Source organism: Antechinus flavipes, chromosome 2, assembly GCF_016432865.1.
Source record: "Antechinus flavipes isolate AdamAnt ecotype Samford, QLD, Australia chromosome 2, AdamAnt_v2, whole genome shotgun sequence".
Lineage (NCBI taxonomy): Eukaryota > Metazoa > Chordata > Mammalia > Dasyuromorphia > Dasyuridae > Antechinus > Antechinus flavipes.
In genome coordinates, this window is record NC_067399.1 from 277,892,516 (window position 1) to 278,028,945 (window position 136,430).

At 36.8% G+C, this 136,430-nt stretch overlaps 4 protein-coding genes across 5 annotated transcripts; 2 read left to right on the forward strand and 2 right to left on the reverse strand.

The window, feature by feature from the left end:
• Nucleotides 1-1,695: 1,695 nt before the first annotated feature.
• On the forward strand, nucleotides 1,696-20,056 carry EIF3J (eukaryotic translation initiation factor 3 subunit J). The gene is made up of 8 exons (XM_051977254.1): nucleotides 1,696-1,810; nucleotides 1,922-2,019; nucleotides 13,200-13,254; nucleotides 13,637-13,728; nucleotides 14,462-14,576; nucleotides 17,432-17,593; nucleotides 18,295-18,368; nucleotides 18,973-20,056. Exons 1-8 carry the CDS (start codon nucleotides 1,777-1,779, stop codon nucleotides 19,102-19,104), a joined length of 762 nt encoding a protein of 253 aa, XP_051833214.1. The 5' UTR covers nucleotides 1,696-1,776; the 3' UTR covers nucleotides 19,105-20,056.
• Nucleotides 20,057-20,982: 926 nt separating this feature from the next.
• SPG11 (SPG11 vesicle trafficking associated, spatacsin) lies at nucleotides 20,983-98,253 on the reverse strand. The gene is made up of 40 exons (XM_051977228.1): nucleotides 97,984-98,253; nucleotides 95,892-96,076; nucleotides 94,472-94,699; nucleotides 93,832-94,024; nucleotides 88,792-88,929; nucleotides 85,487-85,935; nucleotides 82,139-82,284; nucleotides 79,703-79,835; nucleotides 78,666-78,821; nucleotides 78,110-78,282; nucleotides 76,818-76,994; nucleotides 73,286-73,357; nucleotides 72,899-73,023; nucleotides 72,330-72,508; nucleotides 71,712-71,925; nucleotides 69,541-69,744; nucleotides 68,481-68,587; nucleotides 65,258-65,403; nucleotides 64,060-64,221; nucleotides 62,755-62,821; nucleotides 52,743-52,908; nucleotides 51,449-51,654; nucleotides 49,579-49,687; nucleotides 48,231-48,390; nucleotides 46,748-47,023; nucleotides 45,642-45,842; nucleotides 45,047-45,154; nucleotides 40,191-40,350; nucleotides 34,585-34,799; nucleotides 33,107-33,866; nucleotides 32,368-32,507; nucleotides 31,662-31,860; nucleotides 30,838-30,975; nucleotides 29,460-29,593; nucleotides 26,352-26,459; nucleotides 24,621-24,789; nucleotides 23,887-23,975; nucleotides 23,527-23,682; nucleotides 22,103-22,254; nucleotides 20,983-21,547 (listed from the first exon to the last, which is right to left on the reverse strand). Exons 1-40 carry the CDS (start codon nucleotides 98,235-98,237, stop codon nucleotides 21,367-21,369), a joined length of 7,335 nt encoding a protein of 2,444 aa, XP_051833188.1. The 5' UTR covers nucleotides 98,238-98,253; the 3' UTR covers nucleotides 20,983-21,366.
• Nucleotides 98,254-103,963: 5,710 nt separating this feature from the next.
• On the reverse strand, nucleotides 103,964-115,814 carry PATL2 (PAT1 homolog 2). 2 transcript variants are annotated; one of them, XM_051977231.1, is made up of 16 exons: nucleotides 115,776-115,814; nucleotides 114,971-115,067; nucleotides 114,351-114,511; nucleotides 113,703-113,783; nucleotides 112,439-112,581; nucleotides 111,314-111,406; nucleotides 110,940-111,081; nucleotides 109,490-109,610; nucleotides 109,295-109,392; nucleotides 109,043-109,093; nucleotides 108,619-108,752; nucleotides 107,748-107,907; nucleotides 106,725-106,865; nucleotides 106,095-106,195; nucleotides 104,890-105,039; nucleotides 103,964-104,458 (listed from the first exon to the last, which is right to left on the reverse strand). In XM_051977231.1, the coding sequence occupies exons 1-16, from the start codon at nucleotides 115,812-115,814 to the stop codon at nucleotides 104,434-104,436; spliced, it is 1,737 nt and encodes a 578-aa protein (XP_051833191.1). In that variant the 3' UTR covers nucleotides 103,964-104,433. The 2 variants fall into 2 exon arrangements, with proteins under 2 accessions (XP_051833191.1, XP_051833192.1); XM_051977232.1 differs by lacking the exon at nucleotides 103,964-104,458 and having other exon boundaries at nucleotides 104,886-105,039.
• Nucleotides 115,815-125,630: 9,816 nt separating this feature from the next.
• On the forward strand, nucleotides 125,631-134,979 carry B2M (beta-2-microglobulin). Its single transcript, XM_051977255.1, has 4 exons — nucleotides 125,631-125,767; nucleotides 131,419-131,697; nucleotides 132,606-132,661; nucleotides 134,593-134,979. The coding sequence occupies exons 1-3, from the start codon at nucleotides 125,698-125,700 to the stop codon at nucleotides 132,620-132,622; spliced, it is 366 nt and encodes a 121-aa protein (XP_051833215.1). The 5' UTR covers nucleotides 125,631-125,697; the 3' UTR covers nucleotides 132,623-132,661; nucleotides 134,593-134,979.
• Nucleotides 134,980-136,430: the final 1,451 nt, after the last annotated feature.

Sequence of the window (136,430 nt, forward strand, 5' to 3'; positions counted from 1 at the left end):
CGGCGCCTTTCGCCCGGGAGCAGCACAGGGGCCGGGCCCGAGCGGCGCCGATGCTCCTGCCACCCCTTCTTTGCTTCGATTTACCTCTGGAGAAAAGGAGCGCTCTCTCTCTATTCCCGCCTGGAATCGGTGGGAAGGACGCGAGTCTAGGAGCCAGGAGGAAGGTGAGGAACAAGAGGGAAGAGATGACTGGGAGTGGGGGGGCAGCCCTGGGGTTCAGGACATTCACACCTCCAGCTCCTCCGGCTGCTTTGGGCACTACTTGCGCATGAACGAATGAATGCACGAAGAAAAGGGTAGCACGCGTGTGCTACGTGTGTGTGTAAGGCCAGAAAGTACCAGTGCTTTGTGTGCAAGCTTTGTATGTGTGTATGTGTGTGTGTGTGTGTGTGTGCGTGTGTGTATGAGGTGTATTGTGTTTGTGTGTACGGGCAAGGTGTTCGCTGGTGACATTTGTTCTACAAGTTTAAAAAAAGGGTGTGCATGGGTATGTGTGCGTAAGGCCAAGGAGTTCCTTGCTGACACGTATGCGAAAATATGTGAGTGTGAGTGTGTGTGTGTAAAAGTGTGTGGAGGATCGGGGAATTCTCTGGTGATCCGGGTTCGAGAAATGGCGTGTCAAAAAAGTGTGTAGGACACAGAGGTAATTTTTCCTGGGGACGGAGCGTGCGGGAAAGGTGGGGAGCAGTCAGGGTGACTGTGTGTGCCAGGACCTCTCCTTGACAAGTGTGTGAGAAAGGGGTTTCCTAGAAAGAGGGAATGTGCGAGTGAGGAAGGGTCGCGTTTCCTAAAACAGTGTGTGTAAGGGGAGTCCCCTTGGAGGCGTAGGGGGGAGGAAGGAGAGAGAGACAGAAAGAGACAGATCGACCCAAAGACACAGAACTCAGACACAGAGAAAGAGAGAGACAGACAGAGACAGCCAGCCAGTAAGCGCTAGGTAGGCTAGCTTGTGGGGTATAGAGGTGGGTGTATATGATGCGACAGGTTTCCCAGTGACGACGTTGTGTGTGAAGTGGATGTCTGTCGGTCCTCCTTGACATGGCTCTGTATGTGTATATGTGTATAGACAGGGGTTGGGGTGGGGACGGAGATGGCATTCTTCCTGAGTAAGGCTGTGCGTGCGTTTGGTGTTTCTCATGAAGAGGGAGCGTTTGAGAAAGGGAGATGTGTAAGGGACGTGACAATGTGTTTATGGGGGTATATTTCCTCCTTGACAAAGGTTTGTGTGTATGTGAGTGAGTGTGTGTATGTGTGAACGTATGTTCTGGACAGAGACCAGAGGAGGTGTAAGAAAGCGGTGCTTCTCGTGTAGTGGGTGCATGTGGTGCAAAAGTCATTCCTTGTGACTGTATGTGTGCAAGAGACGTTTCTCGAGCCTCCTGGGCGTGTGGAATTGCTAAAGGGACGTTTCCAGTGACGTCTCTCCTCTTTCCCCGGCCCTCTCCCTATAGCATATTGGCCGGTTCAATCTCTTCGTCCACCTGGCCCACCTGAAATCCCTCCTCCTCTGCCCTCAGTTTCCGTGCGGCCTGGTTCCGCCCTCTCCCCGTGGCGTCAGGAGGGAGGCGGAGCTCAGTCCGGTCGGCGCGCCTAATTCCCGCGACTTGTAAGGGGCGGAGCCTCGGGCGGGGTCTTGGGCCCGGGCCTGACGCTCCGCCGCCGTCCCGGCGTGCCCCGCGCTGGCCAGCGAGAAGCTTTTCGGTGACTCACCACCCGCCCTCTCGCGCTCTCCTTTCCTCTTCTCTCCCTCCCGCACTCACACACACCCGGCCCGAGATGGCGGCGGCGGCGGGGGACTCGGACTCTTGGGGTAAGGGGACATGCTGAGTGGTGGAGGGCAGTGGGGGGAGGGGGTGCCTCAGTGTCCTTTGCCCGTACGCTATTAGTCCCTAACGTGGCTCTCTCTTCCTCCTTTCTGTAGACGCGGACACGTTCTCGGTGGAGGAGCCGGTGCGGAAGGCGGGGGGCGCGGCCGGCGGGGACCGCTGGGAGGGCGAGGATGAGGATGACGACGTCAAGGTGGGTGCGAGGCCGGGCGGGAGTGGCGGGGGGAGGGGAGAAGTGTGTGGTGGAGGCCCGGACCCCGGCTACCGAGGAGTCCCGTCCCTCTGGGCCGTGGAGTTCCGCTCCCGGCCTGCTGGCAGGGCGGGCCGTCGTTTCCGGGTAGTGGCGCCCTTGCCTCCCCAGGCCCGCATCTCGGGCCGGGGCGCGCTGTCCGGTCTGTCCTTTCCCCTCCCATTCCCGGATACCCGGGCCAGAGGCACGCGGTCGCGGCCTGCTTCTATAGTCAGCCCTGGCGTCCGGGTCGGCAGCCGCCCTACCCCATCTCTCCGAGTGCCCTTCACTTCGGCCTGGGGTGTCTGGCGCCCGCCCAGGGGCCAGCGGAGGTGACCCACTCCCCATTCAGCCCGGCCCACACATCTGCTCCCGGATGGCTTTCTGGAAAGGGGCTTGGTTGGAAGGTTGAGGCCCGGGACATGTTCCATCTGGGAATCCCGGGGAAGAGTCCTCACCTGGCCTTTTTCTTCACACTCGCGGTCAGTGACTCACTTCATGGTGTCTGAAGTTTCCAGTTCTGTCCTGTTGGTGTATAGCATTAGCAGCAGATCTTAAGGAGCAGCTGATGGGATCGATGAATTTACATATGTGAAGACATTTTGGGAGGTTAGCTTTCCTCTCTTCCTAGACAGTCCACTTACCAGTGTTACTTAGAATAAAATGAAAAGATACTCACTTTTCTGGTGAAGGAATTTAGCAATGAAATAGACAGGCAGCTGGAAAAAGTAATAAATGCTCCAAATAATCCATAGGAGCAACCAAAGAAATGGAGAGTTGGCAGGAGGGTTTATTTATCACTACACATGAAAAATACAAACCCCCCCCCAAAAAAAAAAAAAAAAAAAAAAAACAACCCAGATGGAATGAAAACATTTGCTATTTGGATATTGGAGTGTTGAAAAGGCAGTGAGGACTTTTACGTGAGGAAGATAAATTTGAATTTCTTTCATCTCTTCCCACCAGATGTATGGTTTCTGAAAAGTGTGCCATTTTAATCATGAGGGCAGTCATGTGGTTTTAGGAAACTGTCCTAAGTATTTTATTTTGAAGCTTTTAATTCTTATGTCCAGAGTGGCAAGGATTTAAAGCTTAACAAAGTAGTGGAATTCTTAAAATGTTTCAGCAGATTTTTATATATGTGAAGTTGAAAGTTATTTCCCCATTACCTGCTCAGCAGACCTTAAAAAACTGAAATGTAATAAGCATACGCTTAAACAGGACTCTCTGGCTTCTCTTTTTCAATGTTCAGATTCACTGTGGTACACACATACACATACTCCCAAATGGCCAAGAACACTTAAAAGATACTGTAAAATTTTTTATTTTATTTTATTTTTTTACTGTTATTTAACTCTGCAATGTAGTAATGTAGAAAATTTTTAAGCAGTGAAGGTGAAGCAAGATTAGTAAAAGGAAGAATTAGAGGAAGAGTTAATGGTCAGAAGAAAGATAAAGGTTAAAAATTGAAAAAATGAGAAGTAAACAAAATGATGTGGGTATTTGAACCAGCTTATTTATTTTTCCCTAGAGAGTTGTTAACAGGACTTTAAAACTCACATGACTGTCATCGAAAAGTAGGGATAGAATAGTATTGGACTTTCCAGTTAAACCTGCATTCAGAGCCTCCTGACTGTGGGCAAATCATTCTCCTAAGACTCTTAAATTATAGACGGATTGCTGCGTTGGTGGAGGGAGTTCCCACACATACTGAAGAAATCATAGGCCCTTTATGCAATGTTGAAATGACATTGGATTTTGTTGACCTTAGTAAAAGAAATGTCTTTGTATTCTGGTGTGTATTCTTAAAAGAAATAGCCATTGATTTATATTACATTCTTAAGTTTCATTGAATTTCTTCCATAGAATACTTTGAACTAGTTGTCTCTTCATTTTAATTCAATTTTAGCATCAAAATAGAGCCTAGATTGGGTGAAGTTGTAAATCCATTTAGAACCCTTGTCTCATTTAATCAGCAATTATTTATTTCTAGTTAATATAATGTACTTTAATTTTCTAAAGCAGGACTTAGCACATTTGCTTCGATTTTGGAGTTATTCCAAAAATGTAGGAGCCAAAGAATTTGTCCTCTTTCAAAGAACAGAAAAGGGGAAAGGGGTGTGTAAAGGCAACATCACCATTGGGCTTATCATAGATTCAAATTAGACTTGGGCTGGGGGTGGGAGAGTAGTATACATACTGAAGGATTTTAATGGATCCTCTGACAGAAGATACTTATCATGTTTTAATTCTTGGGACTCTTAATGACTTATGGGTGGGCAGTTTTCTCCACTTTATTTTTCCCCAACTGTGTACAGTAAGTCAGACCTTAAACTGAGAAATCTTGTCAGTGTGGCAGTGATTGAAAATCCTCTATGTTAGTTTCTATTGCACTCTGAACTGAATTATCCTGTGTTGTGGACTATTTTTCAAGTTACTATGATAGTGAAATGTAAATAAACATGAGGGGAGTTAAGGTTTGGAATTCAGTGTGACTGCCTCAAAATGCTAAATGCTTTTGACAGCCTAGTTCACAGAATTTGCCAACCTCTCATTAAGAGCATCTAGGACTTTTATAATCATAGTCCTTATTAAGTACAAATTTTATGTTTGAATTGAAATATGTTATATACTTATTTGTATTGAACTCTTTTTTTTTTTTACTCTGAAAATGATCCGACACTGAAAAAATAAGGGTTATAGATAATATTAAACTAGAGTTGAAGACTGATAGGTAATTGGTTCTGCTGGTAACCAGGGTTTTTTTTATTGTTGTTGTTGTTTTTAAGTATGTTAGTTTTTGACAAAGTGTGTAGGTGCTAAGTTGGTAGGGTAGAAAATTATAATCCTTACAATATGGAAAACAACTTCCTGGTGAAATGGACTTTTACACCAACATCTGTAGTAAAACTGGAACTATTAATTCAAGAATTAGTGTTTAACAGTATAGATTTATGTGGGGTTTTAAGTGTTACTTTGTAACATCCTGAGAAAGGCAGCTTGGGGATTTGTAGGTAGTATTGTATTCCTGGCTTTAACAGTAGACTTTAAATTATATTAGTCTTGTCTTTTCTAAAACCTATTCTGCAGATGACTGCTTATAGACTTCTGTCGAATTCTGTTTCAAAACGGGAAAGCTTGTGGTCCTTTTAACATTTATGCAAAATTTTTGATGCATTGATGTCTGCCATCTGGGCTTTATTGGCCAGGAAGAAAAGACCACATTCCACTTTCTGATGGTAAGGGAGAAAAATGCAGGTTAACATGTATCATTGAGATTTGATCTATATTTCTGGAGCTAGGTGGATGAGTAGGCTGGCTGATAAGGTGGATGTGTGATAGGATAGGTGCTTTATATTCCACCTTTTTAATCAGTAGATCTGTTATCTATTGAGTAGTAGGTTCCCCCTCTACCCTGTCCCAAGAAATTTGGTTTCCCACCATTAATTTAGGAAAACTTTAGGAAAAGTTGCCAGAATTAGAAAATTTTTAAAGGTTCTAAAGCAGTTTTCTAAAGAAAGGGGAGAGGTGGGGAATGTGTTTCAGAGAAATGTGAGATTACCTAGAAATACTAGGGAAGGTTGGGCACCCTGCCAGGAGGCAGATAATTTTAAAGTATACTTTAGCCAAATTTCAAATTAAATTTTTATGGACCATCACATTTTCAGTTCTGGCTTATTCAAATAGTTCGCTTGTTTAATGTTTACTGACTTGATTTTTGATATTTCTACAATGTAAGAAATTTAGACATGAGCCATTGTAGAACACTGCAATCCTAGGGTCTAATATTATTAGCAATTTACGTATGGGAGGAATTCCATATGTATTTGTTGAAATAATCACAAGTAGAGTTTATTAAGGAAAATGCTCCTTTACCTCCTCTTAGTCAGCATGGTTACAATTAATTCTGAAAATATAAGTTCACAGTAGGGAAAGCAACAGCAATTTGTTTTGAAGTGAAGATACTTATTTGGAATGGGGCTCGAAAAGTAACTAAACTGTATATCCTTTGATCCAGTGATTTATCTACTCAATTTGTACCCCGAAAGAGATTAAAGAAAGGAAAAGAACTCCTTTGTACAAAAAATATTTATATCTTCATTTATTGATGTGACAGAACTGGAAACTAAAGAGGTAGCTATCAATTGGATATGGCTGAATTAGATCATTGTATATAAACATAATGAAAAACTATTATGCAGTAAGAAATGAAAGGGGGAAGGTGGTTTCAGAGAAACCTGGGGAGACCTACATGAACTCTGATGCAGAGTGAATTAAGCAGAACAAGAGAACAAGTTATATGGTACATTATTGTAAAGACAAATAACCTTGATAGACTTAACATTTTTTATTTGAATTCAGAGACCAAACATGATTTCAGAGAACTAATAGGGAAGCATCCTAAACCTAAGAAAAAATGATGGATTCAAGAGGCCAAATGAGACATACATTTTTGGATGTGGACAAAGTGGGAATTTGTATTGCTTTACTATATGCATATTTGTTGTAGAAGTTTTGTATTTTTCTGTTGGAGAGGTGAACGGGAAGGTAGAGAAAGTAAATACTTGTTCATTAAAAAAGAGGAGAAAAAAGAAATCGAGTTGGGATAGTTAAGTGGCAGTGGATAGAGCATCAGCCCTGAAGTTGGGAGGACCTGAGTTCAAATGTGGCCTCAGGCACTTAATACTTCTTAGTTGTGTGACCCTGGGCAAGTCACTTAACCCCAATTGCCTTAGCAAAAAAAAAAAAGAAAGAAAGAAAGAAGAAAGAAATCGAGTTGTTAGCAGGTCTAGGCTTGTCCTGAGCCTTCCCTTCTAGAAGACTTTCTTCAATATAATGGTTTTTTAGTGCTTCTCAGGTTTAGGTTCATCTTGGATCCCAGAGAAAAGAGGGCAGTTGAAATCGTGGTTACCCAAGTAAGAGCAAGAAAGAACATTGGTTTCAATTTTTAAAAATCCTTTCAGGTACCTGCTGATTTAAAGAGACAAAAAGAGTGATTGAATCTTTTGTTATGTTCAGAATTGGAGAGCCAAATTGCCCCTCATCATCATCACTGTTCTCTCTTATTCTTTAAACAGACTTCAGACCAACTCTCCTAGGGTGGAGAGCTGTGCCTATCTATGGTGGATGATGTTATGATTTAAGCAGCAAATTTTGGACATACCACCAATACTATCTGTTTAAAAGGAATTGTTGGAATAGAAAATATAGAAGCAATATGCTCAATTGTTATACAATAGGGAATAGTATAATCTGATAAAGAGCTAATAAAGTCAGAATTGACATAAAAGTGTAGAATATTAATTGGAGGTAAGGCCCAGGAGATGAAATGAATTAGCTGCTGAGAAAGGAGCCTTGGTTTTCTAACACCCAACCCAGGCACTTATAGCCATAGTTGCCAAAGATTTATTAGAAAAATTCCCTCTTCCCACTTAGCCTCTATTCCCTTTTATTATGTTGAAGCTATCGTGTGTATCCTCCTAGCTTTGTGCTTTCTTTGTGAGTGGTGAGTAAAGAATATAACTTCTTTGTCCCACACCCCCTCCCTTTAAAAAATTTTGAGTAAAGCAAAAAATTGGAAACTGAGGAGATGCTTCTCAACTAGAGAATGGCTGAACAAATAAATTGGTATGTAACTATTTTTCTATGGGAAATGATGAGAGCAGAATGTGCTCAGAAAAACTGTGAACTCAAGCAAAGTGAATGACTTTGCTTTTCTCAGCAATACAGTGATCCATGACTATTCTGAAGGACTTCTGATGAGAAATCCTATCCATACCCAGAGAAAGAATTGATTGTTTGAATAGAGATTGAAACATCCTTTCTCTTATGTCCCCTGTCATCTTTTTTTTTAGAGGGGGGAATCTGTTTTCTTTTACAACATGACTTATATGGAAATGTTTTGTATAACTTCACATGTGCTTTCTTAATGGAAGCTGAGAGTGGGGATAAGGGAGGAAATCTAGAATTCAAAGTTTTAAAAACAAATGTAAAAATTATTTTAAATTAACTGGTGGGAAATTAAAATATTAATAAAAAAATTTTGAGTGGAACAGTGAGTTGAACAGGATGAGCAGTCATGGATGGATTTCAATCTGTGACCCAGATCTCATTATCTTTTTCCAAAAACTTCCCCTGTTTGAACTCTGCTATTTCTGTCCAGGACACTGCCATCCTTATAGTAACCCAAGTTTGCAGCCTCAGTGTTATCTTCTACTTCTCACTTTCATTCACTCCATAAATCCAAATAGTTTCCAAATTTTATTGTTTCTACACATCTGGCATCTCTCCTCTTTTTCCCCCCCAAACAGCCATTGCCATACAACTGTATTATTTCAGTGGCTTCCTAATTGATCTTCCCTGACTCCAATCAATATTCTATATACCTGCCAAAATGCAAGTCTGACTTGTCACACAATTTTTTTCCTGCCTTGGAAACTCTATTGACTTCTTTCTTCTATGATAAAAAACAAATTCCTGACATTTAAAACACTAGACAACCTCAGTTTACTTTTTTAGACTTGGTATACATTACTCTCCTCCTTGCACTCACAGAGTACACTCTGCACTTTATACACAGTACAACAAAACTGGTTTTGTAACTCACACTTAGATAAAATTTGTATACCCAAATAGTTCTGTGATTTCATCCATTTGGGAATTTGCTCCAGCAGTACAGATTTCATCCATGTTTGTCCAGCTTTTGTGATTGTTACTTTTTTCTACCAAAACTTTGCCATAGAGTATCCACTCTGTGAGTTGGAAACTTTCTTTGTTTTTAGTATCATACAGGTTAAAGCACTGACTGTGCATCAGTAATCTTTTGCTCTTGTCACTTGATTGTATCATTTTCTCTTGCTTTTATACATTTGCTTGATGATGTCCTTTGGGGTGCCTCATTAGTCATATTGGTGACCTGCTTAAGCTCACCATGGGCCTCTTCATTATCTTCTATATGACATTCTTCAGTTTTTCAGAGGCAGTGCTGTTCTATATATTACTTAAATAGCAATGCCACTGATGAAATATTAGTATGAGCCTTTACTTTCAATGCAAGCTTGATGTCAGTAAAAAAACTTTCAGTCTCCCAAAAGCACTCCAACCCAAATTCTTTAAAGTGCATATTGAAATCTGGGCAGTAGACCTATGTTGTCTACTTGGTCTTGTGTGGTTGGACAGCTGATTTCTTTTAGGGATTTTGTAGGATTCCAGGGCTTTGCATAATCATCATAATTTCATCCTCAAATACCAGTATCTGAAGGACCTTATCTAAAGGGAATTCTTCCTAATCTTAGACTCTCTGCTGGATCTCTTCCAAACCAGTGGCAAATAGATTTAATGTACACACATTTCTGTTTTATATCTTGTGTAATGTGTAGTATCAGAAGTACATTAAATAGGATTATTTCTGTTGTTAAGAGCCTTCCAAAAGATGAAGAGAACTTGCTTATTTTAGATGTGGGAGTTGATCCCTGAACCAGGTGTCTGTGTATAACAAAACCATTGACTTATCAGATCTAAGATCAGCATTTGTAAAAACAAAAAAATTTGCTTAACTATTGAAAATTTTAAAAATGGACAACAGTAATACTAATAATATTGACCTGTAATAATTTCATCCAGAAGTTGAATCAATATTAAGTTAATTATTACAAGAAGAGCAAGTCAAAGAAGTGCTTTAGACAGCCAAACATCTGACTTTTGCCTATCAGAAACTGATGGTTATCAAAAGCAAATTGGATTAGAATAGAAACTCATGTATAAGATTTTATGAAGAATGAATAGTTACAGCATTATTATCTCTCAAAACAGAAGTATGTAGAGTTTAAAAAAAAAAAAAAACACCAGCTTAATAAAGTGTGACAGGATATTCAACTAAGCAAAAGCATTCCATGAACTTTCAAGACTAAACATGGAAGGATGACTACAAACAGAAAATGAAAAAGATTTGCAAAAGCCTTTGCTTTAAACTTTTCTCCATCAAGAAAAGTGTAACCATCTCACTAGGACACTTTATAGTACTTGAAGTGCTTATAGAGGGGATAGAAATGGAGAACATAGGTAGGGGGGAAATTTTGATTAGATCAATAAAGAGAGATCCATGCTAGAGACATTAACATTTGTGAGGACATAGAAGGACTGAGGCACCTGAAGGAGGGGAACATACCATCTGTACTGTCTGCTATTCAGTGAGTACTTCCAATCTTAAAAATCAGTGGAAAGTAGAAATTGCCAAATTTAACATTTAAATAAAGGCAGCATAAATGTGCCGATAGGGTTTCCTATTCATGAGCTCTTTGTGAGACCTTTTCTGCCTGACTATGAACTTAAAAACACTGTATGGGGTAGAGGAGTTGTAACTAGAGAATGCATAGGGAAGCCAAGGGATCTTCAATAAAGTGTGGGTGTCCAGTTAAGCTTCAAAAGAGACATCATGGGCTTGTTTGCAATGATCCTTCAAGAAGAACTTTGTGGGGTTTAGTGGCTATTCAGAATTTGGGTTATTTAAAATGTTGGAGAACTTTTCCTTTTGGATGGATGTCTTTTGATTCATACATAAATTGGATTTAAGTGAGGCAGAGTTGCACAAAGTCGTCGGCCTCATTTTCTTTTCCAGAGCCATTACTATCCAGTTGGTAGATATAAGTCAGGATGACTGGTGATGACTTGAGATGCAGTGGATGATCTTGGTGTCTTTGATGTTTTTCTGAGCTCTAAGCGCTCCACAACACCTGTTTCACAGCTGTCGGAAATAAAATTGTTCTCATCCACTCATTTTACCATAGTTAGGAGTAGACATCTCCCTAACTCACCATAAAGTTTGAGACCCATATGGCCTCTTTGCTTGCTACATCTTGGAACCTCAGATGGACATCAGAGAAGGGAAAGCAACCTTGTGAAAGTCTCAGCAGCCCTCATCCCAGAGGTATTAGTTTTCCCTGAATACATCCTATACCCTTGAATTAATGTAATATATAGAAAATTATATATTAGCAACCCTTAGAGGTAAATGCAACTTATTCATATTCACATTGCCTAAATTCATTGTATGATTTACTTAGCTAAGTTATTTTTGGACTCATGATACTGGTTTGGACCCTTGAGAACCTGAAGTTACCAGAGAGTGGGTGATATATAGGTGGGGTGTTGTGGGTAATTCAAATAATGGCCAGGTAGTTTGCTTTGAAATCTGTCAAAACTAGGCCTTTTTTGTGACAAAATATAAAACTAGAGCTCTAAATTGAGCATACCACAATTGAGTGGCGTCCACTCATAATTGGACTATTTGATCATCCAACTATCGGTTTAAAAAAGGAGTTCTTCTTGTTTGGCTTGTTTTCCAAGAATGCATTTAGATTTTTAGTTGTCTTATAAAACAAGCTTAATGTCATAGTTGCAGCATATTGCTTGTTTAAGCCTTTACCCATAATTACACTTGTCTTTTTACACTGGCTAATTGTATCTTCCATTCCTTGTCCTTCACCTTAACTTTACTAGATTTATCATTGTTTGCCCAGCTTGAAAGTTGGCCGTTTACAGACTTGCCTACTTTGTAATCAGTCAATAAACATTAAAGCGGCTGAGACTAATGCACAAAAGAAAATCTGTCCTCAAGAAGCATAGGATCTAATGGGGAAAGAGAAAAGATGGAAGGCATGATTAAAAAATCAAAGCAGTCCAGGAATAAAGCCAGCTGAGACATGGGGTGAGAAATAGGGTTTTGGAGTTCTTGCCTTTAGGGCAGAGGATACTGATGATGCAGGAATACCAAAGCTTTACTTTTTCCAATGATAAGCTTTCTGGGAATATGGTGGGAGTCAAAGGAGGGTAGCCAGGTAGGAGATGAAATGTCTATTTTTTTTTTATTTTTTTTTTTATGTTTTATTTATGACCTGGAGTCGAGAACTTCCCCAAGTTCAAATCTGGCCTGAGAAACTTTCAAGCTGTGTGATTCTGGGCAAGTAACCACATTTGCCTCCATTTCTTCATCTGGAAAGTTAGTTGAGAAAGAAATGGCAAACTACTCCAGTATCTCTGTGAAGAAAATGGCAAATGAGATCACAGATTGGATACAATTTAAAAATGTCTCAACAATTTTAGTTGCTCTTTCTTCTGTTGCTACCTAACTGCCCCCTAAATGGAGATTTAGGAGTACAAAGCTTCCCTGGTCAGTGCTGATGAGATGTCCCAAGGCTGATTAGATTTCTTCTTGGATGAGGCTATATGTCAGTGATGAGATTACTAGAAGTACATGGCTCTACTGTCAGAGGGTGCTGATGAGATGTGAGAACTAAGGCTGATTAGATTTCTTCTTGGATAATATTTCTCAATAATGGGATTGCTGGGGGCAAGTTGGAAGAATCAGAGAATTCCAGCTGGATGGTGGAAAACAAGGAAATAGATAATATAATATAAACTAATTGTTCTCTCAGCTCTCTGTAACAGGTTTTTTTTTCTCTCCTAATTCTGTCAGATAATCATGCTATTTTTAGTTCTAGAATTGCTTAGTGACTAGCCTGGGACTGGGAGTGACAGTTTCAAGGAGTCCTTCCAATACTTGTGTTTAGGAGTGTTTTTTAATAATGAATAGCTTTTGGCATTATAGTGTGACCTTAAGTATTACCACAAGCTTCAAATTAAGTATTTATTTTTAAATAGGTTAAATAATTACTGTAGTTTGCAGAGTATACCTTTTTTGTTTATCAAATTGTATTATATAAAATGTCTCTCTTCTTCCCCCCACCTTAAGAGTTGCTGTACCCAAAAATATTTCCACCAGCTGACCAACTTGGTGATGAAGTTTCTCCGAACTTATCGAAGCTGCACATAAACACATATCATATTTTATGTTTAAAATATTTTGAATAAATGATCATTGTCTAGTATTTGGAAATAATTTCTTTAAGGAAGGGGTGTGTATGTGATTTGGTATAATGGAATTTGGTTCAGTGGCTGTATGTGAGCTTTTTTTTTAAATGGGATGAAAAGTTCATAATTTATCTTCAGAATTTTTAGGGATAGGCAAGTTGTTTGAATTCTTAAGATTTAATACCTATTGAATCAATTCAAGAGACACTGTTAACTATGGCTTGATTGTCATGTCTTAGCTTAATAATTCAGCTAATGGAGATTTTTCTCTTTAGGAAAACTGGGATGATGATGATGAAGAAAAAAAAGAGGAGACAGAGGTAAAACCAGGTGAGCCATTGGGGCTCCCTTCCATTCTTGGTGAGGTGTCTTGGTGATCTTCCAGTGTTTAGTGGCTCTGTAATAAAAAGTACTCAATTGAAAACCTTAAAATCTAAACAACAGCCACCTCTTGGTCTGCCCCCTTCTCCTCCACCCCCACCCTTATCCATCTCCTCATCCTTTTTTGCCCATAATCTCATCTTCTCCAAATGCTTGATGTTTGATTCTTTCAGAAAAACAAGGTTTTTTCCCCACATTTCCGTTTAATATGGAAATTTTGATTTTGAATAGTCCCCAGTATGGTTGAAAATAATGAAAATCTATGATGCTGTAGTGTACATTTATAAAACTAAAGAATTGTATGATTATAAAAGCTTTGTGTTGTTTTTAGAAACAAAAGTTTCAGAAAAGAAGAAAATAGCAGAGAAAATCAAAGAGAAAGAACGGCAACAGAAGAAAAGACAAGAAGAAATTAAGAAAAGGGTAAGTACTGGTATTTTAGAACAAAATTTTTCCTATCATTTCAAATAATGTCTACTGAATTAAGGAAAACACAGCCCTTTATTTGAAGTTGATCTTTTAGGTAGTAGATTTGCTTGAACTCAATTCTGGAAAAACACAGAATCAAACATTTAAACCTGTTACAGACCTTCTGGAAAAGTCATGACTGACTATTCAGTGGTCTTTGCCATCATTGTCTATAGTTCTAGCATTTACTGTTCATTATCTACATTGTGCTTGCTGAGTGGAATGTGAAAGGCACTCATTTCTGTGATAAATATACATTGATGTAGCTGTTCTTTGGTCATTATCCAAAAGCATTTCTGAAATATTTTTAGTACTATCTCTATGTAAATGTAATAATGAAGAAAGTCATAACATCTCATCATTATTTGTCCCTCTTTCTTTGTAGATACTGCACACACACACACATACACTCTTCATATCTATTACAACTACATGTCTCCATAAATACCTTTTATATTCCACTCAGATAGGCCCATTTGGTAGCAAAACTGAGTATCATTGAATTATTAAATATTCAGATTTTCTAATTTTAGTTGCCTATGGCTTGTTGCTTCATTAGCAACAAACGTTGCAGTTGTGTTTCTAGGTCACTTTTTTGAATTGAAGTGTTATAAACTGTAGATTCATAGATATCCATGGAAGATATGAACTCTTTAAAATAATACTTTCACATCTGTCTGCATCATAGTTGGAAGAGCCTGAAGAATCTAAAGAGCTTACACCAGAAGAACAATTAGCAGATAAACTACGGCTAAAGAAATTGCAGGAAGAGGCAGACCTTGAATTAGCAAAAGAAACCTTTGGTAAGCTGGTGGCATATACCTGTATGTTATCAGACTAGATATGATGCTAGTGAAAACAAGTAACATTTACATAGTGATATCTGGAAGCAATCCTTTCTTTGGGCTCTGAGACTAATTTATTTAAATATTAGCTAAAGATTGAGCCTATTTTTTGAGATCTCTTAAGATTTAGTACTCTAGTTTCAAATTAGTTGTGCACCAAATGAAAGGACAGTAAAAAGGGTTGAAATGTAGTGATTTTGTGTGCTTTGATCTCATTTTTGTGTACTTGTTTAAAAAACTGCAGATATATGAAATGGAGGAAAGTCCTAAATATTTATCTCTGACCCACTTCTGTGACTAATTCCGCTTACTTCTTTTGCCAGCCATGCTTTTTTTGGCAGGGGAAGAGAAATATTCAAATCCATATGACACAGGTGTGATTGGTCATAGTCCAAGAACCTATAGAAGAATTGCTCCCTATATTCCTTTGTTGTAACAAACTGTATGGGAAATTGAGATATAGAAAGAATAAGATTAACAAACAGCTATAGAATCAGCTACTTTACTTATTTCTCAAATGGCCTGTGGGCAGGTTTTCACCACCTGCATGCCTGGTTTAAGCAGTTCAGTTGGTTTCTATGAGAATATATTATCTCTTCAGGCTTAATATTTCCAAAAAGGAAGTCATTTTCCTCTTGAAAATTTTCCCTTCGAACTTGAGTTTCTGCTAATGATTCCACCAAGTTACTGTGGCCCAAAATAAAGGAATCATCTTTTAGTCCTTTCTCTTTCACCTTCCATAGCTAATCAGTTGCCAAATTCTTTTATGTAAAACCTAACTTCTCTCTCATATATATATCACTGCTTTTTACAATTTGATTCTGAATTTAGTTTTCCTTTCTTAATTCATATTTTACCTCTTCAAACACTTTTATCCAAACTAGATCCAATATGCTGATCACATCCCTTCCTAATCTCTACCTGTTGAACTTTTAAGACTTAATTGAGGGGCCACTTCATGAAACCTGTCTTGATAACAGAAGAATTGTTTGGAAGTGTTCCTCTGTGAAACTTTTAACACATGCATTTTGTTTTATAGTAATTTGTATTCTCTTACTACTCCCTCTTATTAAATTACAAGAGTTGTTCATTTTTGTCTCTCTAGATAGTACTTATTAATAAATGGTTGCTTGAATTGACTAGCTGAATTTGGAATTCCACACCATAAGTGTGGGATGAGGTACTTTATTAGGATTCTTGTTATCCTTACTATCTCTCCTTGCTATTCCCCCTTTATATCTGTTCTTAAGATTTGTTAGTTGGAGGCTAGCAATGATTGGATTTTGAATCAAGAAGTGAAATCTAGGTTTGTGATTAACTGGCATTCAATTGCCTTTACTTCTCTCTTTCTCATGGCCTTAGTTTTTTTTCTTTGTAAAATAAAGAGATGAAATAAATGATCTGTCTGAGTGTTAACCTTCCAATTCCTGAATAACACCATGAATAATGCAAAGGGTGTTGATGAGCCAGTCACTGATCTTTTTTCCATAGAAAATGCTTTATTAAATAATAATTTCAACTTAATTGTTATGAATATTCTTGTAAACCAGGGGTGTCAACTCCAATAGAAATGGGGACTAGTAAGCCATACATAAAGATCCCTGTGGGCTGCAAACTGACTTAGAAAACTCTACTTTAATAGAATATAATTGAACATATTCACTATGTATTGGATTGCTAACTCTAGGGAGAAGGGATGGGAAGAAGAGAGGGAAAAAGATTTGGAATGCAAGGATTTGCAAGAGTGAATGTTAAACTATCTTTGCATTTATTTTGATAATAAAAAATTATTTAAAATAAGAAAAATAACTACTCCACTTTAGCATTATCTATGTTGTTGAATTTTTATTTTGTTAAAAAGATTTCCCAATCACATTTTATTCTGTTTCAGGACACAACTAGGCTCCATTTGACACCTCTACTATAAATCATGGTGTGGGTGGTAGCTTTAAATCGCCATCTAATTACAGGGGTACAGTCTTATTTTACACAGAGGCTTGAGGAGTACAGCATCTTTGTGCTTTAAAGTGATTGATGATATGTTGGGGTTGGGTTTTTTTGAGGGGGGGGTACAGGTAAAACGCCAAAAAAAATCCACACCAAGTATAGTATTTTAGGGAGGCAAGGGAGGTATAGTAGGGAAAAAAGCATTTAGTACAATAGACATTTGCCATTATGTCATTTCACTTAAAATTTCAGTTTTTGTGAAAGCTTTTTAAATGTTAGCTTACAGTGATTACAAATTGTGTCATTTCATATATTCTTAATTTTAAATAAATAAAATGATGGTATTCACTTAGATAATAGTATTCACTTCTGGTTTCCATTTTTTAACCTGTTTAGCTTTTAAAGTTATATTTGTTTTCAGAGAACAGGCAAAAAAGACCTTGCCTTAAGTTTTTTTTTTTTTTTGAAACCTATTACCTAAGAACTGATAAATAGAAGAATATATAACATCGTTTTATATATTACTATGTGTTCCATGGTAGCCATCACTAGGGCAAGGGGAAGGAAGGAAAAAAAGAAATTTACGTAATTTCATTGTATATTTGAAAGGAAGGGCAAATTCTGCATAGTAGATCTTCAGTTTTCATGTTCAGTCATCTTTTTTTTTTTTTTATTGTACTTTTGTTATGGAAATTTTTCCATAAATTAAAAAGAAAAATCTCTGCTTTAACTCTGCCTTTTTTACTTTGGGCTGTATGTACTCAATCAATATGAATAAACCTTTCCCTCTAATTTGGAGTTTATGCAACTGACAAGCTTTTTCTGACAACTCAAATTGGCATTTTCACTGTTCTTTTCTCTTACAGGTGTTAATAACACAGTCTGTGGTATAGATGCCATGAACCCCTCTTCAAGAGATGACTTCACAGAATTTGGCAAGTTACTAAAAGATAAAATTACACAGTATGAAAAATCTCTATATTATGCCAGTTTCTTGGAAGCATTAGTTCGAGATGTGTGTATTTCATGTAAGTAACATCTTTGGCGCATTGAAATGGTTTTAATCAAACAGCAGTAGCATGAGAATATAGAGGTGATTTTGTTGACTTAAAACTGACTTGGTTAGGGAATTATTTTGGGAATCTTATACAAACACACCCAAGAGCAACTGGTGGCTATATTTGTGTTGTTGAGGCCAGCTTGTTAATGTTTTACAGTTGCTTCCTGAAAAGAAGTTTAGGTGTCTGTCATAGTAGCTAATAAAATATTGTGCTTGTTTTTTTTTGTTTTTTTTTTTTTAATATAATTGTGCCTCTTGTGTTGATTTTTAGGACGAAAGGTAATAAGATAGTAAGTCATTGTTTTGGAAACAATTTTAAATACAAAACATTTGATCATTTTAGTTTATGAAAGATGGCAGGCTTAGTTACTGAGCATGGAAGACTCTTTTTCTAATGCTACGGAAGTAGCTTAAAACACAGACTAAGACTAGTTTCTGGGTCACATAATTTCTCTTTGTGTCCAGTTTGATCTTGATAATTAAGCACTTTTTTCTCCCTTGAACAATAGCAAAAGAAAATTCTTCTAACATTCATAGTTAAGGAAAACAAGTTCTCAAATTGACCATATCAAAAAATGTATGTATCTTGTTCTGCATAGCTTTGACATTTCTTGTTTAGACCTTTAGTTTTGGGGGAAATTAAGTTTGTTTTTCATTTTTCTTTTTAAGTGGAAATTGATGATTTGAAAAAGATTACTAATTCATTGACAGTGCTATGCAGTGAAAAACAGAAACAAGAAAAGGTAAGTAAAAAGATAGGCTTTTTTTTTTTTTTAAAGCATGGATTATAGCAGTTTTGAATTCTTACATGCTTAAAAGATTTTAAAAAAACAGTTAAAAGATGTTTATCTGATGCACTTTCCAGAAATAAAAACAAAAAAAAGCCTTAAATTGGAGCGATACTCTATCAGTTTATTACAGTGGTATGAAGTAGTCTATGTAAGGGTTGGTAAAGAAAATGGTTCACAGGTGTGACTGAACCCTGTACTTTGGCCAGAAATTCCTTTTATGTTCAAATACCCTGATGGTATCTCTAACAGAACACAGTAGCTCCAAGCACCAAACCATAATGTGAAGTTCACTAAATGCCTGCATTCTGTTATAAATTGTGTGTATTTCAGGGGTCTTAATAGAAATTGTCCAAACTTAGTTTGGCAGCTGGCATTCTTCTGCGAGTTGGAATAGTTATGGGGTGGGTTTGAGTGCCTTCTGTTAGGCAATCATGTGGGCTTGTGACTCAAAGTTAAGTTTTTCCCCTGACACCCGGGGCATAGGTGGGTTGAAATTGTCTCTGAGTGAATTCTTATAAAACAAATACTTAGCTAATTGAATCTCTTTCATCTTCAGCAAAACAAAGCCAAAAAGAAGAAGAAAGGTGTGGTTCCTGGAGGGGGATTAAAGGCTACAATGAAAGATGATCTTGCAGACTATGGTGGCTATGATGGAGGATATGTGCAAGACTTTGAAGACTTCATGTGACATTTCATCTTCTCCCCATTGTCTTCTTCTGTTGCCCACAGTCCCTTCAACATGTAGCACAACTTCCTTTCCTTTCAGTTCTGCCAAATGCTACAATCAAAAGTGCAGTATCTTTGTGCTGGTTCCTTAACCCCTTGACACTTAGGTGCTAATGCAATGGGGAACTAGGTTCTTGTTGCCAAGGGGTTAAAATCGGGAAACTCGGTTGCTACTAAATCACAGTAAAAGAAATCCTAATAATGTTGTCATTGTTGCTATCTGGTTCCAGGGCAGCAGAGTCACTAAATTGGAAACAATAGTTGCAACGTGACAAAAAAATGTGTAGTATTTACCAGCACCATTCAATAATACAGCCTTAACCATACCTCCTTGAACTACTTCATATCTTGTCAACAAAAGCAGTTTGCAACAAGGGCATGTGGGTGTGCACCTAGTATTAAAATTGCTTTGTCTTAAGGTAGAGCGTGAGGATTTTAAAATTACATTGCAAAGAAGACTGCTTATTTCAGAGTAAGGATACTGTGCCTCAAATGGCTACTAGTTTGACATTTAAAAAAAAATTAAATGACCAAAAACCACCAACTTTGAAGCCGCAGAGGTAATGTCTCCATTATTGCATTTGACAAAATCCAACTTGTGGTATTTCGAGTGTATAAACAGTCTAGTTTATATTTACCGGAATATTTCTACTGATGCAGCTCTTAAGAGGGGGGAAATTCTTGACCTGTTTTATTTGCCTGATTTAAAATGTCTGAGAAACAAAACCTTCTTTGTTCTCCTAGGCTGAAACAGAACAACTTTCACAGGGTTTTGGCATTTCCTTTCTTTACAAACATGCTTAGCAAACTGCAACAGTTACTACAGTTTGGTAAATTGTTATGTTAACAATTATGACATCTGCAATGTTTTATAAAGCAACTAATTTAATAAAATCACTATTGTGAGGACTTCATTTTGTGTGTGAACTCCCAGGAAACACTTAAGTGCCCTGATGCTGATGATTTTTTCAACCTGAGTTTGCTTTTGATTGAAGAAAGCATATCAAGTGGAGAGGATGGAACAGATTTCTCTTCTGTAGTTAAAAAGAAGCCCAACAAAGATTTGTTTGCTGCTGCTTTACGAGGGGCTCAATTTTGTTATGGAATCAAGCCATTAATATGATATTGAAATTCTACAGTTGTGGGGTACTTATTTCGTATTCTGACATGTTGGAGAATTTAAATGCCTAAATACTGTCTCTACTATTTTGTAAGAAGCATTCTTTCACGGAGCCCTTAAATTTGAAGCTCTCAGCAGGGATGAGCATGTCTTTGTGGGGATGATTTAAGTGTTTAAATGCCTAAGAACATTTATGATAGAAGCTTAATTTCTGTATTTTTTATAGCCATTGAAGTGCAAAGTGGTACTGAATTGAGTTTCACTGTAATACAGCTTTGTAAACAAGGGGTAGAATCCAAAAGTTCTGTTGTTTCTAGGTTTTATAATGTCACAGGGATAGAAAGTATCAGGAGGAATGTTTTTTCATACATGGCCTTTTTCAAAATGTACTAGGAAGAGACCACGACAGTCCAGCTTCTAAGGCAAGGGTTTATAACTGTCTTTTGTCATGGAACCCTTTGGCCGCCTGGTGGAACTTAACATGGTTTTCTCAGAAAGTATCTACAAAGAAAACTTGAAATAAATAGTTATTAAATACTTTTGGTTATGAACTCCTCCTTAAAACTAGCTGAGGCTTGCCAAGGACTTACCTATAGTAAAACAGATAAGAAAACCAATGCCCACGCTTCTCTTAAGACATGGGATGAGGGGATGCAATAAATGGGAAGACATTCTAGTCTTTGTGGGGAAACCATAATTTCCAATACAAGGTACAAATGGTTTTCAGCTGTATGAAATTTATTCACAGGTATGAAAACCTTTTGAACAGCAGACACAGATTCTTAGTCAGTATTGTACCTTCTTTTTAACATGGTCTGTGGGTCTTAGCATTAGATCCATTCTATAAGACATTCTCTGGTTCTTGGAAATAGTTTTTCCTAGATTCTGACAAAGATGCATACCTACCCAACTTGAACAATTTACCTTTAAATAAAAACTTAATTATTAGAAGTGTCTGTCTTGTTAGTGATATATGAATGACAGAAACTATGTTCTGTGTTGACATACCAGGGTAGTTCCAGGTAAGCCATCTGTATCTGTAAAGAACCCATTTCCATTACAGGCCCACTGCAAAACATGCCAGAAAACATTCTTGGCCTTGGTCTAACTTGCCAACATGTCATTCAGACAACATCCAGTCTGTGGCTCCTTGAGAAGCTTATTTACAACATCATAAAACTTGTGATCATATGCCAAATTATAATGCAGGTAGACATCTTCACAGTATGAGAGTAGCTTTTTCATGTTTTTTGTGACTGTCTCAGTTGGCTGCCGCTGTTTAAATCTAAAGAGAAAGAGTAACATTATGTATGTGTTTTCATCATCAAGAGAAAACTAGTATTTTATACTACCAAGTTCACTTGGATTTCATTTAAAAGTGACAATGCCATCAATACCTAAAATGTTTGACTCAATTAGAAAATGGGCTTTAATTAAAATTTAAGTACAAAATGCTTTTTTACTCATTTGCAAGGAATTACAAGATGTAATTCATACTTTATATTTATGATACTCTAGCTAGAGGTCCTCAAACTTTTTAAATAGGAGGCCAGTTCACTGTCCCTCAGACTTTTGAAGGGTCGGACTATAGTAAAAACAAAAACTTTGTTTTGTGGGCCTTTAAATAAAGAAACTTCATAGCCCTGGGTGAGGGGGATAATTATCCTCGGCTGTGGCATCTGGCCCGTGGGCCATAGTTTGAGGACCCTTGGCTCTAGATCATAGCTCTTCCAGCAAATTTCTGTCCTTTGCCTCGAAGGAAGATCATCAAAAGGAATATTTTTAAAGAATTTGTTATTTGTTTTGAAGCCAAAGGGGCAGCCTGCTTTATAATACTTACTTCTTAGAAATCTCTTCAAATACATTGGTTTTTAATAACCTTTGCTGCTTAAATTCTTCCAGGTAATTGAAGTCACCTTTTAGAATCACTTGTTGATAAAGAATTTCAGCCCAATCTGGGATAAAGTCATAGGCCTCAGCCACAATAGAGGCCTAAAAAAAAAAAAAAATTGATCAGAAAGTACAGAACTAAAGATGAATCAATTCTAGAGTTTTATCCCATATAATTTTGACACTAAATAGTGGATTACTTTTAAAGCTTTTATAAGCTATAACTAGATTTCCCTCTTCTGCTTGGCCATTTAGCAGCAATGCTTTTATTTAAGGTAAAACGTCTCAATGTTATTTCATTTTCTTTGTAAAACAAGAAAGTTGAACTGGTCTAATATTCCTTCTTAGTTCTTTAAGGTGATGTAGATTGTGGTCCCCAGAGAGGTTAAAACACAGCTTTACTTGATCCAATAGGCTTTTTTTTCTGTCTTTCCTACTCAAGGAAGCAAAGAATTCACCTCTCTTCTGCAGGAAGTATAGACAACCAGTGATATATGGAGATCAGGAAAGAAGCCAAGGACTTGTAATCCATGCCTTTTGGTTCCTGGACAAGAGTTACAATTACCCCCAGAATAAATTCAGAATGAAATGCTTAAACTATAAATTGCAGGATCATAGATTTAGAGATAAAAGTCCAGAAGAGATCCAAGAAAACTGGTTTAGTTTTAGAATTTTGAGAACAGTTCATCCTGTACAAGGCATGAAAGTCTCCCAAGTTTAACCTCTGCAAATGCCCCTAGCCTATAGCTATATTCTCACATGCGCCCCCTCATATTTTTCCACGTTAGTGGAATGATGACATTCTGGGTACAAGAACTACGCTGGGTAATCAGATGGAATATCCCCAGTGTACCTGGAGAGAACTCCATATTCTAAGATTCTAAGGTCCCAGCGTCAGACCTGGAGTTTTCCTAATCTAGACCAGAACCAGTTCTGAACATGCCCCAATCTTTCAGGTTTGTAACCGCAGAAGGCCAATTTTGGCAGACACCAACAAATCTCCACATCCCCAAGGACTAAGATGGGGGGCAGGGGAGATAAGAGAAAGGTGTCTCAGGAGGGCAAGCCAAGGTACAGGGGGGAAAGAAGGATTGAGCAAGAGGTAGAGAAACCAATGTGCATAAGGTTGGTTGGAATGACAAAGCCACCAATACTGCTTGTGGCACTAGAAAAGTTTAAGACCTCAGACTAGCCTTAAGAACATCCTTATCTAACCAATATCTAGCAACCTCATTTGAACTTTTGCTCAGAGCAAAACAAGTTGTCTGTCCTACTCATTACAGGTTTCTTGGCCATGGTCAATATGGATACTAAGGAATTATGGCAGTGAAAGTCCTGAAATTTCCAGGGGCTTCTCCAACCTCTACCCCTCACCTGATAAAATCGAGGCAGGGCCATGATACAGTCTGTGAGACTCTGCCTGTTAAGATTGATGAGCATCGTGTTCTGGCCAGTATTTAGAAAATGAATCTGTAACGTTATCAGCTTCGTAAGGCGGTGACAGTGCAGAGCCTGACGAACACAGGAATCCTGGAGTCAAATGCAGCGTTGGGAGAGAAAGAAATGAGTAAATTTTTAAATGGAGGGTATTTGACTTGAAAAGATGGTGTTCTAAAGAGATCACATCTTGTGTGCCCTTCAATGAACAACCCTTTCCCTGGCTCTGGTCCCTGACCATCCTGAGTTTCATCAGGCAGCTCTCAGACTCGCCTGGGTTGGGCCACATGTGGTTACCTTAGCATAACTCTCCGCCGCATCCAACATTAGAGTCAGGGCTTTCAGCAGCAGCTGTTTCAGCTGGGGCCCATCCTTGACACATTCCTCTGAACAAAGAAAAGGGGACTCGTGAATTACCATTTGCCTTGGCTCCCAGTGTTTTCTGAAACTTCTGAATTTGAAAGAACAGAATCATCTGATCTTACCCACAAAGTATTCCTCCATGGGATCATTTCTATCTTACCTAATGCTGAACTACCCACCTCCTCTGGGCAGTAGCTGGAAAAATTTGAAAGGTATCTCACATATTTCTTGAGAATAGCCTTCATTCACTGGGTTGACTGAAGAAGAATGTGTCCTACTTTCAAGAAAGGCCCTTTGGCCAGAAATGTAGAAAGGCTGGGAATCCCACACTCTACTGTGATTATGACTTAGCTTCCCAACTAATAACTTAAGTTTTCTTCTTTCCTTGGTGATGATGCACCAGGATAATTATCATACCATAGTCTTGAGGCTGAGTCAGTCTGAGTGTCTGTAGATGGAAAGTATCCTATGAAGACAGGTGAGATAGCTCCCCCGAGAACAGGATTTCCAAATCTCACTCCCACAGTATCCACAGATACAGTCCAGTTTAGAGTCCTGTAACACAGCCTATGCCTATGCAACAGCTAGGCTCTGAAGCTTTTCAGGATTCCTCCAGGATAGCATCCAGACCCCCCACTGGGTGCATGCTGTCCTTGGCTTCTACTTACCCCAGGGCTGGGACTCGATGAGCTTCAGCTGGATGCGGGCAGCTGCCTCATGGTTCTCCCCAATCTCCCGGCACATGCTGAAGCAGAGAGCAATCATATTATGCTTCTCACTGTCTCCTGGGCGGCAGCGCTTGATGTAATCTAGCAGGGCTGTCTTTAATGTCCCACTCTGCCAGGGGAATGAAAGGGTAAACTCAGGGACCAAACAGCACAGAGAATGACATGGAGCTTGTTCACTTCAGAGTTCCTCGATCAAATAGCTGTAGGGGAATCTCAAAACCATTGTGGTGAGACTTGAGGACTCTGGCATTAGCAAGCCTTTCCCACAGAATACTGTCCCATCTCATTCCTCTAACTCAGTGCTAACTCTGAAATGTGACAAAAAAAGTACTATGGAGATACTCCACATGGAAGCCTATGTGCTCAGCTCTCAAGAGACCCCAGCAAGGGCAAGGCCAGCTTGTTCTTGAGCCAAATCATGTTGGAGGTGGTAGGAAAGATGGGGAGGGAACAAAAAAAGACAGTGGTTTCTTCTTGGATTCAAAATCCTGCCCTTATTTATAAAGCTTAAGCTCACAGAAATCGAATTATATTTCTCTTACTAAAGGTCAAAGAATTTCAGTCAAAGGGAACCTACAAACAGAAGGTCAGAGAAAAGTGATACAGATCACCAATGTCTATTAGCCCAAGTCAATCCTGACGGTGGTTTCTGAACCCTTCTCATAAATAGCTGTGCAGCTGAGCTGACCCCAAAACAAATCCAGCTCTTGGCCACATGCTTGTTTTCACAACTCCAGACCATCTGAACAAATTTCTTTTTTGGAAGGGAGCTCCAGCACTTTGTCTGAGACACTGAATCCCCAGCAAATGAAAGCAGCCCTTATCTTAAGACCCAGATGCTCTCCACGCCTGGCAAGCATCCTCAGCCTTAGGGAAGGAGGCACGTCCTGATCACAGAACCCTGCCCTGCGGGCTGGGGGCTTGGTTAGTGTTAGCACACAAGAGGGGTGCTCCTCTCTAGCATCACATCATTCTTCTTTGTGTCACCAGTAGCTAGCACCAGGAGATGGCAGACTAGGGATCTCAGAAGGAACAGGATGCCTTCAGCAGGAAATCTTTCCTAAGGAGACACTCAGACAAACCCATTATTTTAATTGTGCTTTCAGGGTCATGAGTGAACCAGGGGACTCCCAAGAAACAGATTTACAGCTTTAATAAAGCTCGGTACCTTCAACTACTTGGAGAGATACGAGAACTAACTGCTCATAGCATTGAGCCAAGTCAGGAAGCCCATCGGAAGAAACAGGTGAAGAGCTGAGGTTTATTTTCAGCATAGTAGTGGACTAAGAGCCAGCCTTAGAACCACGGTACAGCCTCTGACATATCTGGCTGTATGGTATTGCACTGGTGGTTATTTATCCTCTTAGGGCTCTCTCTAGTAACTCTCCAAAACTATCAAATGCAGACAGAGGGCCAACTTGTAATTGCAGAGTTTCCTCATCCAGAGATTCCCTTTACAAAAGAAATCTTAAGTACCACCCCCCAAAATATTTTCAGCCACGCTTGCCAGCTGTTCTCAGCCCTGACACACACAGGCCCTAGATTATCCTCTGCCCCCTTTTACCCAATAAAAGATCCATTCTTGTTTAAGGCAGAAACCACTCCCATTCTCAAAATTCTAGTATCAACTGAATGTATTAAACATGTAATTTATAGTCACCCTGAACCCACCGGGTCCAACTTTTTCCTCATCAGTACTTCAAAGTAGTGTTTCCTGTGCAGCAAGTCAAATATGTAGGTCATCTCATTGTATCTTCCAATGCCCGTCAGGAGGCGTACCTGAAAAAGTGGGCAAACCTCATCAGAAGTATTCATTCTCTAGGCCCTGTCAATCTGAAAGACTCCTAGACTCACCAATTCGGTTCACTACTTGTGAAACATCTAGTCTGGGTAAAGTGCTGGGAAGAAAAGAGACAACCCCAAATAATCTTTTCCTCAAAAAGCTTACATCCTATTGGGGGCAGGGGAAATAAACATGCATGGTGCATTGCGGTATATAAAGAAATACAAGGTTCTATGAGGATGGGTGCTGAATCAGCAACTGAGTGAATCAGAGAAGTGCTTCATAGAAGAAGTGAGATTTGAGCTGAGCTTGGAAGATGAAGAGAAGATTGTGAGATGGCACGGAGGTGACAAAGACTGTCACTACAGTGATTCAGTTTGACAGGAACAAAATGAAGAAAGGAGAGAAACATGAAAGAAGGCTGGAAAAACAGATGGGAGCCATACTGGGGAGGGCTTAAGAAGTCAAGTTGAGGAGTTTGGTATTTTATTTTAAAGTAATAAGGAGAAAAATGGTAAAATCCTTGAAAAAGAGAGTGACATGATCAGAACCGTGCCTTAGGAAACATTTTCTGGTAGCTATGAGAAGGCTGGATTGGAGAGAAAAAAAAACTGCAGAGGCTAATTAGGAAGTCATTAGAAATGTCCAGACAAGAAGTGACAAAGGTATAACCCAGCTGTGTGAATGAAGTAAAAGGGACAGGTGCAATGTATGTTGTGGAGAGAAAATCAGCAATACGTGGCAGCTGACTGGATGAGGGGAGGAAGGAGAATGAGGGATGATACCAAGGTTACAAACTTGGGTTACCAGAAAGTGGCATATGCCCACTATAAAAACAGGGAAATTTGGAAAAAAGTAAGCTTAGGAAAGAAGATAATCTATCCTGTTTGGAGCATATTAAGTTTAAATATCAAAATGACTAAAGTTTAGAGGAGAAATCAGGCTAAATATATAAATCAGGAATCATCTGCTTGGGGTTAATAGCTGAACCCACAGAAAACAGGTGAAATCAGCATGAGAGAATGAAGAAAGTCAACAGGATCAAGACAGATAGAGTCTGTAGGAACATCCACTCTTAGTGGACAGAAGGTAGAGGATACTATCCATCAGAAGAAGGAACTGAACATTCAACTGAAAAAACTGTAAATTAAATCAGTCAGCAACCTTAAATAAAAAAAAGGGGGCAGCACTAGGTGGTGTAATGGATAGAGTACCATCCTTAAGTCAGAAAGACCTGAGTTCAAATTTGATCTCAGACACTTAATACTTCCTAGCTGTGTGACCCTGGGCAAGTCACCTAACCCCAAGTGCCTCAGCAAAAAAAAAAAAGTAAAATTCTTTTTACAAAAAACTGATTGGCAAAAGCAAGAATTACTTTTTTGAAGAAAATAACAAATTAGATTCATCATTATTAGCCAAATTAATTGAAAGAGGAAAATCAAATTACCAAAATAAAAAAATGAACAAGGTAAATTCAGAACAAATAAAAAGAATCACCAGAAATTACTATATGTAAACATATCGAGAATTTAAAGGAAACTGACATTTACATACAAAAATTAATACCTATGCTACAAAAATTATTCTAAAATCAGATAGCACTCTACCAAAGTTATCTTTTATAAGAAGATACAGACAGTCCTAATATTCCCCAGAAGAAACAGCGGAGAAAGAGAATTACAAAGCAATTTCACTAATGAATACTGATGCAAACACTGCTCCCAGATAATATTACATTTTATAGAAGAGAACATTACACATGATTATGTTAATACATGAAGAAAAAAAATTGTCAAAATATAGTACTCATTTACATTAAAAACCATAGGCACAGAATGGTCTTTAATATGATCAAAATTAAGAACTAGCCTTGCTTCTTGGGGGGAAACAGAATCTTACATCATTAAACAATGGGGTAAAAATAAGTTCCCTCTCATCTATTTGACTCAGATGTAGAAATGTTAACTATAGTAACAAAAAAAAAGAACAAAATCAAAGTTACAAACATCAGCAGATAAGTGAGATGAGCAGAACCAGGAGATCATTATACACTTCGACAATGATATTGTATGAGGATGTATTCTGATGGAAGTGGATTTCTATGACAAAGAGACCTAACTGAGTTTCAATGGATAAATGATGGACAGAAACAGCTACACCCAAAGAAGGAATACTGGGAAATGAATGTGAACTATTTGCATTTTTGATTTTCTTCCCGAGTTATTCTTACCTTCTGAATCCAATTCTCCCTGTGCAACAGGAGAACTGTTCAGTTCTGCAAATATGTATTGTATCTAGGATATACTGCAACATATTTAACATATATAGGACTGCTTGCCCTCTTGGGGGGGGGGGGGGAGTGGAGAGAGGGAGGGGAAAAAACGAAACATAAGTGAGTGCAAGGGATAATGTTGTAAAAAATTACCCTGGCATGAATTCTGTCAATACAAAGTTATTATTAAATAAAATAAAATTTAAATTAAAAAAAAAAAACATCAGCAGAGAGACAAAACGATCACTGTTTTTAGATCTCAAGACAATGTACTTTAAAGGGAATGTAGCAATCAAGTTCGGAGCCTTTAAAATGAACTGCTGGAGTGCTGAGGGTTTCTTTTCACCATCAGAGCTATACCTACCCCAAACTCGTACAGAAATATAATTTAAAGAAAGCAAAGCTCCCGTTACATATGTCCTGCTTTCTTGTGTTCTATTAAAATGGTCCTGGAATGTCATCAGTTGAATTAAAATGACCCCAAAGCTTCCCTAAATCAAGTTGGTTTTAATTTGAGGCTCATTTTCTTTTCCTGTGTCATGTCTGACTCTCCTGACTTAAGTTTAAAAAATATGTGCAAAAACAATTTATTAAATAGCTACTACATGGAAAAATACTGTTCTGAATACTTAGAGATATAAAATTATACAGGACAAAGTCTTTAATTTATGGAACTTCTGTTCTCCTGAGCTATGTCCAGGGTAGCTGTGAGGGGGTTACTTACCACCAGTCCATACTCGTCATTAGGGGCTAAATGGTTATCAGTGAACAGTCGAGCTGCCTGCAGGACTCTGATAATGCCTTCCATATGACAGGTCAGAGTGAAACACTGATGGGCCAGAATCAATAATTCTGTAGCTGTGAACAAAAGAGAAGAGAGGCTGCTGAGATGGCTGGGAATAGAGATGCTCGTGTTTCCTTGGCTACAGAGCAGTGAAAAGGGTAAGGGTGTTTAGCTGTTCTCAGTAGTACAATAATTTGAGGAACTTATGATGGAAAATGCTATCCAGCTTCAGAGAAAAACCTGATGGAGTCTGAATGCAGATCGACTGAAGATCTAAACTTTTTTTCCCCTTTCATTTTTTTTTGTTTTCTTTCTTTTTTTTTTTCCTTGCTGAGGCAACTGGGGTTAAGTGACTTGCCCAGGGTCACACAGCTAGGAAGTGTTAAGTTTTGAACCCTGACTTCATGGCTGGTGCTCTATCCACTACATCACCTAGCTGTACGTGGTTTTCTTTTTACAACATGACTAATATAAAAATAAAAGGCTAAGAGTGCTGGACACAGGGATTTTACCCTAGTGATCTCTTTAGCTACTTTATTGAATGCCCTGATTTTGCTGGCTCTATAAATCAGATTGTCAGATCTACTATTAAATGTCTAAAAATCCCCAGTGGGTGATTTAAGAAGGAAAATTAATTTTTCTAAAAGACTACTTTAGGACTCTCTTGGCCAAAATGATTCCACGAAGGATCTTAGATACAGGAAGGAAACTATTCACCAGATGGGAATTTGGAAAATCTATTTCTTTTTGTAGATTCATAAGAACTAGAGCTGGAAGGGATCTTGAAGTTCTGATATACCTTCTCATTTTACTGGAGAAAAACTGAGATCTAAAAGTTAAAATATCTTAGGCAAGGTCACACAGGTAGAGGAGAGACCAAACTAAAAACTCAGGTTACCTCTTTGATGGTCAATGTGCCACACTATCTTTTAAAGCGCTAAACCCAATCTCTGGAAACAAAGTGCAAAGAAGGAAGGTAGTTAATCCCAGTAGGCTCTGTCCTCATACCTAGGACGTAGCCAGATGTTATTTGCTATTCGTTAGCACAATTATCTTTCTATTCAGGCCCCCTGGGCCCAAGTGGAGATGGTAGGGCAGAAACAAAGGAGCCAGGCAGCAGAAATGGGTCTAGGTATTCAGAGTTTCCCAGTCTGCAGTTCCTCCATAGTCTGCACAGTAAGTCATGAAAAACTAGAGAGGCCTACTGGTGAAATAGTGGGGCAAGAAGAGGTGGGGGAGTGGGTGATGAGCCTCCAGGCAAACAAACACAAGACCACACACATACCCAAGCCCTCAGGACTACCCAGTGCTGACTTACTACAGGCCAGCTCCCCAGGGGGGACTGAGGAAATCTTATCTAGCAGCTTCATGCCCACCAGGGTGCGATCCTGGCAGAGAGCTGTCAGCTGGAGAAACATCAGGCCTTCCTCTGCTGGACTGGACACTTGCTTCTGTCCTGTTCAGATACAGGAAAAAACAGTTATTGTTTGTAAATATGAGGGAAAAAATGCACAAGGACCCAGCTAAGCACAGCTAATAGGATGGCACTTCTCTATGAGGGAAAGATGAACTCTGAGAGGTTTTTCTGCACAGGAAAAAGGCAATTAATACCGAGAGTAAGTTCTAGAAGCTATCAAGTGTATTCAGTCTCAGCACTGAGTTTCAATGTCAAATATGAAAATTCATCTAAGGTAGCCAGCTTTCTGCAAAAGACAGCATGAATTTTTCAACTGGAAGTTTAACTACTCCAAAACATCTCGGATTTCCTCAATACGGGACCTTCCTACACCAATGCAGATTAGAACTCTTTCATACCTTTTAGACCTTTTCATAAGAGGCTGTGACCCTAAATTTATCATCTGGTGACTGGCCTGATGATAAGCTTTTCTAAACTTGGCTTGGCTGGTCTTCATGACAGGCAATTTTGGGGATGTATATTTAAAAACCACCTCTTGTTCCTGCTAAAACTGATGTCTCACTGGTCCAGACTTCAAGAATTCAGAGTCATCCTTCAAGAAGATTCAAGAGAATAACTTTGGGGGAATAATCACAAGATATGAGTTTGAAAAACATCCTGGGTCACACCTCTAAGTGTCAGCACCTCACCAGTGCTTCCCCAGAGGCAGCAGGACCCTCTCTCACCTTTTTCTGCTGAGGCAGCCAGCAGCTCCCTCATCACCTCTTCAGCCACAAGCTCAGCCACCTGTTCTGCCGACAGGCCTTGGGTTGTGATGAAAGCCTGGGCTCGCTTGCAGCGGTCAGGCTGCTGGGAGGACAGGATGGCTTGGAGCACAGCAGTACTGTCCTGGACAGAGATTTCCCGGTAAGTGCAGCCCAGCTCCTGTGGGGTGAGGAGAGTACAGTGAAACTTGAGGCTGAGACATATATGCCAGGGAATTGCGACCCAAAAGAATTCTCCATTAATAAGCCCAGGCTACTACTGGGACTAAGCAGGAATCTTTGGAAGATTGAGTCAAAAGGATTAAGTTTCTCCTCTCTCACTATTTCACTAAGGGACCCAAACTCAAAACAAATGAACATAGACAAAAAAAAAATCTTTCATTCGGAAAGGGGCAAGGAAAGGAGTTATTTATAATTTCTTTTAGATAGGTGAGTTTAAATTCCCTAAAAAACTAGAAACTTAGCATGTGCCTTCTTTTCCTAAGTCAACTCATGCTTTACCAAGCACTCTTCTATATTCCCTATTCTTTCTCTCCTTGTCAATTCTCCCTCTTTTTCTAGCTTACTTTCCTTATCTTTCCCTTCCCTTGCAGCTAACCTGAATTCCACTTTTCCCCTTCATTCCGCACCTCATTACCCACACCAGAAAAGCACTATGTGCACATACCTTGGCAAGTTCATACAGACAAAGGACTTGCCGGCAGTAATTTTTTCCATGAAGACATCTGCTTATCAAAGTCTCCAAATGGAGTGCAATCTCATCACCATGTATGACCACAACGAAAGACTGACTATCCAGACTTGAGGCTAGAAGCAATTTATAAGCATGAGGGAAACAAACAGCAAAACATAGAAGCCATTTCACCTGGTGACCCTGGAGTTCTGGACTTTGTCTCCCGCTCCCAAATTTCCTTCATATACTTCCAAAAGACACCCCGTTAGTCAAAGTCACACAAGTTCCCTTCCATATGCCTTTCAAATCCTTTCTCCAACAATTCTGGCCTGAGCTATTGTACTTTTTATTATGTTGTTTTCCACTTAGTCTTATAAATTCATTGGAAACAGACTCAGTTCTCATTTTTATATGAGATAAACACAAGGTTAATCAAATAAAAGAAAGACTTTGATCCCAGAAATCTAGAGGAAAGTCAAAATATCAAAGTCAGGATTCCATAAGTTCATTTTTAAGTCAATTTAGAATTCAAAAACATTTTTCCCATGAAAAATAATTTTGATCTAAACAATCATGATATGCATTTAGGGTTCTAGCTTGGGATTCCCAGAATAAGAAGATTAGAAACTCTCTCTTTTTTTCCCCTTGGCAGTGGGTAAAGTTTGAAATATGGGGCTGAGGCCCTCCAGTGCTTGATACTAAGTTCAGGAGGCACTAGGTTCGAGTTACGTACTGCTCTGAAACCTCTTAATTGGAACTCCAACTTGCTCCTCTTCCTTCTCTAGCAGCAGCTCAGCGTCTCGAAGGATAGCTTGGATTTCTGGGTGCAAATCATCTATATTAGCTTCTCCTGAGGCCAATGCTCTACAGTGCAACACCAAGAAAACATCTTGGTTATAGAAATGAAAATAGTGGCAAATCCTGCTTGCTTCATGAACAGAACCATCATCTAACAGATGTCCTATTAGAAAGTTTAGTGACTCTGCCTCATTCTTATCCAGTCTACTCTCAGAGGCTTCTTTAGAGGGAAAGCCATTAATCTCTAAGTATTTTGAGGCATTCAGGGCAGCTAGTTTGGAGAAGGAAAATTCAGTGGCTAAGCTATCGAAGGAAAGGTCACCACTGGTTGAAATCTGTCGAGAAAGCTTTGATTCAACCACCTCTTGGTCACTAGAGTGAATTTGTTTGGTGATACGACAAAGCCAGATCTGCTTCTCCAGCTCTTCTAGCTTTCCTAAGGGTACAGGATCCTCCCGGGCAAGCCAATGGCCTGCCAGAGTAAGCAGCAAATGTCTTTCCATAACGTTGCACTGTTTCTTATCAGTTGCAGACTCAGATGTCACAGTGGCCTGGGCTAAAAAAAAATCAGATGCTATTTTTTTTAAAATGGAGTTCTTCTTAAAATTCTCATGACATTTTTTCCAGAATTCAATTCTTGCTTGTTTCAAGTACCACTGACCAATACGTTTTAAGGTCTGCATCTCCTGAGTTATCTGTAAAATAAATACAAATGCTACTTTAGGTTTTACATAAGATTTTTTTAAAAAGGATTTTTAGTTACACTGATTCTTAAGAAAAATATGAGCAGTATAACATTCAAAATAAAAAACAAAATTATAGAAATTAGAAGATCCCTATTAGAAAAGGTCATCTAATCCATTCATTCTGCCATCCCAGAAAAATGCACACTTAACCTACTTTAAAAGAATGATTAGGAAGAGATTTCACATTACTTTTTAATTATTCATTTTAGTTTCCAAATTCCCTTATCTAAAAAGTTTTTCCTTATAACTGAGTTTTTATATTACAGTCTAAGTCCATTCATAAACATGAAAAGCAATTCTTGAAGAATTTTTATCAAGAATCACAGGACCTTTCTATAAACAATGCCCTTAAGATCCATCCCATGGGAAAGATAAAGGAGAAAAAATTTGGAACACAAAATATTATGAAAATGAATGATGAAAACTATCTTTATGTGTATTTGGAAAAATAAAATGCTATTGAGGAAAAAAAAAGATTTATCCCATGGATTAATTCGTATAAAGTTTCTTTTGAAAGTTTTTGGCCATGCTTTCAATTCACTTTTTGGATGGAATTTAGAATGATTCTGTTTTACAGAATTAATTTTACTTTTAAAAAAGTACTGCCCTAGTCAATGCTGGTTTAAAAAGACAAGTTTTTATCCAGAACTAACCAACCTAACTTTACCTCTTCAATAATCAAACTGTCCACAGGTAATTCAGCTAATCCTGCGACCTTCCTAGCCAGGGCAAACTGTCCTCCTGTCTGCAGTCTTTCCACAATGGATCTACATTCCTCCTGAAAGTTCTCAGTGCTGTAACTGGTTATAATGGAATGATTAATAGCTATGGATGTATCCTTCAAAATCTCACTGAGCATACACAGCTTCTTTACATCTGGACCTGTAAAACAAAAAGAAGAGAGTTAAGGACACCACTATGGCATTTGAGGGTAATTGGGGTCAAGGATTGCAAACATTTTATCAAAAACAATAATGTGAAATCTGGAGATAGGACCTGTTCATACTGTTAATCACTCAATAATATAATTAATAGAAAAAACTAAAAAAAAATTGGAACCTCATAATTCTGAAACATTAAAACTGTTCAAAATAATCATACCAAATAGCCTGAACTCAACTGCCTAACAGTAAGTCTTTAAAAAAATTTTTTTTAATGTTTTTTATTTTCAAAATATATACACAGATAATTTTTTAACACTGATTCTTGCATAGCCTTGTGTTTTAGATTTCCCCCTCTTTCCCTTCACTTCCTCCCCTAGAAGGCAAACTATCCAGTATATGTTAAACATGTTAAAATATATGTTAAATCCAATATGTGTAAACATATTTATACAATTCTCTTGCTACACAAGAAAAATCAGATCAAAAAGGAAAGAAAACAAAATGCAAGCAGAGAAAGAAAGCTATGTTGTGATCCACATTCAGTTTCCATAGTCCTCTCTTTGGGTGTAGATGGCTCTATTCATCACAAGATCATTGGAACTGGCCTCAATCATCTCATTGTTGGAAAGAGTCATGTCCATCAGAATTTTACATTTTATTATATTGATGTTGCTCTGTATAGTGATCTCCTAGTTCTACTCACTTCACTTAGCATCAGTTCATGCAAGTCACTCCAGGCCTCTCTGAAATCAAACTGCTGATTGTTTCTTATAGAACAATAATTTTCCATAACATGCATATACCATAACTTATTCAGCCATTCTCCAATTGATGGGCATCCATTCTGTTTCTAGTTTCTTGCCACTACAAACAGGGCTATCACAAACATTTTTGCACATGTGGGTCCCCTTCCCTCCTTCAGGATCTTTTTGAAGTAGAAGCCCAGTAGAAACACTGGTGGGTCAAAGGGTATGCACAGTTTGATAACTTTTTGAGCACAGTTCCAAATTGCTCTCCAGAATGGTTGGATCCGTGCACAGTTCTACCAACAATATATGTGTCCCATTTTTCTTACATCCCCTCCAACATTTGTCATTATCTTTTCTTGTCATCTTCAATCTGAGAGGTGTGTAATGTATCTCAGAGTTGTCTTAATTTGCATTTCTCTGATTAATAGTGATTTAGAGCACCTTTTCATGTGACTACAAATAGTTTCAATTTCTTCATCTGAAAATTGTTTTAACTCCTAGGAAGTCTTTTTTTTTTGGCTGAGGCAGTTGGGGTTAAGTGACTTGCCCAGGGTCACACAGCTAGGAAATGTTATATGTCTGAGATCAGATTTGATCTCATGTCCTCCTGACTTCAGGCTCTATCTACTGTGCCATCTAGCTGCCCCAACAGTAAGTCTTAATACAGATTAACAGATGCATCAAGTCTACATTCTAGTTTATAACAAGGAGCAGCAGAGCTAAACAGGCTTGGGGCTTTCCAGTTTTCCACCACTGCTTCCACTCTGACTTGATATATCCAAGCGGCCACCATTGGCTGAGAAAACAAATCCATTACAAGATTAGCTGAAGGCAAAACAAGTAATCAAATAGGGAACATCTTAGTTAAAACAGGATGGCTAAGACTGTAACTGACATCCAATTCTCCAACTACTAGCCTGCTGTAATCAGAAGGTCACCTTACTTCAACCCAGGGTAGCTATTGGTCCTGAGTAACCCAACTAAGGGACAGGTAGATGGAGAAGTGGAGAGAACACTAAGATTAGAATCAGAAGGACTCTTCTTCATGAGTTTAATCTGATCCATCTCTTACTAACCACATGAACCTAGATAAATCACTTAATCTTCTTTGCCTCAGTTTCCCCAACAGTAAAATGAGCTGGAGGAAAAAATGACAACCCTTTCTAGTAACTCTGCCAAGAAAATGAGGTCATGAAAAGTTTGAAACGACTGAACTACAATGACCATCTGGCTAAGTTTCCATCATTAATCCTAGGGGAATCTTATTTTTCCTATAGAAAATCTTGACCAATACTTTTTTGACAAAAATTTGTAAATAAACTTGAGGTAGTTTCAGCTCTCACAATTTAGGAAGTTTCATGAACAAACTGAAAAAGGTCATAATGTCACAACTAAACATTTTCTATCATTTTCCTCAAAAGCCTGCATTTCTTACTTAGGGAGACAGGAAATGTATTAGAAATGAAAGCACATATTTATTTCAGTGATACAGGGCATGGAGCACTTCCTGAAGTCAGGAAGACATAAGTTCACATCCAGCTTCAGACCCTTACTAGCTATACAATCCTAGGCAAGTCATTTAATTCTGTCTGCTCAGTAATGTCATCTATAAAATAGGGATGATAATATGGCTGCTGTGAGGATCAAACAAGGTAGTAATTATAAAGAGCACAGAACATTGCACATAATAATTGCTATATGTTATTATTACTATTAATGCTAGTATTGTTATTATATGGCACTTTAAGGTTTGCAGACTGCTTTCCTCACAACATTACAAGGTAGAAAAGTAAAAACATGAAATCTACACATCTCTGTAAGGGTCCCATTTCAGAGGACTACAGTTGAAATCCCTTCAAACTCCTTCTAGTGAAGGCTATAGGAGGGAGTATACAGTTGGGCTCCACGCAGGTGAACAGACAGTATACTAGCAGAATGCATGTGAAAAGGGGACACTGACTTTCTGTGCTGTTGTCACATAGAATCACTGAAGCACTAGGATGGAAGTCACCTGGTCTAATGCCTACGTGAATGAAAATCACTCTATAACATTACTGCCCAGTATTCAACCAGCCTTTGCTTAAAGAACACTAGGGAAGAGCAGTTCCTCCCTGAGGGATGTCATCCTCTCCCTGGACAACTCTAAGTTTGGGTACTCTTTCCTCAATGTGCTAAGCCCAGGTCTGCCTCTCCAATATTGAGCTGCTCTTGACACAACTACCTGAGAAGAATACATCTAGCTCACAAAAGGCCTCCCAATACTTGAAGTTGGCTGGGATCTCCCTCTTAAATTTTCTCCTTTCCAAAATAAGTATCTCCAGACCCTCCACTGATCCTCCTTGGCTGTGCTGTCTCAGCTATGGTGATAGCTGTTTTATAGTTGCTCTCTAGCTTATTACTTTCCCTCTTTTCATCAGCAAGGGAAGGGAGACATAACTAGAGTTTTCACCTTCCAGTTAGCCACTTTCGTTCTCTTTTCTTTCTGATCCAAAGAGACTCAGTAGAGAAAATGGATGAAAAACAAGAATTCAGTGCTTCTCCAAATTTTCCACCATATTACCAACTCTGTATCTCATTGAGTACAGATCCGGTCTCTTCTTGGCTCCTCTTTTTTTCTACAAAGCTAAACCTTTCTTGTCTCTAGAATTACTTGCCCATTTTAGCCCACTCTGTACCATGGTTCACAGAGCATTCTTACAGGAGAATACCATGCTTCTGCCTTCATTCTTAGTTATGTACCCTTGTATGTTTCTTCTATTACAAGTCTTAAAAAAAACTAACCTGGTGAGTAAGCTTCCCATGAGGCTCTTCTAATATTTTTTCTGTTCTCCTCATGAAAATTCTCCTTTTGTCTTCCCAATTTCATTTTAAGGAATGCCTCCTCTCATCTTAGGCTGACATACTGCAGTTCAATGTTTGGATGTGCGATTCTACCTTTTTCTGAATTTTTGAGCAACTTTTCCTTGTTGAATTCAAGCTAAAGAAATGAAATCTACAAATCAAAGTCTAATGGACTTGCATTTGATTCCTGGCAAAATTCTAGGCTGTATTACTAATTAAAGGCCTAATTTATGAACATTTAGAAAGGGGAAATGGGGATCTCTAAAAGCTAGAGCAATTCATGCCAGATTAAGCTCATTTACTTTTCTGACAGGGTTACTAAGCTGGAGATCAAGAGAACACTACAAATATATTTTACCTGAATTTTGCCCAAGCATTTGAAAAAATCTCTCATGTTATGCAAAGATGTAAGCTAGATGATAGAATAGTTTAGTGTAGCTTTCTCCCAAAAGCTACAGTGCATATCAGACTCTGCCTTTCTTTTCCTTTATCAAAAATTCAAAGATGGATGGGATCACTTCTTTCAAGGTTTCCAAAGTTTGTATTTCAGCAATAAGATCCACATATGTGGTCAACCTTCATAATCAGAATTGCAGTTTTCTTCATTGCTTCTTTCACATTTTGAAGGAATCAATAAAGACAAGTCAAGAAATTATTAATTCCTCTGCTTCTGGCAGACAAAGTAAGCTTGAGCAGAAATCTAGACAGCCATAGACCGTCATTACTATCATGTTGGCATTCCAGTCTTGTGATCCAGTTCTTAAAAATCTTCATCCATTTTCTCTTTCTATTCAGGTGATTTGTGATATATTCCAATCATAATCTTGCTTCTATTTCTCCCTCCACTATTCTTAGCTAAATGTCATCCATCAGATTTTCCCCAGGAAATTCCCTAGGTTTCCACACATGAATTAATCTACTTAATACATAATAATACTATTCTGCTCTACCCCTTCCCTGCTTTTATTTATTGTTACTTTAAAATAAAGCCTACCCTTTCAGAGTCATATTCTAGTCACAACAGCAATCTTGCAAGTTCCAATTCTACATTGGAAGTCAAATTTGCCACCCTGCTTTAGGATCTCTAGTTCACCTTGCTCATCATCTGTAGCATATCATTCTTTGAGCATTTGGATATTGACATCTGTATTTTTTCCCTTGTTTGTTTTGAGCACTTCTCCTTTTTTTTTTTTTCTTATAGAATAGCTGCCCTACTGTATTTAGCTTGGTACTGTTACACAAGTATTCTTTTTCCCTCTCCATTTTCTGTTTGAAGTTTTCACACACATGTACTATCTACAGATAGATACATAACATACACAAAAAGACCATACATGAAAGTTGAAAAAAATGCAGTGCCACAATAGAAAGAAAACGATTAAAATTAAGGATAGTAAAAAAAAAAACAAAACACCAATTACTTTATGTATACATTTTCGGATATCTTATTTCTTGAGAAGGAATCAAAAACCTGATTTAAATTTTTTTTTTTTTTTTTTTTGCTGAGGCAATTGGGATTAAGTGACTTGCCTAGGGTCACACAGCTAGGAAGTGTCTGAAGCCACATTTGAACTCAGGTCCTCCTGACTTCAGGGCTGGTGCTCTATCCACTGAGCCACCTAGCTGCCCCAAGAATTGATTTTTAAAGGGCTTAAAAGCCATCCAATTCTCCTATAATCCAATTTAATTTAACTCAATAACATTTATTAAGCACCTACTATGGGCAAAACACTGTTAGGAATTAGTGATACGAAGATAAAAAAGCAAAAAAGAAACTCAGCTATCAGAAATACCATTACCTTCAGTAAAATGACCTATTTCGGAAAACAACTGTAATAGTTTACGTAGCTCATATTGGGTCTTGCACTGCTGCAACATAAGCTTCCAAAGCAAGTTGACTTGACATTTTAGCCATGGCACAGGTATAGCAAGAGTGACGGTATTATCTGCTTTTTCAATCTAAACAAAAAAAGAAGAGGGTTACAGAGAGTGATTTTACTCAAACAGCTAATTAAAAAAACACTAGGTTGGGATTAAGGGAACTGAGGAATACCCAAATTTCATCCCATGACTGTATCTTACCTAAACTTTGTATCTGGTAGGGGTTATCTTCCCATGGTTCAATGTTCTATTGCTAAGCAAATACTTTGAATGGAGTAACATGTAGCAATCTTTGTTTAGATACTTGTATTATTCCATAGATAAAGGCAGAGGAGAGAAGAATAGAAGGGTACAAAACTGGTAGGGGAAAGAACAGTGACAATCTAGATGCTCTCCTTGATGCTCTCTCTGCCTTTTTTTGAAAAGTTCAAATGTAAAGAACTCTCTCTCTCTCTCTGCCTCTCTGTCTCTTGTCTCGGTGTCCCTCTCTCTGTTTCTGTCTCTGTCTCTTTCTCTGTCCCTCTGTCTGTCTGTCTCTGTGTGTCTGTCTCTCCTCTCTCCTCCTCCCTCTCTGTTTTTCTCTCTCCTCTCTCTCCCTCCCTTTCTCTGTCTCTGTACGTCTCTCTGTCCCTCTGTCTTTGTCTCTCTCTCTGACTATCCGTTTCTCTCTCTCCTCTCCACCCCCCCCATTTCTCTGTCTCTCTCTCTTCCTCTGTCTCTGTTTCTCTCTCTCTCCTCTCTCCCCCTCCCTCTCTGTCTCTTCTCTCCCTCTGTTTCTCTCTCTCTTCTCTCTCCCCCTCCCTTTCTGTCTATGTATGTCTCTCTGTCACTCTTTCTCTCTCTCTCTCCTCTGTCTCTCTGTTTCTCTCTCTCTCCTCTCTCCCCTCCCTCTCTGCCTCTCCTCTCTCCGTTTCTCTCTCTTCTCTCTCCCCCTCCTTCTCTGTTTTTCTCTCTCCTCTCTCCCCCTCCCTTTCTCTGTCTTTGTATGTCTCTCTGTCCCTCTGTCTTTGTCTCTCTCTCCTCTCTCTCTGACTATCCATTTCTCTCTCTCTCTCTTCTTCCTCCCCCCCCAAGTCTCTGTCCTTCTCTCTCTGTCTCTCTCTCTTCCTCTCTCTGTTTCTCTCTTCTCTCTCCCCTCCCTCTGTCTCTCTCCCTCTGTCTCTCCTCTCTCCCTGTTTCTTTCTCTTCTCTCTCCCCCTCCTTCTCTGTTTTTCTCTCTCTTCTCTCCCCCTCCCTTTCTCTGTCTTTGTATGTCTCTCTTTCCCTCTCTGTCTTTGTCTGTCTGTCTGTCTGTCTCTCTATCCATTTCTCTCTCTCTCCTCTTCCCACCCCCATCTCTCTGTCCTTCTCTCTCTGTCTCTCTCTCTCCTCTCTCTCCTTTCTCTGTTTCTCTCTCTCTCCTCTCTTCCCCTCCCTCTCTGTCTCTCTCCCTCTTTATGTCTCTCCTCTCTACCTCTGTTTTTCTCTCTCTCCTCTTTTCTCCTCCCTCTCTCCCATCTCCCCCCTCTCCCCCCACACACATGAGAGATGGCTAATGACTACTGGACTTCTGTGAAGAAGAGTATACATAAACTGATAAAAGCATGTACAAAAAATTCAGCAATGCTAAATAAATACTACCAGTGTTGATTACAAATCTAAGACAAATGTGCTTAGCATCTTTTCCCCCCCAGCTAATTCCAGGACTACATTATACAAGTCCTATATTAAACAGAATCTTGAATTTGAAAGGGACTTGGGAGGTCATGGAGTCCAAACCACATTGGAACAAAAATTTCCCTTATAAAAGGTCTGACAAGTGGTCACCCAGACTTCACTGGAAGATTTCCAATGACAGCCCATTCACAACATTCACAACCAGGGATTCTATTACACTTTTTGGAGAGTTCTAAATATAAGTTATTCCTGACATCAAATCTAACTGGACCTCTGTGAATGTAAGTGCCTGGTACATACTAGGCACTTAATAAATGTTTCCTGTCTGTTCTTTGCAGCTGCTCATTCTGCCCTGCTGGCTTAAGCAGAACAGAATTTTTACATGATAGCCCTTCCAATATTTGAAGACAGTGATTTTGTTCTTCCTGCACCTTCTCTGCTCACCCTGTGTTCTTCATATGATCCTCCTTTGATATGCTCTCGAGACCTTTCCTAAAGCTGTCCATCCTCTTCTAGCTATTCTTTTGCTCACCAGTGTCTATCCTACCAATTGACACCCATGACTGAACACAAACCAATGTATTTTGACCAAGATAGAACTATTATTACATTCCTGGCCTTTTCTGATTACCCATTATGCCACTGGGTTCATAATCAGCTTGTACACCCCCAGTCTTTTCAAGAGAACTTCCTATGTAGCTACATATCTCTCATCTTATTACTGGGAAATCGATTTCTTGAACCCAAGCATGAGACCACATTTATCCCAATTAAATTTTACCTTATGAAATTTGGTCCAAACCCTAGCCCACCAACAATGTCTCTTTAGATGCTGACTTTGGCATGCAGTTTTATGTAATGTGCAAATGTGTTAAGTTGCCCATCTATGCCTTTATCAGTGTTTTCAGTCAACAAGCATATATTATGCATTGATTATGTGTCAGGAATAATGCTGGAGATAGCAAGGCAATAGCAAAACAGTCTTACATTCTAAAGGGAATTTCATGGAGTGAGAAGATTAGGTGGAGATATGAAGGAAGTACAAGATAGGCAATGGGATCAGCCTGTGGAAAGGCAAGAAAAGAAATAGATGTCATGCATGAGGAATAGCAAACAGGCCAGTCTGGGTAGATCAACTGAATTCTGGAAAGGTAGTAAAATTAAATAAGCCTTTAAAAAGTTAAGCTGGAACTAGCTGGGAAGTTCTATAAATGCCAAACTTTATCTGAGAAGCAAAAGAGAGAGAGATTTTTGAGCAAGGGAAAACATGGCTTTGATTCTGTTTAGGATTATTATTTGAATAGCTGTATGGAGAACTGATTGGAGAAGGAAACAACTTGAGGCAGGGAAGTTAAGAAATTACAGCAATAATACAGGTAAGAAGTAATAAGAATCTGAATTGAAGATAGTAATGAAATGAATGGTGATATAGGGATGTTGTCAAAGTGGAATCAGCAAAACGTGGCAACTAACCAGCTATGGGAATGAAGGAGACTGCAGACAGGAAGAATCTGAGATTGTAAACCTAGAGGACTGGAGAAGTGGCAGTGCTCTTGACAAGAAATAGGGAAATGCAGAAGAAAAGAGAATATGCGGGGGAAAGATAATGATTTCTGCTTGATAAAAATGTTAATGAATCCCAGTCAAAACACAGATTTTTGAAGCACTCCACTGCAGAGTTCCTTCCATGGTTGAGCTTAAATCATTACTCTATGGATCTAGTGATTCAACCAGTTACAAATTCAGCCACCCCCCAATCAATAAACATTTATTAAGTGTCTAGTATGGGCCAGGCACTGTCCTAAGCATTAATGATACAAAAAGAGGAAAAAACAGTCCCTGTTCTAAGGTATTTGAAAGACTATGATGTCAATGAAAAATTAAGATTCGGTTTGCTTGGACCCAGAGACAATGGTGAGAGTTGCAAAGAAGCAAATTTAGACTTGACACCAGGAAAAGCTTCCTAACAATTAAAGCTGTCCAAAAGTGGAATGTGCAGCCTTAAGAGCTGGAAGGTACCCCCTTATGAGAGGTCTTCAAGCAAAGGTTGGACGGATATCTGCTGGATAGTAGTTATTATAGTATAACTTATACTATAGTTATAGTAGAGATTCCTTTCACGTATGGGTTGAATAGATGGCCAAACAAAATGGTTTTGTAACTGAACTCATGTTTTGTAACTGTATTCTCAAGTAGCCCATCATTTTATATTGTCCACAAGAATTACATCAGGGACTTTTTCAAATGCCTTGCTGAAATCCAAGTAAACAACCTATATCATTCCCTCAATCTATTAATCCAGTAGGGGCAGAGACTACACCTAGAAGTGCACTGATTTAGGGAGCTGCTGGTGAGGAATATCTACCATACGAGGTTAGCACTTTCTCTGCAGCTCAGGGAATTCCCCGGGGGCCCTGAGAGAGGAAGTGACTTGCTTAGGGTCAATGTATTAGAGTCAATGACACAGAGATCCAGGTTCAAGTCATGTCTCTGATACATCCTGTTTGTATAACTCAAATAACAAGTCCCTTCCAGTACTCTAGGCAACTCTCTAAGACACTATAATGCAAAGAAAGTGCCAACTTGTCCTGTAAAGACAATTTCCTCACCTGGGATTCCCTGCATCATAGTCATATCCCTATATATCTTATTTATACTTTTATCACACTGCTTCTGATAAAGTCAGAGGAGGAGATTTTTCTTCCTCCTTAGTAACCTTACTTGTACCCATGGTCAGGAGGCTCTGTGCTGTGAACCAAGCATCTGAACAAGTTAAATGGGCAACATCAATGCCCAATGGCTTAGAGTCAACCAGAGAATTTCATCAGGGACATTGATGAAAAAGGTCATATTTGTCTGATATGATAATTAATCAAAACTGTAATCTCCAAGATGATATAAAAAACCCCTAAAGCCCCCATCTGTGTTCTGTGCCACTGCAACTTTGCTCACGATATATTTCCCTGGATCCTCACCAGCTGATGTTCTGGTTCTGCCTCTCTGCCTCTAGAAGAGCCTGGCCCTAGATCACACAGCACCTGACTTCCCTGCTGTCACTTCCCCCATCACCAGCAACAGGTTATCCCCACAAGGTCCAGGAGGTTGTGGTCTAGCTTACCGTTTCAAGATTCTTTTGGAGCTCTAGCAGTTTGGCTTTGGCGCCCTTGTAGTTCTTCCAGAGCATACACAGCTCATACATCTCCATCATCAACAGCAAAGCAGAATCCTTTGAAAGTGAAGGGATAAAAGAATATCTAACCTCCACCTCTCCCACCTTCTTACCCACCCCGCCCCCCAGTAACAATGTTAGAAACAACAGATGCATATTTAACGTCATGTTTCATTTTCTTTTGGGAAAAGAAAAATTTGAAACTAAAGCTCCCACACATTCAACTCTCAATTTTCTGTTTTATATGTGACCCATGGCCCAAAATGTAGGATTTGAAATATTCCAGAAGGCAGTCATATGCAACATAATCACCTCTAGGAAATGTTCTTATACATTCCCTGGATAATTCCCTGTTTTTATTGAAATATCTACATATGATTAGCTACATGAAACTGCATTTTCTTCTCACTTTTTGAAGAGGGAAAATCAGCTCATGAGCCTGGGATGGGAATACTGGGAAAATAGAGTTTCCTAAGCCTGTCTAGTAGCAATATCATGCAAGTGCTTCTCTGAAACGTGAATACATCAAATTGACAGTCAGTACCTTCAGAAAAAGTTGGAAACTTCTGGTAAGAGTTCTACTCTTTTTTCTTGTTACCAACATTCTCCAGATAAGCGAAAGGTCCTCCAGATCCCATTCATGGTCTTCTACAGAGCCCTGAATATGACTTGTTGCTTCAGCAGCAACACGGTCCTCCACAGAAGTGATGATCCAAACACTCAGACATGGAACAACATTAGCATCCTGGAATTGGAAAAGAACACTATTAAAGTAAAGCCAGGTGGGAATTAGAGTGCCTATAGACCCAGATGAAACTTCAAGGAAAATCTGACATTTGATACAATGATGTGCAGAATGGATTCAAACTTGCTAAATTGATGTGAAAAATATTTAAAGTATTTAAAGATAAAATAAGCTCCCAACTATGCCCAGCGCATGCACAAGTATCAGAATGGGCAGAAAATTAGAGATATGAAAAGAGAAACAGAAAGGATGAAGCCAATGGATTACTCTCTCCTTCTCAGGATCTATTTGGCAAGTCCACCACTGATGAAGGGCCAAGCTCACAGGTGAGGCAGGGAAATTTATAAGGATGAAGGTCTTAAAGGGATAGAGCTGGTAAGTCTACATGCCAGGATGAGAGCAGATGTCTCTGGAGCAGAATCAAAAGCTGAGCAGGAGCAGCTATTGTGCCTTCAAAGTATTGTAACCCAGTTAATATGAGGGATAGACAACAAAGTCACCAAAATGAGACTTTTCCTACTAAAACAAGGATGAGGATGACCTGAGAAAGGATTTTTTTTTTTTTTAATGCTCTTAGTACCATGTTAAGGACCAGGCCTAAGAGCACTGTAAGGGGAAAGCCAATTCTCCAAGAGCCTCCACAGCTGTGAACATTTGAAGGCGCTGCAAAGCAACCTTTAGTGACACAGGTGTTGTTTGTGGACTGGAAAAATAAATTGGAAGCAGAGGGAAGAGGAGAGAGAGGTCAGACAATAGCAACTGCCTCTCAGTCTCCTTGAATCACCATCATCCTCTCACAAGGAGAGAAGAAAAGGTTTACCAGAGGTAAAGCAAAGTTACATATTGTGTTCCCGACAGTAGCATCATCTTCCTTCCATTTTGCTGAGCCTGTGTATCCTACTGACCTTGAAACAAGAGGCCAGGATGCTTAGGATGGGAGCCCGTTGTCTCATGGCTTCAGCCAGAAGGTAACGCCAGGAATTTGGTGCCTCAGGACATTGAAGCAGAATATGAAATAAATCAATGGAAATCCCCTCTTGTCTCCTTTGAGTCTCTTGAAGGGGTCTACCACAAGTCTGTTTATCATGTACTTTGGAGTTTGAAAATGAAGGCAAGTTCTCAAAAGCCAACTGCAAGTGGTCCTGAAGGATTGGACTGAAGTAGCAGAGGAGGGACCTGACCTGGAAAACAAAAATTAACTGACTTAGAAAAAATATAATTGTCAGAGAAAAGGTACAGAAAGGGGAAAAACACAAAAACATTCACTAAATGGCTCTCTCACACTAACTTGTTTCAGGGGAGATCATATAATTTTGCATTTTGGCAGTCTTTGACTTTTCATTGGATGTACCCAGTGTTTCAATGATTTATTTTTAGCCACAAATACTCTTTATAGCTAAAAACTAATCCCTTCTCTTATTCCCACCCACTGAATTTTGAAAAAATAAATTTTAATGGATGCCTTCTGTTTTTATGTCATAGACATTTTTGGACCAATTTCCATCACCACTGCAAAAATTGAACATGGTAACCAAAGAAAACTCATTATGGGGGGGGGGGGGGGGAGGACCCACTAAGTGCCCATATCTGATAATGTATGCAAAGTTCAATTATCATGGTTCCCTACCTCTTTACCAAGAGATGAAAAATAGGGTTCATTTTTGTTTTCCAGGCTCATCGCTAGTTTTCAAATGCTTGGATAAGTCTTTTTTTTTTTTTAATATTTTTCATTTATTTTGCACAAGTCACTATGTATCGAAAAATACTCAAGAATAGGGAAGTCTTTCAGGAATCATCCAGATCAATTTCTATCTGAAGAAGGATCCCTTCTATAGTGTACTCCTGGAGGGATCACTCAGTCTTTGTTTAAAGACTTCCAATAAGAAAGAAGCTACTTTTAGATTCTCTTTGTAGATATGTCATTTGACAACTTCTACCTTCTGCTCCTAGCTCTTACTTCTAGGGCTAGGAAGAACAAGTGTAATTCCTCTTCCACATGACAACTCTTAAAATACTTTATTATCCAGCCCACTCCCCCAATCTTCTCTTCTGGCAGCTAACCATGCTAATTTCCTTCAAATGATCATCATGCATGTGGCAGGATTCTAAAGCCCTTCCAATTAAGCTACTCTCCTCTGAAGATTCTCCAGATCATCAACATGCTTGCTGAACTGTAGGGCCTAGACCAAAAGATATGGTCCTGTGGATGTCTTCTGACCAGGATTATCACCTCCTCAGCTGGTCCAATAGAATCTAGGTAATAATGATATTACCTCAAAAAAAGTTTAATAATAAACTTTTATTATTATTTTATAATTTTAAAAGCTCTAAGAAAAATGCCCACTTTTCAATGTTAAGAAATCTGAGGATGGTCAGTAGTTTACTTACTTCCTCCAGGGGATAGTTGTGAAGCTGGCTGTGCACAATAAACTGTAGCCAATCATTGGCTCTAGAACACTCTTTTAGGTAAGCTGTGCTCAGCCTCACATTATGAAGCCTGCAGAACTGCACCACCAATGCCCACTGGCGACCTGATTCACTGGAGGTCCTGACATTAAAAATAGAAAAAATAAAATATTAGATATAGCTATAGTTCGAAAATGACAAATTAACAAAAATTTACAAATCCTACAGGCCTGTGATGACATGTTCAGCCCAAAGGACTGAAAAACTATTCAGTAAAAGTGAATCCAGGATGCTACTCAACTACTAATAAAATTTATGAATAAATAGTAAGTACAAGTCTATAATTTTTTTGTTGCCACTAACCTCCCCCACAACATAGTATATATCTCTTTACTTTAACACAATCATTCAACCAATTACCAAGCACTTATTAGGCACCTACTGCTGGTAATAGTATACACTGTTCTAGGTATACATATGTGCCACAGAGGCACAGTACTGGAACACTAGTATGAAGCAACAAAAGTTAATTTTAATAGTCAAAACTCGGATGTCTGTTGAAGGATAGAGCCAGGAGTCTATGATATGGGGCACCTGGAGGCAGGAGAGACTGAGACTAGACTGAGACTACTGGTCAAATGAAGGCTTTTGTTGTCTGGTGCTTCCCGAGGTCAAGGGCTAGATGGTAATTTTGCTACAAAGACACTCTGACACACATAGGAAAAAACAGACTTTTTCCATTTACATGAGAAAGAATGAAAATAGCATAAGCAGGATAAATCACTCATGTCTAGAAGACCCTAACTGATTACAGCTGGCAGGTAGACTTCCTTGTCTATACTCCTGAAACTCTGCTCATCTCCAATGTTTGGATTAGGATGTTAGATCCAGGGGGAAGGGTCAGAAAAGGGAAATGCATAGGTCTAACCATGGAAGAATCAGACTTAGTAGGGGTATAGTGAATGAACCTGACTTTAAGAGATTGGAGAAAGGAAAAGGCTTCCTAGGCTCATGCTCTCAGAATGATATCACTGAAATCTAACAGGCAAAATCAGAGCAGGATGTAAAGAAATCAACTTAATAGCCAATTGATTCCTCTTTTCAGTTTGCTTAAAGGATCCAATGTGACATACTTAAAAAACATTCATTCCGTTTGGATTATTTCATTCTAGGAAAAGGAAAAGCCAACCGAGCTCCATAACAAGGTGTGGTGTGAGAATTAATGAGAACACTTGAGGTCTGAATTCTTTTGAAAAAAAAGCTAGATAAACATAAATTGACACAATCACTGCTTTAAAAAAAAAAAAAAAGGCACAGAAACACAACAAACCTCGATATTCCTTGTTGTTGAATACTATCCCATATGCCTTCTTCTAAGAGACTAAGCAATTCTTCAGTTGCTGCTTTTTTACCAATAGCCAGTTTAACTAGTTTTTCAGCTGTAAAAAAATTACAATTAAAACATAGTATGGTAAAGAGATTTCCCCCTAGGAAATAGTATTTTCAGATCTCAAAACATCAGTCAATAATTTGGAATTGGTTAAAAAGTAGAGAAGAAGTAAGTGAGTCAGAATAGACAAGAGAGAATCAGAAGCAATGGAACTCAATAACCCAGTGTTTAATAAACCGCCAAATATAAATTAGTTAAGAAAAAAATTTCTAAAAGAGAAGAATTTCTAGAAATACTTGAAAGCAATCTGACAAAAATTAGATTTTCACCCACAATAAATCCAAAATAAATGAATGACCTTAATATTAAGGATAATTCCATGAAAAAATTAGAAGAGAAGCAGAAAACTATGAGTATATTTTTAAATAGATGCTATTTATTATTTTAAGGAAATTCCACTTATTTCTATGCTCTCAAGTATATTTAATAGGAATGGGTATTGTATTTTGTCAAATGATTTTTCTGCATCTATTGATATAATTATAAGGGGATGTATTCTTAAAACAAAGAACAGGCAATTATAAAGAAAAAAGATAATTCTGATTAAATAAAATTCAGAAGCTTCTGCAGAAAGAAAATATATCTAGGATAAAAAGTAGTATGATTAGATGGGAAAAAATTTTTGTAACAAATTTTTCTAGCTTGGGTATCTAACATATTTACACTCATTTATTTCTATTACATATGTATTTTTATATGTGAGTATGTGTACATGTATATTTGTGTGTGTGTGTGAAAACACATACACACACATTCTTTAACAGATCAAGGAATATGAATAAACAGTTCTTCAAAGAAGTGCAAATTATTTACAACAATGTGAAAAAATGCTCCAAATCACTAAGAAGAGAAATGCAAATCCACTTCACTTAACTAGATGAAAAATGGAAATAGTCCATATGAGTTGGAGGTGTTGTGCAAAGACAGGCACACTGGTGCACTTTTGGTAGAGCTAAGACTCAATGTAATCATTTTGGAAAGCAATTTGAAATTATGAAAATAAAGTGACTGAAATATTCATGACCCAGAGAAGTAACTGCTGGTTATATATTCCAAGGAGGTTTCTGATAAGAAGAAAAAACCTCGATATACCAAGAAATTTATATATCACTGTGCTTTAAGACAATGACTACATGGAAAGACTTAGATAAAGTGATGCTCAGGAAAGGAAGTAGAGCCAAGAAAACAGTATGTACAATAACCTTAATAACATAAGTAGAAAGAACCACCACCAGAAAAAAGTAAAAAATTAATGTTGAAAAATTATTAAAAACACATATGGCCCCCAAAAAGAATTGAAAATACACTTCCTCCACCTCCTTTGCAAAAGTATAAAGTCCAACACTGTGTAACATTGTCATTTTCAGACTTTTTCAAAGCACTGATTGCTTTTGTTGATTTTTTTTCCTTCTTCCTTGTTTTCTTTAAAAAATATCTTTATTATATAGAATGGATCTCTTAGAAGGAAAAGGGAGAGAATACTAGGAGAAATCTAGATAATGGAAAAACAAAAGATAGTAACAAAAATTTATTTTTCAATAAATAAAGGGATAAAAAAGATTTCTTCAGAAGAGCATAAGTTTCTATTTACAATGTTTCATTTTCATTTGTGAGCTCGTTAATGAAGAATCCAGGAAATGAGGCAAAACAGTAACCTGTCTGCATTCCCCCATGACAAATTCCTGATTCAGTATTACAAATAAGCCCCTTTTCTACTGCACAAAGCTGTCCAAATGCAGAGATGTCTTACCCAGGGATTCCCTGATACAGCTGTACTGAGCCTCTTCATTTCTACACTTGTAGCTCAAAATGATGCTGGCCACTTTCATATCAACTCTAAGTTTAAGGCTGTCAATACCAAGCAATTCCAAGAAACACACACAAGCAGCCCCTACTGAAGGCATATGAAAGAAGGAAAGTGCCAACATGTAGGCTTCATTTCCAACTTGCTGGATCCTAAAACAGAAAACAGACATCAAAATTAGATTGGCACACTGGAGATCATGACCACTGAGGACCCTAGTATTCATGGCACATTATGATGTTTTATATAATGAGTGAGAAGACTCACACATGCACTTGATTTCAAGGCTGAGTTCTGTGCAATTCACAGCACATTACTGGAAAATCACTGATGTAACATAAGCACATAGAGGGCTCTCAGAGGTATTTAAGATGGAAGACAGTACATTATGGTGGAAAGAATGCTGTCTTTGCAGTCAGATGAGTTGGATTCAAATGCTACCATCTGCTACTTTCCTGACCCTAGAAAAGTCATTTAACCTCACCAGGCCTCAGTTTTTTTAATCTGCAAAATCAGAGGGAGGATTAGACTAAATGACCTATTGGGTTCTTTCCAGCCCTAAACAATGCCTGTTCTTCAGTTGGTTTTTCGTCTTGTCTCATGACATCATTTGGAGTTTTCTTGGCAAAAGTACTGGAGTGATTTAACATTTTCTTCTTCAGCTCATTTTATAAATGAGGAGCCAAGGCAAACAGGGTTAAATAATTTGCTTAGGGTCAAGTAGTGTCTGAGCAAGTGTCTGAGACCAGATTTCAACTCACCAAGATAAGTATTTCTAACTTCTAAGTAGAGTCTGACACTCTACCTACTTCACTAACTAGCTGCCAGTCATAATACAAAGTAAGAAAAGTTGGTCTTTAGCATTTTGCTCACTTCATTTTGTTGCCACTGTCTTCTGAATGTTTTTAAGAGATTCTTCATACTCAACAGCATATTGTCCCTTTCTTCCCCAAGAACAGAAACAAGAATCAGCACCTTCATATGCAATGAATGAAGGACTGCGGATCCTTGGTCCAAGATTATGTTTGCAAATTAAAGTCATAAAGAAGACTAATACTGAAATCTATTAGGAATTTATTTCAAAAGTCATTTTCTATGGCACTCAATGATTACCTCCAAGTAATATTTCTAATTTTGTTACATAGATATGAGCCTCAAAATTTAGGATCTTTATGTAATCCCCTTTATAACTCTTTTGACATTTACCAAGCTTATTTCCTATTACTCTGTAAATACTCACAGTTGTTTTGGAGACTTGCTCTTGGCTAATTCCTGAATAAGAAAAGTACCAAATGCAAACGATGGTCGACCATGACGTAAATAATAAGCAAAATTCAGACGTTCCATTATAGCATATTTGTTCACAATGTCAGAGCTAGAGAAATGAGGAAGATCACTTGAAGTATCTAAAAAAATGGGAAGAAACATTAATGTTAATAAATCTTCACTTTAAAATAGCAATTGTCTCAAAGGAGCAGAATATTAACTTCTCATATTTTTTTCTATGCTTTGTCAAATATTTAAACTACTGACCCAGATCTCAGTCTATTAAGGATAAGAATCTCACAAACAATGACTTCAATTTTTCTTAGCACAGATTCTATTCTAGGATCTTAGGATAGCATTTTTTCACAATAGAGTAAGGTCTGTTACAAAACCTCAAAATATAGTCATCTTCAAGTTATAACAGAACTGAAATGAAACTGGGATCCCAAACTTTCTCTAAGAAAGAACTAATTATCTCTAAAGCTCAATGTTGAATGAAAAGCAAAGAACTTTTATAATTAAAACTATCAGATTGAGCAATATGTACTTTCTGATAGGTGTATCCAGCGTAATACACTGAATACTGTTGAATCAAAAAGTTTTAGAAATAGGAGTTGAGAGCTAATCTAGCTTAATTATGCAGATGAGGAACCTGAAGCTCTGATGGAAGAAGTGACTTGCCTAGGATCACAAAGCTAGTAAGTAAAGAGTTTCTGTGATAACTCTACAGACAGACAGACACTGTTTATTTAATGAAAGTTATATGACATTGCCCTGGAAATCATTTGTGCAGCTACTCATGTACTTTGCTTTTATTAGAAACATATAAAAGCTTGTGAAGCTTCTGACATGTTATCTCATTGATCCTCACAACCACACTGGCAGGTAGATAACAGTTTTATCTATGCTCTCCATTTTACAGATTACAAAGCCTGAGAGAGGTTAAATGACTGGTACATTGGTCACACAGCTTGATCCTCTTGAGAGAGGATTCAAACTCAGATGCCATCAGAGGTGCTCCAAAACACCCTTCAGCTCTATATCTGGCTCCCATGACCAAGGGACACACCAGGAGCTTTTAAAAAATTTCAAGTATCCCCTAGAATCTGTAACCTCTTCACACTCTGATCCAACACCACATGTATTATAACTACATGCTCAGTATAATGACTAGCATTCATGTTGAAAACCATAGGTAATCAGGAACAGACCAAGCTAAATGATGGTCAATATATATACTCTATTATTCCTTCACAGAGCTATGCTAATGACATTCTGGGAGATTCTACTGAAATGAAAAGGCTTCAAAAGTTGGGTCTGGTGACGGACTACATATTGCCCATCTAAAATCTAGGTTAGTTAATTTCAAGAAAGTGAATCAGAAGATTGGCCTCAAGGGAATGAATTCTTTTTCTGGTCACAGCAATTCATGAAGATGAATTCATTCAGGAATATGGGTACTTAATCTCCATTAGGAAAAGAAGTACACAACTTAATGAAACCATTTATATTTGAAATATTGGTTTGATAAGGTAAGAAATCTCTTAATAATTTTATAGCCTTTCATCAAAATGTGATTCAATAAACTCAGCATTTCAGTTATCTAGAAAATCCAGTTCTTTGAATTTCCCTCCTGGAGACTGAAGGTCAGGACTGGCTAGTGGAAAAGGAGCTGGCCTTGGAGTTAAGAATATTTGATTGAGTACAAGTTCCTACTCAAACACAAAATGTCTCTGGGACCATCCTGGGCCAGTCACTTAACTTTTAAGCATACCAGTCAACTCTCTTCAAGTACAGAGCATGGAGATAGTTCTGACATGCACTGGGAGAGGGAGTTCTCTCCACCAAGGAAATCATAGATCTAGTTTCCATCCTTTTTCTCCATGCTGTCTGATAATTGGTATTCAGTTTGCACAGATGACAACAGCCTAGTTAAAGTTGAGGCTTAACTCGAAGCCTCAAATATTAGGTAAAACATGAGGGATACAGTGGTAAGAGTATTAGACAGGAGAATCAAGAGTCTGAGGTTCTAGTCTTGGCTCTGCGATTAATCAACTGAGTAGTCTTGGACAAGTCACTTAAATCCTCAAGACCTCAATGTCTTCTTTTGTAATCAGAAAGCTAGAAGGAAATCAAGAAAAACTTTCTGAATCAAATCTTGGAGACAGGCAAAGAGCTGGACTGGTACAAATGGGATCCTGAGCAATGATAATGAATCTTGTTTAGCACAAAGGATTTTGTATGTGTCCTACACTTCCCACAGTGGGTAGTTACAATGTTAAATGAGCTCTCATACTAGACTGAATCTAATGTGAGACTTTGAGTTTCTTCAGCACAGAAGTCATATGTTATTTATTTTGTTCCTCTCAGCAGCTACCAGGATTTTAAATATAGCAGACACACAGTAATTATCTGATAAATTAAGGTCACTAAGGTGCCTAGAAGATGGAAGATTAGAGTCTACCACTTCCTTCCTAACTCCATTTCCTTAATACTGGGGGTTATTTTGGAAGAACTTGATTCGGGAATTTGTAGTTCGATTGTTTTAAGTACTGAGGTGTTGGAATCTTTACAAATTGTTAAGTCATTAGAGTTGATAGAGACAATAATTATCTAATTTAGCAAGGTTCAGTATCATTGATCTAATCCTACAAGATGTTTTGGGCCAGAACCTGAAACAAGGTATTAAGTAGAACTAATAGAAACAATGCTGTGTTCATACCTTTAGAGAGCTTATATAAGCAAGAAGTATTTAAGTACTCATTGGAGTTCACAAGTATGGGAGATTCACAAAGTAAACTATGTAACTTTGTGAATTCATACCTCCCTTGAAGCTCTTAGGGCCAGAGAGCACTCTGGGAGAAAACTCATAATCCCATTCTCTCAGAAGAGTCATATATAAGCCCATTCAAGAGAGTTCAGCAGAATTAGATTGGAGAGGAGCACTCTGGTGCAGACACAGAGCACTCTGGGGGTTTGAGAGCCAGAAGCCCTCTCTCGGAGGCAAGACAGATTCAACTTGGAGCTGAATTGGAGGTTGAAGAAAGCAGAGGCAGAAGCAAAGGACAAAACTGCAAGAGCTCTTGGAACCAAGCAGAGAGATAGGCCTCTAAGCTAACTGGGCTATATTGGAGACAATAAAAGATCTGAACTTTTATCACCTGGCTGCATTTGGGGTAATTATTGATCTGAACTGATACTAAGGCTGCCTCCAGAAAACTTCCCCTGAGAAACCTGCTTTCTCCCAGAGAAAACCATCATTTATATATTTTAAAGAAGAAAATCACCACATTTGGCGCCTTGAACATGGGACTGATTTCAGTGGAAAAGCCTCCGATCCTGATCCAGTGGAAAAGCCTGTGATCCTGTTCCAGTGGAAAAGACTCTTCACCCCAGAAATTAGGGTGAGTACAACAAAGAAATTTTGTTAAAATAGAGCAGAATTTCAGCTAAGGTGGGACAGATATTTACAAAACAGCCTTCTGTTTCTGTTCAAGGAAAATGTTTAGAGAGCATTGTCAAAGTTATGGAAAGCCAAGGTTTGATTATAATTTTGGAGCAGATCACTGAACTTTTAGAAACTGTAAAGAACATATGTCCTTGGTTCTCTACAGAAAAGGAATTGGATTTAGACGAGTGGAAATTAATAGGAGAAAAAGTGAGTGAATACTACAGATCTAATTCAAACTCAGTGCAGTGGACATTAGAAAAAGAGGATCTTTTTTATAATAGAAATGAGCCTGACTCAATTTCCAAAGACATAATTAATACATACAATTTAACACAACTGGCTATAAGAAGTTATTTAAGTGTTAGAATGAAGAAAAAGAAAGTGCAGGAGGAAGAAGTGCCAACTTTACTAGGTGAAAAGGAGGACAAATCAGATGAGAATGGAATTAATTACAATTCTGAGTGTGATACTAAACAACAGGAGAAATTAGATCATTCCACATCTCATGACCCTCCCCCCTCAATTAACCCTTCATGGGTGGAAGAAGGGGGAGGAAGAGAGGAAGAAACACAGTCAGCTTCTCCTGTAAAGCAGAATATGACAAGATTAGAAGAGGCATTAATTAAAGCAAAAAATGAAGGAGAAGATATATCTGATTTTATAACTGCAAATCCTGTGATTGAAAGCTTGACTCTTCAGGTCAAAAAGAGAAAAAATACACTCCTTTTAATTTGGATAAAATTAAAGATTTGAAAAAGGGTTGCACTCTTTAATGGGGCTACATCCTCTTATTTAAAATGTTACTAGATAATTTGTCTTATGAAATCTTAACCCTGAATGATTGGAAATCCATAGCTAGGACATGTCTAGAATCTGGACAAAATTTATTGTGGCTTTTGGAGCATCATGAATTATGTAGGATTCAATCAAGCTCAATGCAATAGGCAAACAGGAGCTATTGGACAAATCACTTTTGACCAACTAGCTGGTCAAGGTCAGTATGCAGAGAATTCAGAACAGATTTATTATCCCACAACAGTGTATGAGCAAATTTCTAAGGCGGCAATAAAAGCTTGGAATTCTCTTCCTGGACAGAAAGATGGAAATAAAGCTTTTACAAAAATAGAGCAAGGTCCCAATGAACCTTTTGCAGATTTTGTGGGACGTTTGCAAACAGCTGTAATAAAAAACATTGGAGACAATGCAGCAACAGAAATAATGACTAGACATTTGGCTAAGGAAAATGCCAATGAGATTTGCAAAAGAATTATATGGGGGCTAGACAAAGATGCTCCTTTAGAGGAGATCATAAGATGCTGTGCCACAGTGGGCACAAATGCTTATTATATCCAAACTGCATTTTTACCAAAAAAAAAAAAAAAAAAAAAAAAAAAAAAGAAAGAAAGAAAGAAAGAAAAGAAACGTTTGCATTTTTACCAGCTGGCTGCATTTTGGGTGATTATTACTCTTAACTGAAACTAAGGCTGCCTCCAGAAAACCTCCCTGAGAAACCTGCTCTTCCCCAGAGAGAACTATTATTTAAAAGAAGAAAAACACCACATTTTGGCGCCCCACATTGGGCGCCAAAATGTGATGTTTTTCTTCTTTAAAACATATAAATAATGGTTCTCTCTGGGAGCGAGTTTCTTGGGGAGGTTTTCTGGAGGCAGCCTTAGTATCAGTTCAGATCAATAATTACCCCAAATGCAGCCAGGTGATAAAAGTTGAGATCTTTTATTGTCTCCAATATAGCCCAGTTAGCTTAGAGGCCTATCTCTCTGCTTGGTTCCAAGAGCTCTTGCAGTTTTGTCCTTTGCTTCTGCCTCTGCTTTCTTCAGCCTCCAATTCAGCTCCAAGTTGAATCTGTCTTGCCTCCGAGAGAGGGCTTCTGGCTCTCAAACCCCCAGAGTGCTCTGTGTCTGCACCAGAGTGCTCCTCTCCAATCTAATTCTGCTGAACTCTCTTAAATAGGCTTATATATGACTCTTCTGAGAGAATGGGATTATGGGTTTTCTCCCAGAGTGCTCTCTGGCCCTAAGAGCTTCAAGGGAGGTGTGAATTCACAAAGTTACATAGTTTATTTTGTGAATCTCCCATACTTGTGAACTCCAATGAGTACTTAAATACTTCTTGCTTATATAAGCTCTCTAAAGGTATGAACACAGCATTGTTTCTATTAGTTCTACTTAATACCTTGTTTCAGGTTCTGGCCCAAAACATCTCCTTGTAGGATTAGATCAATCATATTGAACCATGCTAAATTAGATAATTATTGTCTCTATCAATTCTAATGACTTAACAGTTTGTAAAGATTCCAACACTGAGGGGCATTTGTGTGTGTGTGTGTGTGTGTGTGTGTGTGTGTGTGTGTGTGTGTGAAGACAGCTTACTCTCAATTTGTAAACAGCCTTTTGCCTTTGAACTGAGAGGCAGGAATTCTGTACTCCTGGCTTATCTTTGCCAATAACTCAAGAGCATGACTTTGGCCAAGTATTGAACCATTAAGGTTTGAAGTCTTTAAATCTCCAGTGCTATACATGAAATAGGTGCTTAATAAATTTGCTGAATTTGTTGAACTGGAATTCAGTATCCTTATTCATAACACAAGAGGATGGGACTAGATGATCTCTAAAGTCTATTCTAACACTAACAGACTATAATTCTGTATTAGAAAATGGAACTTAAAGAGAAACCATAAGAATAATTGATCTAGATTCCTTTTGTAGAGCAAAATAACTGTTTGGACATGTATACATATATTATATTTAACTTATACTTTAACATATTTAACATATATTGGTCAAGCTGCCATTTGGGGGAGGGGATGGGGGGAAGAAGGGGAAAAATTAGAACAAAATGTTTGTCAATTGTCAATGCTGTAAAATTACCCATGCATATAACTTGTAAATAAAAAGCTATAATAAAAAAAGTTTAAAAAAAGAATAATTGGACTACCTGAAAGTTGTGGCCAAAAAAGAACCCTGATACAATACTATAAGAAATAAGGGAGCAGCTATGTGGTGCAGTGGATAGAGCATCAGCCCTGAAGTCAAACCTGAGTTCAAATCTGGTCTCAGACACTTAATACTTCCTAGCTGTGTGATCCTGGGCAAAGTCACTTAACCCCAAATGTCTCACCAAAGAAAAAGAAAATAATCAAAGAAAATTATCCTGAAGTGAGAGAATGAGAGGGGAAAGTAGAAATAGGAAAAAAAAAAAAAATTCAATGATCACTACCTCAAAGATCCTACAAGGAAAAGACATAGAAACATTACTTCTAAATTTTGAAACTTCCAGATCAAAGAGAAATTTTGCAAGAAACAAATTCAAATATGCTAGAACTACAATTAGAACTTTATAAGATTTATCAGCAACTATAATCTTATATATTGACAATCTACATAGACCAGAAGCCAAAAATATTATATCCAACAAAATTAAACATAATATTAAATGAAAAAAATTGGAAATTCAATGAACTTAAAGATTTTCAGGATTTTGGCTCAAATAAACTCAAACTCAATAGAAATTTTAACATATAAGAGCCAACATCAAAGACTACCAAAGACTAATTTCAAGGGACCAAACAAGGACACACTATTTATGTTTTATATTTGGAAATGGAAATATGTCCAAGATTAATATCAGTACTGGGTAGTCCAATAGAAAGACTGGGACAGAGTTGAGTATGATCTGACTCTTAAAAACAAAACTGTCTAAGAAAAGGTGTAAATAGTAATTATCTTATATGAATGGGATATAGAAGAACTGACACAGAGTTATTAGAGAAGGAAAGGGAGCTGTTAGTTCTGAAAACCTACTCACATTGGGAATAGGTTAAATAGGGAACAACACACATATATACTCCATGAAGAATATAGCACCCTCCAAAATTTATAAAGAAATAAAAGGGAGAGGGAATAAGATAAGATGTGGAATAGAAGATGTTAGATTAACAGTGAGATAAAGTATGTAGATTAAAGGGAATGGGATAAAGAAGGAGGGAAAGGGTTGTGAAGGAAGATAAGGGAAGCATCCATGTATGGGGGAGGTCAAGTAATAGCAAGGCAAGTTAAAAAGTAGAACTTATAGAACTAGTAGAATTAGCAGTGATAGGAAGTAAGAGATCTACATAAACATAATAACAAGAATCAGGAGTAGAATTTTTTAGAAAAGAAAAAAAGGTAGGACTAGTGATCATTGATCCCAAAGTCAAACTAGATTCAATTAAGAGAGAAATCTACATTATATGTCAGATATATTAATACTGTTTTAGATGTATCTATGTATGTGTAAATGCATATGTATATAGATAAATATATGTGTGCAGATAGGCATACAGGTATGAATGTATGTATATACATTATATATAAATATAAATGTATGTATATACATAAATATGTTTAATTATAGCTTGCTTGGGGGAAGTAAAAGGAATGAAAAGGGAACTAAAGAATAAAGTAAGAAGTGTACAGCAGAAAATAAAAGAAATAAAAAAATAACCTATAAGGAAGCAAAGAAAAAATGGACAGACATGAATATAATGTCTACTATCACTATACATCCTTTTTCTTCTTTCTTTCTTTTCTTTTCTTTTTTTTTTGCTGAGGCAATTGAAGTTAAGTGACTTGCCCAGGGTTACAAAGCTAGGAAGTGTTAAGTGTCTGAGACCAGATTTGAACTCAGGTCTTACTGATTTCAGGCTGATGTACATGCTTTCTTGAAAAGGAAATTTATTGTTACATATTTTAAATCTTCCCTGATGTTCAGCTGGACATGACAACAATGTTTTGTTTTTCCTTTTTTTTTCTGTCATTCTTTCTTTTTCTATTTTGTTTTTTCTTATTTTGTAGTTAGTTTTTTTTTTTAATTTTTAATAGCTTTTTATTTACAAGTTATACGCATGGGTAATTTTACAGCATTGACAATTGTCAAACCTTTTGTTCCAATTTTTCCCCTCCTTTCCCCCACCCCCTCCCCTAGATGGCAGGATGACCAATACATGTTAAATATGTTAAAGTATAAGTTAAATACAATATATGTATACATGTCCAAACCGTTATTTTGCTGTACAAAAAGAATCAGACTCTGAAATAGTGTACAATTAGCCTGTGAAGGAAATAAAACATGCAGGCGGGCAAAAATACAGAGATTGGGAATTCTATGTAATGGTTCTTAGTCATCTCCCAGAGTTCCTTCGCTGGGTGTAGCTGGTTCAGTTCAATACTGCTCCATTGGAACTGATTTGGTACATCTCATTGCTGGAGATGGCCAGTCCATCAGAATTGATCATCATATAGTATTGTTGTTGAAATAAATAATGATCTCCTGGTCCTGCTCATTTCACTCAGCATCAATTCATGTAAGTCTCTCCAGGTCTTTCTGAAATCATCCTGTTGGTCATTTCTTACCGAACAATAATATTCCATAACATTCATATACCACAATTTATTCAGCCATTCTCCAATTGATGGATATCCACTCAGTTTCTAGTTTGTGGTCACTACAAAGAGGGCTGCCACAAACTTTCTTGCACATACAGGTCCCTTTCCTTCCTTTAAGATTTCTTTGGGATATAAGCCCAGTAGTAACATTGCTGGATCAAAGGGTATGCACAGTTTGATAACTTTTTGAGCATAGTTCCAAATTGCTCTCCAGAATGCTTGGACATATTCACAGTTCCACCAACAATGTATCAGTGTCCCTGTTTTCCCATATTCCCTCCAACATTCCACATTATCTTTCCCTGTCATTCTAGCCAAGGGATTTCTATTCTTTATTGGGAGAATTGTACTCTTCTATTTCTCCTTTTCCTCTGTTATCTTTTCCATTTCTCTTGTTGTTATTAAGTTCCATTTTGTTCTTTTTTAAAAAATTTATTTATTTAAAACTAATTACACTCCAAGTCATTATTAATCAGAGAAATGCAAATTAAGACAACTCTGAGATACCACTACACACTTGCCAGATTGTAGAATGATCCATGCATATATCTTGTAAATAAAAAGCTATAAAAAAAAATTTTTTTTAAATCCTTAAATGACAAAAAATAAAAATTTAAATTTAAAAAAAAAAAAAAAAAAACAAAGAGTACAATCTCCAGGAAAAGGGGAAGTTTTTATGCCTAATGGAACTTACACACTCTACTTCCCCTGATCTCCACAAATGAAAGTAACCTTTTTTTCTCAAATTTTCTAGTGTAATCTTGACTAAATTGCTCATTTGTTCCATTACATTCTTCTACCTTATGTCATATGAAGCTATTTATATGTTTTATCTCTTCCATTTCAGTCTCCTGAGAGTATGGCTAAGCTGCTTTTCATATAAAGCATAGGGGCTTGCAGATAGTAGATACTGAATAAATACTTGCTGAACTGAATTTATAAAATGTTTTCTCAACAAGGATGTGTTTTTCTATAAGACTAAATTTTTTTTAAATGGGAAATTAGAATGGGCTTTATAGAAAATCACCTTAGATTAATTATGTAAGAATATGTCTGTGTCTCTAAAGTAAGGGTTGCCTATATCAACTTACCTGCAATGGCAAGAGTATTGGTGGCCTGCCAGCCAAATAGCTTACTGGGATCAAAGGGAGACAAGGACTGAAATAAAGCAAATGGACAAATGAGAGAAAGTTTAAAATAAGCAAATTCTAAAACAATACAAACACAATATTTTATAAAAGAGCTTTAGGGACAAGCTGCTTACCTAATACTAGAGTTTCTAAAAAAAGCTTCTCTTTTGGTAATTTAAGAATTTTTTAGCCACTACAAGTTTTCAATTTCTTACAATAGCATGTAAGATCCTCAAGGGGCAGAAGCTGTTTTATGGTCTCTGAATCTCAGTGCCTTATAAAAACCAGGCACTTAATATTTGTGGAATTAAATTCAAGGGAATGAATTTAAGAACTGAAACACTAAGGCAACAGACATCTAATTCTCAGAGAAAATAATCTAATTATCATGACTTTCTAATGGAATGAAGTTTAAAAAAACAGTATTAAACATATTTTTATTGTGTTATAATCAAATGGTGAAATTCCCCTTCCCCAAACACAGATTTATCACCCTACAGCTCTGCCTGTAGAAGGCAGGCATAATTATAATATAAAACTAAGCTTTACAAACATTGCTGGATTTTGAATCCTTCCTTATGCTGAGTGGTGCACATGATAATGCTTTTTTTTTCTTTTTCTATTCTGAATTTGTTTTAAATAAATCATCACATTAATTTAAAAAAGAAAAGAAATGTTGCTGGGCGGGATAGAAAAGAGAATTAATAACACTAAGAAATATGACCACAATGGGTATGCAAGCTAAGTTGCCAAGATACGTGATAAAGAGGGGAAAGAAAAAAAAAAAAAAAAAAAAAAAGAAAGCTATCTAAGAAACAAGATAAAAATGCAGAGAAATGTGACTGAGGCCAGATGGTACAATAACAAAGTGAAACAATAACTAATTAAGGGCATGCAATCTAGAAAAGGTGTGAGAGTAAAAAGTAGTTTCTGAGGGAAATTTATTTAGGAACACTGAAAAGTTTGACCTATAGAAGGGGAATTTGAAAAAGAAGCCAAGGGAGTAAAGAATGACTTTCTGAGGTTAAAAAAAAAAGAACAGCTTTGATCTGAAACCAAAATGTGGACCTGCTGGGTTAAGGCAGCAAACTAGCAAAAGGGAGAAATAGACATATAGGCTAATGAGAGCCTATATAATAAACCAAGTCAACTGATTTTTAAGCAGGGAGACTTTACACTAGAAACTTATCCAATTTGATGGGAAATATCTTAATTAAACTGGGTTTGCCATTGGTTATCAGAAGACAAGCTATTATAATTACACACCTGAATAAGATGGTAGAGGGTGATGTCATGGGGCAGGATACTAGGGACAGCATTCTGCGGAAAGAGTGCAGCTCTGAGCTTGGGGTAAGGAGTTAAGGCCATCTTTAGAAGCTGGGGATCCACCTTTCTCAAACAGATTTCCCCTTCTTCTTTCTGAACAACCTAAGTATAAAGGAAAACAAATAACTGTATTATCTTCCCTTCTTAAAATCTTCAAATATTTTTTTCTCAGTATTCCTGTGAAACAATATTTATTTAGTAACAAATATTAGAGGACACTAGGAAGATAATACAACATAGTGAAAACATAGGAATGGATCACAGTCAGGAGATCTGGTTCTGACCAAGATCTGCAACTAACAAACTGTGTGGCCACGGGCAAGTCATGTGACATCTTTTTAGGCATTAATTACCTTACCTATAAAACAAAGAGATATTGATTATCTTTAAGTTCTATAATTCTTGACTTTAATTTCTGGCAAGTAGTAAGGTCAAAAATAAAAAAATAAAATAGTGACTAATGCTGCAGAAAGGGAGTCTGGCCCCAGGGACAGAGAGTCAACCTTTGAATCAGAAAGATTTGAGTTCAAGTCTTATCTCTGACAAAAACTATGTGAACCTAAGCAAATCACAACTCGTGGTAGCCTAGACATCTCGCAGACTTTAAAGTACAGACAAGTTATCAATCTGTATCTATGGAGAAACAAACAAAAAAGACAATGTAGCTAAAGAATCAAACAACCCATGTAAAACTTTGTCAAAATCCAAAATTTTTGAAGTGATATGTTTTAAACATGAAAGTTTCCTCTAATTATTCACCTTTTTCACAAAGCAAATGGGGTAAATTCCCTTTAGGTTATTAGCCAGAATTTCCAAAAGCAGCAGTAAATGTGGTTCCTCATAACCCACACATAAACTGTCTAACCATATAAAAAGTACCAGTTAACGGACATGTCACAAGGCTTAAAAACAGATTATTAGGAAACAAAACATAGGGTGAAAAATCATCAAATAACATTTCAATCTAGAGAAAATGAAATCAGAAAATAGAAAATTTTGTGTTGTGTAATCTATAAAGGTACTTAAAAATCTGTGTATTTGAGTTTTTCTATTCTACTGAGAACCAGAGAAGCCAAGATATTTTTATTAGACCTAAGTCTGCTCTCAAAATGAACTGGTGATAATGATAGCTAATTACCTGGCTGAGGCCTCCAGAAGCATATGCTGTTGTGGCAAGGGCTAAGAGGGTATGTCCTTCCAACAGCATACTGCTCACACTGGCTTGGTTACTGGGAATCAGAATCTGAGCATTAGCAAGACTGGCCTGGAAAATTAGTTTGGGATCTAGAAAAAAAGAACATGTTTTTCTCTGTAAGAAATAACTATCCTGGCAACAACAAAAGATTAAGGGGTTGTAGGAAGATTGACACACTAGTGCTGCGTATCATTGGTAGAGCTATAAAACAATAGAATCATTTTAGAAAGCAACTTAGAATTATGCAGTGACTAGAATGTCCATATCCTTTGATTGAGAGAGGCCACTACACTCACCCACACTCTCTCTCTCTCTACATATATATATATATGACACTGACAAAATACAAAGTCTATCCTACATATCCTTTTAGCAGCACTTTCTCTATGGCAAAGAATTAGAAACCAAATAGATACTTATGGCTTAGGGAACAGCTAAACAAATTATGAGATAGAAATATAATGGAATATTACTGTGCTATAAGAAAAAAAATATGAAGGCTATGAAAAGATTTAAATGAACAGATGCTGAGTGAAATAAGTTAAGAAAACAATGTTTATGTCTGTATATATGAACACAATATAAACAGAGCAACCACAAGATAAGTAAAAATGAGTTGCAAAATTACAAATAATAAGTCAGTATGGCATCCACTGGAGATATGAGATATGAGAAAGTACCTCTTTTACAAAGATGAGAGGTTGAGAGATGTGGAATATTTCCTAAGCTTTCAGGCTTTTTTCTACATACTGATTCAATGTTTTACAATTGGAATGTTTTGCAATTTGGGGAATAAATTTAAAAAAAACATTAAGTACCACCACCACTGTTTAAATCAAATCAAAATGTTTTTTTCCTTTACTTTCTCTGTTTCTTTTAACTTTTTTTGGGGGGAGGGGGGGCCGCAACTTATGGGATTAAGTAATTTGCCCAGGGTCACACAGTTATTAAGTGTCTTGAGGCTGGATCTAAACTCTGGGCCCTCCTGACTTGAGGGCCAGTACTCTGTTCACCATGCCATCTATCTTCCTCTCTCTATTTCTTTTAAAAATATTCTTTGCTATATGGATCTCTAGGAGAGGGGAAGGTAAAGCTACATTTTGCTTTATATTTTCACTTAAATCCTAATTTGGGACAGAGTCTATTCTTTGAAAAAAAAATATTATCTTTTGTTTTTAAATTGCTAAGATTTAAAAACAAAAGATGTCAGTAAAATTATTTTCTTAAAAAAGAAGAAACTATCCTAAACTAGGAATTAGGTCAAAATAATTTTTGAAAAGCAAAATGATTTAAAAAAAAAAAAAACAAACCCGAATCCTTCTTCTTAACAAGTTTATATATCAGCACAGAGAACTCCCTATTGAAAAAAATTTATTGCAGATTTCTTTTGGGTAGTTTCCTAGACCATAATCTTTACTGAATGTTTGGAATGACACCAGACAAATATGTACTTTATCATCAGTACAATTGCAAAGCCTTAGGTTATTGAGGTTAAAAATACTATGGATCTTTCCTACTACCACCTGATCATGAATCCCATTAAATGCTGACTAGATGGTCCTTTAATGTGTTGAAACAAAGGGAAGAAATGGTTCCTCTTTAAAAAAAAAAAATAGCCTTTTATTTTCAAAATATATGAAAAGATAATTTTCAACATTCACCCTTGCAAAACCTTGTGTTCCAAATTTTTCTCCATTCCTCCCTCCTATCCCCTTCCTTAGACAACAAGTAATCCAACATAGATTAAACATGTGTAATTCTTTTGTACATATTTCTACATTTATCATGTTGCATAAGAAAAATCAAATAAAAAAGGGAAAAAAATGAGAAAGAAAACAAAAAGCAAGCAAACAATAAAAAAGGTACACACTCAGACTTCATAGACCTTTATGGATGCAGATGGCTCTCTCCATCACAAGTCTATTGGAATTGACCTGAATGATCCCATTGCTGAAAAGAACATGTCCATCAGAATTGATTGTCACAAAATCTTGCTGCTGTGTACAACATTCTCTTGGTTCTACACACTTAGCATCAATTCACTAAGTCTCTCCCGACCTTTCTGAAATCATCCTGCTGATCTTTCCTTATAGAACAAAAATATTTCATAACATTCATATACCACAACTTATTCAGCTATTCTCTATTTGATGGGCATCCACTCAATTTACTATTCTTTGCGACTGCAAAAAGAGCTATTATAAACATTTTTGCATATGTGGGTCCTTTTCCCTCCTTTGTTATTTCCTTGGGATGCAGACCCAGTAATGGATCAAAGGGTATGCACAGTCTGAAAGCTCTTTGGGCAGAGTTCCAAATTGCTCTCCAGAATGGTTGAACTGACAGTTCCACCAACAACGTATTAGAGTTCTAGTTTTCCCACATCCCTGCCCACATTTATCATTATCTTTCCCTGTGATCTTTGTGGCTCCTCTTTTCTGATATAGACACTCTACACTCAAGAATTATTTTTGCTTTTTTGATTTTACAATTAAAAAAAAAAGCGGAAGAGGAAGAAGAATACAAAGAAAACAGGTTACTTTAGAGACAGAAGACATACCCACCATTCTTTTCAAGTTGCCTGACTTCTTTCTGACAAGGAGTAGATTAACACTTTTTTGCCTTCTAAATACACAACCTGCATTCTAAATAAGGATAAAATCTGAAAGCTGGTCAATTTCTCTCTAGTCAAATGAACTAAATAATAAAGGAAATCACTGCAGAGTTTGTATGAGAGGATTACAAATGTGAAATATTACATATACTGTCAGACAAAGTCAATTTTACTTTTGTAAAACATATTTTTTCCTTTAAATAAATCTATTAATATCTTTTGTTTCCAAACACCTTAATTTCTATTTGTCTCTCTCCTCTACAATACTCAGGGAGAAATGAAGAAATGAAAAAAGAGAGAGAAAAAAAAGAGAGACAGAGAGAAAGAGAAGAGAGAAAAGAAAGGAAAATGATCTCTTTAAAAATTTTTGTTACAAGGGATGGTTCCTTGGGAAGAGAGGAAGATAGGGACACACACACCCACATATATATGTGGAAATGAAGGTGATGAAAAAACAAAAGGTATTAAAAAATATGATAAATATTTTTAAAGTAAAGGAACATCAACAGAGAAATTAGTTCTTCAAAGTTTTCCTAATTAATAGACTCCTACCTGTCAGATTACCAGTAACTTGTCGACACCGAACCAAAAATTCAAACCAAGGATAAGTTTCATGCAATTCTTTATTCTCCAAAAAGAGACAATTCAAAGGATTAAGTCTAAAATTTAAGATAAAAGTTGCAATGATTAACATGATGAACATATATGATATATTACAGATACATATGCTCAAATGATAGGTTAGGAAAGGATCAAGAATAGTAGGAAATTCCAAATATTATACCAAGCTGTACAGTCAACCCAAATCAAAAGGAAATTTTACCACTGAAAAAAATGATGCTTTCCACTTTAAAAATATCTTAGGTTTCAACAATTTTAAAATAAAAAAAGGAAAACTAAGAAATTCAAAATTTGATTGACAGAATTAATAAGATATGATTTAAACATCCTTTCTCAATTTTTAAAGAAGTTCAGACTGAAGAGTCTAAGTCCAGGACTAACCCCTGAAAAAAAAAATCACATTTCCATTCTCTAACTAGCAGAATTGAGAAAAGTTCTTCTATATCTAAGTAAGCCTTACTGCTATGTGCCACAAATATATCTGACTACCAGAACCACATGACCCAAAGAGTTAAAATAATTAAATCAGTAGGTTTAACTTATTGCCTCAATATCAATTATTATCATTGTTACATGGCTCTATGCAAATAAAACAATTATACAGGTAAGAATTTATAAAAGTAATTAATATAATACAATTAAACCTATTTAACATTTATTTACTTAAAGGAGCAGAAAGTATTAGAATTCAGCTGAGCTTTTATAATTTTTCTTCTCCTTAAAAAAATTAATTTTTTATACACTTTCTTTAATTTTTAGTTTGAATTTTAAGGGGTTAATAGAAATATTTCTTACAAAATCAGTGCTAGCAAAAACTATTTATTAAGCTTATTTGATCATGGCACTATGTTAAATGTGGTACAAATAAATAGAAAACTACTTTCAGAATATCAACATCATCTAAATGAATGTCAACATTTCCAAAAAGTTATGTTTATGTTGAAGGAAGCATTAAGAAATCATGCAGAACAGATTAAATACTAATACTTACTTGTAATAATCAAGGTAGACATAGAGCAGATGCTGCAGATTATGCTCTAAACAGTATAGAAGAAAGCGAGCATGGAAATCTAAACCATCACAGGATGTATAATTTTGAACAGGAAGTGGGTCCTGCATCACACCCCCAATTCGACTCAGTCTTAAGAGCAAGAGTTCAAAGTCTTCTAGTTCAGATTTTAGGAAAATTCCATTTCTACAAAGTGAAAGAGGATCAATTTGATGACAAATTAAAAGAGTTCAGTGTAGATCATATTATACTGAACAAATTTAAAGCATTTAAAAACGGGTATTAAGAAACAAAGTAAGCCAAGGAGCTATCATCAGAAAGATTAGCAAAAAGGACCCAAGGCATCCAGGTGGTACAGGCCCTGTAGTCAGGAGGATCTTAGTTCAAATATAGATTCAGACACTTGCCACTTAACCCTGGGCAAGTCACTTAACCCTGATTGCTCCACAAAAACAACAAAGAAAAAGATGGACTGGTCACATGGTAAGAGGGAGGAATCACTGATAGAGAAAACCCAGATGACTCACTAATATTTTTACTAATGTTAAGAGATCCAGAGGAAGGCTCTCAGAACACAGGGTACACCTGATTAGAAGAATTACAAGAAGAAATGCATCCACCTTCAATTCAGATGATCCTTCAACACTTAGTAAAGAGGGATGGAAGGTAGGTAGGGCAAGGAAGAAAGAATCAGATGACAAGTACATCCCAGGGTTCTACCTTGAGCTCAGACACTAATCTGCTGTGCAGCATTAAGTGAACCACAGCATCTCTAGATCTGTTTCCCTTTCCTTAAATGAACTGATGCAAATCAAAGGATGGACTTCAGCACCTCCCCTATACCTACTGCAAAATATAAGGATAAAGTACAATACCATTTTACAATATATATGTCTATGTAAAAGTTCTTTGAAAAAGTTAAATAAATTCCCTTAGAACCAGAGGACTGAAGATTAAGAACTGGAAGCACTTGAGAAGCCATCTAGTCCAAAGCTTCTTAAACTATGGGTCACAATGGGTTATTGTAAGTGAATATGGAGATTACAAAATTATGATTTAAATTAGTAAATATTTGGTTTGTATACCTATTTTATATACCTATAAAGCCAGGATAACATAAAAATTTCTTGGGCAAAAAGGGGAAAAAGTTTAAGAAGCCCTGATCTAGTCCAACCCCTTCAATTTATAGAAGATGAGACCAAGGCCCAGAGAGTGTATAAAGTGACTGAGTCACAACTATACTGACAATCACTGGCAGCCCAGATTCAAACCTGATGTTCAAACTCCAAATCTTATACTCTTTCCATGTGTCATGCAATTTATCTGCTTTATAATAAAAAATAAATCTTACTAATTCAAAAATGGATTGACTTGATTAACTTGTTTTTTCAGAAGCTCTTCTGGATTTCAAAGAGTCAAGTCTGCTCCTGTAAATCAGATGAGTTGGACTTAAGAGTTGAACACCACAAAGTGGGCACCCTAGATCACTTTGGGAAAACTACAGTCCTTCTAAGAACCTTGAGTTTCTTCCTCAATCAAAGGTCTATTTTTTTTTTTAAACAAAATATTTGTTTAATATTTTAAACTCCCAGTGATGACACAGGATACTCAAAAGTACCAAGGAAGCACATGATAACTACACTGTTTAACTTTATCAAATTATCTTATTTCTATTATTTCATACCAACTCTCTTTTTGGCTCATTTTAGTCACACATGTATAGCAATAAAGTAGAAAAGAATAAGAGAAATTTATGAGTTCACAATAGAGGGGAAGAAAATAGGAATCTTGACCTCAACTTAACTACATAGTCCAGGAAAAATCTCTACAAAATCTTATAGAATCTTCTCAAAATGAAACAAAAAACAAAAACTACATCCAAACTTTGAAAGGCAATCAATTGCAAGATTATTATAACCATCATAGTCTCATAAAATTTTATATACATATATATATTTTACTACAAGTAAAATCTCAGCTTTATGGCAAGGTATAATGATTTAACGTATTTTGTCCCATACAGATAACAGGATATACAGCAAGCACTAATTCTAGCTAACACTATTCAGAAGAAAAAAAAAATGTGCATTTATTTTTGACACCCTCAAATTTAGTTCTTTCTCTTAAACAGATTCCTTTACTAATAACAATACCTGGCCAGTTTATCTAAGATTTCATTTCTCAGATAGTCATTGCAGCATGTATGCTGATCAATAATATCTACTGTCAGATGGGGCCATTTAGCCTGTTGAAGTGAAATACAACCATCTTGAATCTTCAATTCTTCCATCCATGAGAAAATGCTTAGCCAGTCATGGCGAGCTGTGATATGCATCCAGAGAACTTGAGGAGAACAAGATTTGAGTTCTACATAAAAAAGACATCAAATGTATTATACTTAAATTAGCAATGAATGATTTTTGTGACTAAACTTTATCATTCAGTGATTATTTATCTGGTTCAAATATTATTCATCAAGCTATTTCCTGTTCTTCCTTTTATATAAACTCCGCTTACCTTTTGCTGCCAGAACTGCCTTAAAAAAGAATCCTGACATGGGATGCCTCTTTAAGCTATTCTTATTATCCTTATAATACCCTTTAGTGGTTCCCCAGCTGCTAGGATTTTCCTCAAAAAAACTACCTTAAATTTATTTTGGATATCTATATATCTATATCTATATCTATCTATCTGTATGAACTATCCTTTCTATAAACAATAGCTTATCCAGAACACTTTATTTCCCATATTTCAAACCATGTGACATTTACCTTCTGTAGATCTCTTGGGAAGAAGAATGGTTTCTCGGGTCGGAGATTCCCACCACTGAGCCCAACTTAGTATAATTCCATGATCCTGCTTATAAATTTCATCTTTTTCACTGAATTTTAAGAAATCTAAAACAGATCTGTGTTTAGAAAAATCATCTTCCTTTCTCCAGCTCCTGAAACTAATAGTAATTTTAAGTTTATGAAAAGGAAATTTGTTCTCTTTGGCTTAAGAACATTTATAAAAAAAAACATCCAAAACAATATTCAATTTGGCAATATTTTAACAATATTTGCTTGAAGCACCTTACATAAAGTAGTATTCAAAAAATATTTGTTGACTAAATGAGTGAATGACTATAAAAACATCAAGATGAAGGAAAGTTCTAGAACTTTTTTAGTGAGGCATGCTCCTTTGGGGGTATATTTTATATTCATGGGGAACAAAAACTTATAATCATTGACTACAGAAAATCCTGGATGTTGACAACTAGGTATCAAATACAATAAACAAAACTTAATTTCCTAAAAAATATTAATATTAACAGTGTGAGAATAGTGGAAAAAATTACCTGCAAGGCTGGGTCTTTATATTTTCTTTGAGAGGTTCTGAATACAATTTTTCAACCTGATATACATATTCTATAGTTTTCTTCTCTTCTTCAGAAAAATAATTTTCTTCTTTCAAAATGCCAACCTTGAATCAAATATTTACAAATGAAATAACTGATGCTACAAAATCAAAATCATTTTATATCTTGACACAAAATTCAGAAATGCCAAATAAGTTATGCACATTGAATACGTAAGCTAAAATTCAAATTTTGTGTGTGTATGTGTGCATGCCTGAATGCTATAAACATATAAGTAGTAACATGAATGGAAGGGAACACATTTTACATTAAAGTACCATTCAGTGTAAGACTTAATAACTACAGATTTTCAAAATCTTCACTTACCAAAAAGTCCCGTGTGTTTTTCTCAGTTGTGTAGAAACATATTTTGTGTAACTCGTCTTTTACATTGAAGCCCTGCAAAATATATACACAACACAAAATGCCTCTTACAATCAAGACTGAGAACTCCCGAACTTCTGTTGGCTAGATATAGGAATATTCTATTATAGCCAAGTATCATGACAGAAATCAAAAAAGATCTCAAAATTTAGTGCCTTCTAGGAATTCATCCTCTTATATATTATGCATATAAACACTTACAATTCAAAGGAAGAGTGAAGTCAGAAGGACCCAAGTTCAAATCAGGGCTCAGACTTAATGCTTCCTAGCTGTGTGACCCTGGGGCAAATCACTTGACCCTGATTGCCTCAGGAAAAAAAAAAAAATTCAAAGGAAGAGGATGTGTTTCTATTATGCTAAAGTAGAGTAGAGCTAACTAAATGATTTATTCAGGATGAAAGGCACATTCTAGGCCTGGTCCTCTTACAGCTCCAAAAAGTCACCATACTATAAAGCAGGGATCCTCAAACTTTTTAAATAGGGGGCCAGTTCACTGTCCCTCAGACTGTTGGAGAGCCGGATTATAGTAAAAACAAAACCTTTGTTTTGTGGGCCTTTAAATAAAGAAACTTCATAGCCCTGGGTGAAGGGGATACCACATCTGGCCCATGGGCCACAGTTTGAGGACTCCTGCTAAAGACTACAACAAAAGGATCCAGTGGGTATTATTCCCAGCTCAAATCCTATTTAGCTACAAATCCATTACTCCATAGTTTCCAAAGTGCTTTCTCTTCAGACCATTTGCTGAACATCTTCACCTCATCAGTACTTCAAAAGAAATATATATATATAAAGAATTCATATTTCCCCTAAAATATTCCCTTCTTTCCCTAACCAATACACCTAGGTTCCTAATCTAGGAGTCAATCTCAATCTTTCATCCCACATCTAATTACTAGCCAAATCTTAACAGTTCACTTGAACTTGCATGCAATTCCCTTTTCTCTATTCATACCACAATTACCTTAATAATTGCGCAATTCTTGCACAATTGCAAGGTCTTTTCAAGTCTTACTTGAACTATTTTAACAGTCTTAATTGAGCTCTCTTCTTCCATTTTCTTCCTCTCCCCAATCTACTTATGCATATGACAAAATACAATATCTAAGTTATAAGTTAAGCCATGTCTCTCCCCTTCTCAAAAATTACCTCTAGGAAAAAAATGGAGTCTCATCTCTCTACAATATAACTCCTACTACTTTTCTAGACTTGTTTTATAACATTCTGCTTCACATGCTTTAGGAGTGGAAAACACTCCATCTTCTATCTCCATGCCTACCTAAGATCAACTCCCTCCTTAGTTTCTCCTTTTAAAATCACTGGCTTCCTATGAATTTTATCTCAGGTCCTAATTCCTCTTCAAAATTTACTGCTCCTTCAATTTGTGCTTTTATGATAAAAGTATCACAATGGTGTCAAAGGAGGCAGGGAGGACTAAGAATCACACTGATTTTTAGATCACCTATAAATATTAATTGTTGATATTTTAAATATGAGGTCTTCTAAAGAAACTAAAGTATAGTAATCTTGACATTCTTACTATGAGTGTGGTCAAAAGACAAAAGATGTTGTAGCTAAATGGAATAAAAATTTACAGATTATTCTTGAAGAAGCAAATGAAGAAGTTGGCAGAGTTGCTTTTTATTACACAGCTGAAGTAACAAATTGACCAAATATCTTATAAAACAATGTTTTCTGTGCTCAAAATATTTGCAGAAAGTCAAAACAAAAGCTTCCTGAAAGAATGACAGATTCAATGTAGATCACAACACAGTATTTATTGGGAGAAGTGGGGAAGGAGAGAGAGAAATTTGGAACACAAGGTTTTGCAAAGGTGAATGTTGAAAACTCTTTGCATGTATTTGAAAAAACAACTACTATTTTAAAAATTGCAGTTTGTGTTTCAACAATATCTAATGCAGATGAAAAAGTAGAGATTCTATTCATAGACTAGAATTCATAGACCCTTCAAATTTTATTATCATATACTTTGATAACTGGTGACTTCAATGTAAAACTAGGTAAATAGGAAAAGAGAGAAAAACATTTTTGGGGGAGGGAGAGAAACAGACAACAGAGACAGAGAGACAAGGAGGAAGAGAGAGAGAGACAGAGACAGAGAGACAAAGACAGAGACAGATAAGGAAGGAAAAAGAGAGACTGATTAAAAATTTGTAAACTATGGAGATTCTTTAAATAATCATAGGAATCAAAGCACTAGGATTAAAAGCATAAGTGTGATAGGATCAATAAATACAGGCAAGCAATAGTCAATTGTTAAATGAACTTTTCTCAATTTAAAATTAAATTTATTTTCAATTCCAAATTGTTTCTCCTCCTCTTCCCTCTCCCTTCCCCACTGAGAAGGCAATGGATGCTAAATTTTCATTGTGTTTACACCTCAGAAACTGAGGCAAGCTCTACAAATTGGGGTTTTGTATTTAATGTTTAGATTTAAGAAACTGAGGGGAAAAAATGTTAATAATGCAGATTAAGCATAAAAGTGTGTCAAGGATCCTGGATTTTTTTCCTGAAAAGTCAGTTGTTACTTATTTGCCAGTACACATATGCCTCAGAAGCTACTTAATCCTGCCCCTTTATTTTATAAATGAAGAAACTAATGGTTTGCCTAAACTCATAAGCAATTAGCATTAGAATAAGGACTAAAATCCTAACCTCCTCACTCCCAAAAAAATGGGCAAAAGATGATAACCCCTTGTATTATGCAGGTTTATTCAGGAAAATTCATTTTACAAAAATTGTTTTCTTCTTAAGAGCAGTCCTGAGAATACTTTGTATAAATGACTTTGACTTATGACTTCCAAATAAATTTGCTATAAAAGTAGAAAAACTTAAAAGAATCATAGAAATCATAGAAGTAGGAAGAACCTCAAAAATTATTTATTCCACACCATATTTGATAAAGTATTTCTTCTTTGTATTACAGTAAGTAGCCTCCACTTTAAGACTCTCAAATAACATGGCACCTCCTTTCTTCAAACACAGACTATTCCACATCTGTATTCTTCTATTAAGAAGCTTTTCTTTACATCAATCAGAAATCTGTCCTCCATAGCTTCTACTCCTTGCTCACATTTCTGGCTTCTTGGGTCAGAATATGTGTAATAGCTCTTCTACACAGCAGCCATGACTTGACAAAGTCATCCCTTTGAAATGCTCTCTTCTCCAGATTAAATATGCCCAGTTACTTTATTTGAATCTCACCAGGCATTTTTTCCCCCAGCTCTTTCATGATCTTAGTTATCCTCTTGTAGAACTTTTCTTGTTTGTCAATGTCCTTCCTATAGTATGACACATGGAGTACAAGGACAATGTTCGAGATGTGGCCTGACCAGGAAAGAGTCCAATGGGTAAGACTTAACATCTCCCTATATATCCGAAGAAACGGGTGTAACTAAACTCAGTGCTCCTCCTAGATTCAGTGACTTTAGAATCAGACTGGTGTAACACTCACCATATTCTTTAAGAGTTCAGAAGCTTCTTTGATATTGCTCTTTAGCAGCCTGTCAAAGACGAGATGTAATCCTATTTGAATCAGTTCGTCAAGGTTTTGAGCAGCATGATTAGTGATCCTGAAAAAGGTCTGAGCCTCTGGTATTTTGTTGTTTAAAATGGCATTGGCAATCACTTGCTAAAAAAAAAAAAAAAAAAAAGAATATGTTTAAGTTTTTTGGGCTTGTTTGTTTTTTTATTGCTACTTTTGACCAGACTTGTTCACCGTGTCTACTCATAAATCCAAATGTTTTGGTGTGGATCTAGGAAAGCAGAAAGATATGTATCTGTCATTTCTCCGTTCAGTCTATTCTTCAGAACATCACTCCTGCTGTCAGAGCTGTGCTTAAATGCAACCAGTTTTACTCTTTTAGATATCCAGCTCATTAGCTCAGCTATGCTGACATTAATCTTCATAGTGCTCCAGGGTAGTAGATATAGGTAGAGAACATTAAAGGAAACTTGCTCCATATCACTAGGACTTCTACTCTTTTCAAGTTACCCTCATCTCCTAATTGACAACAATGTATCTCACTGCCCTAACTACATTCAGAAAACAAAGATAGGGGATATAAGGGAAGGAAAGAAGTGAAATAATCACCTGAAGTAGGGATCAAATAGTTGCCTTAAAATCCAGTCAATGGCAACAATTCCAAATAAATAAAGAGAACTATGGATCACTAGGTATGTTGGGATAAGTAGAGCCTAGCTGACATGGAAGTAGATTATATGTCAATTCAAAAGAGGGCATTGAAAAGCTGATAAACTATAGCTAATGTGAAGTATTAACAGGATAAATAGGAAATAATTAAGGCACTGAGCAGAGAAGGCTTTCTGTAGAAGGTGAGATCTTACTTGAGTTTAAAGGAAACCAGGGAGGTCAGCAGTTGAAGCAGAAAAGGGAGAGCTTTCTAGACAAAGGGGTGGGGAACAACCAAGGAGATGGAGGGGTCTTATTCCTGGAACAGCCAGGAGTCCTGGTCACTGGACCCAGTCTGCAATGGGGACTGAAAAGGGGGAAAGAATGGGGAGTGGGAAATGTGGGTTATTCTGAAATACTTTGAATGCCAACAGAACATCTAAATTTTTAGTCTTGGTTCAGGAATAGCCAGTACAATGATACAGGGGATGTACTAGCCAACTCTCAATATAATGGGTATGCAGATTCATAACTCCTACTTTTCCTTTATTTTCCCAACTATTGTAAACTATGGGGGGGGGCGGGAAATGAAGGCCAAGCATATATATATTTACCTCAGGGGTGAGCTTCCTCCACATTTCATTCTCATTTATTCTGGGGATATCTTCATCAATATATACATCTATAGAATCAGCTGGTTTCCGAGGAAATTTTATCATGAAGGTTCGAAGTTCAATAATGTAATTGGTCAATATATCCACACCATTCTGCAGGTGTTCATCTAACTCTACAAAAATCATGAATAAACTAATTTAATAAAAGAAAAGGTATATCAGTGGACATGATTTGACTTAATAGTTATGTAAAATCTTAGAGACAGAAATATCAAAATTTCTTTTTATCATCTCTTTTCAGTTCTGCACTTTGATAACTTTATTATCTCTTTAGGTAAAAGTTGGTTCTATGTCCTGGGGCTGTGAATCTCAATACCGGATCTTTTTTATTCACTCAAATAGCCTTCCTTTGGTATATGAACTTTAGCTCAACTCTAATCCAAGGACTTCTTTTGGCCTATGTGCTTTCTCACTGCCATGCCCACAAGATTTCTGAAGTCAGAGTCCCTTGACTTAACAGAATTGATGCAAAGGGGACAATATTAGTAACATTTACCTTCAGTGTGGGCAAAGATTTCCCTGATTTGTTTGTTGAGGAAAGACAACGTGAGCTTCAGCAGTTGTTCTGAAAAGTGTTTGCTTTGGGTTTCAGAATCATTCTCTCGTATAGCTGAACAAAGCAAATCCAAAGCTGGGATCAATTCTTTCACACCTAAAAAGAACCCAGATAAATAGTTTTAGATGAAGGATGTAGATCAGGGCATACAAAGTAATTTAATATTCATTTTTATGCTTATGTACTCTAGGAACTATTATTGGGCATAAAAAATATGCTATAATAAATAATCAGAGGAGAGGAAGACGGGGAAGATAGGAGACAGACAACTTCAAGTTGGGGCCTAAATGTTCCCAAAGATATGCACACTCACTTCTTTACCTTTACCACCATCACCACCACCCTAGAGAATTAGGGACCTGATGCTTCTTAACCCAAAGAAGGAGTTAAGTATGTTTATCAACAAGCTAACAAGATTATTTAAACTAGAATATTACTATTGTCATCATAGATTTGTGTGCACTTTTATTCAAAGAGTTCTTAAAGACCTTCTCCACTGCTTATTGTGGTTTTTTCTACTAGTAATTCTTACAAAACAGATATGTAAAATTCTCTCCACTTGTCAGAAGAGAAAGCCAAAGCCTTAGGAAAAGGAGTCTAAGCCATATAACAAGCAAGCAGGCAATCCAGGCTCAAAATTCATATGAGTTTCAAATCACAGCATAGTAGTTATATTCCTTTAATAGGATCAACACATAGTTCAGGAATTTTCAAGGCATCCTTTTATCTGACTTTGTTCTCTTATCCACTTTGAAAGATTATATATCTTAACCATATAGCCAACTTGGCTATGGAATACAGTTTGGAATACATAGCCAACAAACAAAAAAAACCCTTAAAATATTGCTACAAATCCTTCACACAATAACCCAAAATGCTGAATGAATAACCCAGGATACTAGAACCAAGCACTTTGAAATTATGAAAAAGAATAAATGGTAAATGGCAAAGGTTAAAATCAGGATGATTTTACTCACTTTTCAAATATAAGTGAGACGGAAGCCTGGAAGATTGGTCAGGTTCAGAAGAAATGGAAGAGGGATTGAAAAGATTCTCCTTGCTCTTCAAAAAAAAGTCTACTGTATCCAGCTGACGGTTCTCTAACCCAGCCTGAACAAAAAAAATAATAATTTTTACAGACCTAATAATGATCAAAGGAAGGAATCATTAAGTCAAGACAAGGGATAGTTTTCATTTAATTTTTTTTCTCAAGAGAATTTTTTTTCAAGTAGAGGTAAAGATATTTTCAATATTCATATTTATATGATTTTATATTCCAAATTTTTTCTCCTTCCCTCTCTTACCAAGACAGCAAGCAATTTAATATAGATTATACATGTTTAATCCTTTTAAATATATTTCCTTATTTGTCATGTTGTACAAGAAGAATCAGACAAAAAGGGGGGAAAAAAAACACAAGAAAGAAAAAATAAACCAAAAAAAAGATGAAAATATTATGCTTTGCATGACAGATGTGGAAATGTTTAGAAGAATTGCATATGTTTAACCTATACTGGATTACTTGCTGTCTGAGGGAAGAGAAGGTGAGGAAGGAAGAAGAAAAATTTGAAACACAAAGTTATACAAGAGTGAATGTTGAAAACTATCTTTGCACATATTTGGAAAAATAAAAATCTATTATTTAAAAAAAAAGAAAAATAAAGATTTTGTAACTGAAAAAAAAATACTATGTTTTGATTCAGTGTTCATAGTTCTCTCTCTGGATGTGAATGATATTATGCATCCCAAATCTATTGGAATTGTCTTTGTTGAAAAGTTATCACTTTAAAAACTTCTGACACCTCTGAAAAGCCCTCTGTAAGCCATAAACATCAAGCTCGAGTTTCTATATCTGAAAAAAATGTGGAGCTAGTAGAGCTAGAGAGACTAGATTACTTTTAGGTTCTCTTTTTGCACTAAAATTCAGTGCACCTAAATACATGTAAAGCAACTTAGAGAGATTCTGAAAAATTAGTTGTGATAGAATTGTTAAAGCTCACTTTTAAAAGTCTACAAACACAAACAGCTTATAATCTTGCATGGATATTATGACACATAAACAAATAACTGTAATGCTAGTTTTAAATAAGCCAGCAATGGAAAATCAAAATTAATAGCTTTAAGGTATTCTTATAAAGTTGAAACCAGATTGCTGAATGATCAAGCATGCTTTTTATTAAAAAGGAAAAATTCTATATAGTATTTTAATACTGAAGAAAGGGCACATAGCAGAGTAGACAAAAGGCTAACCATGGAGTCAGAAAAACCTGAGTTCAAGCTTACAACAAAGTATGTGATCAAAACAACTATCCAAGGATAAATGATGGACAGAAACAACTACACCCAAAGAAGGAACACTGGGAAATGAATGTGAACTATTTGCATTTTTGATACTCTTCCCGAGTTATTTTTACCTTCTGAATCCAATTCTCCCTGTGCAACAGGAGAACTATTCGGTTCTGCAAATATGTATTGTATCTAGGATATACTGCAACATATTTAACATATATAGGACTGCTTGCCATCTTGGGGGGGGGGGGGTGGAGGGAGGGAGGGGAAAAAAACAAAACATAAGCGAGTTCAAGGGATAATGTTGTAAAAAAAATTATCCTGGCATGGATTCTGTCAATACAAAGTTATTATTAAATAAAATAAAATTTAAATTAAAAAAAAAACAACAACAACTATCTAAGACTATCAATTGTAGAAGAGTTGCCCATATGCACTGGTGGAGGACACCAGTGACGGGAATTTTTAAAAATAGTATATTACTTGAGAGGCAGTGTGGCAGAGAATAAAGAGTCAAGAGAAGAAGTGCTAGCTTCAAGCCCTGCATCAAACACTAATTGGGTGTGTGACAATGGCAAGGCATTTAACTTCTCACCACTTGACTAAACTCTTCATAATTATAATTGGCAGACATCAGCACTGATAGATAGTTTCTTCACCTGGGAATTTCTCATACTCAAGAAGTCAGAGGTCCAATTTCTATTTAGTCTCTATCCTTTAAAACAACTTACACTAGCCATTATCTGTCAACAAGTAACAAAATACCAACTAAAAGTAGGTGTTCACATATATGGTCCCTAGTTGGCTGGAACAGAAAGGTAGGGAGGGAAAGGGAACAGTGATTGTCTTTTCCTTACTGTCCTTCCCTGTTTTCATTTCCTTTGTTTTTTTATCAATCATTTAACTTCCCATAACTTTTAAAGCAAGAATTTTTAACTCTGTAGAGTTAAAGTAGTTGATAGTAGGAAAGAGTTGTGGAAATAGATTAAAATTATACTCCTTTTAAATGCTTATGTTTGATAAATTCCTCATATATTCATGTGAAATTAATATCTTGTAGAGCTCAATTAAGCAAGTACTATAAAAGTCTAACATGAAGTTTCTGCTTTGACTGTCAAGGTTACCTCTAATGCATGTATAGGAATTGAACATCTTCCCCAAGCATTGAGATGACAAAGAGTATCAACAGTGCTGGCACTTCCATGGATCATTAGTCTATTTAAGAATTCTTCTTGAGTCAAACCAAACAAAATCAGAGAGAGTCCATTTTCTATTAAAAATAAAACACAGACATATTTGCATTAATAGGTTGCTTTTGGCTTAAACAAGGTTTCTAATCACTAGATCTTTCAATAATAATTAACAATGAAATGGCTATGTATATGGCATAGTGCTATACATTAATGAACTTGTCACCCATCAATCTAATTTCCAACAATTTTGAAATAAAATTATTCTTAAATCACACCAAAAAAAAAAAAAAAAAAGAACTTTGCCAAGAGATGAGTTCTTGTCATCACAAATGTGTCTTAATTAATTTTCATATTTCTACTTTCTATTATCTTCAGAAATGAATGACTAAGGTAGTAAATGCATTTATACAAATAATGGATTTCTAAGTTTACTGGAAGAAAAACATTTAAACACTTATTAGCATTATCATATATTCCCTATCACCTATCACAATTCTCTATACATAATAGGCATTTAATAAATGTTTGCTGTATAGTATAATTCTAATCCATAGGAATTTGTAGATTCCAAATATAGGTACACAAGAGGAAGAACATGAAAGACAGTACAACCAAAACATTTGGTGGCATATTTGTACTCTAGGCATCATATGGAAACTGGCTGCCTTTGTTTTCAAGAATTTTTGATTATGCAATGAAACCTTTCTTATTACAAAACACCTATGTGCCAAGGGCAATAAATAACAGTCTCTTGCCATGGTCCCAGATGCTGCCTACATTTCATAACCCTAGTCCCAGCTTTAATGGTTACTACAGAGATAGATACAGATTGAAATAAAAATTTTAAAAATCACAAAGCCCAGTTAGAGTTCTTAAAAGAGTTCACCAGGTAATTCACCCCCATCTTTTTTATTACTATATTATTTGTAAGATTTTGTGTTTTAACTAAGCAAAAATCATCTTAACAAGAAAATTAAACATTTGTCATTTGGTTACCAGAATTACTTTTTGAAAACACAAAAAATATAACCATTTTATTATTTCCAAATTCAGATAAGATGACAAATGTCTCAGATAAAACAATTATTTTAAAACATTCTTATTAGCAGCCATTTGTCCATGCCAAATAAGTAAAGAATGATTTAATTTTCTGAGCCAACTAATGAAGGTTAAATGGAAAAAATATTATATTTGTACAAAATTTTAACTTATTTCCAAAACTTGCTTACAATCAAACTGTCATAATTCTACTATCAATAATATGTAGTAATAATTATATCTTACTCAACCCAGTTCATAATTAAACTCAAGTGGGATACAATTATATACATACTGCAGATAAAAGATTACTTAGAACATAGAACACAACATTCAATTAAGGATTGATTTGGGCTTTATCTCCAATTTATAGATCTTGTTTGCATGCTATCTTTCCCATGAGACTGTGAGCTCTAAGAGCAAGAACATGTTTTTGGAAGTTTCTGTTTCCCTGACATTTAGATAGTGCCTGGTATGTAGTAGCTTTAAATGTCGTTGGCTGGATATGACGTGACTTCATAGTAAGTGCTAACAATGTATTAGGTTTCTGATCTCACATTCTAGTAAAATACATCAAAATGAAGCTCATACACTTACATGACAAATTATTTTATCAATATCATTTTAAAAGTCAGAAGGATTATCATGCACATGACTAGCACATGCAAACAACCTGACATTATTGATAGCACTGTGTGAACACTGATTAATGATCTTGATCTTTACTTTAACCAACTGATGAACTGCCTATATATAGAATAAATGCTTCCAAAATGACAATAAAGCTTGCAAACCCTTTTTTTTTTAGTAACTTTTGTTGGTTAGTCAATTTTGTGTTTTTTGTCCTTCTGTGCTTACTAAGGTCCAGTGCCTACTAACACTTTTTTCAGAGCATTCACAATATAAAATCACAAAGCATCAGGGCAGCTGACTAGCTTTTGGCATTTTTTATTCTTTGAACCTAAACCATATTTTTCATCATCTTATTCTATGCTCATCTTTGTGTGCAGGTAATTGAATATTAGAATACAAGTAACTTTTTGTAATTAACTAGGCTGAGCCTAGCTAAAAAAACAACTCAGCATGTTACTAGGGTCAGACCTGAAGTCTTTTAGACATAATAGAGCCTCGTCAGAGCTAATCTACTGGCAGAACTTTTGAAAGCCTTGGGTTACTTCAACACCAACAAATAAAGCATTGAAGTATATAAAACCTTTATGAAAATGACTTAAAGCATTCTCAATTGAATATGAGAGCAGGCAGATTATCAGAGGTAATTTTCTACAGTGGATCACATTTTAAAACTGTAAACATGGCTAAAAATAAAGAATTAAGTCCCATTCTATTTATTGTTTATTGATTGTTTAGAAGATTTGGCTTGGCAGAATAAAATGCAGCCTTAAACACCTTGTTCCAAAAAGACATGTTTCACATTGAAGTCACACAAGATTTTCACCTTTTTGTTGTTGTTTTGTTTGTTTGTTTTTTTCCCTTGTATTTTTTCTCTTTTGATCTGATTTTTCTGTGTGCAGCATGAATATAGAAATATGGTAAAAAGAATTGCATGTTTAACCACATTGGATTGCTTATAGTCTTAGGAAGGGGGAAAGGCAGAGGAGAGGGAGAAAGCTTTGGAACACAAGCTTTTGCAAAGATGAATGTGGAAAACTATCTTTGCATATACTTGGAAAAATAAAATACTACTAATTTTCTTTTTTTAAAAAGGACTATTAAAACTTGACGTCTATGTGGAATACAATTTGGAGAAAAGAAACAGAAGGATGGCAGCTATACTAGACATAATTTAGAGCTCAACAAACTCCAGTGGCGAACTGCAGGAATTTTTTTGGGTGTCCTCCCTGCCCCAGACACTCGAATGCTGTCCCTCCTCATTTCTGTCCCATAGCTTCTTTTGAGTCCTAGACAAAATCCCACTTCTACAGGATGAATCTATTCTGGTTCCTTCCCTCTGCTGATTATTTCCAACTTAACCTCATCAAGCTTGTTTACACATAATTGTTTACATGTTGTCTCCCTCATTAGACTGGGAGCTCCCAAAGATGAAACTATTTTTTGTCTTTCTTTGTATCCCCAGTGCTGAGCACAGTGCCTGAAACAGAGTGGGTACATAATAAAATGTTTACTGACTGAATGAAGCATAAATCCATCCATAGCAGTTCAAGGAATGAATGCAAAGACTTTAACAACTTGACAATTTGATTAAAGAAAATTTGATCTCACCTGTTAAAACAAGGCACAATTGCTGGTTTCCACTGCAGTCCACGGGAATGCAATTTTTGCCAAGGAAAACACGATGCACATTCTGTGTCTCCAAGTCCCACAGAACAACTGTCCAGCCTGTACTTTCTACTAACCATGTAAAAAGAACAGTGAATCCTGTCACAGATACACACTTGAGCTTTGCTATTCCTTCCTGCTTTCCAATGGGCATTACCTTCCACAACTTCTTTAAATCATCTGACTTAACATGATCTCTCCATGGGTGACTGTGCTGGACACAAGTTAGGTCTTGTGGAATGAAGGTCCAAATCTGTTCTTGTGTAGGGTGGCTACTAGATTCAGAAGGGTCAAAATGAAGAAGATTCTGGAACCAAGGCACACAACTCACAACTTCTAACCTGGGCTTCTTTGTTGAATTGTACAATTCAGATAGCTGAGTTTTCCAGGATCTGGGAAAAGAAAGGAAGAAACTCTTTACAGTAAGAATCAATGAGCAAAAACAATCAACTTTCTTCTCTTTAAAAAGAGGTACCATGGTCCAGTAGACAGACAGACAGCCTTGGGGTCAGAGAAATCTGAGTTCTACTCCTGATACTTACATACTAGCTATATGACTGTGGATAAGCCATTTAAGCTTTCATTGTCCAATGAAACTTAATAAGCCTCCAATTTTGCAGAGAAGGTGCTAATCTGCACTGATGGGGAGAGCTTCTTCACCCAAGAGCTCCCTATACTAGTGAAATCCCAGATCCAGTCCCCATCCCACAGACTATCTAAAAACACTTTTTCCACTAGAACACTGATACATTGCTGATGGAATTGTGAATACATCCAGCCATTCTGGAGAGCAATTTGGAACTATGCTCAAAAAGTTATCAAACTGTGCATACCCTTTGATCCTGCAGTGTTACTACTGGGCTTATACCCCAAAGAGATACTAAAGAAGGGAAAGGGACCTGTATGTGCCAAAATGTTTGTGGCAGCCCTGTTTGTAGTGGTAAGAAACTGGAAACTGAATGGATGCCCATCAATTGGAGAATGGCTGAATAAACTGTGGTATATGAATGTTATTCAATATTATGTTCAGTAAGAAATGACCAGCAGGATGATTTCAGAAAGGCCTGGAGAGACTTACACGAACTGATGCTGAGTGAAATGAGCAGGACCAGGAGATCATTATATGTAATGGGCTTAGGACCTCTTGAGTCGATGCACTGAGGTCAGGACAGTTGAGCACTTAAGGCTAATTAATGATTGGATAATACTTTATGGGCATATGCTTGGAAAATGGTCCTTCCCACTATCCTGTGCTGGCTCGATGATTGGTGTATACAGAGGATTGGAGGAGGGACTGGGGGGGGTAGAGTAAGACTAGCCAGGGTCACTTTGGCGGTATCCAAAGGTCGCAGAGATTCTGCTTCCATCCAATTCAATCCTACCTCTAAAGACCAAGAATAAAGATTAAGGACTTTTGCTTATCCTGACTCCGGCTGATTCTAAGGTATCCAAGGTGCTAACGCAGTCATCACATTTATATACTTCAACAACAATACTATATGATGATCAATTCTGATGGACGTGGATTTCTTCAGCAATGAGATGAACCAAATCAATTTCAATGGAGCCATAATGAACTGAACCAGCTACACCCAGCGAAAGAACTCTGGGAGATGACTATGAACCATTACATAGAATTCCCAATCCCTCTATTTTTGTCCGCCTGCATTTTTTATTTCTTTCACAGGTTAATTGTACAATATTTCAGAGTCCGATTCTTTTTGTGCAGCAAAATAACTGTTTAGACATGTATACTTATATTGTATTTAATTTATACTTTAACATATTTAACATGTATTGGTCAACCTGCCATTGGGGGGAAGAGGGAGGGGGAAGAAGGGGAAAAGTTAGAACAAAAGGTCTTGCAATTGTCAATGCTGAAAAATTACCCATAAATATATCTTGTAAATAAAAAGCTATTAAAAAAAAAAAAAGCTTCAAGCCAACTTTAACACTCTCCTCTTTCAACTTCAAGAGGCTTCTTAATGCCTTTTTGCTTTCTGCATCAGAGTGGTATCATCTGAGATTGCTGATATTTCTCCCAAAAAACTTTTGATTCATTCAGCCTGGCATTTTACGTGATATATTCTGCAAATAAGCTAAATAAATAAGGTAACAACATTAAAAAAAAAACAACACTTTTTCTTCCTTTACTAAATCCTTCTTCCAATTTAGCCATTCTTAAATGTAGAAATGAACATGGGAATTGCCTTTCATTGAATGCCTCCCTGTAGCATGAAGGAGACCATGTTTTTCTGCAGATAATGTTAGTGAAGCAGGCCTTCTGGCAAGTCCTATGCCAAATCAGAAAGGCTATCATCTGAACATGGGCCTGGGGATGGATATAAAGATAAGATATGAGAGATAAGGATAGCTAAGTTGAGAAAGGTTCATTGCTAGAATTGCCAGCAACCTTTTGGGATTATAACAACTTAAAAACTTTCCATTAAGGCAGGAAGATAGCCCCTATATTGGTGGGCAAAATCATGGCTCTTTTTGAGGTTAAAATAAGGTTAAAACCTTATTCTGAGGCAGTCCTTCAGAGAAAAGGTACTCCATCAATTTAATAAATCATGGGATCTTACAATTAAAAGAGACCTCCAAGGTCACCAAGTTTACCTCCTATCTGAGACAGTAACTGTCTCTATGAAATGCTGACAAGTTACCATCAAAATATTTATTCCAAGACCATCAGAGATAAGAAAGTTACTATTTCCCTTATGCAAAGCTCTAGGTATTAGGAGGTTTATTCCTACTTGGAGTCAAAATATGCTTCTCATACTTTGTGCTAGGCCCACAGGGCCTAGAATAGTGTCTGGCACATACTAAGTGTTTATTAACACTTGTTGATTGATGTGTGACTTCTAATTGTTAGTCCTAGGCTACTGTCCTCTAGGGCCAAGAAAAACAATCCTTCCTTAACATGACAACCCTTTGAATATCTAAAGAGAAACATCACAATTATTAAGTCTTTTCTTTTCCAGGATAAAAAAGGTAACAATAGAACAACAAAATTTTTTTTGAAGTTCCCATACCACATTGTATATCCTATAAGTTTTTTCTAATTTTTTCAAATTAGTTTTTGTGATTTTATTTTTCCTCTTCTTCCTTTTTATTTTTTCTTTAAAAAAAAAAAGTCTCTGTTACTTGAAATGGTTTTCTGGGAGGGGGAGAGAAAAACAAAGAACAGAAAATTTAGGCTATATCAAAATAAAATATAAATTTGAAAAAAAAGTTTCTCTACATACCTATCAATCTGGAATGAAAACCTGGTCAGTTTCATGTTGTAAACTGAATTGGCAGGGTCATCTTCATCCATTCCATCAGGTACTTTGATGGGAAGATTTTCTAGCTTTCTCTCACATAGTATGTGTTCCGGATGTAGCCTACATTTTAAAACATAGCAACAGTCATTGTGTAAAAGTAATAATGTTTACCTCAAATATAATGATAAATATTCTCCCATTTGTTTTCCATTCACATAGGCATGTTACTGTTATTTCCATTAAAAAAAGGCAAATCATAGAGAACACCAAGATAACTAATTTTCCTTAGCTGGGCCTACTATTATGTACCTATAGCATAATACTAAGAAAGTCAAGATTGTAAGTTTGATTCCTTAGAAAAACTCTATTTTATATCAACAAATTGAATGCTAATATCATCAATCATCACTTCTATTTCACAAATGTGCACCAGTAGCAAAAAGGGCTATGCCTATATGGACAATTCAGTTCAAATCATAGATGCCCATAACTACAGGAATAACTTCACACCCAAACTCCTTAAAAACCATGAGTTAGGTGAATCAAGATCAATGAGTGAACAAATATCTACTGAGCATTTCACGATTCAATTATTTTTTAATTTAAAAAAATTTTTTAAATAAAGCTTTTTATTTATAAAACATATGCATGGGCAATTTTTCAACATTGACTCTTGCAAAACCTTCTGTTCTATATTTTCCCCTTCTTCCCTCCAACCCCTCCCCTAGATGGCAGGTAGTTCAACACATGTTAAATATGTTAAAGTATATGTTAAACCCAATATATGTATACATATATATAGTTATCTTGCTGCACAAGAAAAATCAAATCAAGAAGGAAAAAAAAAAAACCAACCTGAGAAAGAAAACAAAATGCAAACAAACAGAAAGAGTGAGAATGCTATGTTGTATTCCACACTCAGTTCCCAAGGTCCTCTCTCTGGGTATAGGTGCCTCTCTTAATGACTGAACAAGTGGAACTGGTTTGAATTATCTTAATGTTGAAAAGAGCCATGTCCATCAGAATTGATCATTGTATAGTCTTATTGTTGCCATGTATAATGATCTCCAGGTTCTGCTCATTTCACTTAGCATCAGTTCATGTAAGTCTCTCCAGGCTTCTCTGAAATTATCCTGCTTATCATTTCTTACAGAACAATAATATTCATAACATTCATATACTATAATTTATTCAGAAATTCTCCAACTGACAGGCATCCCTTCAGTTTCCAGTTCCTTGCCACTATGAAAAGGGCTGCCACAAACATTTCTGCATTTGGATCCTTTTCCCTCCTTTAGGATCTCTTTGGGAAATAATCCCAGTAGAAACACTTCTGGGTCAAAGGGTATGGATAGTTTGATAACTTTTTGAGCATAGTTCCAAATTGCTCTCCAGAATGGTTGGATCCGTTTACAACTCCACCAGCAATGTATCAGTGTCCTAGTTTTCCCACATCCCCTCCAACATTCATCATTATCTTTTCCTGTCATCTTAGCCAACCTGACAGGTGTGTAGTGGTATCTCAGAGTTGTCTTAATTTGCATTTCTTTGATCAATAGTGATTTGGAGCACCTTTTTTATGACTAGAAACAGTTTCAATTTCTTCATCTGAAAATTATCCATTCATATCCTTCGACCATTTAGCAAATGAAAAATGGCTTGATTTCTTATAAATCTGAGTTAATTCTCTTTGTATTTTAGAAATAAGGCCTTTATCAGAACTTTTGAATATAAAAATATTTTCCCAGTTTATTGCTTCCATTCTAATCTTGTCTGCCTTAGTTTTGCTTGTACAAAACTTAATAAAATTAAAATTATCTATTTTAACTTAATAAAATTAAAATTATCTATTTTGTGATCAATAATGATCCCTAGTTCTTCTTTCCTTCCTCCTCCATAGATCTGAAAGGTAAACTATCCTATGTTCTTCTAATTTGTTTATAATAACATTCTTTATGTCTAGATCATGAACCCATTTCGACCTTATCTTGGTATACGGTGTTATACCAAGTGGGTCAATGAATAGTTTCTGCCATACAAGTTTCCAATTTTGCCAGCAGTTTTTGTCAAATAGTGAATTCTTATCCCCAAAGCTGGGGTCTTTGGCTTTGTCAAACACTAGACTGCACTAGATATTGACTATTTTATCTGAATCTAACTTATTCAACTAGTTTATTTCTTAGCCAGTACCAAATGGTTTTGATGACCTCTGCTTTATAATATATCAAGTGATTCAATATTACTAGAGGTGCTATTAGTAACACAATAGTGAATGTAACAAAAGACGAGTCTGACCCAACTAAACAAAGTGTTGGGGTTTTTTTTAATACTAATAGCTTTTTATTTTTCAAAATGCATGCAAACATAGTTATCAACATTCACCCTTACAAAACCTTGTGTTCCAAATTTTTCTTCCTCTCTCCGCCTTTCCCCCCTCCCCTAAACAGCAAGCAATCCCATATAGATTAAACATGTTCAGCAAAGTTTTAAAATTACACTTTTGGGGCTATCAAACTCTGATCCAGCAATGTCTCTACTGGGTCCGTATCCAAAAAAAACTATAAAAGAAAGAAAAGAACCCATGTGTGAAAAACTGTTTGTAGCAGCCCTTTTTGTAGTGGCAAGGAACTAGCAACTGAGTAGATATCCATTAGTTGGGGAATGGGTGAATAAATTATTGTATATAAATATATTATAATGTTCTATGAGAAATGATCAGCAAGATAATTTCAGAAAGGCCAGGAGAAATTTATATGAACTGATGCTAAGTGAAGTGAATAGAACCAAGAGAACATTGTACACAGCAACAACAAGATTACATGATAATCAGCTCTGAAGGCCTTTTCAACAAAGAGGTGATTTTGGCCAATTCCAATAGACTTGTGATGCATCTGCGTCCAGAAAGAGGTCTGTGGGGACTGAATGTGGATCACAACATAATATTTCCATCTTTTTTTGCTTGCCTTTTTTTCCATTTCTTGATATGATTTTTCTTGTGCAGTATGATAATTATGGAAATATATTTAAAAGAACTGCACATGTTTAACTTATATTGCATTACTTACTGCAGGAGGGAGGGTAAAAGGAAGGAGAAAAATTTGCAACACAAGGTTTTTCAAGGGTGAATGTTGAAAATTATCTTTGCATGTATTTTGAAAATAAAAAGCTATTATTAAAATATTTTTAAATTAAAAAAATAAAATTACATTTTTTGTGTACTTACCAGAGGCTTTGAACCTACACTAAACATAAGCAACAATACAAAACAAAGGCCAACGTGCTTTTTAGAGTCTTCTGGCACTGAAAATGTATGCACATATAAAAAGTCATATTTTAAAGTGCCTCAGTGGACCCCTGAAGGTTGTATCCTTGGTGGCTGTTTACTTTGCCCATCCTTAGTCCTGATTCTGTAAAACATGATCTTACTATAATCTTATAATTATTATAAACATTATAATCTAGATGTACTTGAAAAAAAAGAATAATATGAGATTCTAGATGATAATAAATAATATAAATAAATAAATAAATAAATAAATAATGAATAATAAATAAATTCTAAGTTATATGGTCCTCACTATGCTATAAGATTTCCTGGAATGATTTTGGAATTTTCAAGCTGAAAGAGACCTCACAGATTCAGGAAAGGCTTTCACAAATGGAAACTGAGCTGAGTTTGAAGGAGTAGGATCTAAATAGGCAAACTAGCAATAAGAGGGTACAAAATGCAAAGGAAACATAAGCAAAAACCCAGTTGTGGAAATAAGTCTTTCGAGGTTTCACATCCATATTTGATTGAACAGTTTACATAATGTACTTAGACTTCTGAACAATTTTAAAAAACAACAATGTGCTAGTTAACTTCTTATTATATGTACCTGTGAAGAGGCAGCATTTTGTAAATCACTAGAAATCGAAGCAGTATGGTATGAAGGAAAGAACACTGTACTAGGAATGAGGATACCTGAGTGAGTCCCACAGCTCTACTACTAACTTCTACTAAGTAACTTCTACTAAGTGGCCTAACTTTGGCTTTGGTTTCCTCATTTGTAAATGAGGAGGTTGGATGAGAAGTCTCATCCAGCCTTCCACCAGGGGAAGATGAAACAGAGAAGAACAAATAAACGTGCCCATGTCCCTATTCAAATATTTTTCAATCCATTTGCTAAAGCAATTAAAGGACTGGGACAAGAAAACACAGTGTATCAACCTTCCCCACCAACATGGTTGCTTCCCATGGCACATTTCTCATGGATGACTCAAGCTTAGCTAAGTCCATCTTGTATATGTGTTGTAGCAGATCAGAAATGTGCCTCTCCATAGAGAGGTGAATGATCTATAAATATGCTCATCAACTTTGCCCAGATATAGATCATCAAAAATCCATTCAAAATCAAAGGAAATGTCAATGATTTTAAGTTCTAATGGCCACATGAAAATTAATTTCTCTGAATTTAGAATAATCATAAAAAAGATACCTGGACTATATAAAATTTATCTTTTGCTACTACGATATTACCAACAGTACCTCTACAACGCTTGAGGCAAAGAAACTAGTTCTCAACTGATTCAGAGTTTCCTTTCATTATCAACCTTAAAGAAGAGCTAATAGTATCTTAAGTGCTTAACAGTCCTAGAAGTTTAACCTCCTAAATGTTTCTGCACATGGAAACACACACACACACACACACAAACACACTTCAATATTCCAAAAGATCTATAAGCTCAATAGTTTGGATCCTCCCTCTGACATGTCATAAGTATTCTGAGGAGATGGATTCCTTAACCAATCAGAAAGCATGTATTATGCACCTACTATGTAACAGCTATTACTAAGTGTTGGAGATACAAATACAAAAGTGAGACAGTCCCTGAAAGAAAAGAACTTACATTCAAAAGTTCCATCTTAGATATGATGAATCTGAAATACTTGTAATAAATTAAATTAAATTAAATTAATCTGACCCATCAGCATCAATGACTGGAATGTGCCTCTAGACTATGAAATCTTAATCCACTTACCTGAAATAGACATTTAAGTCAACAGCAATTGCAGAACCAGAACAGCTGATCACAACTACCACATCAAGCTCCTGAGACACCTTCATGGTAGTAAATGAAATGCTATCAGTTAGCTGTTCATCACATGTATCAGCCTGATGAAGGGTTAGATCCATCTGAGCAAGATATGTGCCATCTGCAGCATCAAAAACATCTTTGGGCCTGAGTTAAAGAAAATATTTGCTCTAAATCTAATAAACTATTCAAAATATAAACTAGGATAAGATGAAACAGAGAAGAACAAATAAACGTGTCCCTGTCCCTATTCACCGATAAAAAGAAAAAGTATAAACTGAGACAGACAACAGGACAGTGACATGGAGAAATCTGCTATATTGCTGACATTCTCTACTACTATTCAACTACTCAGAATTTTGTGACATTTTAAAAAACAATCAGTATAATTAACAAAGTATACCACTAATTTGTGCAGGTAGAAAATATCATTTATGAAATTTTAATATAATTATGCTAATAGCCTATATAGATCTGCTATAGAGTTATCCCATGATGTTATCTCAAACACTTAAAAGGAAATAAACACCTTTCAGAATATCCTCTTTCCTTATTATTCAAAGGTTATTTCCATTAACAAGGATACAAATCCAACCAGAACTATCCAAAACAAAAAGAAACCCTCTGCAAAGTTGTGAATCAACTATCTTTTCCAAGACCTGTGGAGGTAAGGCCAGACTGAAGCAGTTGAGGGTTTTGACCTCAGTATCTCTCTCAGGAAATGCAACATGTAGGACAACACATCTGTTGATGAGCAGCAATGATGAGGTGTTTTGAAATGACAGAATTTTTAGGCACAGTAAAGAAGAAATTCCTGAAAAACAGAAAGTTATTAATTAATCCTTACTTTCTAAATTTAGTAACATTTGTTTTTGTGAAAAAATAGAAGACAAAAACAAGACAAATTTCACAACAATTCTACTTAGGTCAGAAGTCTGATTCATATTTCACTCACTTGGAACAAATTAAATATCCTTATTCATCATGTCATTTTGGCAGAGAGAAAAGAGTGCTGGTCTTGCAGTTAGGAACCTGAGTTTGAATCTTCCTCAAACATATGCTAGTTACATGACCCTCAATATGTCACCCAACTAACAGTATGAGTTATAATAATACCACTTACCTTACTGAGTTGTTGTGATATGTAAAATGCTTAACTGAATTAAAAGTGTCATATTAAATGTTCAGTATTAGTATTATATGTGTTCATGCCTTTGGAGAAGATAACAGAGTAAAAAAGGTGCTCTTTCCCTTGCAACATGGCAGCAGGGACTATTATAGCAACCCAGAAGCAATCATAGTATTACAGAACTAGTTTTAGATTTGGAAAGAATTTTAGATCAGGAACATCAATATATTATTACCTTTAAACAATTATCTGCTAGTTGTCTTCATTAGTCTTTCTGTTTATAAGAGGTCTCAAAGACCATGAATTTAAACATCAGATGAGGTGTTACGTATGAGAAAAAAAGAGACCCAGAAAAGTGACTTATCTAGTATCAGGCAGATAATAAGCAGTGTAATTACAATCTGAACCTAAGGGAAACATGGTACAATGGAAAGATTTGGGATGAAAAGACTAGGTTCAAATCCTCCTTTTCCTCAATTAGTTATAAACAAGGGTGCTTTAAAGTTTACAAAATGTTTTTCTCACAAAAACCTTATGTGGTGGGTCATATATCAATAACTCCATTTTACATGTGAGGAAAATGGATCTTAGAGACATAAAATTTGTTGCGACCACAGTGTCAATGGCATGATTCAAACCCAAAAAAACTTAGCACTCTTGCTATTACATCAAAAAAATGCCTGGTTTAAGTATACTATTATCTGTTCTGAGCAGCAATCTATCTGGACCATCACTAGCCACTCTGCAGACATTCTCTGAAGAGCCTCTCCCCTTGGTCCCATTCCCAGTTACTTACAGCAGGGAGCAAAGTATAAAATGTCATGGTCATTTGTCATAAATTTACACATTCATTGCTATAGAGCCAGTACATACTTACTAATGTTTTTATCTTCAATTAACTTTTTTAACATCTCCCCACTGCAGCTACATAATGTAGTAACATCATATTTTCCATCCTTCATCTTGAACTCATGGACAAACAGTTCATTATTATCATTGAGAGTCAGAAATTTAGGCTTGTCTGTTGGTGGGTCACTGGGTTGGGAATCCTCCCAAACAAAGCTAAAAAAAAAACACAGCATGCTGAGTTTTTTTACTGAACAAGAGTGTTAAGGGAAAGGCTGGAAGAAAGAGGAAGAAGGGCTGTGAATAGATTCCTACTATTTAATTCTACTACTCACTTTTGAGAGATCAAGATAATGAAATTAATGGTATCCAGCAATGATACCACCATTAAAAATAAATCCATAACTTAAAAAAGTTTTAACATTTAAAAACAATGAAATGATCTTATCTTCATTTGCTGAGTACCACATTCCCCAAAACATAGCATGAATGCTAAGACTAGATTCAGACTTTTAAAATTTTCCCTTGTTTCTCCATTAATAATGTTTTTATACAGAAATGTGTTTTAAATGATTGCATATATAAGTTATATCAGATTGCTTGCTGTCTTGGGGAGAAGAAAGGGAAAGGAGAAAAATCTGAAATTCAAAATCTTACAAAAATGAATACTGAAAACTATCTTTATATGTAATTGGAAAAAAATAAAATACTATCAAGAAAAATTTTTTTAGATATATATATTTTTATTCAAGTGTTATATCCTTCATCCTCTCCAAGTTCACAAACTCTAGCAGGTTCTACTAATTTAGAAAGGCTTAAAAAATGATCCTGTGAGAAAACCCCTGAAGTCTATAGATCTTGGATGAGCCACCTGGTGATGAATTATTTTGCCATATTGATTGGTTATTTAAAATATAATTGAGTCATATATCTATATGGGTGGAAGCAATACTGGCTAATTCTGTGTGGATTAAAGAAGTAATGACATCCCCATGAAATAGTTGTTACTACATTTGGATGAAAGGTTCATTATTATAAAATCTTATTCATAACCCCACTCTCTTTATAAGTCTTCATTAACCCTTCCCCTACTCTGAGAGAGTATTTTCTGCTATAATGCTATGTTTGCAAGATCCTTTGTTCAATAGTTATTTCTCTTTCAATTAAATTGTAAGCTCCCAAATAGTTACACGTTTCTTTGGTATCTTTCAAAGCACTTGGCATTTAGCACAAAAACAAATTCTTGTTAAAAGACTGAATGAAAAATCTGGACCAGTAACCAGATTCTCTTTAGCAGAACTGGGAATAAAGAAATAAATGACCAAATGATTTGCCCAATCACAAAACAATCTCAAAGGTGGACCTGGAGGCTAGATCTCCTGGACTCTGCACAGTTCTATGCCTCTTTATGAAGAAATGAAGTGACTGGTACTTACAGGGTAAAAGGGACAAGATGATCATTAAAGATAATACATTGTGGCATCTAAAGATGGAAACTAACTAATCTGGGGGAGTGGGGAGAAATAGAAAGCAAACTCCGCTTAAATCATTTAACATGATTGAAAATTATTTCGCACGTATTTAAAACTTTGTTCTTTGCGCGCATTTCATTGTGGCGCAGTGGCAATAGCCCAAGTTCTGGAGTAGAGAACCAGTAACTTCCACTAGAACACAAACTCCTTGAGGGCAGGGCCTCTTTTCCTAATTTGTATCTTCAGTACTTGAGTAGTATTTCGATGGAATAGGTGTTGAATCAACGCTTAAATCTGTGCCACGGGGAGACTCTTCAGAGTGGCAACAATCTCCGCAACCATCTCCAAAAAAGGGCTCCTCGCCCCCAAAAGGGAAAAAGGTTAGTGGAGAGCAAACTGTGTATATGAGGGGGTAAACTGACTGGAATGGGTGGGGGGCTTGGACGCCTACTATCCCTTCGGCATGTGTTCCTGGCATTTAATCAATTAACAAGCATTTATTCAGCACCTACTGTGTACCAATTCCTACCCTCAAAAAACTCCCATTCATTTAGCCTGGTGGAAGCCTCGAACCAAGGCATCCTCAGGAGGGGCGCCAGAGCCAGGAGTCTAGAGGGAGGCCGGGAGACGGACCTAGGGTCCCCAACTTACTGCCGGAAGGGGCCCGCGAGGCTGTAGCCGCTGCCGCCGCGGCCGCCAGGAGCTAATGACAGAAGCTGGAGGCTGCCCGAGGCCGTGAGGCTGCCCAGCGCACCTTGCTCCCGGTGTAGTTGGGCCCGGGGCCCCAGCCCCGCTCTGGTCTCGGCGGGGACCGGCACCAACAACACAGGCAGCACCCTTTCCATAGCCCCGGTCGGAGAAGCACTGTAGCCGTATCCACTTCCGGCCCCCTCCTGCGCCGCCATGTTGCTTCCCCTCCAGTCAGTCAGCTGAGTGTCGCATGTCTCCCGGGAATCTGGGCAGCCAGCCTAGCAAGATGAGCATGCGCAGTGGCAGAACAAGAGCCCTTTTAGACCCACCCACTTTTTGTTTTTGTTTTTGTTTTTAAACAAGTGTTTTCGCGGAACGCAGGCTGAGGAGCCTAAGAGAGATGGCTTTTAGCTCCTAGCCGCTCTCCTCGGACTCTAGCGCCCTGGGCCTTGTAAACAGAGGGTGTCAGGTGACTAGCCAGCTGACCTAGAGCCATGGTGTGGTATGCTGCCGGTTGACCTAGTAGTAGATCTAGGGGTCTGGAAAGATCTGAATTCAAATCCATTGTGACCCCGGGCAATTCAACAACTCACTAGTCTCCAATTCTTAGTTTCTTGATTTGAAGAATGGGGATAAGACCTCCTAGCTCGCTTGATCAGATAACTGAAAAAAATAAAATTTACGGGTAAAGTCGGAGTCATGGTGACTTCATTTGCAGTTTGTTATTGTTATTTTTTTAATTAAAGCTTTTTAATTTTCAAAACATATGCATGGATAATTTTTCAACATTAACGCTTGCAAAACCTTGTGTTCCAATTCTCCTCCTTCCCCCCACCTCTTCCCCTAGATGACAAGTAATCCAATATGTTAAACATGGCAAAAAATATGTTAAAGCTAATATTTACATACAATTATCTTGCTGCACAAGAAAAATCAAATTTTTAAAATGAAAGAAAATAAAATGCAAGCAAACAACAAAATGAGTTAAAATGCTATGTTATGATCCACGTTCAGTTCCCACAGTCCTCTCCCTGGATGCAGATGGCTCTCTTCATCACAAGATCATTGGAACTGGCCTGAAAAATCTCATTGTTGAAAAGAGCCACGTCCATCAGAGTTGATCATCATATAATCTTGTTCATTTGCAGTTTTCTTGGCAAAGATACTGGAGTGGTTTTGCCATTTCCTTTTCCAGCTGATTTTACAGATGAGGAAACTAAGTCAGGTGACTTGCCCAGGATCACACAGCTAGTATCTGAGGCTAGATTTGAACTGCCTGATTCTAGGCCAATTACTCTTATCCTCAGCACCACCTAGCTGCCCTAGATAACATGTAACACTATCATTCTTAGCTGAAGCCACTACTGTAAAAGGAGCTGCTCTATGTATAGGGGAGAGCACATTGCCAGGGCAGAAGTGAGACAAAATATCTAAAATACATTGTGGGGGAATTTTGTATGGAAAATGCCATCCGTATCCAGAAAGAGAACTATGGAGACTAAATGTGGATTGAAGCATAGTATTTTTACCCTCCCCACCCTCCCTCCTCATGGTTTTCCTCTTTTGTTCAGATTTTTCTCTCCCAACATGACTCACATGAGAATATATAAAAAATGAATATATGTGTATAATCTAAAAATTAAGAAATGTTAAAAGCTGATAAAAAAAGAAAAAAGTTTAATCTACACCATTAAAAATGAATAAAATATATTGGGGGAGTGGGAGCCAATCTATAGTCTAGAAAGGAGCTCAACCTTTTTAATATGATAAATCCCTTGGGAGCTGGTAAAGTCTAAAGACCCCTTTTCAAAATGTTAAAAGCATAAAATAAAATGCAAGTTCATACGAAGGAAGGGATGTGGGAAAATTGGGACATATACATTGTTGGTGAAGTTGTGAACAGATCCAACCATTCTGGAGAGCATTTGGAACTATGCTCAGAAAGTTATCAAACTGTGCATACCCTTTGACCCAGCAGTGTTTCTACTGGGCTTATACCCCAAAGAGATACTAAAGAAGGGAAAGGGACCTGTATGTGCCAAAATGTTTGTGGCAGCTCTGTTTGTAGTGACTAGAAGCTGGAAAATGAATGGATGCCCATCAATTGGAGAATGGCTGAATAAGTTCTGGCATATGAATATAATGGAATATTATTGTTCTGTAAGAAACGACCAGCAGGATGATTTCAGAGAGGCTTGGAGAAACTTACATGAACTGATGCTGAGTGAAATGAGCAGAACCAGGAGAACATTATACATGACAACAACAAGACTATATGATGGATTCTGATGGATGTGGCTCTCTTCAACAATGAGATGATTCAAACCAGTTCTACTTATCCAGTAATGAAGAAAGTCATTAACACCCAGAAAGAGAACTATGGGAACCGAGTGTGGAATAGCATTCTCACTTCTTCTGTTATTGTTTGCTAGAATTTTTGTTTTCCTTCTCAGATTTTTTTCTTTCTTTCTAGATCCAATTTTTCTTGTGCAGCAAGATAATTGTATAAATATGTACACATATATTAGATTTAACATATATTTTGACATATTTAACATGTATTGGATTACCTGCCATTTAGGGGAGAGTGGGGAGAAGGAAGGGAAAATTTGGAACAGAAGATTTCGCAAGGATCAGTGTTGAAAAGTTACCCATGCATATGTTTTGTAAATAAAAAGCTATAATAATAATAAATGCAAGTGAAAAAATGCAAATTCATAGATACCACCTACTCACCCCTGAAATCTATCTGTGGATTCTACAGTTCAATAGCCCTTTTTTCTAGGAGGTGAGAAAATAGGTTACACAAATAACCCTAATCCAAGATTAACAGAAGTGTTACAGAGATGGTATGTATAGAAGTGCAGAGTCATTGAAAGTGGGCTTTCCTAAAGTCATGTAGGTTAGCATCAGAGCAGAAATTTGAATTCAGGTCCTCCTATTCCAAATTCTGTGATTTTTTTCTATTAAAATGTAGACTTCACAGAACCTGACATCTACTACTTGTATAATTTTGGGAAAGTAATCTGGATGGGCACAGCCTAGGTTCTTTTGACTGTAAAATAAGGAGTTTCTAAGATTACTTCCAGCTCCATTTCTCTCTTATTCTCATATTTCCTCTTTATTTGCTTTACACCTAATGATAACAGGGGGCAGGGAACACATTGTACTAATTTTTCTATATCCCCAACCACCCAAAAACTCAGTTTTTGTTCAATGAAGGCCATTTTCTGCCAAAATCATAGACAACAGATAAATTGTTGCTACTAAGAAACACTGACAGATGTAAAACTAAGTAGTTCAAGAATAGCCCAAAAAAAAAAAAAAAAAAAAAGGCATGTTGAACAGAAGTCCTATACAAATGTCAAAGTTAAAATGAAAACAGGATAAAGTCTTTGAAGAGATTTGTCAGCAAATATGAGGAGAAAGAAAAGCAAGCAAAGCAAATAAAGACAAAGATTACAAGGATAATAAATCAGGTCAAAGAGTATTACTTAGGAAATGTAGATGTTCCAATTAGCTAGGATGGGAACAGAAGAGATATGGAGCAGCTTTCCCCATAATTTCCATTTCAGTTTCTAGGTGTTTATAAAAAAAATTGTGTAGGTACTTACATATGTGATGGATTCTCATATATAGTATTTATTACATATGAGAATACATATTATACATAGATTATATAAACTATATATTACATATTATACATATATTATATAGACATATATATTACAGAACCCACCCCAAATATTCACATGAACTATTTGTGCCCAATCTGTATTAGAACATTCCAAGAATGTTTTGATCTGATTAGCCACTGTCAAACACACTGTAAATTGACTAACATAGTGATGTCTTTTCTTCTTGAAGAGGACCAAAAGGACAAGTATATATATGGCATATCATTCTATTGGGCTTCCCTAATTAAATTAAATAAGATTAGCATAAATACACCAGCCTATGTCCTAACATTCAGGCTCTCCTGAGAGAATATTAGCAATGTAATGAGATGTCTTGTGCATTTGCAGATTTCCATTACTCTCCAAAGCATCCTCCAGCACTCTTCCCAGCATCAGAAGGTTACATCAGCCAGCCAAGCAAGAGAACCTTCCATTACACTCCATATAAATTTTTTCTTCCAGGTAGTCAAAGAGCAGTATAGTGTAGAGATTGCAATGTCATTTATCACCATGACCCCTGAAGAATAAAAGTTATAGGTAACTCAGAAGACAACAGAGGTGTATGGCTGGTATCCAGGCTTCAGAATATTACAAACAATAACTTCAGCAGATGTCCTAAGTATCTAAGAAATGTATTGTTGAGAAAGGATAGGTCATTAGTTCTGTAACAAAGGATAAAATAGATGGACAGAAGTGCTTTACTGGTTCTTAAGGACTGTTATAAGACATGAAAGGAAGGCCTTGAGACCACTGGATCTCTTTGGAAGACCTTTATGTACAGAATTATACAAGATGAAATAAAAATGAGTTATGATACTCATACTTAATAAAACCAGAGCCAGAATAAAGAAGGAAAGCCCTTTAAATACTTTTTTTTCAATTTGATTTTTCTTGTGCAGCAAGATAATTGTATAAATATGTATGCATGTATTGGATTTAACATTTTTACCATGTATAACATATATTGGACTATTTGTTATCTAGAGGAGGGGGTGGGGGAAGTGGGGAAAATTGGAACATAAGGTTTTGCAAAAGTTAATGTCAAAGAATTATCCATGCATATGTTTTGAAAAATAAAAAGCTTTAATAAAAAGTAAATAGAGATAATTAGGTGTTATAGGATATTGTTATAGTCAGAAAGACAAGCACAAATCTGGCCTTAGACACTGGATTTAATTTCCTGCCTCAGTTTCCTCATCTGTAAAAAGGAAATAATAATAGCACCTGTTGGAATCTTTACAAACTGCTAACTCATTAGGAGTTGATAGATTATTGATCTGATCTTACAAGAAGATGTTTTGGGCCAGAACCTGAAAAAAGGTACTAAATAGAACTAATTAATACAATGCTTGTGTTTACACCTTTACTCACTGGAGTTCACAAGTATGGAAGATTCACAAAGTTAACTATGTAACTTTGTGAATTCACACCTCCCTTGAAGGTCTTAGGGCCAGAGAGCACTATGGGAGAAACCCATAATCCCTCTCTTGTATCCCACAATTCCTCTCTCTCTCCCTCTCTCGTATAAAAGATACAGACAGAGGCTCTCAGACAGAATTCAGCCAAATTACATGAAGAGGAGAGCGTCAAGTCAGAAGAAGCCACGAGCCAAAGTTGAGCTAGAGCCAGGAGAGAATTACTTCGGAAGGCAAGAGAGACAGATTCATCTTTGTGCTGGCTGGAGGCTGAAGGAAGCAGAGGCAGAGGCTGAAGGACAAACCTTTGGATTTGGAGACATTCGGAGGGAGCTCTTGGAACCAAGCAGAAAGGCCTCTAAGAATCGAGCTATCGGGGCCCAAGGAAAGAGACAAGATTTGGAAAGAGAAATAAACATTTGTATTTTTACCAGCTGGCTGCATTTGGGGTAATTATTGATTTGAACTGATACTAAGGCTGCCTCCAGAAAATCTCCTCGGGAAACCTTCTCCCCCAGAGAGAACCATCATTTCATATATTATTTTAAAGAAGAAAAAAGAACACCACAGCATCTACTTCCTAGAGTTAACAATTAGTGATTGTTATGACAACATGTTTTGCAAACCTTAAAGTACAAAGTAAATGTTAGCTTTTGTTATTAGTAAAAGATATTTGGTGGAAAGTAGGGAGAAATTCTTCCCATTGTTTGTAAGGAAAAAAAAAATACTTCAGGAGTCTAGGATCTATGGTATATAGTCAACCATTTTACCCACTTCATGATTGTTAGGGGAAATGACCTCTCTCTGAAAGAAGACTAATACTTAAAGCCAAGGAAAAAGACAAGATGATCACGAGAAAAATACCTCATGTTTTTATTTGGCAGGACACTGCACTAGTGGGAAAAACCCCTTTACTATTATTATATTCCCATTCATTTAACAAACAACCAAAAAAACTATATCATTTATCCCTGGTAAAGATGTTTAGCTGAAGAAAAGGGAAAAAGCTATTTTGGAAATAGAGGTAGGGCTAAATAATACCTTTATCAAAGCAATATTTCAACACCCACTTGTTCCAATTTTATATGAGCACTTTAAATCATGCACTGCCCAGACCTCCATTCTTGAAGGTTCTAAATTACTGTACTCAATAGGAGAAGGGTAAAGAAACCCAGGATCTCCATTGCATCTACTGAGGAAAATAAAAAAAGCCTTCATACAACTGTCAAGGGCACAGCTCCTTCAGTGAATTTTCCCTTCTTCTACTTCAGCTCTAATAGACTGGTATGTAGGTGGGCTGGATAATTTTCCCCAACAAGTCAGGTGGTAGCCATGGGGGCGTAGCTGCAAAAACAAAAACAAAACTATCTGTGAACAGTCTTTGATCCACTAACTCATTTCTGATGCAACCATAAGAATCCTAAATACAGTTTACATAAACATCTCATAAGGTTTTAAATTCTTGGAAGGCAAAAGGTCTTTAACACAGATACTAAGTATATGGCAAAAGGCCTGCCAATTCAAGAAATTCCTTGGGAAGAGGGATGCCCATGATGAAGCATTTTTTCTTGTTAAGTTATAGTTTGGAGGACAATGGAAATAGAATAAAACAAGAGTTAGAAGAACAGAGGTATTGTGCTGTGGAACTCTACTTCATAGCCAAGTGCCTCCAGCCCATCTTAAACTCTGGAGAAATGAGAATATGGAGGCAAATGGAATATAAACTGTGTTGAGGTTTAAATAAGGATTATTATATCACTTCATTCTCTACTTACTCCATTCTGGCTTCTAATTGCTGTACTATCTGTTTGTCCACATAACGGCAGAACAGGGAGAGGAGGTTGCTGGGGACAATGAGTGGCTCTGCCAAAGAAGCTGTGGCCATGTGGGATATCTCCCAGGCAATCAGAACTACCATGTCTGTCCTATAGAGAAAAGAAAGCTTTCAGTAAGGTAGGACTAACCAGAGCCTGGTATACTTGGGGAACAAACCAGGGACAATCCTCTATCACTCATTCACTCAAAGAAATTTCACATTTTTCAGGTGCCAACAGATACCCATGCCTACTCTTTTTTTTTTTGAAGTTTCAATAGTATTTTATTTTTCCAACTACATATAAAGATAACTTTCAACATTATCTCCTGTAATATTGAGTTTCAATTTTTTTTTCCTCTTTCCCTACCTTACGTCTCCTCCTTACCAAGATAGCAAGCAATCTGACATAGGTTACATGTGCAAATCATTTCAAACACATTTCCATATTAGTCATGTTATGAAAGAAAAAATCAGAACAAAACAGGAAAAAAGCAAACCACCACAACAGAAAGGTAAAAATAGTATGCTTCAATCCACATTCAGTCTCCATAGTTCTCTTTCTGGATACACATAGCATTCTCTCTCCCAAGTCGACTGAAATTGTCTTCATCACAGTGATGCTGAAAAGAGCTAAGTCTGTATTTGATGATCGTCACATAATTTTGCTGTTTCTCTAGTTCTGCTCACTTCACTCAGCATTAGTTCATGTCTCTCCAGGCTTTTCTGAAATAGCCTGCTCACCATTTCTTATAGAACAATAATGTTAAATTACATTTCTACACCATAACTTATTCAGACATTCCCCAATTGATGAATATCCACTGAATTTCCAATTCCTTACTACTACAAAAAGATGCCACTATAAACATTTTTGCACATGTGGGGTCTTTTCCTTCTTTTATAATCTCTGGGATACAGACCCGGTAGTGACTCTCCTGCCTACTCTTAGTATCTTGGTCTGCTGCTACAAAAGACTTTTCTGAACAGAAGGGACCATTAGTTATCACTATTCTTCAAGTACAAAGATAAGCTACCTTGAGCTCACTCAAACTTCCTCTCTTCTTTACCTAGACTAGAGAACATAAGGGCGGGAAAAATCATATCCAACCCAGAACAAAGATAACACAGTGTTAAAGAAGCTGCTGTATCTGAATACTGTCTCACCAAGTTGCAAGATCATTGTTGCTGTGTTGCTTCAGGGAACAATTCAGGGACACCAGCTGTTCCCCATGGCTCAGAAGTGAATAGAGCAAAGAGATCCCAAACTATAAGAAATGGAGCAAAGACAAGAAATAACATTAGGTAGTCAATGGCTCCCAAGACTTTTCTTCCTTCATCTAATTCAAGGGAAGTTTTCTCTCTAATGAAATTTAACCTCTATGGAAATAGTCAGGATTTTACATGAACTGAAGAAATTCTGGTCTTTTCCAAGGTAATAATATTTTTACATTTATACTTTTATACATTTATATAGTGCATTGAGATTTGCAAAGTCCTTTACAAATATCTCATTTTATCTTCATAACCACTCTAGGAGAAAGGTGCTATTACTGGTTCCATTTTGCAAATGAGAGAAGCTCAAGCAGAGTGCCTTGTCCAAGGTCACACTGCTAGTCAGTGTGACTGGAACATGGAGGTTTGTGAAAAGGACTTACAGGATATTTTATTATTCATAAGTATCCAATTTGTGACTACTCCTGGGGCACTGAGGTATTCACTTAAATGGGATCTGGTTACCCAAATTAGAAATGACTTATGTTCAGGCAAGTCTCTCTAGCTTATAAACTGCAATACCTGGTTCTGAAGGACTACAGTGATTGGCCGCTCTTGGGATCCAGGTTGTAGCACCATGAGCCTCTGAAGTCCTTGGAGAAGCTCACTAAAGGCCAAGAGATTTATACACTTTCCCATGGGCTTGAACAGCATATGTAGGGCCTGTAGGTAAGGGGAAGACCAGATTTCAAAAGGCATTGTTCCATGACTAAACTTATTTAAACTTCTCCATTTTACTCTTTTTTTATCCTTCCTATTAGCTCTTTGTAGTTGGGTTATGCTGGCTACCATTCCTGATGTCTTTCAACTCAATTCTGTTATCATTTTGGCTCCTCCAGCCCTAAGACTGCCCTCCACATCACCCCCACACCAAGCCCGTTTTTTCCATGATGCCTTAAAGGAAAGAAGAACTAGAGCTTACCACCTACAAGCATGATTTTCCTACCCAACTATTACAATTCTGTGTATATAGACATCATGGCACTATCACTGAGTGTCTTGACTAGGTCCATCATATGAGAATTTGCGTTCTTAACTCCTTGATTCATGAAAAGAACTAAACAGCATTGGTGAATAATTACTGCTACCTTTCTTTCCATATGATCTGGATGAAAATCCTTAGCACATGAAGTGAAAAATTGATGGCAGGTTAAGATATTATATCATATAATTATATCATAAGATAAGAATTATACCATATAAAGGCATGAATGAATCATGGTATATATCAAAGATGGGAAACATCAGGATGGCCATAAAAGACCAAGGAAATGATTTGCATAGTTGACCACAGGTGATGATTAACTGAAAGGTAGGTACAACAACCTCCCACGGTTTTGGCTCTATAAGTTGGTAATTTTGTATGGCTCATGAATGATGTTATAAATATCCAAATGGCCTGTGGCAGAAAAAAGGTTCCCCATCCATAGTCCTTACCATGGAAAAATACAGATCGATGGAAGTATCCCTCTAGAAAAACCTCCAAAAGATTAATATCATCACTGATCTCTGACAGGTTAGGTACTCTGCCCAATCCCACTGTACCTGATCAGCTGTATCCCTTCGAATGAGGAAGGGCAAGTGACTTGTGATTGATAGGACAAGGTGGACTGCCTGATCGCGTGGAAGAAGTAGTAGTAGCCGGGCTACAAGGACCTTTCCTTTCCTCACAGATAGCACTTGTAGAAGTCCATTTGCTGCCTCCCTGCAAATGAGTTTGGATCACACAATTGAGAGCTAAATGGGACCTTAACAGTCATGTTCTTAATTTGACAGAAGAGCAAAATGGAGCTCTTAAATTACGTGACTTGCCCAAATGCATAAGTACCAGAATGAGGATTCAGATCCAAGCACCTCAGGTTTGTAGAAATGATTGTCGAGAAGGATATTCTAGAGAAATGATCCAAGTATGGTTTCCCCCAGAATGGGACTATTACCTACTCTTTTTAATTTTATTAAAACTTTTTATTTATAAAACATATGCATGGGAAATTTTTAACATTGACCCTTGCAAAACCTTCTATTCTAACTTTTCCCCTCCTTCCCTTCATGCCCTCCCCTAGATGGCAGGTAGTCCAATACATATTAAACATATTAAATCCAATATCTATATATACATATTTATATAATTATCTTGCTGCACAAGAAAAATCGGGTAAAGAAGGAAAAAAGCTGAGAAAGAAAACAAAATGCAAGCAAACATCAACAGAAAAAGTGAAGATGCTATGTTGTACTCCACACTCAGTTCCCACAGGCCCCTCTTAAGGTATATCTGGCTTTCTTCATTACTGCACAAGTGGAGCTGGTTTGAATCATCTCATTGTTGAATAGAGCTCCGTCCATCAGAATTGTGGGTAATATCCTTAACTATCCCATAAGTCCTAGGGTGAATGAGTGGGGGGTCAAATGTACTCACTCTGAATTTTCCTCATCACCTGTCCTCAAGGCCTGATAGATCTTCTCTAGCTGTTTGCTCTGCAGCTCATAGAAATAGGACTTTGCTAGTTTACCCTTCTGATTCTCCTCCAATTTAAGCAGCTGAAGGAACATCTGGAAGGAAGGGGAAGTATAAATCCCTGAATACTCCCATCCTGCAGGTAAACTTCCCTCCCCAAATTTTCCATACACACTAGCATGAGTGGAGGTATGACTACTAGAAAAAATCATAGATGGATCTCTATACTTTATTAGGAAGGGAGATTTTTAGGCTGAGGTAGGCCAGAACATGAAATCAGTGAAAAGGCAGATTCAAAAGTTTAGAAATATCTGGTGGAGGATTTGTTTGAAGCACATGGCTTCATCCTTCAGGAGCTGGTAAAGAGCTAAACAAGCAGTCTTACCTTCTCAATCCGATATAGTACTTGAAGTTTCTGATTATATATAGCTGTATCCTGAAGAGAAAAGGATATTGGCTACTGATCTGATTTCCAAAAATTAAAAAGCCTAGGATCTTAAGTAAAGTTTGAATAAACAGCTCAATTTTAGGGTTTGGCCTGACTTTTGAATTCAACTTAAGGAACTAATACTAAGATATGCCTAATATTAAAATATAATAAGTAGAAGGAGAAGCTATAAGTACACAACAAGCCTACCTGCTCCTGTGAACCATGGGGCACTGCATCAATGGCTCTTCGAGGACTGAAACAAGTAGATACAGCCACTTGCCCTAGGGAACCTTCAATCCGAACCACTGGGAAAAAACAAACAAGATGATACCTAACCACTGCCCATCCCCCCCAGTAAACTTGAAAGTATATCCTTGCTAATATGGCAAGTTCTACTCCTACCTGATTCATAGTCCTCTGCCTTCTGAATGTAAGGGGTCACCAATTTAGGTGATTCTAGCCTGTTCCTTCGACCAAGCAGCTCCTCGTCTGCCTGTTTTCTTTCTAGCCTTTGGTAATATTCCTGAGAGCAAGGGGAGTGCAGGAAGAACATACAGAAGGATGGGAAGGAAAACAAAGACACAGGACTATGTTCTATATCTGACTGGGAAGCAAGTGAGTCAAAACATTTCGTTATACTCTATTCCAAAGAGGGAGGATTCCTTTTAGCATGAAAAATGAAAATGGGCAAAAGAAGTGGAAAGTGAGAAGCAAATCAAGACCTAGAAATAATTCAGAATAGATAGGAATGGGAAAAATATAGGGCTTTTTGGTTTTGAGGTTAGGGAAATGAGAGGAGACAATAATAATTTGGGGCAAAAAGATGGCTGGAATACCACTTGCCTGGGAGAAAGAAGGAGGGGTATTAATGTTTGCTACTACCTAACAGGTCACAGGGTACCAAAAAGTGATTCAATTTTGTAAATAGAGACTCTTAGCCAACCCAAAAAGGTCAGAGCATTGGTAGAGATCACATTCCAAGATTCAGCTTTGGGAATTTTGATTTGACACCTTCTGACCTTCATTTACTTATAAACTAAGTCAACTTAGGGATGAAGGTCCTGTTTCATTTCTTGTACAGTGGATTGAAAGATTATCAATCAAAAATGCATTAATTATATTTTTAAGGCAGGAATTCTCAACCTTTTTTTAGTATCATGAATGATACTATATATGTATCATGATGAAACCTATGGATACCTTCTCAGAATAATGTTTTTAAATAAATAAATTGGGGTTACAAAAGAAACCAATTATATTAAAATATAGTATACAGAAATGAAGACTATGATAATATGATATAATGGTGATTCCAACAACTATGGTCACTGTGAAGTAGTAATGAACAGAAATATTTCAAGACATCTATAACAACTATAATATATGAAAAGACCTCTGATTTCTATTGCTCACAAAATTATAGGTACTACTAATAAGACTAGCTTGTTGCTTACCCTTGTGATCAGATAAGATGCTAAATTTCAGGTAGAGGTTAGTGAAAATAAAAATGTAATTTTTTTCCTCATCCAAGTTTATAGATCCCCCTGGTTAAAAATTTCTGCTACGAGGAAACAAAACATATCCAAGTTGGTACTATGAAGTCAGGGCTCCACCTGTTTAATCCTTACTTCAAAGGATCATAGATTTAGAGCTAGCAGAACTTTAGAAGGTGATCCAGTCCAAAGGCTTAATTTTATATATACAGAAAGTGAAGCCCAGAAAGGAGCCTTTCGACTTGCTCAATCACACAAATAGTAAGCGAAAAAAACAGGACATGAATCTGGATCTCTTTCATCTATAAATCTAACATTCTTGCCACTGCACTCCACTCCTACACAATTAGGCAGCTTACCTGGTAGTAGTAATCATCCAGGTGAGGGTTCTCACTTTGCAGCTGGACCATCTGTACCTTGATCACCCAGTCTTTCTCCCTTTGATTCATGAGACCAGCATAGGGATCTGGCTTCTGGGACCACAGTTTCCCAACACGGGGACTTTAAGTAAGGAAGAGCATTCTTTTGATGTCTGGACCTCTCTTAGCCCCCTCACTCTCCCAAAAGAGAGGCTGGGAAGGGAGTAGAACTCAGTGGGAAGAATGGGGGCAGGGACAGGGATGACAAGGGTGGGAGAGCCCAATTCATGCAGACATTCTGGGTCTATATTACCCCTCAGAGGGGGAACTGCCCACATCCAAATCTCTTGCTCCTGTATGCTGCCTAATGTTACCTCTGGTGTTTAGGACCACACCGTTGTTCTTGCTGCTGCTTCTGTAAGATCCGCTGGTGCTGGGGATGCAGCTGGGTCCCATGACTGGGAAGGCTACAAAGAAAACTCAGATACAGTAGCAAGTTCTTAGCAGCTATTTTATGGTGGTATTTATCAGAACTTCCTTCAAGATAAAGGATCTTATCACAACATAGTATTTTCACCTTTATTTGTTTTGTTATTGTTGGCTTGCCTTTTTTTTTTTAATCTCATTTTTTCTTTTTTGATCTGATTTTTCTTGTGCAGCATTATAAATGTGGAAATAGGTTTAGAAAAATTGCACATTTTTAACCTATATTGGATTACTTGCTATCTAGGGGAGAGGAATGGAGAAAAGGAGGGAGAAAAATTTGGAAGGATGAATGTTGAAAACTATCTTTGCATGTATTTTGAAAAATAAAAAGCTATTTTAAAAAAGGACAAACTATCTTAATTTGGAGTCTGTGGACTTTTTTTTTCTTTAACATTTTAACAACTATTTCAATGTGATTAGTTTCTTTTTAATCCTCTGTATTTTTGCATATAAAAACATTATTAGGGTATCGGGTCTATAGGCTTTACCAGAGTGGTACAAAGGTCCAAGACACAAATAAAGTTAAGCACCTCTGCTTTCAGAGGACCTCTATAAAGAGACACTCTTTAAAATGGGATTTTAAGAACTTCCAGAGTCCCAGCTGAACTCCCTTCCTATTTGAACCTATCCTAGTGTTAAAGTAGGGAGATTCAAGGGAAGGAGAGTGTGTGTGGATTGTGGGGTGTGTGTGTGTGGGGGTGTGTGTGTGTGTGTGCGCGCGCGCATGTACATGAACAATACAATAGGTCAAAAACACACATAATTGGGATTCAGGAAACCCAAGTCTAAACCCCTGCTCTGCCAACAATTTATTAGCCATGTAAACTTAAGACAAATCAATTTCTCTAAGCTTCAAAAAGGGATTCAGAAAAGATTCCCAAGGCTACTTTCTAGCTTGAATTTTGATTCTTTTTTCAAAGGATACAATGGTCTTAACTACAACTAATACTCCTAAGAATTAGTCATGGGAAGGACATATCCAAAGTTCTGGCAATCTCCATAATCTAAAGTACCTGAGTCTTAGGGGCCTCGATGTTGGTAGATTGTAGAAGAGAGATGGGTCTGGTGAGGACAGCTGAAGTCCAAAATGTCGTGCTGAGGAACTGGCACTTGGGAGTGTAGACCGGAAAGAAATTGGAGAAAAATAATCCATTGTCTGAGGAAAGATTTAAAGATTTAGGAAAGAAGGGTCTTATTTGACCACATACTTCCATTTCAAGTCTCCCAACCTTTCTCCTATTCACATAATCCCTTAAGTAATTTTTTTTTTTGGTGGTTGTTCTTGTTTTTAAATTTGCAGACCATCCTCATGGACTTCTTTTTCCTGGGAACTGTATATCTTCCTAAGACTTTATATCTCAAACAGCATTTCCTCCTGGAAATTTATACACCGTTTTAATATATTTATATTTATAAATTCCCCTGGAAATTTATATGTCATTAAAAAAAAACTCAAGGAAATTAAGAAAAAACACTATCAGAAAGATATTCCACATGCCATTCTACACATTTTTTGGTGTGTAGGTGAAATAGAATTTTGATATCATTTCTAGATAAATTGTCCTAATACTGCTAAAACAAATTCACCAGCATAAGATGTTCCATTCATATTGTTATTTCCTTCTCTTCTTGTTAACCTCAGTGAGTCAGCCCTTGTCTATGTCCCTTTCATATGACTTCCCAGTTTCAGGATCCTTTTTTTCTTCCCCCTTCTTTATCCAACAAGAGTGAGCTTATTTCTTTCACTTCCTTTCTTTCTTTCCCTACCCCTTTGTTTGTCACCAGGTCTGCTTTATCATTTGTTCAGCACAGCTGAAAGGTTGCTGCTTTTCTGGCCTCTTTCCTCTACTATTCTCCAGGTATTTCTGTCAGGTCCCCAACCACTTAGATAATAATATTCCTAAGATATTATCCCAATAATATAATTGAAGGGGTCTCCCCTTCTACTATTAAATCTAATGCTATTAAATTCAAGGAATGAATAAGACATAGAAATGAAATTAGAACTAGGATTCTCTCCCACTACTTTATTTCAGTTCTTATACCTCACTGCAAAGTTAGCTCACTGTAGTGATAAACAACTGGGAATAGGATAGAGGAACATCTATCTCTGTATACCCATTGGTGTGTCACCCATTTTAACTATTATTCTCCAGAGCAAGGATCATAGAAGACTCAGTGCTACAGAAATAGGGAGCAGCTGAACATGTCTTAGATTTTCATTCTTTCAGGCATTCAGCCAACTCTTTCATAAGATTGAGAATGTAGCTAACTTACCTGACACAGAAAGTGTAAGGATAATGGAGACATTCCAAGCATATTGGAGGCCTTAAGTTTTGAAGAGCTCTTGAGTCCTCTCTACAATAAGAATAAAACCTACTCTTATTTGGGACTTTGTCATCCTATGCAAAGGCCTACCTTATTTCCTCAGGATGTGAAAAGGCTAGCCAGTCATTCATTGCTCCCACCAGTTTTATTCATATTAAGTCCATTTCAAAAAGAATCATCCTCCCTCCTTTAAGAGAACTACTTGGGTAATTCCCTAGAATAAAAAGACTTCAGATTGATTCATCTAGATTTTATCCTTCTAATCAGGGAAATGCAAAGACAGGCTTAAAGAAATTTAGATTTTCTGTTGAATCAAAACAGCCTTATTTTTTTTTTTTGGGGGGGGGGGGGAAATCCATGCCATCTTTCCTTCTCCTATGCTTTTCTTATTTATTAACTACAGAAAGCAAAACAAGCCACAAAAATAGGGCGATATGAAGGTCAAAATTAAGTAGAAATAGTTTCTTATGTCCCTAAGCAAAATATTATTACTACAATTCAGGACAATATTTAAGGCCAATGAGAAAATTAACAGAGAAATGAGAGTGAGAGAGATGGGAGTGTGGGAGAACACAAGATCCTTTCCCCTATTAGCACCTGGGCAGTATGAATAGCACTAAGTACTGCTGGATCTCCCAAATCATTCTCTTCCTCTTCTTCCTCTTCTTCGGGGTCTTCTTCCTCATGGGTTCTACTAGCCTTCTCAGGGACCTGGAGACCAACAGGTTTGCCTGGTCCTTGTTCCATTAAGTTTGAGTCTAGAGAAAGGGCAACCCAGAGCTCTGATTGAGGAAGATCATTTATATCCCAGCCTAAATAAATGACTTTCTGGCTATCCCCACCACAGCTTGCTTCTGACCCTAATCTATACTTAACATCCTAATACACAAAATTCTTTGCATTATGTAAATAATCACTTCTTCTGAATGTCCCATGCATATAAACAAGCCCTTAAAATACACGATCTTAAAATACTTATCTTGAATACTTAGCTATCTTAAAATACACTAAACCTGACTGGTTTCAAACATTTTTATTGTCTTCTTTCTAAATAAAAACCCTCAGTCAGCTCTTCCCCATACCTAAAAAACCTTGATGTTGCCTTTATAATTGGGTATGAGTTCCAGCTGCCCTAACAATCCTTTTCCTCCTAGCGTGTTCCTGTATTCCTTGACCCCCAGCTTTTCATCTTGACATTATGTGTCTCCCCAGCATACCTGTGTTACAATCCATCTTGTCAAATGGGTCGACTGCCTCAACTGCTGTCTCTTCCACAGGCAGACTCTCATTTTCCAAAAAGTAATCCTTTAAGACCTATGACAGGGCAAACCCTTAGGGACGTCCTTCTTCCACCAGAAGGTTAAATTAAACCCCTACCCAGTGGGAAAAGACTCAGGTCCCATCCAGGAGAGCTGCCAGGCCAAGAGGAAGCAGTTACTTAACACGCCAAAAAGGCAACTCTTTTGCCTTTGCCTAAGACAAACTTAGTCTCTGTGAACCATTAACATATCCCCAGGGCAGAAAGAAAAGAAAGAACTACCATGGTCCTGGAGTCAGGAGAACCTGGGTTCAGATCTGAGGAGGGAGAAGACGGAGAGAAGATGATTGATTAGAATAAATAAGCTTTATACTCCAACCTTCCAACTCAAGGTTGCCCTAGGAAATGGACCTTCGAGAAAATTTATATACATAACTCTTGGACTAGAAAATTCTCTCTACCAATATAGGTCAACACCTTTTCTGTAATTTAGAAAGTGAGAGCACCTAGAGCACTAAAACATTAGGTGATGTACTCAGGGTCTGTCAGAAGCAGGATTTAGGCCTGGGCCTTCCTGGCTTTGAAGGCAACTCTGTCCACTATAGCTCTCACCAACCCAAGATATCCTGAGAAGGTAGTAGAGGAAGGAGAAAGTGGTGCTGAATGAAGTCACTGGCACTTCGCTGCTAGTACAAGAAGAAGTGGTGAAACCGTTATCAATGAGAAGAAATTAAGAGAGATTTTATTCTGCCCTTTACACTTACAGCCTGGCTGTCAGTGAAAGCTTGACCACATCCAGCCATGGCAACACCTGTTCTGGGGCAGAGCCGCTTTGGCTCCCAGCTTTTTAAAGGTTTTCAATCCCACACTCTGTTCTCTCCTTAAAGAAACAGCACTCTCTGCTCATGGGATTTTAGTAGGAACGTAATTAGGGGATAATGAATACCTTGTAACGGGGAAAAGCTTGAATGACTGAAAATGGGGTGTCCTGAGAATAAGAGGTCTCTAGAACCTATGGGGTCATAGGGTTTAGATTAGAAGGAATCTTGGAGATTATCTAATCTCCTGCAAGATTTAAGTAATTTGGGATGGTGAGGAGCAAAGAAGAGCCTAGATCTTTTAACTCTAAATCCTACACTCTTCCATTATACTAGAAGCTGCACACCAAAGTCTATGCTTGTTTGGAATTATATAGGAAGGGAGAATTTGTAGTTCCCTCTATCCTTGGTACCTCAGAGAATGAGAGCCATTTTTGAAGGAAGAAAAGTTATGGGTGCATTGAGACAATTCAGCAAATAGAATTGTGAGGAGGAGCTCTTCCTGACCTTAGCAATGGTTAGAGAATTAGAGAATAGGCATCTATGAAGAACTGGTTAATTTTCAGGACTCTGGCACAGGAAAATATGCTTTCTGCTTCACTGACCATCTCTAACCAGTACTTTCTACTACTCAAATGGGCCTGAAAGCCATATCATTTTAATTTTCAAAAAGGTTTATGCATTAATTATGCTTTTTTAACATGCTTTTTAAAAATTACCGTGCTTTTTAAAAATAGCAATGGAGAGTCCTGTCTAGAACTTGTTGCTGTTCAGTTGTTAAAGTCAATTCTTTTGGTGTTTTCTCAGCAAAAATAAAGGAGTGGTTTTCCAGTTCCTTTTCCAGCTTATTTTATAGATAAGGAATTGAGGCAAACGGGATTAAGTGACTTGTCCAGAGTCACACAGCTAGTAAATGTCTAAGGTCAGATTTGAATTTAAGAAGATGCCTAAAGATATGAGTGAGATAGATGTACAGAGCCAGGAAATAATCAAACTCACAGGACCACCTGAAGACAATCTACTTTTTTTAAACTGCTTTTTCTTGTGACCACAAGCTTTGCACTCAGCTGAAACTCCACACATTACTATTTTTTCTATGGCAGGATATAAAGTGAGATTTTTTTTTCATATTAAGATGCAGTCTAGAGCTATTCATGTATGCTAGGGGGTATGATCACTCTATTACTAAAGGCCAGAAATCTGAACTAGAAAAAAAAATCAAGTAGATGGGAAGTGTACTTTCTCAGAAATCATGATTGGTTAAATACTTTCAGCTAATTGCTTTTCAGCTGTTTTGTTGGGATTTTTTGTTGTTTTGTTTTTTAAATACTAATAAATCACTTACTTTGACAATTTTGGGAAAGGGGCCAAACAATGAATTTCAGGGTTCTGGAAGTGATTTGCTAAGCTGCTTAGGCAAGTTTTTTTTTTTGTAGTCAATATGAAGAAGGTAGTGCTTCCTGTTGATGCTGGTGCTGTCGAAGCTTCCGGTACAGGCAGAAGCTTCAAAAAAAGAGAAGTTAACCGACTGTTGCTCTGTGGTATCTAAAAACAAATCCAGGTGTGTGATAGTTTCAGACTCAGATGGGCCTCCCCATCTTATCAAGACTTGGCTAATACCTTGCCCCCAGATTTCCTTCCTGTTATAATTTAACCAAGTTATTTTTGTCACAGCTGTGGATAGTCTCATCTGGGAAAGGAAAAAAAAAACAAGCAGGAGATATGTGGAGGACTTCCTTTGCCTATCTTGGAAATGTACACTTCTGTGAGTAAGAGCTATTTGGAGATAGTAATTTTCTTCAAAATAATATCTATTTGTCCAACTTTTGGATTGATTTCCCTGTGGGTAGATAATAAATCTGAAGCCTGTTGCATTCTGATTCTCAGAGGGAAAAGAAAAGGCGGCATCTCAAGATGACCAATAATCATGAAATACAGACACATCTTTTGATCTGGCCATAGAAAAGCCTGGTGAACATAGACAAATTAACTGCTCTGAGCCTAAGTTGCCTCATCTTTAAAAATGAGATTAAAAATATAAAGGAATTTACAAATTTTAAAGTAATACATAAATGCATGTTTGTATTATTGCCTAGCTCACAGAAGCATTGTGAAGATTAATTAAGATAACAAGAAGTTCTTTAAGGTTTGTAAAGCACTATACATATTATTTATTCTCACATCAACCTTGGGAGGTGGCTTTTAAAAAGCACGGTAATTTTTAAAAAGCATTAAAAAGCACAAGAAAGGTTAAGAAAGCTTAAGTAAATTAGCCAGATTCACAGAGGTAGTAAGTATCTGAGAAAGGTTTTGAACATGTATGTTCTGCTTCATTTAGTTTTCTGTTCATGAAGTAATAGTGTTACCTAAATCTTAAAGTATTTTATAGATCAGAACTTATCACTAAGGAGTAGTACAGTAACATTTATGTTAGACAAATAACATTGAGGTTATTTCATTATGCCTCAGGTTGAATTAAAAGCAGGATTGATACCATTAGTCAAAAACAGACATTTATTATACTTCATCAATTTATCTCTTTTAGGTCCTAAAAGATCTCTTTTTAAGTCTTCTGTGTCAATGTATGTTCATTCATTCAATACAGGATAGCCTGGCGTAGGAAAACTTGGATTTGAGTGCTGTGCTGACATGTATTTACTGTGTAATCCTAAGCATATCACTTCCCCTCTCTCAGATACCGCATCTGTAAAATGAAGGGATTGGATTCTGACTTTGAAAGTCCCTTCTGGGTCTAAATCTCTCATCCTAAATATAATTAATTAAAATTAAATTAATCAATGAATTAATATTATTCACCTACTAGGTGAAAAGCACTACATTAGGGATACAGAAAGTGAAACTGCATGTGCTCTCACTCTTCTTATGTTATTTCCTGGAAAGTAATAAAGCAAGTCATAATTGTTAACTCATAACAGAGAAATGTGATAAACTTGGTATATTTGTTTTTATTCATTCATTCAACAAATCTTTATAATCATAAGAGCTAGCAGTTATATAGTTAGGCATTTGACACAACATCCCATATAGGCATCAGGACAATCCTGGAACATAGGTGCCATTATTAAGCTCATTTTACAGGTAAAGAAACTTTACAGCTAAGGCTAAGAGGTTAAGTGATGGCTTTGGTGTTGCAGAACTAGTGTCTAGCATTAGCAAGTGCCATATAGTAGTTAACATTTATATAGTGTTTTACAATGTGTTAAGTGTCTTTGAGAGTCACAACTCCTCTGGGAGGTGGGTGCTACATTATTCTCATTTCTTCAATTCTTGCAATCACGTCTGACTCTTTGTGACCCTATTTAGGGTTTTCTTGATTAAAAAAAAAACAGGAATGGTTTGCCATCTCTTTCTGCTTTTTGACAGATGAGGAAACTGAGGCAAAGAGGGTTAAGTGACTTGCCCAAGGTCACACAGCTAGCAAGTATCTGGGATTTGAACTCAGGAAAATGAGTCTTCCTAATTGCAGGCCTGGCACTCTGCCCATTGCACCACATAGCCCAGTGTCTGTCCATGAATACACATAAATATATGCATACATGCTCTCTCCTTTTTTAGAATGGCTAGGGTTAGAGACTGTTATTTTTGTCTGTGTATGCTCAGAGTTTATCAGTGTTGGACTTGTTGTAGATGCTTAAGAAATGCTTAATTTACTGATAATGGATGGGTTGGAACTCAGGACTCTGTGACTACCCCTCATTCTTCCTCTCTCCTCATGTAGCATTCTAACCACTGGACCTGCTAGCTACCTCTATTCTGAGACATGTGCAATTCAATTTTGTTTATATTTAGTCTTCATAAGACATAGATTGTTGTGAAATAAGCTTTGTAAATCTTAATACAAACTGAAATGTGCCTTATTTTTATTACTTGATCATAACTAGGATATGAGAGGGAAAGAAGTGTGACAAAGAGCCGACAAAGCCTTAAATCACTATGGAAATGGGAGTTATTATCTAGTGGATATAGAGAAATAATGGGCAATGATTTGAGATAATAGATTGGAGTCTGATTGTGGAGGGCTAAGTGGAAGCATGAATAGACTTGTTTTGTTTTAATGGTACATGTCTAATTAAATGTAAATATAGACTTCCTTCCATCTTTGGACAGGTATTGTGAATGGATGAGTAAATACCAAACCTCTTTTTTCTTTTATCAAATTAAAGATTCTATTGTATAGTTATGAATCACAGACTGCTGGGGCACTAAGAGACCTTAAGAAATTAAGAGGCAAATATTTCATTTCACAGGTAAAGAAACTGAGGTCCAAGAGTAAAACAGCATGCCCAGGGTCACACGATAATAGCCAAACCAGTTTAGATAAAAACAGATATTTGGAAGATGATTTCAGTGGAATGTACTACTGCTAATTGCAATTCTAGGAAGGAGGTATTTTCAGCTCCATGTGAGAGAAGGAGCTTCTTTTCAGGTTTATATGTACAAAGTGGTTTATAGGTTGTCTCTGTCCCCTTTCCCCGCTTAGAAGATGCTTCTCTAGGGCAGAGGCCATGTTTCTGGATCTTTGTCTCCCAACTTGGGATGCTTATGAATGTTATTTAATTATATGTTAACAACATTAATTTTTAATATTAACATTAATAAAATTAATAAATATTATTTAATTATACCAGATAAGACATTGAAGAACTGTCTGTTACTCCTCTCTGAAATATTCTTATATTAGCTTAGAGGAGCTCAGAAATTATTAACTCCAACCTACAGATGATTAAGAATATCTTCCATAACATTACTAATCATGGGATGGCTAGCTTCTGCTTGAAATGCTAGATATATCAAGCATATCTAGGTTAATGAGTTAATTTTTTTTCACGAGCAGACTATGATTTCATTTATACATGGAATTTCTAGATGGGAAACTTCCTCTAACAAAAAATCTTTGGTCTAGAGAGTTTCTGGAAGCAGTGAGACATTGTGATTTACCCAACGTTACACAGCTAAACCAAAGTCTTCATGCTCCTGAGACTGGCTTGCTTCTTGGTGAGTTAATGGGTCTTGTAAAAATCTGTATTTCTACACTGGTTTTCAGGAGATATAATACTTTCTTCAAAAGGAATGATTGTCATGGTAAGAATTTCTCTGCTCTACAGCAGATTAATATGAAACAGGAATTTTTTTGGCAAGAAGCTTCTTTGAACTTCTCTAATTATATTGCATAAGCATTGTCTTAGTTCCCCTCTCCCACTCACATTCTTCTTTCATGGATTTGCCCTCAAAACTTGTCATTGTTACAGAGCTAATACCAAAAAAATGCAAGTGTATATACCTTTAAGTTCCCACAAAAGTCCTCTGAAATCATTGTACTTCTCTCCCAAACCTTTCGCTTTCTCTGTCAGTTTGGATTGGCCTTTTTTGGAAAACTATTGGCTGAACTCCATCTATCTAGACTTTCTTGTACTCTTTTTTTATTTTGGTTTCTTTCCCTCTCTTCCTACTTTTTTGGCCATCTTATTTTTAACCTGAAAAATAATAGCCATAAAATGTTTCCATGTAATCTTTTTACGATAGCCACCCATACATTACATGACTGAAAATCAAAGTAAAGCATGACAAAAATTAAAATGATAAAATCTTTTTCTATGGTCTAAACATTTCATTATATGTATATATAGTTGTTTATGTATCTTCTATGATGCATAAACTTCTAAGATAAAAGAGCAAAGTCTAAATTATAAAACCATAAGAAATTAGAATGAGAAGGGATCTTAGAGGTCAGATAATCAAAGTCCTTCACTATAGCTAAAGTTACATGATTTATTCGGCCACATAGTTAATTCTAAAGCTAGAATTGTTATTCTGTCTCCAACTACTCTATGGACTAAAATTCGGGTCTCTTAAACTATTGTTCAGGACTATTTCTACTACATTTAAACATATAAAATTTTTTCCATGACACAATAGCCAGAGCCTTATTTGTCAAAAAATAATGCTGTATCCCTTAGTATTTCTACACAAATTAGGAATCAATTTAGTCTTGAGTTTAGAATTCTTGAGGTTTTGAAAGAGTTAATACAGTATTAGATGTCTTAATTTATAACTTTAGGCATTGCAACAACAATCAACAACTATCTTGATATTCACAAATTCTGAAGTGGACTAATAGAAAATATTATCTCTATGAATTATTATCTCTAAGAATTGCACATGTTTAAACTAATATTGGATTAAACTAATAAACTAAACTTGCTGTTTAGGGAAGGGGATTTGTGGGGAGGGAGGAAAAAATTTGGAGCACAAGGTGTGCAGGGGTGTATGTTAAAAACAATCCTTGCATTTTTTTTGAAAAAAAAAAACAGCTATTATAAAAAAAATAAAAACAACAATAATATTATCTCCTAGTGATTTTGTTTGGGTTGCTAGGTAGTGCAGTGTGTATAGAATGCTGGGCTTGGAATCAAGAAGAACTCTTCCTGAGTTCAAACCCAGGCTCAAAGACTAGCTGTGTGATTTCGGGGAAATCATTTCACCCTGTATGTCTTAGTTTCTCATCTTCTAAAGTGAACTGGAAAAGGAAAGAACAAACCACTTCAGTATCTTTGCTGAAAAAACTTCAAATGGCAATATGAATCAGAAATGATTCAACAATAAAATGATTTTGTTAATCTTCCCTGTATAGTTGAACTTTGACCTTCATAACAGAAAATTTATCAGAATTTCAGTGCTGTACAGGAATTCAGAGATTAACTCCAACCTACAGATGATTAAGAATACCTTCTGTAACATTACTAATCATGCGATGGCTAGCTTCTGCTTGAAAACCTTCCATGAGGAAATCTTGCTGGCTTTTTAATCATTTTCCCTCTTCCTTAAATCTTTACAAACTATCATCTTTTAGCAATGTCTTTAGAAGTTTGTGTGAAATACAAGTAAAGCTTGTTCTATTTTCTTTTTTGAAAATTGGGATATTTGTCTTTGTATAGTATTGAAGTATCTCTTTAATTCTTTAAGATCACCAGCAGGATGATTTTAGAGAGGCTTGGAGAGATTTAACTAAGTGAAGTAAATAGAATCAAGAGAACATTATACAAAGGAACAGCAAGTTCTGATGGACATGGCTCTTTTCAATAGCAAGGTGATTCAGGTCAATTCTAGTGGTCTTGTGATTAAGAGAGCCATCTACACTCAGAGAGAAGACTGTGGTGACTGAATGTAGATTACAAGATAGAACTTTAATTTTTTTTGTTGTTTGCTTGCATTTTGTTCTCTTTCTCATTTTTTCCTTTTTTGATCTGATTTTTCTTGTGTAGCCTGATAATTGTAGAAATATATATATATGTATATATATGAATTGCACGTGTTTAACATATATTGGATTAGTTGCCATCTAGGAGAGGAAATGGGGAGAAAATGGGGGAAGTTTGGAACTCAAGATTTTGCAAGGGTGAATGTTGAAAACTATCTATGTATACATTTTGAAAATAAAAAGTTTTAATAAAAATTCTTTAAGATCTTTCAAAGGCCATGGGTGAAAATTCAGTAACATCTGCCAGTTGTTTAGTTGCCTAACAAGTAGTTTTTGGGAATCTGGTGACATATTTTGCCTATCAGTGACCTTACTTGTCTTGGGTTTCCACTCCTTGCTAACAATTTTTTGTTCTGTATTTTTCAGATCAAAAGCCATTCTACTTAGAAAATAGAACAAACAAAAGAATTGAGTAGTTCAGCCTTTTTCACTGTTATCCTCATCCACAGTTAGCCTTCAGAGCCTTCTATTCCTGCTTTGATTCTTAACTTGTCCCCAAAATGCCGTTTTTAAAGTTTTTTTGTTGTTGTTGCTCATAGCATTCATCACCAGCTTCAACTTATTCACAATTTAGTGTTATTCACGCAATTCTTAGAAGAACACACTACATAACTTAACATGGAAATGAATTTTGCATGACTGCACACATGTATAACATAGGATAAATTGCTTACCTTATCAATAATGTGGGGGAAAGGTAGGGAGGAATAGAGAATAGAGAAACTCAGTTTCTTCCCCTAATGCAATTGGGGTCATGCAGCTAGTAAGTGTCAAGTTTCTAAGGCTACATTTGAACTCAATTCTTCCTGACTCCAAGGCTAGTGCTCTATGCACTGTACCATCTAGACATCCCTGGAACTCAAAATTTGAAAGAAAAAAAAAGAATTTAAAAATTGTTTTTACATGTCATGGGGGAAAAAAATAAAATAATTTTTTAAAAGAAGACCAAGCTACTCTTTCATATTTTATCTTCAGTTACTTTCCTTTGCTTATTGTGTCTTATTTAAATGCCTATTTATAATATGAAGCTGTTGATGACTTCTTTAGGTAGTTCCCCATTTTTCCTGTTATTAGAACAATTTCTATTTATGTGTTTGAAACTTAATTTTTGAAAATTTATCATCCCTCTTGCGTCTACTTCCCCCACAAAGTACTAGGTCATTGGATCCTTGTTCAGCTTTCTTCTAAACTATGAAATTTCTGCTTCAGCAACCAACTTCTTGTTGGTTGGAGTTAGACCAAAAAGAACAGTTCTCTTGTTGCTTCTTCCACCTTTTGAAGGATGAATTCTCATTAAGGCAACTCACAAATCTCTCTGCCATTGTTAAAAGAGTATTCTCTTTTTAGTACCTTCATACAACTTCTCCTTAAATCTAAGTAGCTATTTAACCTGAGTTGTCATTTTCCTTGGTGATTTTGAAGAAACCTTTTTTAGTAGAGAATCATGGGATGTTTATTAGAGATGAAAGGAAATTTACAAGATTGTCCAATCTAATTCCCTTTACACATGAGAAAATAGGAACCCAGAGTGGTGAAGGAACTTGTCCAAGGTTATATAAAGAAGACCTATGTTCTAATCCTTCCTCATAGTAGTCGTAGAAATCTGTAGCCAGACCCCTTGATTTTTCTTGGTTTCAGTTCAGTCATCTGAAAAAACAGATAGTAATAGCATTTACCTCAGAGGATTGATGTGTGGATCAAATAGGGTAATATGTAAAATACTTTGCAAACATTAAAGCACTGTATATAGACCAGCTCTGAAAAGTGGTGTGGTGTGATAGTAGTAGGAGCAGCAGCAGCGGTAATGGTAGTAGTAAGTGGCACAGGGGATTCAAATCCAAGCCTTCTGTCATAGCACAGGCCCTTTATCCCACCCGAAGGACATCAGAAGCTAAGTCTGGATGGTCATCTATTGCTAAGACTGGGGCAGGGAGCCTTTAAGTTTGTATCATTTGGGGAGTTTTTTGTTTGTTTTTTGTAGCAGAAATAATCTACAGAGCTGGAGTTCTTAACCCGAGGTCTCTGAACTAGGTTAAAAAAAATAAACGCCAACCCTCATTTTGACAACTGTATCTCAATGTGACTGTCTTCCTTTGCAACCCTATATATTTTATGCATTTGCAAACATTATTCTGAAAAGGAGAAGCCTGCCAATGGAGCTCAGGACACCAAAAAGGGTAAGAAGACTGTTAAAACATACAGAGAAATCACACCCCAAAGTCTGCCCTAATAATCAAATTGACAGACGGGAGGTTTGGGGCTGGGGTTTAGAGGGGAATCGCGCCTAAGCGTTTGAGAAGGTATTTTTAACAATGCAGTGTTAAAAAAAAAAAAAAAAAAAAAAAAAAAAAAGTCCAGCTTCCCAGAATAGTTACATGAGGCATGGTAGTTTCCAAGCAAACGAAAATGAAAGTATTAGAAAACCCCTCTTCTAACCTGGAGCAGAGCTTTTTGCCCAGAGACCAGTGACGCGCTGCTCTCATTCTCCGTGTTTATTGGCAAAGCCACGCGCTATATAAAAAGGCGAAGGCGTACTCGCACTCTACCCTAGAAGACCAGAAAGAGAGCTGAGAGTCTCTGCCCTCGGTCATGGCGAACTTCTTGCTAATTGCCCTTTTGGGGCAATTGTGCTTCCTTCCCTACCTGGAGGCTATCACAAGTGAGTTCCAATCTCGTTTCCCCTTTTCCCAGCCCCACAGTGGGTTCCTGAGCCTGACAGTCGCCTGGATTTAGCCCATCTCCCCACCCCACTCCGTCCCACTCCGTCCCATTCCTCCTCAGCTGGACGGAAGAAGTCTTGCGGATTGGGGTCCAGGGCAGCGGGACCCTCCGGGGTATCCGGGAGCCAGAGCTGTCGGCTTCCCTTCCGGGCAGGGCGAGCTTAGCTCCAGCTGGGAGCCACTGAGGACGTGAGTGGAGGTAGAGAGAGTCTCAGGAGAGTGATGGGTAGGGAAAGGGGAAGGGCGCAATGGGGACTGGGGGTTTCGGGATCCTAGTCAGCCCAGGGAAGGAGGGTGCGCAAGGTGCTTCTTTCCTTTAACTTCTCCGGATCAGTGGCTTTTTTCCGGGGTTGTGGAGATTTTGGTTATCTTTAATGCCCGGGTGAGGTAGCCCTGGCAGGCATGTAAGTGCAGTTGTGGAGGGGTGGCAGTCTTTCAGTCGACGGGGAGAAGGAGTTGGGGAGAGACGGGCGGTCCAGAGGTGTGATGGAAAGCACTTCGAAAGCAAACTCGCCAGAACTTGTCTTCTGCTTCAAGACAGGATCTCGATCGCGCGGTCTCTCTGCTTCCTCCTCGAATCTAGAGCAGCTGCTAACCTTCCGTACCTTAAGATCTAAACTGTCCCACATCTATGTGTAGGTGTGTGGTCTCTCTGTCTCTCTCTCTCTGTCTTTCTCTCTCTCTCTCTCTCTCTCTTTCACACACACATCATGTTCACTCAAGCCCACTTGATGCCATCCTCCTGTCCTCTTCAGAAAGTGTCCCCTTTTTAGTCTGTTTTTAGCCTTTATTTCTCTTATCTGTTGCCTATAAACACACAGGTGTTTTCCCACACCTTAAAAAACAACCCCGCGCAGATCTTCCCATCCTCCCCTTTATTTCTCAACAAAACTTATAGGAAAAGCTTTACTTTTCCTATAGCCAACTCCACTTCTTCCCCCTCTCTCCTGACATCTAGTTTCCAATACTAATGCCTTTTCTCAATCTCACTGGCTTCTCTGTAACATTTGACCTCCTGGGTACTTTCTCCTTTGTTGCTATTCTCTTGGTTCTTCTCGGTCTTCTTTGTTGACTCATAGTTCCTCTCAGGATCATTAGCTGGGTGTACTTCAAGGCTGGGTGCTGGGTTCTCTCCTTATTCTCTTTATGCTTTCTCATTTGGGGAGACCATCAACTCTCATGAGTTTAGATTACCCTTTCAGAACAAACGATCCCAGATTATCCAGCCCTAGTCTCTGTCAGAAGCTCCAGTCCCTCATCACCAACTGCCAGCTGAGTATTTCCACCTGGATGTCCCTTAGACATCTCAAATTCACCTTGTCAAAAACTATGCATTATCATCTCTCCATAATGCTGTCCTCTTTTCCAAATTGCCCTTTTATATTATCCTTCTAGTCACCCATGTTTTAATTGTTGTTGTCAACCCAGACTCTTCTTTCTCACTCAGCTTTCATGTTAAATCATTTGTCAAATTTTATCACTTCTATCTCCATAAAATCTCTGGAATAGGTCCCAGCCTCCGCACCCACATAGCCACCATTCTGATTTGGGAACTTTTCACCTCTCTTTTGGTTGCTGCATTAGCCTCTCCCCATTGAAATCCTTCCTCACCACCGCCCTTAAAGGGATTTTCCTAAAGTCTGATCATATGACATCCTCCCCCTCTCTTCCTGCTCAGTAAACTCCAAAGGCTCCAAATTGCCTCTGGAATTTAAAAAGTAAAAATAAAATAATAATGAAAAACATTCTGGAAGACATGGCATCTGACTTGGGTCTTGGAATGGATGATAGTAGTGAAGAAGTAAAGATTATCCTTGTGTAAATTTAGCATGAAAGAGCAAGATTTCACTTGTGACTGGTGTGTTGGTTCACCTCCTGCTCTTCAGAAATTGGAAAGTAGGAGCCTCTAAACTTCAGCTTAGCTGCCTTTTTCCCCAAAGATTCTTTCTGAGGAGGTTCACCATTTGTCAAGTTCATCAATAGGACCAGAAGGAGAAAACATGTTTGCTCTTTTCAAATGATCACTTGCTTTTCTCCCACATTTCTCCAGTTTATCCACCATATTGAGCTGGCTTTGTGATAAAGCATATAGAAATCAGGGGAAAGTTTTACAATCATGGGCTGAAAATTGATAAACAGAAGTGTTGGTAGAAATATGTTGTGGAATAAATAACTTAGCAGGAATTAAATTGATGCCATAATATTTTACTTATTAACTTAGAAATGGGAGTTGGCTGGGCTTTGCTACCTTCTGCTGAATTCTGATGTTTCATTTTCAATCTTTTTGTCCTTGTTCTTTTATTTACATTGCTGTAATTTTATTTATTGTTTTATTGGTTCTACTGGTTTCATTTTTCATCAGTTCATGTCTTTTCAAGCCTCTCTGTCTATATTTATCATATCCATCATTTCTTTCAGCACAGTAATATTACCAATTACATTCAATTACCACAATTCGCTTAGCCATTCTCCTTTGAATGGGTGCCTCTTATGACTCCAGTTGTTTTTCAAGCTTTCTGAACCCCACTCAATTGAGGAGAAATTAAAAACTAAAATCCTGTCTGTGATGGAACAGCTCCTGAAGCTACCTCCATTTTTTGTTAGCGAGAGAAAATGATAAATATCAGTATCTTAGTGGAAGTCTATGGGAGGTCTCTGTTATTGGATAGAAAGGTTTAAGAGTTGCTTTTCTTGGATTTGTGGAGGAATTTTCCATATTGGGGAATTCCTGGGATCTATTAATTCACAGTTCTCCTTAAAAAGGAAGAAAAAGAGTTAGATCAGAATCAAAATAATGTAGAACTTTTTAAAATTAGGAAACAAATTTGCCCCTTAGTCAAGCAACTTTTTTCCTCTTCATTTTAAACATTTTAAAGTAAACATTTAAAACTATTTATCTGGACTAGTCAAAACATAGTCTACTCCCTGAAAATAAAATTTCTTTGAAAGAAGAAACATATATAGAGAGCCATTCACTGAAAGTACATCATCAAGATAGATGTGACATATATATATATAAAGAATGCTGTAAAAATTACTTTCAGTTCAATTAAAAACAAAAGTTTGATTCATTTTATCATAATGTTTTATAATAATACTTATTAACTGATACTGTATTCTCTTATATTACTCCTGTATAGATTGGCTAATGTCTTTTTAAAATCAAGGTACCTACAGTTTGCAAATTAACTGGCAAAACAAGAAATAACATTCAGGAATTCATGCCACATTCTTAAATTAAGCAGTCAAAATGATTTTTTAATGTGATATTTTGGCTGGAATGTAATTATTTACTTAATTTTGTTTTGAGGGTCACTGTTAAGAAAAAAAAACCCAGATAATTCCTTTCTTTCTCTACCTGTATCCTAAATATTTAGAAAAAACTTTTCACTTTAGGACCCAAATTGAAATTGTTTAAGCATTATATTCTCTTAGCTTTAGCCTAAACTGGCTAAAGCTGGATCAGATAGTTTTTCTTTCTTTTTGTTTGTTTCTATAATAATTAAGATGTTTATATTTATGAATTTATATTTTGCAAATATAAATAAATGATTCATTTTCTCATAGAATTTTCATTTATATAGCTCCTTAGAACCAATAAACAAGGATTCAGCAGTATCAAGTACTTGTTTATTTTCACATTTTTTTATTATTTCCACTTTAGAGATGAGGACATTGAACCTCATGTCAAATAATTTGTCCATGGTCACATAATGAATGTGACCAAGTACCCAGAGCTCTTTCCATTATACCACATTGCTTCAGAAAAACCAGGCACATTGTAGATGCTAAATAGATTTTTAAAAATTGATTTACATACATAGATGCTATATTTTAAAAAAAGGTAACGGCAGGATTGAGGTAGGGGAAAGCAGTAACAGTGGAACAGGTAGGGAAAGGTCTTAATTTTTAAGAGATGGTCATTAACATGAAATAGCCACTGTGGCTAATTTGCCAGTAGTATTAATTCTAGGACATGAACAATATAGAGATGAGACTTACTGGAACAGAGTGGGAGTGGAGCAGAATTTGGAAAATTCTTAAAGGACATGAAGAGTCCAAAATCATACAGAGGCTAAGGTAGATGTGTGGTTGGCACTAATTAGATTTAAAAGATCACCCTAAAAAATCTACTACTTCTCCTTCCTCATCCCCTTAGAATGTGAACTTCTTGAGGTCATACAGGACTTTTGTTTTGCTTTTCTCTGTATTCCCAGAGCTTAGCACAGTGCCTGTCATGTAATAAGTACTTAATGATTGCGTGCAATAAATGTAGAATTATTCCCCAAACAGGGTTTACTGGGGTATATATAGCTAAAGGAAAGAAGAAAGAAGCATTTTGTTAAGCACTTGCCTTGTGTGGGGAGACTTGCAAGTGAACTGGATTTAAGTTAGGGAGGGCCGGGCAGTCACCAGCTCTCCTGCTGAGCCATCTGGGTCCAGTTAGATCAAGACCACTGGAGATGACCCTGGCTGCAGTGGAGGCCATGGCCTTTTTAAGGTCTTTCCCAGGTCTCATAACTGTGCTAAGTACTTTATAGTCAGTATCTCATTGGATCCTCACAATTACCTTGGAAGCTGGGCACTATGGTTATCATCCATTGAACAGATGAGCAAATGTGGTCATGCGGAGGTGGTGACTTGTGCAGAATCCCACAGCTAGCAAATGTTGTGAGGCCACATTTAAACTCAGGTCTTCTATTGTCTTATTTCTTGCATCACCAACACTACTCCATTTTCAGTCTTCAAAGAACCTTTTAATTCCTTTGCTGTCTCTGGTCCTACTCCAACTTGGCTGTATCCTCTGTGCCTGTTCTCCCTCCTTGCATCCTTTCTTCTTGGAGGCCCTGCTTTTAACCCCAAAGCTCTGACCTCACCTTGGTTCTTATATGGACATGTCAGGGTCTGATTTAAAACTAAAATACAGTTGATTCTTAAGGCAGTCCTCTATGTGCAAAAAAGACTTGCTCATTATCACCCATGTACAATTTAAGGAAACTAGGAAAGGGAAAAGGGAAAGAATATGTAGGAGAGATGGAAAGAACTCAAAAGTGCTTGTAATCTCAGAAAAATAAGGGGTGCCTATTTTGTAGTGAGTCTGGGACATGAGAAGTCCTGACTGGAAGCAGCAAGTAATGATAGATGGAATGGGAAGCTATAAGTCAAACAGCTCAAACCAACCTCTGGGGCCTAAAGGAGAAAAGAAAAGATTGCCTAAGTGGCTAGCAGATCAAGGATTAAAACCTTTGGGGTACTTAAATTATGGTGTTACACTAAGAAAGGGAAACTAAGTGGCTCAGAACACATTAAGTCTAGAAATCAGCAAAACAATAAATCCCTGATTTATATAGTTAGCTGATTTCTAAGGTGTCGGTGCTCACACTGAAAATTTGACTATCAGCTCTCACAAGAGCAAGAGCTGACTTGAGGATATACCTGTCTCTATCTAAAAGACCTAAAAGTGTTTACCTCCCCATACTAGAGGTGAGGGTATTAGAAGAATGACCAAAGCCTTTATTGTTTGGGACTTAAGATCAATCATAGCAAGTCAAATAATCTATTTTTTGTTTTCCTTTCTCACGTTCCTCAGGTTCTCCCAAAGTTCAGGTTTATTCCCGTCACCCATTGGACAGTGACAAGACCAACTACATGAATTGTTTTGTGTCAGGATTTCACCCACCACAGATTAGCATTGAGCTTCTAAAGGATGGTCAAAAAATTGAAAATGTAGAGCAGTCCGATCTGTCCTTCAGCAACGATTGGACTTTCTATCAGCTTGTCTCTACACCTTTTGAGGGAAGCTCAAAAAGTGAATATATTTGCAGAGTGGCCCATTCAACCCTCAAAGAACCTAAAATAACTAAATGGGGTAAGTTCTAATTTTAGGTCTCATTTTCTCTGAATAGAATCATACCAGAAAACTTCATCAAATTCAAAGAATTATTAAAACCCTGAATGGTGACATCACGTGGTTTTTTTATATGTGTGTGTGTGTGTGTGTGTGTGTGTGATCCTGGCTGAGCTGCTCTAATGCCTGCCCCAAAGCATATTGGTTTTGTGAGTTGGCCAGTGGAGGAAAGATGAACAAGAACAAAGGGCAGCAGCACTTACAAATCTTAAGAACTATAGTTCAAAAAAAAAAAAAAAGAACTATAGTTCAGGGTAAATTAGTTTTCCCAGAGGGTAGAGCACTGGCTCTCAGGTCAGGAGGACTTGAGTTCAAATCAAGTCACCATATCCTTCAACCCCCCCCAAAAAAAAACCAGCATCTATGTTGCATATTACATTTTTAGTTTAAATTAAAAATTCTTACTTGCTGCTACCCTTTTATTTTATTTATAGGCCTGTGTTCCTTTGAAGTACAACTTCAATAGCTATTTTTTATTCTTTTAGGGGAATAGTTTTGAAGCGATTTTGCCATATTTTTAGATATGGTAGAAAATATATACATATGTAGGCTTCCTTGAATGAATGAAAAAGCTATTGCTACAATTTGACAATTTCACTGACAGCACAGCCTATCAGAGAAGTTTGTGTCTTTCCCAGATCCCAGATCATTGATATTCCTGTATATAAGATGATTTATCTGATTTAGCTTACAAAAAGTCTGCTTCTGCATTATTTCCCACATCTTCCATTCTTATCCCCAAGTGAAAAGATATAGCATCCTCTCTGAGCTACCTCCAAATGGAGTAGCATTGTTCTCTCAGTATTGCCTATGTTTGTCTTTGATTTCTTCAAATTAAAGCTTAATGGATTTTCTCATTTCTTTTACAGATCCAGAACAGAACTAATCTACATTATGAAGAGTTGATGAGTTTGAATATTTTAAGGTTTGTTTTTTCCCCTCTCATTTCAGTCTTTTTTTTTTTTTCCATGCAAGTTCACAGACTTCCCTGAAATCCATCCATAGACCTGAGGTTAAAAACCCATTATGAGAAGATAGTGGTTGAACTGAATTTTTAAGAGAAGGCCTCCTCCATGAGGTGAAGGGAGAGAATGTACACAAGCATGTGGGACAGCCAATGAAGAGGCACAGAGGTGGAAGTCAGTTAAGTGTATATTTCTCATTAGGATCCCAGGCTAGTTAAGAGTCAAATGATAACCCTGTAATCAATCACTTTATCCAGATAGTGACCTTATATGAGGTAGCAGCTAGGTGGCACAGTGGATATTGTGCTGGGCCTGGAATTAGAAAATATCGCTAGTTTTGTGATACTAGGCAGGTCAGTTTAACCTTTGTCTGCCTCAGTTTCCTCATCTGTAAGATAGAGATAACTGCACCTTCTTCTCTGAGTTTGAGGACCAAATGAGAAATTAATTTGTAAATGATTTTACAAATGCTAATTGCTAACTATCTTTATCATTAAATGCCAATTACTGCTCTGATGAGCTGGCTTTTTTAACCAACTTGAAATAGAAGCTAAGGTTAAGCAACTCTAGAGTAAGGACCAACAAGCCACCCAATTTGTAGTTCATAGGACTTGTCTGTTTGACTCCACTAGCTTCCTGTTGATTCTGGGATACAAGAGAAATATCTGTTCAGCTTTTAAAATTCTTAAAACCCCAGCATGCTCGTCATTCTAGCTAAACTGACCTTCTTTTCCATAATAGTTTTTATTATTCCAAATACATGCAAAGAGTTTTCAGCATTCACCTTTGCAAAACTTAGTTCCAAATTTCTCTGTCTTTCATCCCTACCTCCTCGCAAGAGCAAGCAATCCAATATAGGTTAAACATATGCAAGTCTTCTAAACGTAAAAATTGGCCTTCTTTTCTGCTCTTTCCTCCCATCTCCCACCTCTTTGCCTTCAGTACTAGCTGTCCCACTTGCCTGGAAAACATTCCCTCCTTACTTCTACCAGGAGGCTCTCTTCAAGATGCAGCTTCAATCATTCCAGCCTTTGAACTTTGGATGGGAAAAAAAATACATCTTTATTTAATTTTCCTTTGAAATCTTTGTTTTATGCATTTAAAAACTTTATTTTTAGAAGGTATCTGTAGATGTCATTAAACTGCCAAAGGGGTCCAGGACACAAAAAAAAGATTAAAAACTTTTCCTCCATGAAGCCTTTCCTGATCCCTCATCTGTTAGTATTGTCCTTTCCAACCTTCCTTGTATTTTATTATTTTGCATTTATTCACTTTGTATTTGTGTCACACATACATATATGTATATGTATGTGCATTGTCAATAGAAGACACTTTCAATTTGAACAAGTTAAGAATATTTTTTTTACCAAGAAAAATTAAAATCCTGCTCATTTAACTTTTACACAGGATCGGTTACTTTTCATGACATATTAATACTATAATTTTCAGGGATGGTTGTCTTTCTTTTGGTTTTCTAGAAATTTTTGGTTCATTTTTTTGTTTCTGCAAAGAAACTCGAGTGCAGAGATGTTTGACCAATTTTTTGATTACCTTAAATCAATGAACTCTGTCCTCTAATGAAGTATTCTAGAGAATCATAATGGGTAAAAGAAAAAAAAGGAGGTACTATTTTTATGTGTATATATATACATATTATATATATATATACACATGTAGCACCATATAAAGTGAATACATATATTTGTGTGTGTGAGTATGTGTGTTTTATTTGCATATAGATATGCTTATCTCCTTAAGTATAAACTCTTTAGACAGTTGTGCTTTGCAGTTGTATCCCTAGTATCTCTGGGCACTTAAAGCACCCAGTATATAGTAGGTACTTAATAAATGCTTGTTTGATGGAATAATTTATTTTTTTCTTCTTCCTTAGGCTTCAAGAAATCTAGTCTAACCTGAGAGGATTTAAAATCTACCAGAACTTTCATGATTTTACATTTAATTGTGATTCAGCTTTAACTATCTTTTAAATAGCTAAATGTAATTGGTAAATGCTAACACAGTTGGTCATTTTTCTTAGTTTCACTTTCTTTGCATATTTGCAGATAGATATGTTTATCTCCTTGAGTATATGCCTTTGTTATTCAATATCTAGACTAGATTTTGTAAGAAATATATAGCTTTGAGGGATGAAATGAATTTTGAAAATTCAATATTTGTTCCTTTTGTCAATTCTGTTATTGTTACTTATTTCTTCACAAAGAATGGCTAATTGCTTATATTATATTCAATAAACCTCTGAAACTGGCTGATAAACTTATCAGTGCTCATAATTTCAATTTCTGCACTGCTTCTGTTTAGAATTTTATCGGATAATTTGAATATAATTGCTGATTTGAATTGCCTGGGAGAATTTCCTGTACTGATGGAACCACATTTTTTAAAATAGTATTTTGGGCTTTTTTTTTTCACTTACATGTAAAGATAGTTTTCAACATTCATTTAAACATTTATTTAATATTTTTCCCAGTTTCATGTAAAACAATTTTAAAACATTTGTTTATAAAATCTTGATTTCCAGATTCTAGAAATCATAGATCCCCATCCACCCAAAAAAGCCCTCAAATCCCCAAGTAAAATAAAGTTTTTCAAAAAAGCATGCTTCAATCTATATTTAGACACAAGCAGTTCTTTCTTTGGGTATGGATAGCATTTTTCATCATAAGTCCTTCAAAGTAATTTTGGATCACAGTATTAATGAGGATAGCAAAGTCATTCACATCTGATCATCCCATAAACATTGCTACTACTTTGTAAATAGTATATTTCACTTTGTATGAGCTTATGAAGACTTTCCATGTTTTTCTGAGAGCATCCTGCTCATCATTTCCTATAGAATAGTATTCCATCATAACCACACACTACAATTTATTCAACCATTCCCCAATTGAAAATTGAAAAATCTTTACCTAAGAACTGCTATAAATATTTTTGTACACATAGATCCTTTTTCCTTTTTTTTTAAAGTTGCTTTTGGGATACATGCTTAGTAGTGGGTATTGTTAGGTCAAAGGTATATAATTTTTTAGCCCTTTGAACATAATTCCAAACTGCTCTACAGAATAGCTGAACCATCAACATTCATTTTTTATTGAGTTCCAAATTCCAAATTTTTCTCCCTCCCTCTTTCCCTTCTACCTCCCCAAGAGAACAAGCAATCTAATATCGATTATATATGTATAATCATGTTAAACATATGAAATTATATATGTCAAGAAAAAAAATTTTAGGTGGTCTTTATTCACACATTCAAAAGCTGACAAAGAATGGTTACATAAAAAACTACAGGTAGGAAGTCAACAAACATTTCCTCAAACAATAAACCAGCCCCAAGACACATTGTTTTAAAGATGATTACATTAGGAAATACTCTTGGATAAAGAACATAAGCCTACCTCAAGCAGCTTACGCTTTATTGGGGGAGGCAGAACAAATATATTTATAAAATCAAGATTCAGGACTGGCAGTATGGTATAGCAGATAGAAGAGCTGACTGGGAGTCAGAAGACTTGGTTAAGACCTGCCTGACACACAGTGACTAGATAATTAATTCCCTTTTTCAGACTCCAAGCAATATTCCAAGACATAGTTTCAGAATAACCATTTATCTTCATTGATGGAGGGAATATTTATTTCAATGCAGGGAATTCCCTACACTACTGAAATCATAAGTATAGATATCCCTTTTTTCCTGCCAAAAAGAATAATGTG

Coding starts and splice junctions, on each gene's coding strand:
- EIF3J (XM_051977254.1), top strand. CDS start 1,777: ATGGCGGCGGCGGCGGGGGACTCGGACTCTTGGG. Junction 13,255..13,636: donor GGAGACAGAGGTAAAACCAG/GTGAGCCATTGG, acceptor TGTTGTTTTTAG/AAACAAAAGTTTCAGAAAAG. Junction 18,369..18,972: donor AAAAACAGAAACAAGAAAAG/GTAAGTAAAAAG, acceptor TTTCATCTTCAG/CAAAACAAAGCCAAAAAGAA.
- SPG11 (XM_051977228.1), bottom strand. CDS start 98,237: ATGGCGGCGCAGGAGGGGGCCGGAAGTGGATACGGCTACAGTGCTTCT. Junction 85,936..88,791: donor TTTTCATTCCAGATTGATAG/GTATGTAGAGAA, acceptor TTCTTTTCCCAG/ATCCTGGAAAACTCAGCTAT. Junction 21,548..22,102: donor TTTGAAGAGATTTCTAAGAA/GTAAGTATTATA, acceptor CTTTCTCTTTAG/ATTTAAACAGCGGCAGCCAA.
- PATL2 (XM_051977231.1), bottom strand. CDS start 115,814: ATGGCTGGATGTGGTCAAGCTTTCACTGACAGCCAGGCT. Junction 113,784..114,350: donor GTGCTATTCATACTGCCCAG/GTGCTAATAGGG, acceptor TTCTTATTGTAG/AGAGGACTCAAGAGCTCTTC. Junction 111,082..111,313: donor TGTGGTCCTAAACACCAGAG/GTAACATTAGGC, acceptor CCTTACTTAAAG/TCCCCGTGTTGGGAAACTGT.
- B2M (XM_051977255.1), top strand. CDS start 125,698: ATGGCGAACTTCTTGCTAATTGCCCTTTTGGGGCAATTGTGCTTCCTT. Junction 125,768..131,418: donor CTACCTGGAGGCTATCACAA/GTGAGTTCCAAT, acceptor CACGTTCCTCAG/GTTCTCCCAAAGTTCAGGTT.